This window comes from Diuraphis noxia, unplaced genomic scaffold (assembly GCF_037042655.1).
Source record: "Diuraphis noxia isolate RWA-SAM2 unplaced genomic scaffold, SU_Dnox_SAM2 contig0004, whole genome shotgun sequence".
Classification (NCBI taxonomy): domain Eukaryota; kingdom Metazoa; phylum Arthropoda; class Insecta; order Hemiptera; family Aphididae; genus Diuraphis; species Diuraphis noxia.
Window position 1 is genome coordinate 48,367,898 of NW_028301714.1, and position 144,179 is coordinate 48,512,076.

At 27.1% G+C, this 144,179-nt stretch overlaps 6 protein-coding genes and 1 non-coding gene across 11 annotated transcripts; 4 read left to right on the forward strand and 3 right to left on the reverse strand.

Moving 5' to 3' along the window:
* Positions 1-48,208: 48,208 nt before the first annotated feature.
* On the reverse strand, positions 48,209-58,032 carry LOC107167697 (27 kDa hemolymph protein-like). The gene is made up of 6 exons (XM_015516862.2): positions 57,309-58,032; positions 56,916-57,139; positions 50,982-51,103; positions 49,898-50,052; positions 49,631-49,781; positions 48,209-49,554 (listed from the first exon to the last, which is right to left on the reverse strand). The coding sequence occupies exons 1-6, from the start codon at positions 57,346-57,348 to the stop codon at positions 49,320-49,322; spliced, it is 927 nt and encodes a 308-aa protein (XP_015372348.2). The 5' UTR covers positions 57,349-58,032; the 3' UTR covers positions 48,209-49,319.
* Positions 58,033-64,336: 6,304 nt separating this feature from the next.
* Positions 64,337-84,337, reverse strand: LOC107167701 (solute carrier family 2, facilitated glucose transporter member 1-like). 4 transcript variants are annotated; one of them, XM_089225225.1, is made up of 12 exons: positions 84,198-84,337; positions 69,539-69,639; positions 69,363-69,467; positions 69,067-69,227; positions 66,257-66,381; positions 66,014-66,154; positions 65,747-65,884; positions 65,446-65,621; positions 65,156-65,251; positions 64,859-64,961; positions 64,624-64,792; positions 64,337-64,492 (listed from the first exon to the last, which is right to left on the reverse strand). In XM_089225225.1, the coding sequence occupies exons 1-12, from the start codon at positions 84,244-84,246 to the stop codon at positions 64,435-64,437; spliced, it is 1,422 nt and encodes a 473-aa protein (XP_089081351.1). In that variant the 5' UTR covers positions 84,247-84,337; the 3' UTR covers positions 64,337-64,434. The 4 variants fall into 4 exon arrangements, with proteins under 4 accessions (XP_089081351.1, XP_015372353.2, XP_089081350.1 ...); XM_015516867.2 differs by having other exon boundaries at positions 65,033-65,251; XM_089225224.1 differs by lacking the exon at positions 84,198-84,337 and adding an exon at positions 83,964-84,031 and having other exon boundaries at positions 65,033-65,251.
* On the forward strand, positions 66,774-69,066 carry LOC107167702 (yellow-related salivary protein M35-like). The gene is made up of 4 exons (XM_015516872.2): positions 66,774-67,018; positions 67,123-67,378; positions 68,201-68,692; positions 68,815-69,066. The coding sequence occupies exons 1-4, from the start codon at positions 66,774-66,776 to the stop codon at positions 68,995-68,997; spliced, it is 1,176 nt and encodes a 391-aa protein (XP_015372358.1). The 3' UTR covers positions 68,998-69,066.
* On the reverse strand, positions 75,281-84,337 carry LOC149056144 (transmembrane protein 107-like). Its single transcript, XM_089225226.1, has 5 exons — positions 84,198-84,337; positions 78,729-78,884; positions 77,665-77,732; positions 75,633-75,733; positions 75,281-75,552 (listed from the first exon to the last, which is right to left on the reverse strand). The coding sequence occupies exons 2-5, from the start codon at positions 78,819-78,821 to the stop codon at positions 75,395-75,397; spliced, it is 420 nt and encodes a 139-aa protein (XP_089081352.1). The 5' UTR covers positions 78,822-78,884; positions 84,198-84,337; the 3' UTR covers positions 75,281-75,394.
* Positions 84,338-84,692: 355 nt separating this feature from the next.
* On the forward strand, positions 84,693-94,434 carry LOC107167700 (Mediator complex subunit 1). 2 transcript variants are annotated; one of them, XM_015516864.2, is made up of 10 exons: positions 84,693-85,038; positions 85,166-85,308; positions 87,117-87,250; positions 87,364-87,499; positions 88,560-88,806; positions 88,881-89,073; positions 89,151-89,352; positions 91,071-91,248; positions 91,316-91,538; positions 91,597-94,434. In XM_015516864.2, exons 1-10 carry the CDS (start codon positions 85,014-85,016, stop codon positions 94,127-94,129), a joined length of 4,014 nt encoding a protein of 1,337 aa, XP_015372350.1. In that variant the 5' UTR covers positions 84,693-85,013; the 3' UTR covers positions 94,130-94,434. The 2 variants fall into 2 exon arrangements, with proteins under 2 accessions (XP_015372350.1, XP_015372351.1); XM_015516865.2 differs by lacking the exons at positions 84,693-85,038; positions 85,166-85,308 and having other exon boundaries at positions 87,173-87,299.
* An 862-nt stretch (positions 94,435-95,296) lies between these two features.
* On the forward strand, positions 95,297-95,380 carry TRNAL-UAA (transfer RNA leucine (anticodon UAA)). The gene has a single exon. It is a non-coding gene; the product is annotated as a tRNA-Leu (tRNA).
* A 12,234-nt stretch (positions 95,381-107,614) lies between these two features.
* On the forward strand, positions 107,615-131,523 carry LOC107167699 (hemolectin). Its single transcript, XM_015516863.2, has 51 exons — positions 107,615-107,987; positions 110,212-110,259; positions 110,328-110,380; positions 112,125-112,197; positions 112,271-112,398; positions 112,472-112,637; positions 112,711-112,934; positions 113,346-113,543; positions 113,656-113,928; positions 113,981-114,129; positions 114,194-114,614; positions 114,753-114,993; positions 115,051-115,534; positions 115,774-116,176; positions 117,197-117,591; positions 117,883-118,061; positions 118,129-118,309; positions 118,622-118,743; positions 118,816-118,936; positions 119,015-119,158; positions 119,346-119,595; positions 119,675-119,794; positions 119,895-120,054; positions 120,120-120,405; positions 120,495-120,675; positions 120,743-120,808; positions 121,000-121,241; positions 121,326-121,765; positions 121,849-122,143; positions 122,714-122,909; positions 122,994-123,151; positions 123,216-123,371; positions 123,436-123,861; positions 123,927-124,803; positions 124,880-125,007; positions 125,081-125,206; positions 125,533-125,741; positions 127,316-127,521; positions 127,590-127,778; positions 127,855-127,985; positions 128,065-128,187; positions 128,250-128,553; positions 128,628-128,921; positions 128,980-129,348; positions 129,430-129,543; positions 129,612-129,824; positions 129,919-130,022; positions 130,092-130,406; positions 130,505-130,654; positions 130,715-130,991; positions 131,084-131,523. Exons 1-51 carry the CDS (start codon positions 107,821-107,823, stop codon positions 131,263-131,265), a joined length of 11,457 nt encoding a protein of 3,818 aa, XP_015372349.2. The 5' UTR covers positions 107,615-107,820; the 3' UTR covers positions 131,266-131,523.
* The last annotated feature ends 12,656 nt before the right edge of the window (positions 131,524-144,179 follow it).

Here is a 144,179-nt window from a genome sequence, read left to right on the forward strand (position 1 = left end):
TTCGCTTTTTTAAGAATATATATATTTATTAGTCATATACATATATAATCACCCAAGTGAATTTGAACGGTACTTTAACGTTTAATTATATATTTTAATCAAGACTAATCTTTTAACATTAAAATTAGCCTTCTATGAGAGTTTTTATGAATATTTAATAAGTTAAAATTAAAATTTTACCAAAAGTTATACAATTTTTCAAATATTTTTACAGAAACCAGAGCATAACAATGAGATATGAAACACCCTGAGATGTGGTATATGGTTCATAAAATGTTTGATTCAATTTTATTGATAATATTTTAAGTTAGGTAGATGAATTTTCGAAAAATTAAGTTCTCTTTAATAATGAACGAACTGTTTTAGATATGTATTTTTTTTTTGAAAGATAACTTAAGTTTTTTTTTAATTGAAAACAAAATATTATTATTTATTATTTTTTAAGGATATCGCTTATTACGAGATTACGACACACTGTTACCATTTACTATCATGCCTAATTCTATCTCGGTTTCTGTATAGATATTTTACGTATTAATAGAGCAAGAACTTTTTATGCATTTTTCATATATTTTTTTTTTTTTTTGTAATGATTTCTAGAACTCAGCACTATAATTTTTATATGCTATATGTTATTTTATTTTTTTACAACTAAAATTAAATTATTTAAATTTTGTATTAAATTCTTTTCTTATTATCCAAGATAGATATTTTATAAATAAATATTTAAAAACAGTTTTTGCGTTTAAAACTTTTAATTTGGTTACGTCCTTGATTTTTAAACAATTTTCAGATTCTTAAAATTAAAATTTATTTCTTGCTAATCAATATCATTGAAAATCAATAATCAATAATAGGTAAACACATATAATATATATTATATCATTATTTAACATGACCCACGTGATGCATATCACTACCATTAGTCAAATAGACCTGTTACACCCTGTATATATAAACATATGATAGATATATAAACAATTGAATTAAGTAATTTTTAGTGTAATAAAGGAATGTAATTTTTCTTTGGCATATTCAGCTGCGTATATTTAATGTATTTTTAATACAAAAAAGTAACTCAACAGTTATTAGGTACTTATTACTTTTACTTCCAATCATGCCTTCTTTCAAGTTAATTATTTTAATCACAGTTAATGTCCAATCTTGTAAAGTAGGTACTTAAATAAAAGTATTCAAATATTTTTTAAATTTGATGTTCTCAAATGATTCATTTTGAGAATGAGAATTTATAATAATATTTTTTTTTATTATGAATTATAATCAATCGAAAACTCAAATACTTTTTTTATTGAGTATTACAATACTTTTAATAATTAGTATAGTATTTATACTTCATAAACATATCTATAGGATTACATAGGTATAGCTAAAATATTTAGTTTATGTGAGTTTTGTGTATTTTATTTTAAAGAATTTAAAGTGCGTAGGTATTACATTTTTCAAAAAAATTGATAATAATGTTATGTTATTTATTTTAAAGTTTTCAATTTTTTTTAAAAAAAAATAGCTTAATAACATTTTAAATATAAATAAATTTTGTTAATTTAAAGATTTAAATAAAATATTTATTTGATTGATCTAATATTTTAATAAAATATGCAATGACCAAATTTATACTTATTACTTCTGCAAACAATCAACAATCAAGAACTTTTTCAACTCGATAACACTTGAGAGGATGTCAGTGCATATATTTTCTCTCTTTCTGACCCATACAAAACATAGCAAATTTTACGTTCACAACAATTTAATCGTAATATTTTCAAAAATTTGGGTGAAATTACCTCTTTTATAAGTTAATAGTAGATTATAATCTAGAGCAGCCCATTCGCTTTTTAATATATCAAATATGAAAAAGTTTATGAGTAATGAGTTACTCTATAGATCATCGTTTCTCAACCTTTTTAGTGTCGCGACCCCCAAAATAGGTATAAAATATGGTCAATCACTTCACGACCCCCTTCCATCTATATTAGGTAAACATTTGAACAGTGAAAATATCCTATCATTAACCAAACGAAATATAACATTTTAAATATCAATTTATAAATAGGTAGGTACCATATCTAATAACTTAAGCTTATCAAGTTTGAACGTTATGTATCGGGTCGTTAAGAATTTCCAAACCTAACTTCTCAAATAGATGGGTTCTTAATCCATTTGATGAAAATATTGTTGCAGTTGCCAAATTACCAGTTGAAACTCATAACCAACTAGTAGAATTATCAGCTGATAAAACATTACAGCTACCTAACTACAAATTAAGCAACATTTAAGTGTAAAACAAATTCAAAGATCACACTAATTATTTATTTTATTATGTTTATTAATTTTTTATGTATATCCTTATCGGGATAATTTTATTATTATTATTATTTTAATTTTTTTTACAATAAAAAGTCTTAAATATTTAGATAAAAAGGTATATTTTGTAAATCAGCTTTTTATTATTTTTGACCTACGCGACCCCAAGTCAAGGTGTTGTAACACACCATCATTGTAACACTCCATTCTAACTCGCGTCGGCTAGCGTTGAACTACAGATATACAGGTCGAATTCTAGCCAGCACACCATCTACAACGCGATATTCAGTTGATTTATATTATCAGTGTGATTTATGCAGTCTTTATTCTTAGTACGCCTTAAATTCGATAAGTGGGTCCCCGCCGGCGAGTCCACGCCTAGATAACTGTACCATTGGTACATCCCTCTCCTTATCCTAACTGTGGGAGTAGTGGTACGCCCTGGCAGCGTACTGATCAAGCTAATCACACTCAAAGTGTTAGAGAGGGTTTAAATAACACCCTCAGTAAGGAATCGGTAGTGGTACGTCCTAGCAACGTACCGATCAAGCTACATATTCCGAACAGCAGCGGCTTGTTACTTCGTAACCGCTAACCGCCGTCGCCGTAACGCAGTTGTTGAATGTAAACAACACACCCTATAGTATGAAGATTATAAGTAAAATTATTCACACTGTAGTACAGCAAACGCTGAATAGGCATTTTGTATTACTAGCATATTCGTTCTATGTAGTAGCCTGTAGAACGATTAGTCGTTGTTTTATATTACGCCTCGGAGCACTATAGTTATTCGTATCAATAATCAATTATACATATTATTATATTATGTTATATTATATTCTATATACATATATAATATTATTACATATTATATCCGATCGTATTATTATTTACCTTTAGCTTCTGTGTATCTGGTGTACTTCAACAGCAGTGCTACCAGCAAAATCGTTGTTCGACAGCACCACCGTAACCGCTGCTCGGCATCATTGTTTTGCTCACCGCCGTAGGACACGCTGCCATAGTAGCCACCACGCAAAGTCACAACCCGTCTTTACCGCTGCTGTCACTATCACGGGGCTGCTGTCAGAATTATTAAAGAAAGAATATTCACGCAGGCAGTATCGAGGACGAGTATTCACCACCCGATAGCTATGCTCTTAATATCATAGACGTCCACCGAGAACTGACACACAGTCCGGTTAGTGATTGTCACGATTTATAAACTACGTGAGTATTTTACTTGAAATTATTACTAAATGTCAATATATCTACGACTCAAAGAGTAAATGTTTTAATAAAAAGAAAATCTTGTATTCAACATTTTATTTATAATCCTTTAATTGTAGCTCAACGAGCAAATGTATTTAATAAAAAAATAATAATATTGTAACACGAAATAAATAATTTTGTATAAATTTGATGATAATAAACACACCTTGAGTTATAAACAAAAACCTTTGTGTTTTGAATTATTACAACACTCCCTATACTCTACACACTCACACTCCCAGTCTCTAAAGTGCCTACAGATCATCGTACCTAAAAATTGGTGAAAATATTTAAATATCATTGAGGAAATTATTAAAAAAAAAATTTTAATTATTATACCTGACCAATTAACTAATTCACGTCATCATTTTATTGATAATCGGAATAGTTTTATACCAGTGGTTACGAAGCAATCAATTTAAAGATAACAAGTAATGTATCCCCTAAACAATTAACAATATAATTTTTTTATTTTAATAATTATTAATTAAGTATTTATTTTATTTCAATAATTTATAAATTATAGGAATTAGAACTCTTGTGTGTATGTACTACACTATTTATATTATAGTTACCTATAAGAGTATCTAGATAAACTTTTATTGTATAATCAGTACGGACGTTGTAGTCAGTCGCTAATCTATTATTTTTCTGTGTGATTTAATTTAAATTATTGGCGTATATTCTAATTTTAGTGATGTCTAGACATATTTTATTTTAAATTAATTAAATGAAAATGCTGAATAACGTATGTAAAAACGATATATATGAAGCTGATGATACAATATTTTCTAAGTGTAATGGATGTATGCATTTTGCATTTGCTACGTTAAGAGAGGCCTGTTTTCATAAAATGTCAAAAGCTACAAAACAAAATTTTATTGTTGTTGTAATAAATACAAATTTAATGAATCCAGTGTTAATATACCTAATCTTAAGATTGTTACAGCTTTAAAAAGTAATGAATCATTTACAATAGAATCGATTAACTACTTTATGTAAACGATAAATTTGATGGTTTTCTAAAGAATTTACAAAAAAATTGTAGGTATATAAAGGAAGAAAATGTAATTTTAAAAGAACAAAATTAAAAAATGAAGTTTCTCTTTTGGATACAACATATAAACGTTTTATAAAACAGAAGGCATTATAAGTCAATAGAAAACTTTGTTGAACCTAATCTTATGGGTGTGCCGGAGATGGCTGCATACTAGTTACGTCCCGAAAATATCTACGAAAAAAGGTCTAATCCGAATTGCAGTCTAAGTTTATTTTGGGTAAAAGACGAGTTGCGGCCCGGGTTTTTTAATTCTAGATAATTTAATCTTGACTGATAAGATATAATTACAGTATCCATAATGTAGATACTAGGTAGACTTTTATTGCATTTGCTACTTATTACCTATAGGATAGAGATAAAAATAGCAGAGTGGGCTGTAAATTTGTTTAATGCACCACGGACTCTAAATATGAAATTTTATTTTGCTATTTTTTGCACATTTGAAGAATTTTAAAATTTTAGTGCTACTTTTAAAGTTTTGGTGCCATGATTTGCTAATATTCTTAATTCAACGCTTTATTTTATATTTTTCATAAATCTCGTGACAAATGGTAATCAATAAGAATTGAAATTTTATTCTTATTTACTCAGATAATTTTGAATAGTCGCGTACAAACGATGTCATAATTCAAGGTATCAATAGTTAATCAGTACATACAAATTTTTTTAAACTGCATACGGAGATTTTAGTTTTTTTTTTATAAATATATGATTTAATAAAGATATATGATAAATAGAATACAATTTTTATTTGTTGCTATTTTTTATTTTTTTTAGGGAATATTTATAGAGCATATTTTACGGTTCTTTTTTGGTCATATTATAGCGCATATTTTAGGATTTTTGATGCTATAAAATCCGAACCCTGATAATAAACATAACATACAAATTCGACATCTAAAATAACTGAAAGAAACAATAAAAAAAGCTAAAATAAATTGGTTTATTTGGAATAAGAATAGCGTGAGTCTAATTTATATACATAAAAATTAAATTTCTATCTCCTACCTACGTATATGAAAAAAAAAGTATTTGCTTTAAAACCCTAGCCCTACTTATTATAATTGTCATGATTAACAATATTATTATGCTACGAAGATGTGTTTAGTGAGATTGTGGTGGCACATGATTGGCATATTGGTGGCTTTTGCCGTAGATAATTAATTAATTTTAATAAATGACAAATTTGTAATTAATTATTAGGTTCATATTAGGAGAAAACTTTTGACTTGGAATATTACAAACTAGCTGTCGCCCGACATGGTCGGTACGGAAAATTAATGTGTACACTGTATAACTTAATTTTAACTTTAAAAAGCAATAATCACATTTATTTAATAGTTCATATATTCAATATATTTTAGTAAAAATATGCATGTGCTTCTAACATTTAAAAACCATCTTAAATATTCTTAATCGATAATCAAATCAATAAATTTAAAAAAAATAATTAAAATAATACCAATAAGATACCTACTTTATTTTGTTATACATAATTTTAATTTAAAGTTATGCATTATTTCGGTATAGTTATCTCATTTCATTATTGCCCGATGCCCTGCAATGAACAGATTGTATACAAGGGCATCGTTGATACAAAAGTAGTATTATAATATATATCTAGGTATCTATAGATTTCTCTTATTGATTTAGTACAATATAATCCATGGCGATTGTCAAAGTCGTTGCGGAGGACGCAGTCTATTAAAGATTCTAACATTTCAATTAGATAGCAAACATGACAAAATAGACATGAACGAAAAACATCCTGATTTCCGTTGAATCTTTTTTTTCATAAATCACATTATTTATAGACTTCAATTCAGCAGCATCTGATGCGTTTCCATTTCAGCGTCGGAGTGCATACACGTCGCGGACTCTAACAAAGCCCAAAATAATTGATATTTAAGGTAAGTTTGTTTTAATACCAATTCTTTTGCGGCTTAATATTATAAAAGAATTGAGGTACACGTTCGTATACTTTTACAATGGTGATGTTTGCAAAGAGTTCTTCACCTGTGCATTTGAAACTAAAAACTACAATAGGCACTTTAAACATACTTTAAATATATATATAATATATATATAATATATATATTTAAATATAATTTAATAAAAATATATTGTGACTTTTTCAAATATAATAAAATATTCCCTTGAACCCAAAAAGTCAGACTTATTATGGCCTTTTACAATTTTTCAAGTAAATGCAAGACTGTCATATTTTGATATGTGGCTGTATTGCATACAGAAATTGATTTTCAGACATACCAAAATATGGCAGTATTGAATTTAAGCTATGTTTATTTTTGTGTCATATATCCAATTATATCAGTATTGAACTTTAAATTATTAATGAATAATAAAATATTATTAACCATTAGTTTTTTTGAAATTTGATTAAAATTATTGTTGTGTTATAATTTATAATTGTACATGTAATATATATAAGGATGAAAATTAATCATTTAATAGTTGTAGGTATGTAATCAATATCTTTAAAAATAATTTACTATAAAACACTAAATAAAAAATAAAATACTACTTGTCTTTAAGTCAATAAGCTTATTTTGAACTATTAAAGTAACAAATAATATGACAAATTAAAAAAATAAATATATTCTAAACTGATAATGACTATAAAATTATCAAATGCTTTTGAATAACAAGAGTACAAGACTATAACATTATGTACGAATTTGAATAATTTATTATTATTTTAATAATATAGGTAAAACTTGTTTGAAATACAATGTAAAAAAAAGTTACTCATTATAATAATTATCATGGCCTTATGTTTAATAATATTATGCTACCTATGGCTTTGAAAATAAATAAATAATAAGTCTAATTCTATTATATAAATTAATCACCATCTTCATTTTTTTATTATTATTATTATTATTATAATTTTATTAGTAGGTATTTGTTATATGTATAATCAATTTCAGATATTTTTAAGTTTTTATAAAAATGATAATAAGTATCTGGAATAAGTTTTGCTTTGCGCGATAAAATTAAATATTTTTCATTTGTAAGATTCCAGGCTTTTCAATAAATGCAAATTTCATATGTAATGTATGTTTGATAATTTTATTTTTATTTAAAACTATAATTTCTTGATAATTTGCTTGCCCATAAGTTGTTTAAATTGTTGTAAAAACAATTTATCAGGGAATTCTTTTTTAACTTTAATTAATTTGATATCTCTCTATAAAACCATTTGATCGATAGTATTTTTATTAAAGTTGTTACAAAAATCTTTACTATGACACCTTTTTCTAGTTAAAATGTCATCAAATTCTGATTTTAGACCTTTCTTATGATGTTCCTGAGCTTTTATTTTCCTTCCAGTCCTTGTCTTTAATACTATCATCAAAATCTTCATTATCTAAATCTGTAAACAGAATAAAAACTGTGTTGTAACATAAAGTTCATATAAACACAAGATCATTGAGATCAACATAAAATTATTATTTATTATTAGAGTCAGTTATTTAATCACACCAAGTTTCCATACTTTATTTGTAATATTAAATTCTGCATTTTTAATAGCTGTTAATATTTTCATAGAACAATAACACAATTAAATTAAAATTTATGGTTGATAAGGTTTTGTACATTATAAATTATCAGAAAATGATTAATATAATGAATTGCATTCGGTATTTATTATGGTATATAATATTATACAAAATATATACAATAAGCCAACAACTGACATAGATTAATATATTATTACCTATTTATACATTATATTTTTAATTCATATTGCTTAAAAGTTAAACCATTTAAAATTAAATTAAATTTTTACAGATTTATAGGTAAACAATTTTATATATATATTTTTTTATTCACATCGACAACAAAGGCCATTAGTTACACTTATTTACAATAATGATATAATATAATATGTAGGTACTGATACAATGGTAAGTTATTTAATTAGGATAAAATATTTTTTTTTTATATAAGATTGAACAATTTTGTTTTTCTTAAAAAATTATAAATATTATATATCTTTGGATTTATCCTATTAGCGTAACATAATATAATCTGTGGCAATTGTCTTTTCAGAATTAGAATTTAGAAGTGGCAGTTGATTAAAGATTCTAAAATTATAATTTCAATGAGCACTAGATCAAACATGAACTAAATATATTCTGTATTCCGTATAATTTTAATTTCATAATTAATAATATTTTCAGACTTCAATTAAGTATCTGATGCGTTCTTACGTCGGTATCGGAGTGTACCCATACAAGTCTCGGATTTCACCAAAACCCCTAAAAAGAGTCGATGTTTGAGGTAAGTTTATTTTCATATTCTTTTGAGGCTATTAATTTGAGGCCTAATGTTTATATAAGTATATTCTATCCACCATGCAATTTTCAAAAAATTTCGACTTAAGTTGAACTATTCATAGGCATTTCAAATTTTCGATCATTATTAGTTTTTTTTTAATTAATATCGATAAAAATTTATTTGTTAGGCAGAAAAGCTTGAAAATTTAATACAAGGCTCTTAACATATTGTTACAATAGCAGTTGAGAAATAAAAGAAATTCATAGTCACAATTTTTTTTTATAAGCATTCAAAGTTTGAATTTTGACAAATTACGTAAAAATCACGAAAATTCGTAAATTATTTTATGCTAGAAATTCATAAAAAATTTTCCTTTTATATCTAAGATTTGAAAATTTAATACAAGGCTCATTATATATTTTTACAATAGCAATTGAAAAATAAAAGAAATATATAGTCAACATTTTTTTTTATAAGCATTTAAAGTTCAAATTTTGACTAAATACGTAAAAATTACGGCAATGTTCAAATTATCTTAGATAGAAATTCATAAAAGTTTTCCTTTTTAATTCTAAGATTTCAAAATTTAATACAAGGCTCCTAACATATTTTTACAATAGCAGTTGCAAAATAAAAGGAATACATAGTCACAATTTTTTTTTTAAGCATTCAAAGTTTGAGTTTTGACAACATATTATGTAAAAATCACGAAAATACAGAAATTATTTTAAGCTAGAAATTCATAAAAAATTTTAATTTTATATCTAAGATTTGAAAATTTAATACAAGGCTCATAATATATTTTTACAATAAAAATTGAAAAATAAAAGAAATGCGTAGTCACAATTTTTTTTTACAAGCATTCAAAGTTTGAATTTTGACAACATATGTAAAAATCACGAAAATTCGCAAATTATTTCAAACTAGAAATTCATAAAAAATTTTCTTTTTAAATCTAAGATTTGAAAATTTTTTATAATCTATAATATATCCTAGACAGATAAACCGTCTTCGCTCAGAATCGTTTTTTGTATACAATGATATAATATCATTGGATTCAAATTTAATTCCATCCATTACAGTAACCCACTTGTAACCTACTGTACAGCAGAGCGACATACACGACTTACCCGCCTTTTTTTTGTTTTGTTTTTCTCGATTTTTTTGAAAACTGTTGGAAAATGTTTACTTTTGAGCTCGATAATGCACCAATGATATTCACTTTTATATCGGAAACCACCCCCAACGTTTGAAGTTGAAGCACACATATCATTTTAAAATCAATACATTCATCACTTCGTTCAGAATCTAAAATGAATAGGTCAGAAAATATTGTTGAATATTTTATTGAAATTTCAGAGATGGTATTCGTCAGTGAAGATTTGCCAACTAAATATCATATTCGTTGTGAAGCCTTTTTTGAAATGTATTAGCAATGTTTCAAAGATGAAGTTTTATAGTAGATTCAGATATTAGGTAAGTGATTTTTTATTTTTCAGTAGGTTTATTTTTATTTTATTAATTTATTAATTGATCAGGGGATAGATTACTTTCAATTTTTAAATTATTCGTTTTGTAATCACCGGTATAACACTATTCAAGTTATCAATAAAATCATGATAAAAATTAGGAAATTGGTCAGGTATAATATTTAAATTTTTTTTTTTTTAATAATTTCCTCAATGATATTTAAATATTTTCACCAATTATCAGGTACGATGACCTGTAGGTACTATAGGGACTGGGAGTGTGAGAGTGGGGGCAGAGAAGGATAAAGAGATAGGGTGGAGAGATAGAGAGAAAGAGAGAGAGAGAGAGAGAGAGAGTGATAGTGAGAAGTAGTGTAGAGAGATAGTGAGAAGTAGTGTAGAGAGATAGTGAGAAGTAGTGTAGATAGATGGTAGAGAAGCAGAAGAAAAATCGAGAGAAAAAGGGTGAGAAAGAAAAGGAGGGATAGTAAGAGAGATAGATAGTGTGAGGTAAGGTTAGATTAGGTTAGGTAAGGTAGGTACTATAGTGACTTGTAAAGAGAGGGCGAGAGAAGGATAGTGTGAGATGGAGTGAGAGAGGCAGATAGGATGAAGGATAAGAAGATAAAGTGAATGAGAGGGTGCAAGTGTGAGAAAAACGGGTAGAGGGGGAATGTCAGACGAGTGAGTGTGAGGGAGATAGGTGAGGGAGATGGTGTGAAAGTGATAGGGTGAGAGAGAGGTAATGTCAAAGGGAGATGATAAGGTTAGGTGGGGGAAAAGAACAAAAAGCAAGAGAGAATTGTGAGAGGTTGTGAGAGACAGTGAGATAGGTGAAGGGGAGGGCGTGATAGGGATAGGAAGAAAGAGGGGTAGTGGATGAGAGAGAGGATTAGATCAGGGGGGGGAGGGAGATAGTTAGGTAGAATAGTTATGTTAACAATTCTGAATATGTAGGAAAGGATCTTAATTGTAAAGGTCACTCGACCCTTTGAGTGATACTACCAGGTTAGGTAAGGTTTACAACCTTCGACTTATGGGATAGAATAAAAAGAGAAGGTTGGTTAGGTCGATTAAGAGGATGTCACTGGAGTTTTTTTTCTCCGACTCTTGCGCAATATATCAAATTTTTTGTTCACAATAATCTTAATAATTTCTAAAATTAGAGAAAAATGAATGGTTAGATTTTTATCTAGGGCATATCATAGGCTTATTATACTTTAATTATTAAGTGAGTTATGAGTATTTTAAAGTATTCATAACTCGCTTCGAATATAGCCTATAAGATGATCTAGGTATTAATCATAAGTATCTTAAAATTTTAAAAGAGGCCATTTCACTCTAATTTTAGAAATTATTATGATTATAGTGTACGTAATATTTGCTATGTTGTGCGTGGGTCAGAGAGAAAAAAAATAAATGCACTGACATCCTTTTAAGTGTTATCAAGTCAAAAAAGCTCTTGATTGTTGATTGTTTACATTATTATAAGTCTTGTAAAAAGTATGACTTTGTCATTACATATTTTGTTAAAATATCACATCAATCAAATGAATATTATTTTTAAAATAACAAATTTTATTTTTATATACAAATTTACAATTTCATTAAACATATTATAGTTAATAGTCTTATTATGAAAAGTATTGTAATGCTCAATAAAAAAAAGGTACTAGAGTTGTGGCTTGATAAGTAAAAAAATTTAAATATTATAAATTCTCATTCTAAAAATATTCAATTTCAAAATAAAATATTTGAATACTTTTGTTTAATATTACTTTACAAGATTGTATTATGATTGTGATTAAAAAAATAAAATTGAAAGTAGGCATGATTGGAAGTAAAAGTTATAATTAATAACTGTAGAGCTATAGGATTTTTATGTACTTACTATGTACTTACTATTATTACTGAATAATTCATCAAATATATACAGTTAGATATGCCTTAAAAAAAATTACATTCTTTTATTACACTATAAAAATTACTTAATTAAATATTTTATGCATTTTATCATATGTTTATATATATAATTACCGTGTGTCCCACAAAACAGGGTAGGTACACTTTATCACTCATTACCCTTTAATTATACCCTGTAATCAATCATAAATTCCTATATGACTTAAAATTCTTTTAACTCATATATTTTAGTGGTATCCATACAACTTGGTTTTGTTGTTTTTGTGATTGGCGTAGACTTCTACTTTTTGTTTCCCATGAGTATTTATTTTTTATTTTTTTAATATATTGTTATGTTGTTTATTCACGAGACATTGTGTTAGATTAGTAAAATGTCATGCTAATATTTTGATACTCGAATCAAAAGTTTGGTATAGTAGGGATATTTAATGGATTATATTTTATTTATTATTAATCGTCGTTTGGACTATAACTTATAGATTATGTTTGATATTATATTATTATATTATTATATATTTGATATTATAATTTATATATAATTTTTTATATTATATTTGATTATATTTTATTTATTATTAATCGTCGTTTGGACTATAACTTTAATTTTATTTGATATTATATTAATATATTTATTTGATCTTTATTTATTATTAGTCATCATTTGGACTATAATATATTTTTATTTTATTTGAATCCAAACATCTCTGTGTTTAATTCATTTATAAAAAATGTTTTAATTTTCTTTGGATTATATTTTATTTATTATTAGTCATCATTTGGACTATATTATAGTTATAACATATTTTTATTTTATTTAAATCTAAACATCTCTGTGTGATTATTTATATTTTATTTATACTTCTTAGTTTTTTGATTTGGTTTCCGGTAAATTTGGTTTTTTTTATAGTGTACAATGGCATTATTTATTTTGTAAATTATTGAAAATTAAATATTTTTCTTTTGTAGTACGACATACTAGATTGGTATGATCAGATGAGCCCTTCCTTGTATGAGAATGTCATGATATTCAAAAATGATATTTAAAATAGGGATTTCCATTTAAAAATAATGAAGAAATACATAATGACTTTTAAGAATTTTAAGTCATATAGGATTTTATGATTGATTTGTCTAGTTTAATGCCCAACAAACAGAATTAAAGATATTTACAGGTTAATGAGCAATAAAGTGTACCCTGTTATTTGAAACACATGATATATTGTATATATTAAAAAAAAAAAATTAAAGTGCTAGTAAAAATTTCATTTTTCTTTCATATTTAATATAATTATATTTTGATTCATAAAAAATATTTACCTAAGTGCTTGATTTTCGATAAACTATCAAAAGATGCACTTAAAACATTTAGAATTACTACTACTAACCTAGAAATAAGCATACAATAAAGCTTACAAAAAAGAAAAAATATATAAAATGCATAAAAAGTCTTTGCTCTAGAAAACATAAAATGTTTTAAAATAAAAATTTGTGATAGTAATTTGTCCAGATAAAAGAAAAACAACTTTTGAAGGTGGTTAAGAGTTAAAAGAATTTCATTATGAAATTGAAAGCAACTTATATTACTAGTTTTTTTTTAAAATTAATCCAAATCTCTAATGATGGAAAGAAGAAATAAGATCTGGTGATAAGTAATTTTTCTGAGAAATACAATCATTTTTAAAGTATTATTTTAGTTGAGTGTTGGAATCTATACTAGTGTTAATCGTATACTTTTTCGACTAGTCTAATGAAATTTTAAAATTTAAGATTTTAGAAAAAAAAAAATTTTGTTGTTAACGTATGTATTTATTACCTAGGCATTCAATATTTTAAGTGAGATACGTGTTGTTGTTATTATTAGCTATAAAAATAAAAAAACATTCTTGAACTGAAAAATAGACGTACAAGTAATAATTATCTCATATAATAGATATGGTTTCTATATGTTAAAAAAGTAAATTTCGGACCTAAAGGTCAACACATCGACTGTCGTCGCTAGCTCCCGGATGGGCAACCACCTGGGTTCTTAGTGACGAATTCTCGTCTTGTTTACATGTGTTTAAAACCAAACAGTAAAATCAGGTTATGCAGTTGATATCTTGAAAACAAAAAAATTGCCTTTGGCCTGATATGTGCACTGCACACTAGTCGTATACTGTATTTTGGGGTATGGTGTAGCGCGGTGGTTTGCCGTGGTCAAACATCGTCTGGCGTCACTAGCTCCTGGATGGGTGACCACCTGGGCTCTTAGTGACGAATCCTTACCCCACATACTCACGTGTTTCTAAACAAACACACGCAATATGGATATATAATTACCGAAGGATTTGTTTAAAAAAAAAAAAAAAAACGTATATTATGTAATAATAAAAAATAATAAGAAACCAATTGTACATTGTTTAAGTCTATATGGGATATTATACTTCATACTATAACTTTTTAATAATAATAATTAACAATAAGTATGTAATTTGAGATATTTTAGATGATTAAATTTTCTTCTGGACACTTGATTTTTGTTACAAAAAATGTACAGACACTGTGATGTAAAGATTACCAATCACACAGCAAAATGTTATGTTGAAATAATAAATAATGATATTTTATTGTAGAAAAGATTGTGTAAACATTTTTTTTGATCGTTTCATTTAAAAAATATTCAAAATCGTAATAATTCAATTTTTGGTGTCTAGGGTCCTTTTAATTAGTTACCATATAAAAATAAAAATAAAATTACCATTATGGTACCACCCGACGTTTTTGGGCCCAAAAAAGCATGATAACTATAATTTTAGTGTGTTGGAAGGGAAAATAATTTAGATATACACCAATTATGTACCTAATAATATTACAAAAGTTGTTTTGCTTTAATGAGGATGTCGCACTCTCATTCTCTTCAACAGGACTTTTGTAAGTCGGAGACAATACAAACACATAAATCTTTAATAATTATAAGTTATTACTTGTACAATTTAAATCCAATCATACTTGCGAGTTAAGATGACAAGTTTTGATTAAGACTTGATAGAATGTACTATGGATGTGTTAACAACAGTTCCCCTCACGTATACTCATTTATGCACTCATCGTAGACAGACACTCGTCGTCATATAAATATGTGCTTAAAGTTATATACATAAAAAAATGGGCGTGGCTCTATCCATAGGTAATATATTATCTAAGAAGCAGTTGCACCGAAGTACTAAAAATCTAGTAGGGAGAAAAATATTTTAAGAGGCTCAACATCTTAATAATAAGAGCCATTTCTAAGAGGTTAACAATCAATAGAACAACTTGATAAGTAAACACTTATATCGGAAATCAACTAAGGATCTTTTTATTCAAAGTGTCCTAGTTAACCATCCGTTTGTCACGCGTTACCCAAGTACCCAAACAATTTCTACGATCATTTAGATTGATACTTATTAAACCCAGTGTCGTAGTCAGCCTTTCCGAGGGGTATTGGGTGTATAGTACTGTATACACTTATTCCCTCCTCAAATCCTAACCCTGGCTACGGCATTGCCTTCCCCGCGGACAAGTAGATGGTTACCTACATAAGTCATCAGAAGGTTAGTTTAGGTTAGGTACCTATCGACAATGGTAAGTTGAGCTCAAGTGATGATAGATGACTATCATCACTGGTCGTGACCTTTGCATAGATCTTTTCTTACTAACTAACAAGGTATTCGAAAATGTCAACATAACAATGAAAAATATTTAAAAATTAAGGAGGAAAATATTAATAATACATTTATACTAACATATAATATTATACTTATATATTAGTTAATTATACATACTTTTTTTTTAGCTTTTATAATGAATACTTAAAACTTAAAATATTATATATACCTGATTAATATTGACATAATTTGGATCACGGATACTAGTAGTAGTGTTATACCAGTATTTCATATGAACTAATGTCAATCACACTAATTAATGCGTCCTCTGATCATAATTAGTTCAACAAACTATATAAAAATCTAGTTTATTTTTGTGTTCACAATTTTCAAACTTTATAAACCACTTGCCACTAAAAAACATAATTTTATCATGATGTAATTATCCTTCTTTTGTATTTCTTGAGAATACATAGAGCAGTCTTTATTGTGTTTTCCAAGACCATAATTTTTTCAAAATTTCTTTTTTGATCCTTAAAAATAATTTGCTTGTTGGCACAAATACCCCCTTTCCATTTATATTTTCAAAATATAACTATAGTTTATTTTTGTGGACACAATTTTTAAACTTTATTAGACAATTGCTATTATAAAACATAATATTATAAAAATTTAATTATCCTTCATTTATTTTTCTTGAGAATACATAGTGCAGTCTTCATTGTGTATTCCAAGACTCTAATTAAATTTTTTTTTTTATCCTTAAAACTCATTTGCCAGTGGGCGCCAATACCCCCTTTCCATTTTTATTTTAAAAATATAGCTCTAATTTATTTTTGTGTACACAATTATTAAACTATATTAGCAACTTCCCATTATGAAATATAATTTTATCAGGATTTAATTATCCTTCTTTTGTTTTTCTTGAGATAACATAGTGCAGTCTTCATTGTGTATTCCAAAACTATAATTTTTGCCAACTTTCTTTTTTGATCCTTAAAAATCATTTGCCTGCGGGCGCCAATACCCCCTTTCCATTTTTATTTTCAAAATATACCACTAATTTATTTTTGTGTACACAATTATTAAACTTTATTAGCAACTTCCCATTATGAAATATAATTTTATCATGATTTATTTATCCTTCTTTTGTTTTTCTTGAGATAAAATAGTGCAGTCTTCATTGTGTATTATAAGACTCTAATTAAATTTTTTTTTGATCCTTAAAACTCATTTGCCTGCGGGCGCGAATACCCCCCTTCCATATTTGATTTTCAAAATGTAAATATAGATTATTTTTGTGAACACACTTTTTAAATTTTATATAGCCACTTCCCACGAAAAAATATAATTTTATCATGATTTAATTATCCTTCTTTTGTTTTTCTTGAGATAAAATATTGCAGTCTTCATTGTGTATTCCAAGACTCTAATTAAATTTTTTTTTGATCCTTAAAACTCATTTGCCAGTGGGCGCCAATACCCCCTTTCCATTTTTATTTTAAAAATATAGCTCTTATTTATTTTTGCGTACACAATTATTAAACTTTATTAGTAACTTCCCATCATAAAATATAAATTTATCATGATTTAATTATCCTTCTTTTGTTTTTCTTGAGATAACATAGTGCAGTCTTCATTGTGTATTCCAAAACTATAATTTTTGCCAAATTTCTTTTTTGATCCTTAAAAATCATTTGCCTGCGTGCGCCAATACCCCATTTCCATTTTTATTTTCAAAATATAGCAAATTTTATTTTTGTGGACAAAATTTTTAAACTTTATTAGTCACTTGCTATTATAAAACATAATATTATAAAAATTTTATTATCCTTCATTAATTTTTCTTGAGAATTCATAGTGCAGTCTTCATTGTGTATTCCAAGACTCTAATTAAATTTCTTTTTCGATCCTTAAAAATCATTTGCCTGCGGTCGCAAATATCCCCTTTCCATTTTTATTTTAAAAATATAGCTCTAATTTATTTTTGTGTACACAATTATTAAACTATATTAGCAACTTCCAATTATAAAATATAATTTTATCATGATTTAATTATCCTTCTTTTATTTTTCTTGAGAAATCATACTTCAGTCTTCATTGTGTATTCCAAAACTATAATTTTTGCCAAACTTCTTTTTTGATCCTTAAAAATCATTTTCCTGCGGGCGCCAATACCCCCTTTCCATTTTTATTTTCAAAATATACCACTAATTTATTTTTGTGTACGCAATTATTAAACTTTATTAGCAACTTCACATTATAAAATATAATTTTATCATGATTTATTTATCCTTCTTTTGTTTTTCTTGAGATAAAATAGTGCAGTCTTCATTGTGTATTATAAGACTCTAATTAAATTTTTTTGATCCTTAAAACTCACAATCAAGAGCAGATCATGATCAGATCACTATCAAGATCAGATTACATTAAAGATCAGATCACTATCAAGATCAGATTACTATAAAGATCAGATTACTATAAAGATCAGATCACTATCAAGATCTGATCACTATCAAGATCAGATCACTATCAAGATCAGATCACTATCAAGATCTGATCACTATCAAGATCAGATCACTATCAAGATCAGATCACTATCAAGATCAGATCACTATCAAGATCAGATCACTATCAAGATCAGATCACTATCAAGATGACTGATCTTGATAGTGATCTTGATAGTGATCTGCTCTTGATAGTGATCTGATCTTGATAGTGATCGTGATAGTGATCTTGATCTATATCTTCTTGATCGTGATCGTGATAGTGATCTTGATCTATATCTTCTTGACCTAACCTCTTGATAGTGATCAGATCTTGATAGTGATCTGATCTTGATAGTGATCTGATCTTGATAGTGATCTGATCTTGATAGTGATCTGATCTTGATCGTGATCTGATCTTGATCTGATCTTGATAGTGATCTGATCTTGATTGTGATCTGATCTTGATTGTGATCTGATCTTGATCGTGATCTGATATTGATCGTGATCTGATCTTGATCGTGATAGTGATCTTGATCGTTATTTTGATAGTGATCTTGATAGTGATCTGCTCTTGATAGTGATCTGATCTTGATAGTGATCGTGATAGTGATCTTGATCTATATCTTCTTGATCGTGATCGTGATAGTGATCTTGATCTATATCTTCTTAATCGTGATCGTGATAGTGATCTTGATCTTTATAGTAATCTGATCTTGATCTGGATCTTGATCGTGATCTGATCTTTATAGTAATCTGATCTTGATAGTGATCTGATCTTTAATGTAATCTGATCTTGATAGTGATCTGATCATGATCTGCTCTTGATTGTGATCTGATTTTGATCGTGAACTGATCTTGATCGTGATCTGATCTTGATCTGATCTTGATTGTGATCTGATTTTGATCGTGAACTGATCTTGATCGTGATCTGATCTTGATCTGATCTTGATAGTGATCTGATCTTGATTGTGATCTGATCTTGATTGTGATCTGATCTTGATCGTGATCTGATATTGATCGTGATCTGATCTTGATCGTGATAGTGATCTTGATCGTTATTTTGATAGTGATCTTGATAGTGATCTGCTCTTGATAGTGATCTGATCTTGATAGTGATCGTGATAGTGATCTTGATCTATATCTTCTTGATCGTGATCGTGATAGTGATCTTGATCTATATCTTCTTGATCGTGATCGTGATAGTGATCTTGATCTTTATAGTAATCTGATCTTGATCTGGATCTTGATCGTGATCTGATCTTTATAGTAATCTGATCTTTATAGTGATCTGATCTTTAATGTAATCTGATCTTGATAGTGATCTGATCATGATCTGCTCTTGATTGTGATCTGATTTTGATCGTGATCGTGATCTTGATCGTGATCGTGATCTTTATCGTGATCGTGATTGTGATGTGAATGATTTGTGAAAGACAATGACAATGACAATGACAATGACAATATTGATGTTATCTCACGAAAAATAAATGAAGAATAATTGAATCATGATCAAATTATGTTTTTAAGTGGCAAGTGGCTAATAAAGTTTAAAATCATGACCACAAAAATAAACAATAACTATATATTGAAAATAAAAATGGGAAGGGGTTATTGGCGCCCGCAGGCAAATTATTTTTAAGGATCAAAAAATAAATTTGAAAAAAATTATAGTCTTGGAATACATAATGAAGAATGCACAATGTTATCTCAAGAAAAACAAAAGAAGGATAATTAAATCATGATAAAATTATATTTTATAATGGGAAGTTGCTAATAAAGTTTAAAAATTTTGTCCACAAAAATAAACTATAGCTATATTTTGAAAATAAAAATGGAAAGGGGATATTTGCGACCGCAGGCAAATGATTTTTAAGGATCGAAAAAGAAATTTGACAAAAATTATAGTTTTGGAATACACAATGAAGACTGCACTATGTATACTCAATAAAAACAAAAGAAAGATCATTAAATTATGATAAAATTATGTTTTTTCGTGGGAAGTGGCTATATAAAATTTAAAAAGTGTGTTCACAAAAATAATCTATATTTACATTTTGAAAATCAAATATGGAAGGGAGGTATTGGCGCCCGCAGGCAAATGATTTTTAAGGATCAAAAAAGAAAGTTGGCAAAAATTATAGTTTTGGAATAAATAACGAAGACTGCACAATGTTATCTCAAGAAAAACAAAAGAAGGATAATTAAATCATGATAAAATTATATTTTATAATGGGAAGTTGCTAATAAAGTTTAAAAATTTTGTCCACAAAAATAAACTATAGCTATATTTTGAAAATAAAAATGGAAAGGGGATATTTGCGACCGCAGGCAAATGATTTTTAAGGATCGAAAAAGAAATTTGACAAAAATTATAGTTTTGGAATACACAATGAAGACTGCACTATGTATACTCAATAAAAACAAAAGAACGATCATTAAATTATGATAAAATTATGTTTTTTCGTGGGAAGTGGCTATATAAAATTTAAAAAGTGTGTTCACAAAAATAATCTATATTTACATTTTGAAAATCAAATATGGAAGGGGGGTATTGGCGCCCGCAGGCAAATGATTTTTAAGGATCAAAAAAGAAAGTTGGCAAAAATTATAGTTTTGGAATAAATAACGAAGACTGCACTATGTTATCTCAAGAGAAACAAAAGAAGGATAATTAAATCATGATAAAATTATATTTTATAATGGGAAGTTGCTAATATAGTTTAATAATTGTGTACACAAAAATAAATTAGAGCTATATTTTTAAAATAAAAATGGAAAGGGGGTATTGGCGCCCACTGGCAAATGAGTTTTAAGGATCAAAAAAATTTAATTAGAGTCTTATAATACACAATGAAGACTGCACTATTTTATCTCAAGAAAAACAAAAGAAGGATAAATAAATCATGATAAAATTATATTTTATAATGTGAAGTTGCTAATAAAGTTTAATAATTGCGTACACAAAAATAAATTAGTGGTATATTTTGAAAATAAAAATGGAAAGGGGGTATTGGCGCCCGCAGGAAAATGATTTTTAAGGATCAAAAAAGAAGTTTGGCAAAAATTATAGTTTTGGAATACACAATGAAGACTGAAGTATGATTTCTCAAGAAAAATAAAAGAAGGATAATTAAATCATGATAAAATTATATTTTATAATTGGAAGTTGCTAATATAGTTTAATAATTGTGTACACAAAAATAAATTAGAGCTATATTTTTAAAATAAAAATGGAAAGGGGATATTTGCGACCGCAGGCAAATGATTTTTAAGGATCGAAAAAGAAATTTAATTAGAGTCTTGGAATACACAATGAAGACTGCACTATGAATTCTCAAGAAAAATTAATGAAGGATAATAAAATTTTTATAATATTATGTTTTATAATAGCAAGTGACTAATAAAGTTTAAAAATTTTGTCCACAAAAATAAAATTTGCTATATTTTGAAAATAAAAATGGAAATGGGGTATTGGCGCACGCAGGCAAATGATTTTTAAGGATCAAAAAAGAAATTTGGCAAAAATTATAGTTTTGGAATACACAATGAAGACTGCACTATGTTATCTCAAGAAAAACAAAAGAAGGATAATTAAATCATGATAAATTTATATTTTATGATGGGAAGTTACTAATAAAGTTTAATAATTGTGTACGCAAAAATAAATAAGAGCTATATTTTTAAAATAAAAATGGAAAGGGGGTATTGGCGCCCACTGGCAAATGAGTTTTAAGGATCAAAAAAAAATTTAATTAGAGTCTTGGAATACACAATGAAGACTGCAATATTTTATCTCAAGAAAAACAAAAGAAGGATAATTAAATCATGATAAAATTATATTTTTTCGTGGGAAGTGGCTATATAAAATTTAAAAAGTGTGTTCACAAAAATAATCTATATTTACATTTTGAAAATCAAATATGGAAGGGGGGTATTCGCGCCCGCAGGCAAATGAGTTTTAAGGATCAAAAAAAAATTTAATTAGAGTCTTATAATACACAATGAAGACTGCACTATTTTATCTCAAGAAAAACAAAAGAAGGATAAATAAATCATGATAAAATTATATTTCATAATGGGAAGTTGCTAATAAAGTTTAATAATTGTGTACACAAAAATAAATTAGTGGTATATTTTGAAAATAAAAATGGAAAGGGGGTATTGGCGCCCGCAGGCAAATGATTTTTAAGGATCAAAAAAGAAAGTTGGCAAAAATTATAGTTTTGGAATACACAATGAAGACTGCACTATGTTATCTCAAGAAAAACAAAAGAAGGATAATTAAATCCTGATAAAATTATATTTCATAATGGGAAGTTGCTAATATAGTTTAATAATTGTGTACACAAAAATAAATTAGTGGTATATTTTGAAAATAAAAATGGAAAGGGGGTATTGGCGCCCGCAGGCAAATGATTTTTAAGGATCAAAAAAGAAAGTTGGCAAAAATTATAGTTTTGGAATACACAATGAAGACTGCACTATGTTATCTCAAGAAAAACAAAAGAAGGATAATTAAATCCTGATAAAATTATATTTCATAATGGGAAGTTGCTAATATAGTTTAATAATTGTGTACACAAAAATAAATTAGTGGTATATTTTGAAAATAAAAATGGATAGATGACTATCATCACTGGTCGTGACCTTTGCATAGATCTTTTCTTACTAACTAACAAGGTATTCGAAAATGTCAACATAACAATGAAAAATATTTAAAAATTAAGGAGGAAAATATTAATAATACATTTATACTAACATATAATATTATACTTATATATTAGTTAATTATACATACTTTTTTTTTAGCTTTTATAATGAATACTTAAAACTTAAAATATTATATATACCTGATTAATATTGACATAATTTGGATCACGGATACTAGTAGTAGTGTTATACCAGTATTTCATATGAACTAATGTCAATCACACTAATTAATGCGTCCTCTGATCATAATTAGTTCAACAAACTATATAAAAATCTAGTTTATTTTTGTGTTCACAATTTTCAAACTTTATAAACCACTTGCCACTAAAAAACATAATTTTATCATGATGTAATTATCCTTCTTTTGTATTTCTTGAGAATACATAGAGCAGTCTTTATTGTGTTTTCCAAGACCATAATTTTTTCAAAATTTCTTTTTTGATCCTTAAAAATAATTTGCTTGTTGGCACAAATACCCCCTTTCCATTTATATTTTCAAAATATAACTATAGTTTATTTTTGTGGACACAATTTTTAAACTTTATTAGACAATTGCTATTATAAAACATAATATTATAAAAATTTAATTATCCTTCATTTATTTTTCTTGAGAATACATAGTGCAGTCTTCATTGTGTATTCCAAGACTCTAATTAAATTTTTTTTTTTATCCTTAAAACTCATTTGCCAGTGGGCGCCAATACCCCCTTTCCATTTTTATTTTAAAAATATAGCTCTAATTTATTTTTGTGTACACAATTATTAAACTATATTAGCAACTTCCCATTATGAAATATAATTTTATCAGGATTTAATTATCCTTCTTTTGTTTTTCTTGAGATAACATAGTGCAGTCTTCATTGTGTATTCCAAAACTATAATTTTTGCCAACTTTCTTTTTTGATCCTTAAAAATCATTTGCCTGCGGGCGCCAATACCCCCTTTCCATTTTTATTTTCAAAATATACCACTAATTTATTTTTGTGTACACAATTATTAAACTTTATTAGCAACTTCCCATTATGAAATATAATTTTATCATGATTTATTTATCCTTCTTTTGTTTTTCTTGAGATAAAATAGTGCAGTCTTCATTGTGTATTATAAGACTCTAATTAAATTTTTTTTTGATCCTTAAAACTCATTTGCCTGCGGGCGCGAATACCCCCCTTCCATATTTGATTTTCAAAATGTAAATATAGATTATTTTTGTGAACACACTTTTTAAATTTTATATAGCCACTTCCCACGAAAAAATATAATTTTATCATGATTTAATTATCCTTCTTTTGTTTTTCTTGAGATAAAATATTGCAGTCTTCATTGTGTATTCCAAGACTCTAATTAAATTTTTTTTTGATCCTTAAAACTCATTTGCCAGTGGGCGCCAATACCCCCTTTCCATTTTTATTTTAAAAATATAGCTCTTATTTATTTTTGCGTACACAATTATTAAACTTTATTAGTAACTTCCCATCATAAAATATAAATTTATCATGATTTAATTATCCTTCTTTTGTTTTTCTTGAGATAACATAGTGCAGTCTTCATTGTGTATTCCAAAACTATAATTTTTGCCAAATTTCTTTTTTGATCCTTAAAAATCATTTGCCTGCGTGCGCCAATACCCCATTTCCATTTTTATTTTCAAAATATAGCAAATTTTATTTTTGTGGACAAAATTTTTAAACTTTATTAGTCACTTGCTATTATAAAACATAATATTATAAAAATTTTATTATCCTTCATTAATTTTTCTTGAGAATTCATAGTGCAGTCTTCATTGTGTATTCCAAGACTCTAATTAAATTTCTTTTTCGATCCTTAAAAATCATTTGCCTGCGGTCGCAAATATCCCCTTTCCATTTTTATTTTAAAAATATAGCTCTAATTTATTTTTGTGTACACAATTATTAAACTATATTAGCAACTTCCAATTATAAAATATAATTTTATCATGATTTAATTATCCTTCTTTTATTTTTCTTGAGAAATCATACTTCAGTCTTCATTGTGTATTCCAAAACTATAATTTTTGCCAAACTTCTTTTTTGATCCTTAAAAATCATTTTCCTGCGGGCGCCAATACCCCCTTTCCATTTTTATTTTCAAAATATACCACTAATTTATTTTTGTGTACGCAATTATTAAACTTTATTAGCAACTTCACATTATAAAATATAATTTTATCATGATTTATTTATCCTTCTTTTGTTTTTCTTGAGATAAAATAGTGCAGTCTTCATTGTGTATTATAAGACTCTAATTAAATTTTTTTGATCCTTAAAACTCATTTGCCAGTGGGCGCCAATACCCCCTTTCCATTTTTATTTTAAAAATATAGCTCTAATTTATTTTTGTGTACACAATTATTAAACTATATTAGCAACTTCCCATTATAAAATATAATTTTATCATGATTTAATTATCCTTCTTTTGTTTCTCTTGAGATAACATAGTGCAGTCTTCGTTATTTATTCCAAAACTATAATTTTTGCCAACTTTCTTTTTTGATCCTTAAAAATCATTTGCCTGCGGGCGCCAATACCCCCCTTCCATATTTGATTTTCAAAATGTAAATATAGATTATTTTTGTGAACACACTTTTTAAATTTTATATAGCCACTTCCCACGAAAAAACATAATTTTATCATAATTTAATGATCGTTCTTTTGTTTTTATTGAGTATACATAGTGCAGTCTTCATTGTGTATTCCAAAACTATAATTTTTGTCAAATTTCTTTTTCGATCCTTAAAAATCATTTGCCTGCGGTCGCAAATATCCCCTTTCCATTTTTATTTTCAAAATATAGCTATAGTTTATTTTTGTGGACAAAATTTTTAAACTTTATTAGCAACTTCCCATTATAAAATATAATTTTATCATGATTTAATTATCCTTCTTTTGTTTTTCTTGAGATAACATTGTGCAGTCTTCGTTATTTATTCCAAAACTATAATTTTTGCCAACTTTCTTTTTTGATCCTTAAAAATCATTTGCCTGCGGGCGCCAATACCTCCCTTCCATATTTGATTTTCAAAATGTAAATATAGATTATTTTTGTGAACACACTTTTTAAATTTTATATAGCCACTTCCCACGAAAAAACATAATTTTATCATAATTTAATGATCTTTCTTTTGTTTTTATTGAGTATACATAGTGCAGTCTTCATTGTGTATTCCAAAACTATAATTTTTGTCAAATTTCTTTTTCGATCCTTAAAAATCATTTGCCTGCGGTCGCAAATATCCCCTTTCCATTTTTATTTTCAAAATATAGCTATAGTTTATTTTTGTGGACAAAATTTTTAAACTTTATTAGCAACTTCCCATTATAAAATATAATTTTATCATGATTTAATTATCCTTCTTTTGTTTTTCTTGAGATAACATTGTGCATTCTTCATTATGTATTCCAAGACTATAATTTTTGCCAAATTTCTTTTTCGATCCTTAAAAATCATTTGCCTGCGGTCGCAAATACCCCCTTTCAATTTTTATGTTTAATATATAGCTCTAATTTAATATTGTGAACAAAATTTTAAACTTTATTAGCTTTTTTCAACTACGAAACATAATTTTATCATGATTTTATTTTCCTTCTTTTATTTTTCTTGAGAATACATATTGCATTCTTCATTGTGTATTCTAATACCATAATTTTTTTCAAATTTATTTTTTGATCCTTAAAAATAATTTGCCTGCGGGCGCCAATAACCCCTTCCCATTTTTATTTTCAATATATAGTTATTGTTTATTTTTGTGGTCATGATTTTAAACTTTATTAGCCACTTGCCACTTAAAAACATAATTTGATCATGATTCAATTATTCTTCATTTATTTTTCGTGAGATAACATCAATATTGTCATTGTCATTGTCATTGTCATTGTCTTTCACAAATCATTCACATCACAATCACGATCACGATAAAGATCACGATCACGATCAAGATCACGATCACGATCAAAATCAGATCACAATCAAGAGCAGATCATGATCAGATCACTATCAAGATCAGATTACATTAAAGATCAGATCACTATAAAGATCAGATTACTATAAAGATCAGATCACGATCAAGATCCAGATCAAGATCAGATTACTATAAAGATCAAGATCACTATCACGATCACGATCAAGAAGATATAGATCAAGATCACTATCACGATCACGATCAAGAAGATATAGATCAAGATCACTATCACGATCACTATCAAGATCAGATCACTATCAAGAGCAGATCACTATCAAGATCACTATCAAAATAACGATCAAGATCACTATCACGATCAAGATCAGATCACGATCAATATCAGATCACGATCAAGATCAGATCACAATCAAGATCAGATCACAATCAAGATCAGATCACTATCAAGATCAGATCAAGATCAGATCACGATCAAGATCAGTTCACGATCAAAATCAGATCACAATCAAGATCAGATCAAGATCAGATCACGATCAAGATCAGTTCACGATCAAAATCAGATCACAATCAAGAGCAGATCATGATCAGATCACTATCAAGATCAGATCACTATCAAGATCTGATCACTATCAAGAGGTTAGGTCAAGAAGATATAGATCAAGATCACTATCACGATCACGATCAAGAAGATATAGATCAAGATCACTATCACGATCACTATCAAGATCAGATCACTATCAAGAGCAGATCACTATCAAGATCACTATCAAGATCAGTCATCTTGATAGTGATCTGATCTTGATAGTGATCTGATCTTGATAGTGATCTGATCTTGATAGTGATCTGATCTTGATAGTGATCTGATCTTGATAGTGATCAGATCTTGATAGTGATCTGATCTTGATAGTGATCTGATCTTGATAGTGATCAGATCTTGATAGTGATCTGATCTTTATAGTAATCTGATCTTTATAGTAATCTGATCTTGATAGTGATCTGATCTTTAATGTAATCTGATCTTGATAGTGATCTGATCATGATCTGCTCTTGATTGTGAGTTTTAAGGATCAAAAAAATTTAATTAGAGTCTTATAATACACAATGAAGACTGCACTATTTTATCTCAAGAAAAACAAAAGAAGGATAAATAAATCATGATAAAATTATATTTTATAATGTGAAGTTGCTAATAAAGTTTAATAATTGCGTACACAAAAATAAATTAGTGGTATATTTTGAAAATAAAAATGGAAAGGGGGTATTGGCGCCCGCAGGAAAATGATTTTTAAGGATCAAAAAAGAAGTTTGGCAAAAATTATAGTTTTGGAATACACAATGAAGACTGAAGTATGATTTCTCAAGAAAAATAAAAGAAGGATAATTAAATCATGATAAAATTATATTTTATAATTGGAAGTTGCTAATATAGTTTAATAATTGTGTACACAAAAATAAATTAGAGCTATATTTTTAAAATAAAAATGGAAAGGGGATATTTGCGACCGCAGGCAAATGATTTTTAAGGATCGAAAAAGAAATTTAATTAGAGTCTTGGAATACACAATGAAGACTGCACTATGAATTCTCAAGAAAAATTAATGAAGGATAATAAAATTTTTATAATATTATGTTTTATAATAGCAAGTGACTAATAAAGTTTAAAAATTTTGTCCACAAAAATAAAATTTGCTATATTTTGAAAATAAAAATGGAAATGGGGTATTGGCGCACGCAGGCAAATGATTTTTAAGGATCAAAAAAGAAATTTGGCAAAAATTATAGTTTTGGAATACACAATGAAGACTGCACTATGTTATCTCAAGAAAAACAAAAGAAGGATAATTAAATCATGATAAATTTATATTTTATGATGGGAAGTTACTAATAAAGTTTAATAATTGTGTACGCAAAAATAAATAAGAGCTATATTTTTAAAATAAAAATGGAAAGGGGGTATTGGCGCCCACTGGCAAATGAGTTTTAAGGATCAAAAAAAAATTTAATTAGAGTCTTGGAATACACAATGAAGACTGCAATATTTTATCTCAAGAAAAACAAAAGAAGGATAATTAAATCATGATAAAATTATATTTTTTCGTGGGAAGTGGCTATATAAAATTTAAAAAGTGTGTTCACAAAAATAATCTATATTTACATTTTGAAAATCAAATATGGAAGGGGGGTATTCGCGCCCGCAGGCAAATGAGTTTTAAGGATCAAAAAAAAATTTAATTAGAGTCTTATAATACACAATGAAGACTGCACTATTTTATCTCAAGAAAAACAAAAGAAGGATAAATAAATCATGATAAAATTATATTTCATAATGGGAAGTTGCTAATAAAGTTTAATAATTGTGTACACAAAAATAAATTAGTGGTATATTTTGAAAATAAAAATGGAAAGGGGGTATTGGCGCCCGCAGGCAAATGATTTTTAAGGATCAAAAAAGAAAGTTGGCAAAAATTATAGTTTTGGAATACACAATGAAGACTGCACTATGTTATCTCAAGAAAAACAAAAGAAGGATAATTAAATCCTGATAAAATTATATTTCATAATGGGAAGTTGCTAATATAGTTTAATAATTGTGTACACAAAAATAAATTAGAGCTATATTTTTAAAATAAAAATGGAAAGGGGGTATTGGCGCCCACTGGCAAATGAGTTTTAAGGATAAAAAAAAAAATTTAATTAGAGTCTTGGAATACACAATGAAGACTGCACTATGTATTCTCAAGAAAAATAAATGAAGGATAATTAAATTTTTATAATATTATGTTTTATAATAGCAATTGTCTAATAAAGTTTAAAAATTGTGTCCACAAAAATAAACTATAGTTATATTTTGAAAATATAAATGGAAAGGGGGTATTTGTGCCAACAAGCAAATTATTTTTAAGGATCAAAAAAGAAATTTTGAAAAAATTATGGTCTTGGAAAACACAATAAAGACTGCTCTATGTATTCTCAAGAAATACAAAAGAAGGATAATTACATCATGATAAAATTATGTTTTTTAGTGGCAAGTGGTTTATAAAGTTTGAAAATTGTGAACACAAAAATAAACTAGATTTTTATATAGTTTGTTGAACTAATTATGATCAGAGGACGCATTAATTAGTGTGATTGACATTAGTTCATATGAAATACTGGTATAACACTACTACTAGTATCCGTGATCCAAATTATGTCAATATTAATCAGGTATATATAATATTTTAAGTTTTAAGTATTCATTATAAAAGCTAAAAAAAAAGTATGTATAATTAACTAATATATAAGTATAATATTATATGTTAGTATAAATGTATTATTAATATTTTCCTCCTTAATTTTTAAATATTTTTCATTGTTATGTTGACATTTTCGAATACCTTGTTAGTTAGTAAGAAAAGATCTATGCAAAGGTCACGACCAGTGATGATAGTCATCTATCATCACTTGAGCTCAACTTACCATTGTCGATAGGTACCTAACCTAAACTAACCTTCTGATGACTTATGTAGGTAACCATCTACTTGTCCGCGGGGAAGGCAATGCCGTAGCCAGGGTTAGGATTTGAGGAGGGAATAAGTGTATACAGTACTATACACCCAATACCCCTCGGAAAGGCTGACTACGACACTGGGTTTAATAAGTATCAATCTAAATGATCGTAGAAATTGTTTGGGTACTTGGGTAACGCGTGACAAACGGATGGTTAACTAGGACACTTTGAATAAAAAGATCCTTAGTTGATTTCCGATATAAGTGTTTACTTATCAAGTTGTTCTATTGATTGTTAACCTCTTAGAAATGGCTCTTATTATTAAGATGTTGAGCCTCTTAAAATATTTTTCTCCCTACTAGATTTTTAGTACTTCGGTGCAACTGCTTCTTAGATAATATATTACCTATGGATAGAGCCACGCCCATTTTTTTATGTATATAACTTTAAGCACATATTTATATGACGACGAGTGTCTGTCTACGATGAGTGCATAAATGAGTATACGTGAGGGGAACTGTTGTTAACACATCCATAGTACATTCTATCAAGTCTTAATCAAAACTTGTCATCTTAACTCGCAAGTATGATTGGATTTAAATTGTACAAGTAATAACTTATAATTATTAAAGATTTATGTGTTTGTATTGTCTCCGACTTACAAAAGTCCTGTTGAAGAGAATGAGAGTGCGACATCCTCATTAAAGCAAAACAACTTTTGTAATATTATTAGGTACATAATTGGTGTATATCTAAATTATTTTCCCTTCCAACACACTAAAATTATAGTTATCATGCTTTTTTGGGCCCAAAAACGTCGGGTGGTACCATAATGGTAATTTTATTTTTATTTTTATATGGTAACTAATTAAAAGGACCCTAGACACCAAAAATTGAATTATTACGATTTTGAATATTTTTTAAATGAAACGATCAAAAAAAATGTTTACACAATCTTTTCTACAATAAAATATCATTATTTATTATTTCAACATAACATTTTGCTGTGTGATTGGTAATCTTTACATCACAGTGTCTGTACATTTTTTGTAACAAAAATCAAGTGTCCAGAAGAAAATTTAATCATCTAAAATATCTCAAATTACATACTTATTGTTAATTATTATTATTAAAAAGTTATAGTATGAAGTATAATATCCCATATAGACTTAAACAATGTACAATTGGTTTCTTATTATTTTTTATTATTACATAATATACGTTTTTTTTTTTTTTTTTAAACAAATCCTTCGGTAATTATATATCCATATTGCGTGTGTTTGTTTAGAAACACGTGAGTATGTGGGGTAAGGATTCGTCACTAAGAGCCCAGGTGGTCACCCATCCAGGAGCTAGTGACGCCAGACGATGTTTGACCACGGCAAACCACCGCGCTACACCATACCCCAAAATACAGTATACGACTAGTGTGCAGTGCACATATCAGGCCAAAGGCAATTTTTTTGTTTTCAAGATATCAACTGCATAACCTGATTTTACTGTTTGGTTTTAAACACATGTAAACAAGACGAGAATTCGTCACTAAGAACCCAGGTGGTTGCCCATCCGGGAGCTAGCGACGACAGTCGATGTGTTGACCTTTAGGTCCGAAATTTACTTTTTTAACATATAGAAACCATATCTATTATATGAGATAATTATTACTTGTACGTCTATTTTTCAGTTCAAGAATGTTTTTTTATTTTTATAGCTAATAATAACAACAACACGTATCTCACTTAAAATATTGAATGCCTAGGTAATAAATACATACGTTAACAACAAAATTTTTTTTTTTCTAAAATCTTAAATTTTAAAATTTCATTAGACTAGTCGAAAAAGTATACGATTAACACTAGTATAGATTCCAACACTCAACTAAAATAATACTTTAAAAATGATTGTATTTCTCAGAAAAATTACTTATCACCAGATCTTATTTCTTCTTTCCATCATTAGAGATTTGGATTAATTTTAAAAAAAAACTAGTAATATAAGTTGCTTTCAATTTCATAATGAAATTCTTTTAACTCTTAACCACCTTCAAAAGTTGTTTTTCTTTTATCTGGACAAATTACTATCACAAATTTTTATTTTAAAACATTTTATGTTTTCTAGAGCAAAGACTTTTTATGCATTTTATATATTTTTTCTTTTTTGTAAGCTTTATTGTATGCTTATTTCTAGGTTAGTAGTAGTAATTCTAAATGTTTTAAGTGCATCTTTTGATAGTTTATCGAAAATCAAGCACTTAGGTAAATATTTTTTATGAATCAAAATATAATTATATTAAATATGAAAGAAAAATGAAATTTTTACTAGCACTTTAATTTTTTTTTTTTAATATATACAATATATCATGTGTTTCAAATAACAGGGTACACTTTATTGCTCATTAACCTGTAAATATCTTTAATTCTGTTTGTTGGGCATTAAACTAGACAAATCAATCATAAAATCCTATATGACTTAAAATTCTTAAAAGTCATTATGTATTTCTTCATTATTTTTAAATGGAAATCCCTATTTTAAATATCATTTTTGAATATCATGACATTCTCATACAAGGAAGGGCTCATCTGATCATACCAATCTAGTATGTCGTACTACAAAAGAAAAATATTTAATTTTCAATAATTTACAAAATAAATAATGCCATTGTACACTATAAAAAAAACCAAATTTACCGGAAACCAAATCAAAAAACTAAGAAGTATAAATAAAATATAAATAATCACACAGAGATGTTTAGATTTAAATAAAATAAAAATATGTTATAACTATAATATAGTCCAAATGATGACTAATAATAAATAAAATATAATCCAAAGAAAATTAAAACATTTTTTATAAATGAATTAAACACAGAGATGTTTGGATTCAAATAAAATAAAAATATATTATAGTCCAAATGATGACTAATAATAAATAAAGATCAAATAAATATATTAATATAATATCAAATAAAATTAAAGTTATAGTCCAAACGACGATTAATAATAAATAAAATATAATCAAATATAATATAAAAAATTATATATAAATTATAATATCAAATATATAATAATATAATAATATAATATCAAACATAATCTATAAGTTATAGTCCAAACGACGATTAATAATAAATAAAATATAATCCATTAAATATCCCTACTATACCAAACTTTTGATTCGAGTATCAAAATATTAGCATGACATTTTACTAATCTAACACAATGTCTCGTGAATAAACAACATAACAATATATTAAAAAAATAAAAAATAAATACTCATGGGAAACAAAAAGTAGAAGTCTACGCCAATCACAAAAACAACAAAACCAAGTTGTATGGATACCACTAAAATATATGAGTTAAAAGAATTTTAAGTCATATAGGAATTTATGATTGATTACAGGGTATAATTAAAGGGTAATGAGTGATAAAGTGTACCTACCCTGTTTTGTGGGACACACGGTAATTATATATATAAACATATGATAAAATGCATAAAATATTTAATTAAGTAATTTTTATAGTGTAATAAAAGAATGTAATTTTTTTTAAGGCATATCTAACTGTATATATTTGATGAATTATTCAGTAATAATAGTAAGTACATAGTAAGTACATAAAAATCCTATAGCTCTACAGTTATTAATTATAACTTTTACTTCCAATCATGCCTACTTTCAATTTTATTTTTTTAATCACAATCATAATACAATCTTGTAAAGTAATATTAAACAAAAGTATTCAAATATTTTATTTTGAAATTGAATATTTTTAGAATGAGAATTTATAATATTTAAATTTTTTTACTTATCAAGCCACAACTCTAGTACCTTTTTTTTATTGAGCATTACAATACTTTTCATAATAAGACTATTAACTATAATATGTTTAATGAAATTGTAAATTTGTATATAAAAATAAAATTTGTTATTTTAAAAATAATATTCATTTGATTGATGTGATATTTTAACAAAATATGTAATGACAAAGTCATACTTTTTACAAGACTTATAATAATGTAAACAATCAACAATCAAGAGCTTTTTTGACTTGATAACACTTAAAAGGATGTCAGTGCATTTATTTTTTTTCTCTCTGACCCACGCACAACATAGCAAATATTACGTACACTATAATCATAATAATTTCTAAAATTAGAGTGAAATGGCCTCTTTTAAAATTTTAAGATACTTATGATTAATACCTAGATCATCTTATAGGCTATATTCGAAGCGAGTTATGAATACTTTAAAATACTCATAACTCACTTAATAATTAAAGTATAATAAGCCTATGATATGCCCTAGATAAAAATCTAACCATTCATTTTTCTCTAATTTTAGAAATTATTAAGATTATTGTGAACAAAAAATTTGATATATTGCGCAAGAGTCGGAGAAAAAAAACTCCAGTGACATCCTCTTAATCGACCTAACCAACCTTCTCTTTTTATTCTATCCCATAAGTCGAAGGTTGTAAACCTTACCTAACCTGGTAGTATCACTCAAAGGGTCGAGTGACCTTTACAATTAAGATCCTTTCCTACATATTCAGAATTGTTAACATAACTATTCTACCTAACTATCTCCCTCCCCCCCCCTGATCTAATCCTCTCTCTCATCCACTACCCCTCTTTCTTCCTATCCCTATCACGCCCTCCCCTTCACCTATCTCACTGTCTCTCACAACCTCTCACAATTCTCTCTTGCTTTTTGTTCTTTTCCCCCACCTAACCTTATCATCTCCCTTTGACATTACCTCTCTCTCACCCTATCACTTTCACACCATCTCCCTCACCTATCTCCCTCACACTCACTCGTCTGACATTCCCCCTCTACCCGTTTTTCTCACACTTGCACCCTCTCATTCACTTTATCTTCTTATCCTTCATCCTATCTGCCTCTCTCACTCCATCTCACACTATCCTTCTCTCGCCCTCTCTTTACAAGTCACTATAGTACCTACCTTACCTAACCTAATCTAACCTTACCTCACACTATCTATCTCTCTTACTATCCCTCCTTTTCTTTCTCACCCTTTTTCTCTCGATTTTTCTTCTGCTTCTCTACCATCTATCTACACTACTTCTCACTATCTCTCTACACTACTTCTCACTATCTCTCTACACTACTTCTCACTATCACTCTCTCTCTCTCTCTCTCTCTCTTTCTCTCTATCTCTCCACCCTATCTCTTTATCCTTCTCTGCCCCCACTCTCACACTCCCAGTCCCTATAGTACCTACAGGTCATCGTACCTGATAATTGGTGAAAATATTTAAATATCATTGAGGAAATTATTAAAAAAAAAAAAATTTAAATATTATACCTGACCAATTTCCTAATTTTTATCATGATTTTATTGATAACTTGAATAGTGTTATACCGGTGATTACAAAACGAATAATTTAAAAATTGAAAGTAATCTATCCCCTGATCAATTAATAAATTAATAAAATAAAAATAAACCTACTGAAAAATAAAAAATCACTTACCTAATATCTGAATCTACTATAAAACTTCATCTTTGAAACATTGCTAATACATTTCAAAAAAGGCTTCACAACGAATATGATATTTAGTTGGCAAATCTTCACTGACGAATACCATCTCTGAAATTTCAATAAAATATTCAACAATATTTTCTGACCTATTCATTTTAGATTCTGAACGAAGTGATGAATGTATTGATTTTAAAATGATATGTGTGCTTCAACTTCAAACGTTGGGGGTGGTTTCCGATATAAAAGTGAATATCATTGGTGCATTATCGAGCTCAAAAGTAAACATTTTCCAACAGTTTTCAAAAAAATCGAGAAAAACAAAACAAAAAAAAGGCGGGTAAGTCGTGTATGTCGCTCTGCTGTACAGTAGGTTACAAGTGGGTTACTGTAATGGATGGAATTAAATTTGAATCCAATGATATTATATCATTGTATACAAAAAACGATTCTGAGCGAAGACGGTTTATCTGTCTAGGATATATTATAGATTATAAAAAATTTTCAAATCTTAGATTTAAAAAGAAAATTTTTTATGAATTTCTAGTTTGAAATAATTTGCGAATTTTCGTGATTTTTACATATGTTGTCAAAATTCAAACTTTGAATGCTTGTAAAAAAAAATTGTGACTACGCATTTCTTTTATTTTTCAATTTTTATTGTAAAAATATATTATGAGCCTTGTATTAAATTTTCAAATCTTAGATATAAAATTAAAATTTTTTATGAATTTCTAGCTTAAAATAATTTCTGTATTTTCGTGATTTTTACATAATATGTTGTCAAAACTCAAACTTTGAATGCTTAAAAAAAAAATTGTGACTATGTATTCCTTTTATTTTGCAACTGCTATTGTAAAAATATGTTAGGAGCCTTGTATTAAATTTTGAAATCTTAGAATTAAAAAGGAAAACTTTTATGAATTTCTATCTAAGATAATTTGAACATTGCCGTAATTTTTACGTATTTAGTCAAAATTTGAACTTTAAATGCTTATAAAAAAAAATGTTGACTATATATTTCTTTTATTTTTCAATTGCTATTGTAAAAATATATAATGAGCCTTGTATTAAATTTTCAAATCTTAGATATAAAAGGAAAATTTTTTATGAATTTCTAGCATAAAATAATTTACGAATTTTCGTGATTTTTACGTAATTTGTCAAAATTCAAACTTTGAATGCTTATAAAAAAAAATTGTGACTATGAATTTCTTTTATTTCTCAACTGCTATTGTAACAATATGTTAAGAGCCTTGTATTAAATTTTCAAGCTTTTCTGCCTAACAAATAAATTTTTATCGATATTAATTAAAAAAAAACTAATAATGATCGAAAATTTGAAATGCCTATGAATAGTTCAACTTAAGTCGAAATTTTTTGAAAATTGCATGGTGGATAGAATATACTTATATAAACATTAGGCCTCAAATTAATAGCCTCAAAAGAATATGAAAATAAACTTACCTCAAACATCGACTCTTTTTAGGGGTTTTGGTGAAATCCGAGACTTGTATGGGTACACTCCGATACCGACGTAAGAACGCATCAGATACTTAATTGAAGTCTGAAAATATTATTAATTATGAAATTAAAATTATACGGAATACAGAATATATTTAGTTCATGTTTGATCTAGTGCTCATTGAAATTATAATTTTAGAATCTTTAATCAACTGCCACTTCTAAATTCTAATTCTGAAAAGACAATTGCCACAGATTATATTATGTTACGCTAATAGGATAAATCCAAAGATATATAATATTTATAATTTTTTAAGAAAAACAAAATTGTTCAATCTTATATAAAAAAAAAATATTTTATCCTAATTAAATAACTTACCATTGTATCAGTACCTACATATTATATTATATCATTATTGTAAATAAGTGTAACTAATGGCCTTTGTTGTCGATGTGAATAAAAAAATATATATATAAAATTGTTTACCTATAAATCTGTAAAAATTTAATTTAATTTTAAATGGTTTAACTTTTAAGCAATATGAATTAAAAATATAATGTATAAATAGGTAATAATATATTAATCTATGTCAGTTGTTGGCTTATTGTATATATTTTGTATAATATTATATACCATAATAAATACCGAATGCAATTCATTATATTAATCATTTTCTGATAATTTATAATGTACAAAACCTTATCAACCATAAATTTTAATTTAATTGTGTTATTGTTCTATGAAAATATTAACAGCTATTAAAAATGCAGAATTTAATATTACAAATAAAGTATGGAAACTTGGTGTGATTAAATAACTGACTCTAATAATAAATAATAATTTTATGTTGATCTCAATGATCTTGTGTTTATATGAACTTTATGTTACAACACAGTTTTTATTCTGTTTACAGATTTAGATAATGAAGATTTTGATGATAGTATTAAAGACAAGGACTGGAAGGAAAATAAAAGCTCAGGAACATCATAAGAAAGGTCTAAAATCAGAATTTGATGACATTTTAACTAGAAAAAGGTGTCATAGTAAAGATTTTTGTAACAACTTTAATAAAAATACTATCGATCAAATGGTTTTATAGAGAGATATCAAATTAATTAAAGTTAAAAAAGAATTCCCTGATAAATTGTTTTTACAACAATTTAAACAACTTATGGGCAAGCAAATTATCAAGAAATTATAGTTTTAAATAAAAATAAAATTATCAAACATACATTACATATGAAATTTGCATTTATTGAAAAGCCTGGAATCTTACAAATGAAAAATATTTAATTTTATCGCGCAAAGCAAAACTTATTCCAGATACTTATTATCATTTTTATAAAAACTTAAAAATATCTGAAATTGATTATACATATAACAAATACCTACTAATAAAATTATAATAATAATAATAATAATAAAAAAATGAAGATGGTGATTAATTTATATAATAGAATTAGACTTATTATTTATTTATTTTCAAAGCCATAGGTAGCATAATATTATTAAACATAAGGCCATGATAATTATTATAATGAGTAACTTTTTTTTACATTGTATTTCAAACAAGTTTTACCTATATTATTAAAATAATAATAAATTATTCAAATTCGTACATAATGTTATAGTCTTGTACTCTTGTTATTCAAAAGCATTTGATAATTTTATAGTCATTATCAGTTTAGAATATATTTATTTTTTTAATTTGTCATATTATTTGTTACTTTAATAGTTCAAAATAAGCTTATTGACTTAAAGACAAGTAGTATTTTATTTTTTATTTAGTGTTTTATAGTAAATTATTTTTAAAGATATTGATTACATACCTACAACTATTAAATGATTAATTTTCATCCTTATATATATTACATGTACAATTATAAATTATAACACAACAATAATTTTAATCAAATTTCAAAAAAACTAATGGTTAATAATATTTTATTATTCATTAATAATTTAAAGTTCAATACTGATATAATTGGATATATGACACAAAAATAAACATAGCTTAAATTCAATACTGCCATATTTTGGTATGTCTGAAAATCAATTTCTGTATGCAATACAGCCACATATCAAAATATGACAGTCTTGCATTTACTTGAAAAATTGTAAAAGGCCATAATAAGTCTGACTTTTTGGGTTCAAGGGAATATTTTATTATATTTGAAAAAGTCACAATATAAAGTATGTTTAAAGTGCCTATTGTAGTTTTTAGTTTCAAATGCACAGGTGAAGAACTCTTTGCAAACATCACCATTGTAAAAGTATACGAACGTGTACCTCAATTCTTTTATAATATTAAGCCGCAAAAGAATTGGTATTAAAACAAACTTACCTTAAATATCAATTATTTTGGGCTTTGTTAGAGTCCGCGACGTGTATGCACTCCGACGCTGAAATGGAAACGCATCAGATGCTGCTGAATTGAAGTCTATAAATAATGTGATTTATGAAAAAAAAGATTCAACGGAAATCAGGATGTTTTTCGTTCATGTCTATTTTGTCATGTTTGCTATCTAATTGAAATGTTAGAATCTTTAATAGACTGCGTCCTCCGCAACGACTTTGACAATCGCCATGGATTATATTGTACTAAATCAATAAGAGAAATCCATAGATACCTAGATATATATTATAATACTACTTTTGTATCAACGATGCCCTTGTATACAATCTGTTCATTGCAGGGCATCGGGCAATAATGAAATGAGATAACTATACCGAAATAATGCATAACTTTAAATTAAAATTATGTATAACAAAATAAAGTAGGTATCTTATTGGTATTATTTTAATTATTTTTTTTAAATTTATTGATTTGATTATCGATTAAGAATATTTAAGATGGTTTTTAAATGTTAGAAGCACATGCATATTTTTACTAAAATATATTGAATATATGAACTATTAAATAAATGTGATTATTGCTTTTTAAAGTTAAAATTAAGTTATACAGTGTACACATTAATTTTCCGTACCGACCATGTCGGGCGACAGCTAGTTTGTAATATTCCAAGTCAAAAGTTTTCTCCTAATATGAACCTAATAATTAATTACAAATTTGTCATTTATTAAAATTAATTAATTATCTACGGCCACCACAATCTCACTAAACACATCTTCGTAGCATAATAATATTGTTAATCATGACAATTATAATAAGTAGGGCTAGGGTTTTAAAGCAAATACTTTTTTTTTCATATACGTAGGTAGGAGATAGAAATTTAATTTTTATGTATATAAATTAGACTCACGCTATTCTTATTCCAAATAAACCAATTTATTTTAGCTTTTTTTATTGTTTCTTTCAGTTATTTTAGATGTCGAATTTGTATGTTATGTTTATTATCAGGGTTCGGATTTTATAGCATCAAAAATCCTAAAATATGCGCTATAATATGACCAAAAAAGAACCGTAAAATATGCTCTATAAATATTCCCTAAAAAAATAAAAAATAGCAACAAATAAAAATTGTATTCTATTTATCATATATCTTTATTAAATCATATATTTATAAAAAAAAAACTAAAATCTCCGTATGCAGTTTAAAAAAATTTGTATGTACTGATTAACTATTGATACCTTGAATTATGACATCGTTTGTACGCGACTATTCAAAATTATCTGAGTAAATAAGAATAAAATTTCAATTCTTATTGATTACCATTTGTCACGAGATTTATGAAAAATATAAAATAAAGCGTTGAATTAAGAATATTAGCAAATCATGGCACCAAAACTTTAAAAGTAGCACTAAAATTTTAAAATTCTTCAAATGTGCAAAAAATAGCAAAATAAAATTTCATATTTAGAGTCCGTGGTGCATTAAACAAATTTACAGCCCACTCTGCTATTTTTATCTCTATCCTATAGGTAATAAGTAGCAAATGCAATAAAAGTCTACCTAGTATCTACATTATGGATACTGTAATTATATCTTATCAGTCAAGATTAAATTATCTAGAATTAAAAAACCCGGGCCGCAACTCGTCTTTTACCCAAAATAAACTTAGACTGCAATTCGGATTAGACCTTTTTTCGTAGATATTTTCGGGACGTAACTAGTATGCAGCCATCTCCGGCACACCCATAAGATTAGGTTCAACAAAGTTTTCTATTGACTTATAATGCCTTCTGTTTTATAAAACGTTTATATGTTGTATCCAAAAGAGAAACTTCATTTTTTAATTTTGTTCTTTTAAAATTACATTTTCTTCCTTTATATACCTACAATTTTTTTGTAAATTCTTTAGAAAACCATCAAATTTATCGTTTACATAAAGTAGTTAATCGATTCTATTGTAAATGATTCATTACTTTTTAAAGCTGTAACAATCTTAAGATTAGGTATATTAACACTGGATTCATTAAATTTGTATTTATTACAACAACAATAAAATTTTGTTTTGTAGCTTTTGACATTTTATGAAAACAGGCCTCTCTTAACGTAGCAAATGCAAAATGCATACATCCATTACACTTAGAAAATATTGTATCATCAGCTTCATATATATCGTTTTTACATACGTTATTCAGCATTTTCATTTAATTAATTTAAAATAAAATATGTCTAGACATCACTAAAATTAGAATATACGCCAATAATTTAAATTAAATCACACAGAAAAATAATAGATTAGCGACTGACTACAACGTCCGTACTGATTATACAATAAAAGTTTATCTAGATACTCTTATAGGTAACTATAATATAAATAGTGTAGTACATACACACAAGAGTTCTAATTCCTATAATTTATAAATTATTGAAATAAAATAAATACTTAATTAATAATTATTAAAATAAAAAAATTATATTGTTAATTGTTTAGGGGATACATTACTTGTTATCTTTAAATTGATTGCTTCGTAACCACTGGTATAAAACTATTCCGATTATCAATAAAATGATGACGTGAATTAGTTAATTGGTCAGGTATAATAATTAAAATTTTTTTTTTAATAATTTCCTCAATGATATTTAAATATTTTCACCAATTTTTAGGTACGATGATCTGTAGGCACTTTAGAGACTGGGAGTGTGAGTGTGTAGAGTATAGGGAGTGTTGTAATAATTCAAAACACAAAGGTTTTTGTTTATAACTCAAGGTGTGTTTATTATCATCAAATTTATACAAAATTATTTATTTCGTGTTACAATATTATTTTTTTTTTATTAAATACATTTGCTCGTTGAGCTACAATTAAAGGATTATAAATAAAATGTTGAATACAAGATTTTCTTTTTATTAAAACATTTACTCTTTGAGTCGTAGATATATTGACATTTAGTAATAATTTCAAGTAAAATACTCACGTAGTTTATAAATCGTGACAATCACTAACCGGACTGTGTGTCAGTTCTCGGTGGACGTCTATGATATTAAGAGCATAGCTATCGGGTGGTGAATACTCGTCCTCGAAAAATAAAATTTCATATTTAGAGTCCGTGGTGCATTAAACAAATTTACAGCCCACTCTGCTATTTTTATCTCTATCCTATAATAAGTAGTAAATGCTATAAAATCCGAACCCTGGTTATAACTTAAAAATTATAATATAGGTACCTACTATTGTTTTGAACATTTCCTATGTCGTACGTGTGTAAGACGAAGACAACACATGCGGGTTAGACGTCCTCTTAATAATAAAACTATAGTTAGCCTTATATAAGGTACCTATATAGCCATATATAAGTAGGTACTCACTATGACACTACTCAGTACTCAAATACTATAATTATATTTATATTGTATTTTTCTATAAACACTTAATTAGTTTATTATTGTAATAATATTGTCCTTCTAGCAATACCCACCTAGTACCCAGTATGTAAGTTTGTAGTGCCAAGTACACGACCAACACTATACAAAGTGATCAAAACTTTTCGAAAACATTCCAACAACTTCCACTAGGACTTGTTGGACGTTGTTGGACATTTGTTGGAATTTGTCGGACAATATTAAAAGCCCTACAATATAAACAAAATATAGTGTTGGAATTTGGCATCACATATAACACTTATAAATAAAAAAAATCATATCAAATTAATTTTGGTGCTCGCACTCCCAGTGACTTTTAGAAATCGAACAAACCTATTTTAGTCTATTGAAAAATAAAAAATTTCTCAAACTACCATATATACTAACCATATACCTACTATTGACCATTTAACTATATCTCTAATTAATTTTGAAGTACAAACTCCCAATGATTTATTATTTTTCCTGTGAACCATTGGTACGTAAAAACTGGAGCTAGCTCTGGCGTATGGTATAGGAGTCGAACGGACCTCGTCCATACAAAAAACGATTCTGATGGGAGACAGCCTAGGGTTTTATCATAATATTATACTTTTATACAAACAACTTATAGTTCTGATAATGGGTATGTATTTATTTAAAATATCTATAAAAAAATTTGCTCAGATGTACTTATTTCCGATATTTTTTATTGACAGTTGACTCTCTGCAGAGTGGGAATCCCTAGGTATCGAGTGAATAAAAAAATAATTTTTGATGTGTTTTTTTTTTTTGTGTGTGTCTGTGTACAGCATAACTACTCGAAATAATGCTTCAATTTCAAACTTTTGGGGGAGTTTTCTGATGTAAAAGTGAATATCCTTGGTGCATTAAAGACGTCAAAAGTAAACATTTTCCAACAGTTTTCAAAAAAATCGAGAAAAACAAAAAAAAAAAATGACAGAAAAACGGGAATTTTTAAGCAAAACCAGTTTTTGACCAAATAGGTTTTCTCATTTGGTTGTTATTCAAAAACGAATAATTGTAGATGCATGAAAATTGTACTGAATGTTTATATTTTCATTTTCCCATACACCATAAAATTTTGAAAACATTTTGATTTTTGTTTTGAGCTGTTTACAGACATTTTCAGTTTTCTATTTTTTTTTTTTATAATTGTCAATAAAATTTTATTTGGTCGGCCAAAAAGTCTGAAAATTTAATACAAGGTTCCAGATATATTGATAGCATAGCAGTTGAAAAATATTGAAAATACATAGGCTCAGTTTTTTTTTTATAAGCATTTAAATTTCAAATTTTGACAACATTTATCAAAATCTCGAAAATTATAAATCATTGTAATTAAAAAATTATAAAATGTTAGGTTTTTATAACTAAGGGTTGAAAATTTAAAACAAAGATCCTCATAAATAATTCATATTGTAACCGAAAAGTCTAAAAAATGTGTAATTCAATTTTTTTTTTAAATATTATTGTTCATATACCTAGACTGACATATCACCTCCATTCAGAATCGTTTTTCTTATACAATGATATTATATTTTATTATATTACAACTTATTTTATAATTTAAATTTGTTGTTTAGTATATAGTAATATTTATCTTAAAACATTCAATTAATAAAAATATTTTGAAAAAGCCAGGGGGGCAAATGCCCCAGCTTGCCCTTCCCTGCGGGCGCCTATGAATATACAGGTTGAATTTTTCTATCAAACAACACTCATTATTTAAAAATGTATTGACTTCTTTCAAATTTTATTTTTTCAAAATTGTAGATTTACACTCTTCTTGAATTGTTTATTTTTTTTATATTTTTCACCCTTATATTTATTAGATAAGCCACTATCAACTTTTGATTTTCAAATGGTAACCTATACTTAAAATTTTATAAATTAATAAAGCTATTTTTTTTATTAATTATTACGTTAAAATTTCGAATTTAGCGCTAGTATAGTTTATGAGTTATAGGTATTTAAAGTTTAGATTGGCAAAGTGGAGTGGTAACCACGCAAAATGTTTGTCCATTGCTCCGTTTGTCTAAAATTTAAATACTTATAACTCATAAATAACTCGTCCTAAATTCGATTTTTATGTATCAAAATTTTTAGAAAAATATTCTGCTTTGGAACGTGAAATTAAAAAACTATGTTGCCATTCAAAAAAGTAAAAAACTTAAAAAATTATAAGGATAAAAAATATTTAAAAATATAATTTTTTAATAAAATCGTTGGTTTTTAACAACTTGAAATTATGTAAAAAAATATTTTGAAAAAAGTCAATACTTTTTTAAATAATAAGTGTTGTTTGATAAAAGAATTACCCTGTATATATACTTGATTTAACAATAATAATACTTGAAGTAAGAATTTGATATGGATAGTTCTTTAATAAATGTATTTAAATTATTTATAGACATAATTTTAGGGAAGTAAAAACAATTCTACCTATTAGTTTAATGTAGCACTAATACATTTTATCAGTGATATCGATAAAATATGGTTATTTGGGAGTGCGAGCACCAAAATTAATTTGATATGATTTTTTTTATTTATAAGTGTTATATGTGATGCCAAATTCCAACACTATATTTTGTTTATATTGTAGGGCTTTTAATATTGTCCGACAAATTCCAACAAATGTCCAACAACGTCCAACAAGTCCTAGTGGAAGTTGTTGGAATGTTTTCGAAAAGTTTTGATCACTTTGTATAGTGTTGGTCGTGTACTTGGCACTACAAACTTCAAAGTCGCGTAACTTTTCTAAACTTTTCCAACAAATTCCAACAAATGTCCAACAACGTCCAACAAGTCCGAGTAGGAGTTGTTGGAATGTTTTCGAAAAGTTTTGAATACTTTGTAGTGTTGGTCATGTACTTGGCACTACAAACTTCAAAGTCTCGTAACTTTTCTAAACTTTTCCAACAAATTCCAACAAATGTCCAACAACGTCCAACAAGTCCGAGTAGGAGTTGTTGGAATGTTTTCGAAAAGTTTTGAGTACTTTGTAGTGTTGGACGTGTACTTGGCACTACAAACTTCAAAGACTCGTAACTTTTCTAAACTTTTCCAACAAATTCCAACAAATGTCCAACAACGTCCAACAAGTCCGAGTAGGAATTGTTGGAATGTTTTTGAAAAGTTTTGAGTACTTTGTAGTGCCAACTTCACGTACCTCGAATCACCTCATGATGAGATGAATGGTGGTGTTTTTATTTTGCATGTTTTTGCATATTTTGGATAAAATGCATATTAATGCATATATTGAATAAAATAAATATTATTGCACATTTCGATTATAAGAATGCGAAAAATGCATGTTTTATAGTATATTTCGTAATCGTAATTAATATTTATAATTCAATATTAATATTGTTTGTAATCGCTTTGCTATAATTATTTTTTAATAATTTAATAAAATGCAAATTAAAAAAAAAAAGATATTAATATTTCATATTTAATTCTAGCTCTACTGATTAAAGTATAAAACTTGGTTTTTTTGTCAAACACAAATTTTATTTTTATAAATACAATCCCATGGTACCTACAATAGGTACGCGATTAAAGATTGTATAGTTTGACGGAGAAAGATAAACACAATTAATAAAAGTATGTCGGTCAATATAAAATCTAAGATAGAAATTAAAATGCATATTTTTGCATATTTTGGTAAATGATATGCATATTTTACAATTTTTTATTGCATAAAAATCTTAGCCCTGATTATAACACTATTTAAAAAAATTATTATTATTCTATAAGCGGATAGATATACCTATTTAAATGTTAAAATTCGCAAAATAGGCAATAGCCCAAATAAAACCCCTAAAAAAGTGGGTGTGTGCGGTATCTATTTGTAGATGACATTTTGGACGATGCACGAGTACGCCTAACCAGTTTTATTTCTTCAACAATAATAATTAAATGTCTCTCTTACCGTCGTCATTTGGAAATAAAAGTCATGTGTCTCTGATCGAAAACCATATTTATTTGTTAAGATTGTCATAACGCAGACATTTTTTTCATAAACAATTGAATGCAGTGAATAACTTAAAAGATTACAATACTGTAGTTTTACCGTATGATTTATAATTTACGTATAGGTATTTTTTGCTTTGCATAAGTATGTGAGTATTGTGAGTTATCTCCACTAGAGCACGTAGTCTATAGGTACATGAGCACCCAAGTACAGAAAAATTAATTTTGAACATTTTTCAAATATTAAGCCGCTGCTCGCCATCTTAAGGAAAAAACTATACCAACTATACTGATACCAACGATGACAAACCTATTAAAATTTTTAATATTTCTATAAATCCACGATTATATATTATATATAGGTATAAAAATAAAATACCGCCCACTCACTATGTAGTATGTACCACATCTTTCAATATTTATAAATAATTTTCGTCTATATAGGTACTAATTGTACTATTATATAAAAAAAAAACTACGATGGGATTCTGTGAGTATTACATTTTTAAACTTTTTAACTGAGAAAAACAATTTTTACTAGCATAGTAACATATATGTACCTAAATATTACGGTTAGGGTATAGTCCTAATCCTAAATATACGGACGAATTTCATTTTGTAAAAAATTGATAATATTTAAGTAACAGTAGAATATTTAAGATTCTATTTTTTTTTTTTTTTTTTTTTGTACTAATTACTTGATAAAATAGAGATCAATCGAAGAAGAATTGTCATCTTTTTTTATGTTTATATATTGCTTCAAGTAAAACAAATACTTATAGATTTTAAAGAAGAATGGTCAATCAGGGCAAAAGATATTATTGATTAACATAGGTATTTGCTAACCTGTTACCCACTAGAAGTCAAAAGTTCAAAATATTCAACTACTCGCCTGGAATAAATGATTATATTTTTAATTCAAGAATATTATCAAGAGTACCAGATACAATTAAGGTTTTCCTGTTATTTCAATTTAGGAAAAAGTTATAAGCACTTAAAAACTAAAAAAAAAATGACAATAATTTTAATATGCTCAAAATAAAATTAATAGACTATTCTAAATATATAATTTCCCATGTTATGCATTCATATAATGGAGACACATACAGGTAAGATGTACTATTAAGACTTTGAGACGTATTGTTATAACAATATAATATATTTGAGTTATAATTGATCATTTTTAATATAACTCCTTAACAATAATATTGATTGTATCATTTGTATCACATATCTTAATTTAACTCATAATGTATTTAATAGGAATATTTTGTGTATGTTCTTAAATAGGTAATAAATTAGTAGGTATATTATATAATACTAAACATAAGGTTTTTTTTTATTTTGGGATTATATATATATATAATATAATAAATAGATAAACACAAAAAACATAAATTACAATTAAAAAAATTCTTATTACACACACTTGCATTAGTGTATACAAAATAATTTATTCAATCCTAAACACCAAAACTTAATAACCATAATTAATAACATAAAACTCTGAGATAAAAATAGTAGGTCATTGCAACCACCTAAATAATTAAAAATAACTAATTCATGATTTTAAAAGCTAAATATTGTCACTACAAAATAATTTTAACATTGTTTTCATTAAAAAATATATATTATTTTATGTTGGTATAATAAATTACATATATTTTCTGATATTATTTTAATATTTAGAAAATATTGCTTCGCAGTTAAAAATCATAAAATAGTATATAACTACAATTTGAATACTATAAAATTATGATTATAGTTTAAAAAAAACAAATTGGTTAAACAAAAATGTTATACTGTTCAAATTGTTTTGTTCAAGTTAATATTTGCAATACAAATAAAAAAAGGGGCAAGTATTCTTTAATAATAATATTACTGTCTAATATTTATATATAATATATAAATTTAGTTTAGTTCAACATAGATCTTAATATATATTAAGGATTTTGATTATAAGCCTTATTTAAAGTTGTATAAATTATTCTTTAAGTACTGCCAATATACTAGTAAAATCCAAATCGACCTAACGGAATTGTTAAACTACATAACGCTGTAATAGATATTGTAGCGTGTAATGAAACACCTGCAGATTTTTTACGTGTTTGAGCACTCTGAAATTTAGAGCATGGTGTTGATCGACGTACAAACTCGAACAATGACTCGATAATGTTAGCGGGTGTTGGTTCTCCACATTTTTCTAGCTCAGAAATTACACACACTTGTAGCTCAGACATACTCCTTTGAAAATAAAATTAAATGTTACAATTCATCATTAAGTACAATGTTTTCAAAATATATTAATTAAGATACATACTTGCATTGATCTTCTTCAAATTTGAATGCTGGCAAGCTAGACAAGCTTGGTTCACCATTAGGCATGTACTTACTGAATGATGTGTTTAGACAGTGTTGTATAGCTTCCTTTTTATCCATTAAACAATCTGGACCACCCTCTGAATAGAATACTAAATAAATAGAAGTACATAAAATATTATTGTTTAAATAAATATAATCATAATTCAATAACAAAATATTATATAAATTATGTAATTCATAAATAAAGTTTTCAAAAACATCTTACATGCAATACGATCACCCTCATCATGGCATACAAATGATAATAAAGCTTCTGTGACACTTTGAAGAATTTTCTTGCTATCTTTTTCACCTTCATCCAAGCACACATCTATGGTAGATGTGAAGTTTAAAACACAATCCTTAAAATCGGGTGACTTTCTAAAAAAAATTCAATTTATAAATTTGTATTCAATTTCAAATCTAAGAACCAGTCCAATGTGTGGTTTACTGGTAACTGATATTAAAAAAATATACAGTAATATTTTAATGATATTGAATATTGATGTGACAAGATTTTGCAGGAGTGTTTTGACTATTCTACTCTTAAAATATCATTCATATTATGATTTTTAGAAATTTTTAGTGTTTACTTGTGTCATACAAGATACTTCAAATTATGAAAATCCAGCCTGTTTTATTTATTTATTTTGTATGGATGGTATACAAACAAACACAATTAAAGCCACAATATAAATTGAATATAAAACATTGCCTAAGTAAAAAATAATTAATGTGGTTATGGAAATCAAGCGCAAGGCCTGTTAGTATTTGAATTATATTATAATCATAATAGCAAAACTATACGTCAGTTTTTAATTTTTATTGTAGATAAAAGAGATTGACAAACGTTTCTATCAATTACAAAAATATGGTAGTAATTGGTAAAATAAATCACAGTGATCAGTGGCGAATTATACAATTCTAAAAAATCATAAAAATATATTCACTAAACTGTAAATCATACTGAACATCCAAATAAGACTTAAAATTTTATGCCTCTCGGCTCTCTCCACTTTTAGAGCTCCATCTAAAAAAACATGGTGATGATCATATCACTCAATAAAACAATCAAATATTTGATGATTTTGTTCCATCAGATTTAAAATAAAAACACTTTTGTAGTATAAACCTAATAAGCAATATTTTAAGAAAAATATATGCTTTAAATAACACAATATATAAAAAGATATTTGGTATATATTATTTTCCAGCATACAAATTAGACTATGAGCTTATTGGTAGGGTAGACCACTCATTTGGACTAGTTCATCGTTCATCTATTATTATATATTATATATTTTACTCACTTGCAGTATTTTTTAAATACCATATCAAGATCTCCTTTAGGTTTAGCTTCATTAATTTCATTTTTTAATTCTGTAACGTCAACAAGGGATTTTACGCAAACTTCAAATTCTTTCTTCGCCTCCTAAAGAAAAAAAATATTTAAATGATGAATAATGAATAAATATTATTTATAATTATTTGAATAAGTGACTATTTATAGAATTATTTTTACTATAGTTATTAATTTATTTTATTAGGTATTCTACGAAAAGTATTTTAGAAAAACTAAATATTTTGTTAACCAAAAAAATAAATTAAATTTGTTGTTCATCATATTAGTGTAATTATATGCTAATATGAATTGCCTTGTATATTTTTTATATAATATAAATAACAAAGCCAATACAACAATAACAACCATGATACTAATAATAAGACTAGATAAATCATAAAATAATTTATTGCCTACATAAAAATTACAATTTAATGGTTTTGAGAATACATATTTAATCCTATTTATAAACAAATACAAAATTTTAAATAAATCGTCTTATTATCTTATGTCAATCTTATGTTATATTAATAGGTATACAATTCTTACTAGATTTATAATTTTAAAGTTCGAAGTTGGAATTTTAGTAAAACAAACAGGTTTTGTTATACCTACTATGATGCCTACCTATGTACTTAATGTGCTTATTGATAACCTTAATGAGAAATAGGTATTTAAATATTTTGAAATATTAAATATAATATATACCTAACTACCTACCTATTAAAAAAAAAGTTATTAATCAAGATTTACATACCTCATATGTATAATAAATTTGATTTTGATTCCGTAAAGTTTATTGTGATAGACGGTAAAATAAATCATTTAAAAAATTAACAGTCAATCAATAATTTTATTGTAGATAATATTTTTGGTTTCCACATGAAAACATTACAATTTTCTTTTTCTTTGTAAAAAAAAAAAATGGGCATTAATGATCAATTGAATGGGAAAACTGTGAGGTCTACAACAACATTTTTATGAAAAAAATTGAGTTTAAAACTCCAAATGTTCCATACTTTAATAAATTCATAACATCACATAGATAATTATATACAAAAATAGGTGTAATAAAATGAAATTAAAAATAATGAATAGCACTAGAATATTTTAAATGAAATCAGGATATTTGTTAAATTTATATTAACAGTCTAATAATTGAATTTATTAAATGTTATACTTTGTAATTTGTACTACAAATAAGTTAAATATAGTTCTAATTATAATATAATTTAATTTAAAATGATTTAGAGCTACTTTAACCATCTTGAAAAAAACTTGTCTAAGAGTGTGAACATAACAAAAATTAATAGAAAAATTCTAATTTATATTAGCTACTTAATTATTGTATAGTTATGTATTATGGTTCATTTATTGTTATAACAATGATAATGGTTTCCTGAATTTTATGAGTTAACCATAATTTTTATCATATAGGTTCTCGTGGGAATTTCAATAACATTTTTTGTTTTTAATATTTTGCAGAGAAAAATAATTTTTCAAGTTATACCTACATTAAACAACCTAACCTAACCAAATATTTAAAAATATTTATCAATGCTATATTTGTATTTTACTAACCATAATGTTGACACTTACATATTCAATGTAATTTTAGAGTTTGGAAAATTATCATGCAATACAATATATTACATATATTTATAAATTGAAAACAAATATATTATATAAATCATTAAATACTCGTCGAATATAATAATATAGCATTGATGATGGCATAAATGTGTTTAATTTACTAATCCAGTTTAACTGGAAAAATTGAAGGTCTATGATCAGACTTAACACAAAATACATTTTGCTAATTTAACTTTAAATTATATATTAACTTTCATGCGTTTATCATTTAATTATTTGTATTTACCAAATACAGATAATTTTAGTAGTACTAAGATAATAAATGCTAAATTTAAAAATAATATATTTTGTTTTTATTATTATAAATTGTACCTATATTCTATTATTTTATACAGATATGACACACATTTTATAAATTATATAAACATACTAACACATACTAACATAGAAATGTTAAGGATATATATAAATATAATTGATCAACCTCATTTAAATATGAGTACAATATTTGTGCAATCAGAAAAAATGTTATTAACAGGCCAATGAAGCGATGTACAAAGTACTTTGGAACTTAGTAACTAGATTAAATAAATAATAATATATTAAGTAGTATTAATACATATAAAATATATTTTATATGTCAATTAGAGTAGTAGAATATTATATTTACTAGTTATATAAATAATTAAAATGCATAGATAATGCATTTCGAAAAATGCTTATTTTTCTGTTGCAGCAATAAAATATTTTATTATCCGTTCTTATTAACTTACAGGTACTGTAACCCAAGTCAATTGGTAGCCAATTAGCAAAAAATAGTGCTTTAAAGTTAACAGATCCAAATATATTCACTTTACATTTTCATTAATAAATGGAAATTGCCCAAAAGCAACTTCAAATAATACACAAATATTTGTAAACCACTAACTATTGTGTCTTAAGATCTATTCAAATAGTAATGGTAATTTTATAAATAGCATGATCAGTTATCACTTATGCTAAGAGTTATCTATGAGTGTAGACATTATTTGTGTATTTACTTTTAATGTTATTAGAATGAAGGCCACAATAATTTGAGTAAAAATTATTGAAAATCATCAAGGTTATTAAAGAATGTACTGTACTCGTATTATTTATTTCTACATCCAGGTATAATATAATAATATTGTTATTATAGATTCTGAGCATTACAATGAATATATTGGTCTTAAAATAAAGTAAAAAATTGAATGATTTTAGTTACTTTATGGTAATTTAAAAATCATTGATCCAAAGTACTTTTTTTTCAAATTCTTATTTTCTATACACAGTAAATTTTTTTAGAATTTCAGACTATTTATTAATTTAAACAAATTACATCACAAACCTATTTACACTATTCTACTCTACTTATGTTGATATTAACATATAAGTTAGGTTAGTACAATAATATACAATATAGTTAATATTAGTATATTACAATAAATAATTTCAATCTATCTACCGTAAGAGTAGGTACCTGGATGTGGTTGAACTATTAAAGGAATATTAAATGTAAAATATTACTTAGATAGGATAGAATATTTAATAACACTTCACATAATATTACAAAAAATAAGATATCATACCTATACCTACCTGATATATATTTAGGAGGTTAAACTTTTAACTTTGGTTTCAGAAGCACTAGGCAAGTATATAAAATTCATAAGAGACAAAACTAAAACAGTTATATAAAATAGTTTTTTTTTAATATTTATAAAAATAACTTTTTCAGAAATCCAAATAATTTATATGGCAGAATATTTTATTTTTAGTTACTCTTTTAGAATAGCATGTACGTTACAATCTATGAAGTTCAGACCATACTATACTCTAAATGTGTCAGACAGAGATACATTTTGAATTGTAAATACTGACCATTACTTACATAGGTACAAATAACTTATTAGAATACACTCTTTTTTTGTTTGCATTAGCTTGACATAAGATTCATTGAGAATTTACTAACTTATTATAAATAATAGACAATGTAGATTCCATTAACCCACCATTTCATACTAGTAAATTATTATTACCATAAAAAACATTGTACCTACCTATATAAAAACAATTTACTAATGTTATTATGAAAAAATAATTTAACTGAATTGGATACATACAGAAACATTTTAATAGATGATCAATAATAAAAAGACAAATTTAAAATATTAGAAATTATTAGAAACAAAAATTCACAATACAAATTTGAAATTATATATACATATTATTTTATTATATCTAAATCTACATAGATATAAATATATAACGGTAATCAATATTATGGTATCACTTGTTAGGTACTGATATGCATTAAGCCTATTAGTGGATAAATAGTAAAAATTTCTCAGTAGGTACTTTGAAAAAAAGTAAAAAGAATTTAGGTAAACGTAGGAATTTATACCAAAAATTAATTTTTGGCAAAATCAATTTTGATGTTTTGGTTTGACTTTAAAATAAAATTATAATTGTAGATACTGAATTTTCTGCAAATTAATAATCAGAATTATATTAATTAATCCAACAAATTCAATGAATTAGTGAAAAAATTATTATTTTCTATATAAGGTAAAAATTCCAAAATATTCTGCATGAATTAACAGAATACAATTTTATATTAGGTATTTTGACATATACAATACACTTTATAGTCCAAGATTATACTATACTAGTATATTATATTATGTTTGTTGTTTATATTAATAGCTACATAATAATTATTAATAGACATATTTGATACAATTGCATGAAATTAGATATCATACAAAAACGTAAAACAGGTGATGACTTTTCTTCAGCCAATTCCAACTATTATTATCATGCAAAAAAAATTTGAAGGTTTTTTTTATAAATATAATAAATATAGGTACCTAAATAAAAATTGTTTTTCTCAACCAAGAAGTTTAACTTAATAAAAGGTTCCTCGCAAGTTGTTATTATAGATAGGTAGTTAAAAATATTAATGATCAGTAGGTTTATGGACACAATATTATTTGATGGGGTATGAAACTTATATGTATATCATTATATTTTATACACATAATGACATATTAAAATGCAATGTTTTTGCCAGAAACTAGTGGTGGCGTGACAAGAGGTTCTATGAAACCTGGGTATCATTGCTGTTTTTGGGTGGATTGGGTGGATGGGTGAACGATGCCGTTACACAATATTTAATACATAATATGTACATTTTTATTAGTAAATTTTTATAATATTAAGAATTTTATCTAACAAATTTGGAGGAGGGTGGTCCCTAAAATTATTTTTGGTCTCATAAATAAAAAATGATCACGCCGCCACTGCCAGAAACTAATTCAACCTGCTGTATCAGTAATATCAAAATTAATTACTTCATTATTTCATATGAAACTATATATCATTGAATTCAAATTTAAATAACACATTACAGTGACTTACTCAACAAAAATGAACTAAGTACACTCAGCACCTATTTTACAGAAGAGCAGTAACCTACTTTCCCTCTTATTAATTTTAAAAACATTAAATATTAACAATCAACTAAATAAAATATTAATAACTGATAAAAATAATAGATAGATAGGTTAAAAAATTAGTTGGGTACCTACCAACATTTAGTAATTTAATGAATCCAACTATTTTTTACATTTTAGTAAGTAGACACTTCAGATGTTAGTAATTTGTGCATATTCGTATCTGTTAAGTTAGTTTTTTTTTAAATTTACATAGGTACATATATTAAATGCAATAGGTTATAAGGTTATTGCATTATACAGAGTGGTCCTTAAACACATTAAACTTAAATATATTTTAAACAAAATAAGAATTAATTTAATTTAAACAATTTTTAAAAATTACTTATATTAGTTATATTACTAAGAAACAAAGAAAATATTATCAAGAACATATAATTAATACGAGTTTAGAGATTACAGGGGTTATCAAATTTTAAATTAAATTTTAGTTTAGGTGAGATAATCTAGTTTATAGTACATAATCTTCACAAAATGAATAAAATAACTATTTAGGTTAGTTATCTACCTACTTAGGAAACTATATTTTCAATAGTATTACAACAAATGATGTATATTTTCAGTAATAGTTAATACTCTAGTTATTTATATACCATATGACTTAAAAAATAGCAATGAGTCTAATTTTTTAACATATTACATTCAAGCGCGGATCTAAAACTAAATTTTTGTATGGGTAACAGTATATTTATAATTAGATCTTAACCTATTTATATTTCTAATTAAAGATAAATAAATTAAACTAAAAATAAAAATATCAAAATTAAATGACTTACCACAGTCAGTTCATAAGAGTTGTTGGATTGGCTGTTTTTTAAACATTTTTCTTTCAACACTTTTTCGCCTTCGTCTAAGGCTGGTATAGACTCATTGAGCTGATCGATATTAGGCAAACCCGGGGCAAGCGAATCGAACTTCTTTTTCACAGTGTCTTGTAAATCGTTCAAATCTGTGTCCCCTTCAATTCCATTTACACCCCAGTTAACGTTATTGCCAACAACTAAAACATACAAACACATAATATAGGCACTGAGTAAAAAAAATTATCAATGGAAACATTTGAAATAGACTAGGAAAACTACAATATATATTTATGTTATATATACATAATATACAGATAATTGTCCATTACAATAGGGCACAAAGAGAAGCGAATTCCGAGCACTCACCCAGACAGATAAAAATCAGCGGCAAAACGAATTTGTTCATGTTTGTGCAGTGGCGATCAACAACCAAAATAGTAAGATATTATGTTTATTCGAAAAACTGGTGACGGTGACTGTGATACACTTGCATAATACAATGAGAAGTCGGATTGAGAAAAAAAAGAAACGATGTGGCGATGACGAAATGCGAAAGCGGACGTGAACGAAACGAGCAACGGCAACTATGACGAGAAGTTTGTTTAAGTACAACTAACTGCCGAGTGACGAGCGTTCACTATTTCACTAATCAGTAATCACTGTTCAGCGTTGTCCGCGACTGCAACGACTAACGGTGGAGGGAGGAGTGAGGAGTAAAGGGCCAACACGGTCAATGGATATTCTACAATTTACGAGAATTGGTGTAGAACCACAGAGTGAATTGACACGACGGTAGTGGTTGCCGAATGGAAAGCTATGGCGAAAAAATATGTTTAATATAATAGCCATTAGCCAATAGGTAATATGTATTATGTATACGAAACCGCAATTTTATTATTCCAACAATAATCACAAGGTGAACCGGAAACTACCGTCTCTGTCGATAATAAACTGATTCATGTGCATAAAAAAAGGTTCCTCGGGGTGGGGAACACTGACGGTGTGTTATAACTTATAACAAAGATTGTAACAACGCTTTTAAAAAATAAGAAAAGGAAAAAAAACGTTATTGCAGATGTTTCGCGGACGTAATCTGGAAATCTGAATTATAATTTATCAATACTAAATACTCATTTTTCAATTATTATTAATACATTATTCCTTATTGAGTTCGGTGTTGAAAGAAAAATAAAACAAACATTCTACAATCATAATAAAGCTCGTAATAAACTATAAAGTTAAGATAACAATTTATAATTTCCTAATTCATAGTAGACCTTACACTTTAGTACTTAACCATAACAACAATATTGAACAATAGCAATATTAATAAATTATTAACATTGAATTTTGAATATAAAAATGACTGATAATTCCGATAAGTGATAAGAAACGTCTGGTTTTGATACTCTGAAGTCTGAATACTGAATACTCTGATGTTGCCATGTGCAGCGTGTGTGTAATGTACACATCAGTAGTTGTGACTTGTTGTGGTGATGAAATATAAATAAATTAAAATAATAGGTGCATTGTATCGTATATAAAATTGTTAATTTATAGTAATATTTAGTAAATTATTGAACAATGTAAAATGTTACATATTGTGTTGTCATTTATCAGCATAATTAAAAATAGTAACCGTGCTTGTCAATGTTGAATTAATAATTTATAAACCTAAATTCATGTTTCATCGTTCACTAATATTATTAATATTTCATATTGATTAGTTAATTAGTATTAAATCGGTGACTAATTTTGTTAAAAATTGTGAAAATAATGTACAAAATATGTAATGAGCTCATGAGTGAATCACTAAATATTTAATGCTCCAAACCTCCCAATGGGGCACTAAGCACTTTCCTTTATTAAAATATATATTTTTTAATTGTAGTCCATTAACTGTTTTTTAGATTATCCATAATATTTTGTACTATTAAAGTTAGTATTATTAGAATTAGCCTTTTTATTAAATTAATTAATGATTTTTGTGATCTAATCTACGATATATAAATTTAAGTTTTGTATAGTAACTTACATAAACTTCAAATACTTATAAATTATCTGAAGCTGATAGAGAATTGTTTGTATTTGCACAAATGGTAAAACTATCTAATTAGGGATGGATGTATTTCTAAATTATGTACCCCGTGGCAGTTATGAAAATTCACCACTTTTTGGTGGTAGGGAGGAAGGATGCTCACTGTTAAAAATAAAAATTATAAAAGAAATTGCAGGAATCATTATTTTGGAAGTTACCTATACATCCTTCCGATTTCCGAAGTTTGTGATTTTCTGTTTTTATTCATTCGTGTAACGTTGCAATTTACCAATTTAATAATATTATTAATGTTAATTTTTAATATCAATTACATATCATATTATTATGATGTTGTTGCGTCCCAACTGACGTTGATGCTGATTCATATATCAACGTCGGAATGAACACTTGTGTTTAAAAAATTTCTCGTCAGTGTATTATGAAATAATATATTAGGTGTATTTTAATGCTCTCCCACCGTATAGAATGACGCAATAGCGGAACATTAAAAAGTTAGGAAAAATCGTATAATATGTTATTAGTGTTATTACTTATTATTAATGTATATAATAAAATATAATGCTATACCTCATACCTGAATAGTGAATACCTGATGTGCATACCCACGTAATATTACGTTTATAATAAGTACCTACATACTATATTCCTATACAGAATAGGTATATAGTATATTAATATATATTATACAAAATGTAATGTGTCATCTATATATAATAAATATAACATACAATAACTAATGAGATTATACTCTTATAGTCTTATGAGTATATATTATATGTAATGAGATTACACTTATGCAAATAAAATATAAATATCAATATAAGGGTTATGGGTATACCTAATGGCTAATATTGAAATAATTTAAAGTTAATTTTTATCATCCTTAATAATTATTGAAAAGTAAAAATAATACATAGGTTACTACTTTGTAGTTATTACTATTATTACTCATTTGATTTCAGAAAGAATAAATCAACAATATACTGCAACCGTCGATCATTGAGCACTAAATTTCAAAAAATGTATGAATAATGAATATAGATAAACTATGATGAAATTTTTCATAGATTTAAAAAAGTAGATTAGGTTTCGAGAGTGCTGGATATAGCAAATTGGAATAATAACTAATATAATCGAATGCCATTATAGTGAATGATAGGTACCTATAAGTATTACTGCAGTACTGGTCATAAGTCATAGATTTAATATAGAATTTATGATTTATATATAATAAATAAATGTCATAAATAGAGCTGCATAAATAATTGCAATTTTATGTTTATATTTTATAAAAGTGATACTGAAAATGTACGTTTTTGAGACTCGAGAGAGATTTCAGATCATTCTGGAGAGCTTATAATAGCACTGCATAATCTCAATAGCATGTCAACAATATTGTTTTATTTATGGGATTTATGCGCTGTAAATACTGATTTTGTATTGAACTATCAAAAGCGTTGAGGAACTACACTACTATATATTTTTGTTGTCTATGCGTCTATGTTATAACAAGTGAATACATATTGTTTTTGTATTTACCTGTAGCATTAAATACCTAGCATATTTGCAGGTATAAATTAGATATTTAATTATAATAGCTGTACCAAGCTAACTAAGTTGTCTGGGATGTCACTACTGCAGCACAAAATAATATCTTAATAGGTTAGGTTATAGCAGGTCGGATACCTGATATATGACCTTGGTCTTTTATACTAACGCAAGGTCAGGATAGCCGTTAGATAGTGTGATTTCCACTATTTGTTTTTAAGGTTAACCACTTACATTATTTTAGTATTTTAGTAATTCAGTAAAGGAAACGAGCGACTATCCATGATTAGTGTCTAACGACCGTTTAGACATAATATTACTTAAATAATCATGGATGATATAGGTTATAATAACTATAAGTACATATAATATTCTGACATGGCACAATGTATTGGCGCAATATTACTATAGAGAGGCGCGTGAAGACGTGGCCGCTAAATGCTAACTGGTAACTGCTGGTAGTTACTATAGTATTCTCTACTCCCTATAGTTTAATTTTAGTAATCCAGTCCACTCGTGTAAAATATTAAAAATAATTTGATACTTTTCGGTTATTGCGATCTGCGATTACCTACCACCAAACAGACCTGGCGTGGTCAGCTGGTACTGCTGGTAGCTGGAGCTAAATTAAGGGGCTTAAGCTAAATTAACCTACCATATTATTTTATTACTTATAATATATACTATAACCATGAAAAAAACATCATAAATAAAAAAATTCCATGGGGGAAATTTTACCATTGCCCCTTACAGCTACTCCACTACCTAGACGTGGACACGTGGTATCGGTATGTAAAATCACCTTGAATAGTTATCGAAATAAGATAAGTTAGGTTTTCTGACCTATCCAAAAGGAATAACATCATAGTAATTCGAAAATAATATTTTCGATTTAAATTGCGACGTCGTCGGATCTATATATTATGATGTACCTACCTATAGTATATGGTAACTAGTAGTCGCGATAAGTTGAAAAGTAATAGGTAGGTACTAATTATTTTATTTTATCAATTATTATCATCACTATTATACTGTAAGTACTAATAATCAAATTCTTTTGACTAGAATTTTAAGAATTCACACCAGAAAAGTCCCAAAATAGTGAATACATAGTTATAGACTTATAGTCTTTTTAATACACTTAAAATAGTATTGATCTTAAACTAAAACTCAAAAAATTCAAATTACGTATTTTTAATTTAAATTACAAATTTATATCCTTAATAATATTTTCAAAATATGTTGACTATAATTTTAAGCTATTTAGGCCTTTAACTTTTCGAATTTTTTTAGTTTTTTTTTTGGTTAAAAAACAATTTTATGCCTGGTTGAAAATCTTGAAAAATACAACTGCAGATATACACGATTCCATATAAGTTATTCTTAATATAAAAATATTTAAAATAAAAATACTGATTTTATTAATAATTTTTTAAAATTTAAATGTTGACAAGTTTCGTCAATAATACAAAACTTTGTAAGTACCTATTTAATTAAAAATTTACAAAATGTTTAATTTAAATAACTATATGGTTTGGATACTCAATTTCAGGTTATTTACCTATATGTGATTCTTGCTGAAATCTAAAAATTATACTATTTTTTTTTTTATAGATATTTGATGTTCAAATTTTGATTAAATTTGATATTATAGAATAAGAATAACGGTTTTAGTTGTTTTGTTGGAATTCAAATATATTTGTGGAGACTTGAAATTTGTTTGGATAATATTATATTTAATTATGCGAAATAACATTTTTAAGATATTTAGATTAATATTAAATAATTTCTGGTTTAAGTCGTATTAATGTAGTATAAAAATAATTTATTGAATATTAAGTATAACAATGTATGTAATTTTAAAATACATTTAGTCGCATACAGGCTGACAACGTCTCTACTGTACGTCACGTATCTAATCACGATGTATTATGCTTACATTTCGTAAATGACATTTTTAAATTTTATTTTGATGGATCATAATATATGGGTACCTATGTCTTGTATTACATTGTGCCTACATTAAACAGGACGTTAAGGTTTTTTTTTTTAAATTATTAATTCCGTGTATAATATATTTTATATCCAAATTTTTTAATCTAAAATATATATTATCATGTATCATGTCTGCATATATATGTAGTAGGTTTAACAATATTTTCAAGGGTACATTTAGTTTTTATTACATGCAAGGGTACCGTCAAGTAAGTCGACCTATATGACTATAATTATAATTATGGTGGCCACTGCTGGGTGTCCGATCGATTATCTATAAACATGGGGCATACTAAAATATACAATGTATAATATGTGTATATTATGTATATACATGCTTGTAGGTACATGAATAATATAATTATTGTTCCTCTGACTCAACTTGACGGTGTTCCTAATCTGTTCATAACAATTATAGCCATGTTTCATACCCCATTTAATATTTGGCATTGTTTTTATCTAAGAATTTCAATATTCTAGAATAATAATAAAATAAGGATATTTTCATTGAAACAACTTAAATATATAAATAAAATATTTTAATATAATAATATAAGATAGTTACCCCAAAAAACAAAAAGGATAAAAACTTCGCTCATGATTATATCATGCCTATCCTAAATACGTATATAAAAATTATTCATGATGTGATACCTGATTTTTGTAATATTTATCGATTGATACTTATAATTATTTTAAATAATTAACGATAGTCGACCGTACTAAAATAATCGCTATTAAATAATATAAAAATAATTTAAAGTGTTAAAAGACTATTTTAAGTACTTATATTATTATTTATTATACCTACACTAAACTATTGATAAACAGTGTCTTATACAAAAAGTATTTATATTAAAATAGGTTATATATTACATATTTATATATTGTAATTAATATAATAAAATAATTAAAACTTTGGAGATTTAAATCATAAAATCAGAAATTTTTAATATTATTTAAAAAATACTCACAGCGATCTATTGGCCACCGGTAAATAAGTTTTATTTTTAAAATTAGACCAAATTTCAATGATTGAGAGATATGACTATTCGCTAGTTTATGATATTACAAATGATAGTATATGTTACGGAAATGTGTTCATTTTATATCCTGTTAGTGTATAGTACCTAAGGTGTAGCGAATGAATGTATTATTGATTTTATATATAGATGTTTTTTCTGTCTGTCGTCAAAGTTTGGGATAGTGAAAAAGTTCATTAACAAAATTCATCAAAATCTCGAACATTTAAACATTTTGTTTTGTTAAAAACTCGTAAAAATATTCTCTAAACTTTCCCTATATAAACCATTAATTAATAATTTCAATGTAAGATTCCCCACAAAAAGGTTTACATATTTGTAAAGTAGGTACTGGATATTATTTTGACCTCACAAAACCAGATAAATCCAATTTTCTAACATAAACCGTCTTAAAAATTAAAGATTAAAACATTTTTACAGTACCTACCACCAAAAGTTTATGATGATTACAAAAAAAAACATGTCTTACAATTTATTCAATTTATATTCTAACTTTTAAAAATAATAACGAATCAATTATACAATACGTTTTAAATATCGTGTATTGATCATATATTCAAAACAAAATACTAAAAGTGGATAAGGTAGACAAAGTAAACTGATTAAGTTATTACCTTTATATTATTAAAAAGAATTTGTTTTAAATTTTACCATGATGTGTGTGTTTTTTTTCTAGTTGGTACTTTAGGGGATCAAAAGTAAAAAATTCTCAATATTTTTATAAATAATCAGAATAAACAAACAAAAAATTACGTTTTTTGTATTTGCATATATAATATATAATAAAATCACAGGCAATAATAAATTTTCATCAAATATCAAAGTGAAACATATAAAATCTTGGGTCTTATTCAGTATCGGCACTCTGATGGTTGAAAGATTGTTTGGTTTCTGGAACCACTTTCCTATACAGATTATGCAAAATATAAACAATAATATTATTATTAAAAAATACACTATAATATTTATAAATGCATGTTTAATTTTTTTATTTATATTCAATATAATAGGTACCTACATTATTTTAGACACTTACCATGTAAATATGATTAAAAGTACGGTGAACACGATGAATGGAAGAAAAGAGTATTGTTTGAGAACAAGGGTGATAAAAGGAAATGTAAGTCCAACCAAAAAATTTCCAGACCAATTAGCAACACTCATTGCTGACATTATAATAGGTCTGGGTCCAACATCAGTTAATTCTAAAAAAAAAGTGATCGGGTTATAATTTGTAATATTGACAATAAAAAATAAACATTTGAATTCACCTGATCCAATAAAGAACGGGATTGGTCCTAATCCAAATCCATAAAATAACACGTAACCAATAACAAATACAATCAACAAATAAGAAATTCCTGGTATTGTACCCTGAAAAAATTTATTTTAAACGATTAGAATAAATTACGAGTATATTGAATAATCAGTAAGCCAACTCTTACAATGGATGATAAAATCATTGAAATCATTAAAGCCGTAAGCATGAATACACAAATAATGCTGCTAAATAATAGCAATGTTTTGCGTCCAAAATTGTCAATAAATATAGTTGATAAAATAGTTACAGTAAAGTTTATTACTCCTGCACCTAGATTTCCATATTGAGCACCAGCTGTGCTCATGCCTGCGTTTCTGAACATCGACGTAGAATAGTAAAACACCTAAAATTATTTAAATATAGTTATGAAATGTAGAAATATTAAAACGTTAAATAATAATTGGTACAACTTGACTTTTAAATAAGGAAAGCATAGGCATTAGCCAAGATAGGGTAAAAAAAATCGTAGGTCACTACCAATAACGTTCTTTCTCTCTTAGTCACAAAAATGTTTATGTATTATCATATTATTATTACTGCGTTAATTCCAGACAGTTGTTGACCCAACATTATTATGCAGGTGATTATGATAGCTTTGCGGCTAGATGGTTCATTGATAACCCTTTTCAGCGTCCACCTTTCAGGAGAAACAAGTAAATTTTCTAATTCCCAACTAATATCAGATATTGGCATTCCTCTTAAATTGCTTAGTTCTGAAAAATATGAATAAGTTATGAAATCACATTTCTTAATAACTATTTTGTATTTTAAAATTTAATAATTACATAGTCGTATAAGTTAAGTTATTTATTATTAACGTTCAAATAATAGGTAATACCTGATAATGCTTTGCTGTGTTCATTGCGAACAGTATACAAATATTTAGGACTCTCGGGAATACATTTTAAAGTAGGAAGGGCTAAAAATACCAAACCTCCAAACAGGCTAAATAAGTAATGCCACGATGAATCATTTCCTAAAAAATATTGAAAAGTATAGTAATTATTAAAATTGATTGATTATAGTCTATAAATACATTTTGAAAAATGTTAAATAATATTATATTGAATTCATTCTTATCAATAACTATATAGTATTGACCAACCTAAGATATTTCCAAGGCCTAAAAACTGAGACAACACCACACCAAAGTTCAAACCTACTGTAAACATCACACCAAATAAACCACTTTTATTGGCAGGTGATAACTCTAGTAAATACATCGGAACCATTGCCATTGTGAGGCCTAGAACAAATAGTTAACAATATGGATGTAGCTTAAATATTATAGGCATATATTGATATAATATGTTAAATATAATTCAAAATAACTAATGATAAGACTTACCAGCGGATAGACCAGACAAAAGTCTTGCAATAAAAAATAATTCTACAAGAGCTAATGATTTAGAACTAAAAAATAGAATACCAGATACTAAATTAATCAGGTATATAAATTGTAAAGTTCCTTTCCTAGAAAAAAAAAAAACAAATTATATTAAGTAAACTGGAATTTTTATTAAATATTAACTATTTTTATATCAGAAAGAATACCAATATTATGTGCACCATAATTTATTACCATATATTACCATTTGTATATGACATATGTTATTTTAGATTTTTTAGATTAAAATAAACTGTATTTTATATTGTAACATCACTGGCGAAAATAAAACACATTTATGCCTATTATAGCTATAGTACCCATAGTTAATTTTATTAGATTAAGATTATCTGTTTTGTAACCAAAGCAACATTATATGAAGTGGGTAAGTCTGATATTTTCAATCAATCATTCAAAGTACATAAAATATGATGTGTTCTATTAACACGTATTTTACATTGGAATTAATGATAATATTATGAGACTTTATTTTGGTTTATTCATTATGTGTTATGCCAATATCTACGTTATTTCTCAAAATATAGTACGTAATGTTTCAAATATTTTCAAGCCACACATGTTAAATGGACATTATATTGAATGGCCAAATAAAAAGACGGAAGCCGATTATTTACATGACAAACGCTGTATACCAAAAAATATCATTTTTACTAGGTTTCAAATTTGTGGAAACCAAGTGATTTTGGTTTCACCACGTTACAAGTAAAACTTATAGTTCATATGTCTTTTAAAATAAGCTAAAAAATTATGTATAAACACTATGTAAACGTTAATATTTAGATAAATTATAAAATCTAATGATTTAGGGAAGGTGTGCCATTCACATTGAGTCAATTAATGCTCTACGATAAAGACGAATGCTACAACTATGTGCGACCGTTCCCTAACTTAGAGAAAAATGTTGGTGACGACAATAAATCCATTATAAATGCCATAGACATATACATGGGTCAAAATGGTATAGTTTGGGTATTGGATATAGGAATTATAAATACCTTAGACGAAGTCACTAAGACAGAATCCGATGCAAAAATATTGGGGATTGACTATGGAGATGGACGTGTAGGTTATAAAATAGTAAAATATCACATAATAATATTTATAACCACCGAGTCATAGATATAAAAGTTAAGGTATACATCTGTTTTATGGTTATATTCTATACTCCAGTCAATTAGTATTTACATATCATAGAAATGCAGTGCGTATATATAAATTATAATTTATTAAAAACCTTACTCATAGAAAAATATTATTTTCAATTCTTACGTTCAGATTTATTTGTTTTGTTTATGTAAACATAATAATATGACATCAGCGTTAACATGATTAATACAATGCGATTTGATCTCGTTTTTACTATTGAAATATTTTTTGTCGAAAGCAAATATAGGTTTTGTAATGTTATGCCTATACCGTAATAGCAAGAAAATAAACGTAAGCCTATTTTTTTTTTTTTTTTTATTTAAAATTAAGCCGCAACAACAAAGATTATTGGCTGAAGTTAAATTTAACATATGGTGATAAAGGAGGGATATTTATACAATTCAAGCTTGGGGTGTGAAGGTGTGTTTAGATTAAGTTATATAATTTAGTTAATTTTAAAAAGGTAAATATCTTCTGAGTGTTGTCGGGGTCAGGACCAAGAGCTTCGTAGAGATTGTCAGCTAGTTTGAGGTTGACTCTAACATTGTTGTGTTCACGGTAAGCCTATTGTATCAACATGTATGCACTATACTCTTATTCGAATGATAAATATTTACTTATTAGAATGCCAAAAAACTGTATTATATGTAATATTACAAGCAAAGTTTTTAGTTTAATTGTTAATTCAGTAGGTACAAAATTTAAAAAATAATATATATATTCTTTCAAATATTTCAGATAGTACATAGCATACCACTTAGACCGTTAATTTGTCGCACACGCAGTCGACTACAATACTTAGTTGTTGAATATGATAATGTAAGCAGTAATAAACCAATAATTTATATCGGAGACGGAGGTACTCGTTCAATTATTGTGTGGAACGTTCAAGTTAACGAAGGCTACAGAGTAAAATTGCCATATTCTGCGACTTCAACTTGTATAGATTTTTCTACCGAAGATGTGTTTTACCTAGTCTTGATTGAAAATTTTAGTTCTAATTACCTATATTTCACATATTTGTCAAGCACGAATATGTTTAAGGTGCGCACCAAAGACTTACAAAAACGGATCAATCCGAAATGTATAATTGACGTAGGACGGAAACCTTGCAAAATGGTAGTTTTAGGAGCAGCATATGGATCAGTAATGTATTTTCGAATAAAAGGAATTAACCATTTATACAGCTGGGACACAAAAGAAAGTTTTTTAGAAGAAAACATGAAAGTGGTAAATTCATACCAGCTATATCACTTAACATAATAATAATATAATACCTGATAATTAATACATAGTCTAGTGCAATACCAATATCAACTTACTGTCAGTATCAAAGGTAATATTAATTTTAGGTAAAGAAAAGTGTAGATTGTCGTACAATAACACATATAGACGTTGACAATGACGGCGTTCTGTGGAAGTTAGAGAGTAATCATGAAGATTATATAGTTAACATGGTAGGGTGTTATGGTGCAAGCATAATGCTCTCACCTATAGTTGGAAAATCCGTACCTCCACAGTTGGATCAAAATTAAATGGCCGAGTAATATTGCACTACATAAAAGTACGGCATTTAAAATAACTACAGCTATAAAATAACTTACCTGCCCAATACATTTGCTAATTTACCACCAGCTACACCACCGATAATGCCACCAACCAAGAATATGGAAACTAGTATAGACCAAAGGACATCAAGTTGAGCAGGTGAAAGTTGTACTGCATAGCGATGAACGATCGTTTCATTACACCATTGTTTCAATATCTATAAGTTTCAATTTTTTTTTTGTCATAGTCTGTTAATTTTCGTCTTAACTCATCATTTATTTATATTAAATATAAGAAGTTAAATAAAAGCGTTACAATTTCAGCTTAAATTAAATTGAACTAGAACACTAACTTCTGCCGGGGCATTTACTACTCCAGTGTTGTACCCGGCAGGAATTGAACACCCTAAACTAATACTTATGGTTGTTATGACTAAAACCCATGAGACTTTAGTTGTCTAAAATCAAAAATCAAAAATATTAATACACAAATATATCTGTTAAAAGTAAATTAATACAAATGTATTACTTTGTTAATGTGTTCTTGATCATCTAGTAAGTAATTTGGACATAGTTCTTTTTTCTGATTATCCTCATTTATTACCATTTCATTTTCCATATTGGACGTGTCTGAAAAGTTATTAAATATGATTGTTTCTTAGTTCTTATACATTATCATAAGCAATGGATAATTTAATAGTAACAAAACATTTTAAAAATAGTGGTAAAATAAATAAATATAAATATATAAATATAATATAAATATAGAGTATCATAAACTGTATGTAATTATATCAAAAATATATTAATTAATTTTTAGTTAATGTTTCTATTCATATAGGATATAGGTATTTATATTTTACTTCGCAAAAATATTTTATTTTATTCTATAGTTATATTTTTACTAATATATGTTCAATGTTTCATAATATCTTGAACAATATTATATATTTTAATAGTTTTTGATTAAACCAAGATTCGATTATAATATAATTAATATCATTATTCGCATTACTTATTATGTTTATTGTATCACGTGTATCAAAAGTTGAATGCCAATGCATATTAGATTCTGAGTCGAGCGAGAAATATATTGATTTTACCATGATATGTGTGTGTTTTTTTGTGTCTATCATCACGTTTTGGGGCAGTAAAAGTGCTTCGATTTTCGACTTCAGTACCTCGTTCGATTAGAAAGTGAATCATTATAGTTGGTACTTTTTTTTTTTTTGGGGGGGGGGGGGTCAAAAGTAAATACTTCTTAATATTTTTCTAAATTATCGGGAAAAACAAACTAAAAATTAAGGGAAAAACGGGAAACAATCAGTTTCCGACAAATCGATTTTGGTTTTTCATGTAACTTTAAAACAAATGACCATAGATATATGAAATGTTCTCCGAATATTTATTTAAGTATATTCTATCCACCATGCAATTTCCAAAAAATTTCGACTTAAGTTGAACTATTTATAGGCTAGCTATGCTATTTTCGATCATTATTAGTTTTTTTTAAATTAATATCGATAAAAATTAATTTGTTGGGTAGAAAATCTTGAAAATTCAATACAAGGCTTCTAACATATTTTTACGATAACAGTTGAAAAATATAATAAATTCATAGACACAATTTTTTTTACAAGCATTCAAAGTTTGAATTTTGACAACATACATAAAAATCACGGAAATTCGCAAATTATTTTAAGCTAGAAATTCATAATAAATGATCTTTTTAAATCTAAGATTTGAAAATTTTTAATAATCTATAATATATCCTAGATAGATAAACTGTCTCCGCTGAGAATCGTTTTTCGTATTCAGTAAAACCTCGATAAGAAGAAACATAAGAGGGTTTTCATCAACTTTCATTACAAAAATGTGTCCGTTTCCGGCTTGGCGAAGTTTCCGTCTTAGCGGGATAAAATTATATGTAATTTGAAACGGGACCAAAAAAATTTTCAGTAATACCGGGGTTTCCGTCTTAGCGAGGTTTTGCTGTACTATGATATAATATCATTGGATTCAAATTTAATTCCATCCATTACAGTAAACCACTTGTAACCTACTGTATACAGCAGAGCGATATCCCCGACTTACCCGCTTATTTTTTTTCCTATATGTATCAACTATAGACATCAACGTTTACAGTTAATAACTGTTTGAACACCCAAACCCCCCCCCCCTAGGCACGCCCCTGTCAGTTATATCATATTAATATATGAGGGTCATGTATAAATTATAATATGTGAAATATACTATAATATAAAAAAAATATTTTTGTCAATAACTGTCAGATGGATAATTAATTTAGCGACCAACGAATAAAAAATCTATAGTAATAAAACAAAACAATAGATATTTACATTTAAGTTTAATGATTCAATGCGAGTATTATAAAATACCAAAGTGTGGTGTGTGACTAAATACTAAAATAATATTGGAATATTATGGTATTACTCAGTATGTGAAAACAGGTAAATACTACTCGAAGTAAAAAAAAAAAATTTAAAAAATATGTCCCAATAGTAAAGTTTTATTGCTTTTGATTTATTATAGCACACTCGAGATCCTTCGAGGATTTACAACTTACTGGCGGATGAGGCACACATATCGAGTATTCATTCATTTATTTATTTGCGAGAGTCCAATTTTTATCATCACCCTCGAACTATAGTCATACGTTATCTTCTCGATTTCACGACATTAAAATTATTAAACTATGACGAATAAGTCCTGCAATATTTAATAATATTTCCTTGGGCGCCACCATAACCATGCCGTGCATTTTTACTTAAGTCTGCACGCGCGAGTGTGTGTGGTCGAAAAATATAATAATATATACATATATATATATATGTGCAAATAATCTATTTGGTTTTATGCCGAAATATCTTACAATAATTTGTCCATACCAAAAAACATAATACTCCAATTTCTTCTGGCGTTCCTCAGAGTGACCGCATCTATCTACATTTCTGTTTAATATTTTTACTAATGACCTCCCTAATATCATAAAACTTCTAACATCTTTCTATTTTTTGATGATGCTAAGTTAATATAAAATAGTAATAATTACTTATTTCTGAATGTTAATAAATGTAAATTTATGCATTTTTATTTGGTAAAAAAACCCAATTAAGTATCAATATTTTAGTTCTAACTCTAATATCATATAAGATGTTACCACTGGGTTTCCTCCCTATTCTAATTATTCATGTTAATTGTAAATGTCAATTTATTATCAAACTACCTACTCAATATACAAACAATGTATGGATTGTAGATTACTTCAATAAATAAAAAAAATTAAAAAAAACTCTAATATCAAGCTTGTTTCTCAATTTAAGTATTTAGGAAGGTATTATTTTTGATTCTATATTAAATTTGTTCTCCTTGCAGAGACGACAAAGAATAAAGCTATGAGTAATTTGGGCTTTATTAAGCGCACTTTTGGCTCATAAATTGATCCTAAATTCCCTTGAAAATTCTATATTGCTCCCTTGTTTCTTCCCATTTAGAATACTGCTCTGTCATTTTGATAAATAATTTATTAAAACAAAACTCAATGACCCTAGAATTTGTTCAAAATATTTTTGTTCGTTTTATCTCCTTTAAATGTAATATTCACAAATCTCCCCAAAGTTATTAAAGTAAAATATTGTCATTATTTTTTGCCACTCAATGAACGTCAAATGCTTTTACTATCAAGATTTCTTCATAAATTATTATTAGACTTTATTCATCGTCCTGAAATACAAATACATCAGAAACTCTAAACCATTTAAAAAAATATACTTTAAATTCCTTAGCTAATCCCTCTTGATGATGGTTGCTGGTAACATGTACCCCTTGATTTTATGTAACTTTTCTATTATCTTTATAGTGTACCACTATAATATATTTTAAACCTTTTTTCATAACATTAGTTGAAATACTAAATAGTTTTATGTTTTTGGTATTGTAATCTTTTTCACTTTTTGTACACTAATTTGTATATGTTTTTCGTACCAAGGTTTTTAAAAACTATAATAGAATTTACGTCCGTATGTTTGAATAAACAAATAAATATATTATTTTATTATATTATAATATTATATTTACAGCTAGAGTATATCGCAGAGTAATTTTTAATGTTGTTTTAACCCCTATAGATAGGTAAAGCGTAGTTCACAAATTCAAGTTTGTAGACTGACTACATAAAACCAATATGTTTATTAATTGTTATAATTTGAACGGATTAAATTGGTTTATATTACATTAGGTATTTACAATTATAATTAGTAGGAATATGCAAATTATAATATTATGATATACATTTATTTGGCATAGACAACGTCGGACTAAACAGTGAGTTTTCGTAAATATAATTACGTTTATATAGTTATTAAAATATTTCATCGTGTTTTTTTTTTTTTTTTTTTTTAATTATTATACAATGAAGAATAATACATCTACTCATCTATATAATATAAGCATTTATTCTTTATAAATGTTAAGTTGTAACTTTGTAAGTACTAAACGTTTAAACTAATAAAGTTTACTGATAAAAAGTAAGGACAATTACATTACACAGGCATATAGCTAGCGGCTACAATATCTGAATTAAATATTATGTGGCCATCGATTAAAAAAACTATAATGGTTGTATTGATGTAGTAGTCGTGACACCACTGAGGAATTTTGAAAGCATACTATTTAGTTAGCCGAAATACATCCAACCGATTCTGACAAATTTCTAGCTGCGCTCAACCAACAAAATATACTCACATTTAAAACTAAATTTTATAAAATATTGAGAATTTCTAGAGCCTAAACAGATTACCGGATTATTATGTCTGGTTTGTTGATGAATGATGATGGAAAAAGACTATCAGTAATTAGATAGGTAAACATAATATACTTATCAAGTCATAAATGTTATAAAATTTATTTTAATCATACGAAGACAATATATTGTACTCTAATGTACAATCATGAAATAATATTTATACTTGAAACTGATTAAATATTGAGAAATAATTCTTTGATAAATAATAAAATAGGTTGTAACTTAAAGTTGTATACGATATTTATATTTTGGGGAAATCAGGTAAATTTTCCCTATTTCCAGATATTTTTTATAATCACTAATATTATTTATAACAATAGGTATAGGTGCTTACCAATTACATTATAGCCATAACATATTATAGCATATAATATGACTTACACAGTAAGTTATACTCGTACATTTCATTCTTTTGCTGTAACAAACTAAAAACTATAACAGTCCACAAAAATGAATTATTTTAATTTACTCAAACTTCTAGAAAATGATAAAAATATACCATAATTATAAAAATGTAGCCGCTCATAAATTAATAATTGTATTCATTGTAGTTGTTGAAGCTTTTGCGGATAAAAAAAAAAATAAACTAATTTATTTACAGTAAATATCATTTATTTTGCACTTACGTGTGATTTGAAGTTGATATTATATTAATAATGTGTCCAACTATCAGAGTAACTAGTAGGTAATTACTAATTTTATATTAGAGAATAATTTTGGTGAAAAAATAATGATTGTCAATAATAAATAAGATAATTATAATACATCCAATCATAAACTATATATATTATATAGTATAAGAGAACACATTTCGCATTACTGTACTCATGAAATCATGAATGCTTATTATTTAAGAACACCAGTTGAAGTGGGTTAAAGTTAAATCATGAGAGAAATAATTATTTGCTTAATAAATAATTTAATATCACATTTAATTTTTTGGTGATGGACTCGAAGTATTCATCTATAATTAAAATATTTCATTTTATAATTTTTCTTATTTTGTTACTTACTTGATTAATAATAACTGACATTAAACTAAAGTTTCAAAAGCATTTTTTTATGTTGAATTATTATAAAACAACATTGTTTATATCAAATTGTGTACGGATTCTTATATAAGATAAAAATCGTAATTTAAATCCGTGGGAATATGAAATATTTTTTGGGTTCTTTCGGTATTTTTCTTTATGATTATGTACAAATGATGTGTGCAGTTCAATAGTTATTTCAATATATAAATTTTTCTGAAAATACATTAACGAGTAAAAAATGACTATTATAACGATTTAAATTTTATCATTCTGATAAAAAATTAATAATAATAATTAATAATTTAATTTAACAATACATTTTTAAGGGTTTGAATCCTCGAAGTTGTATCTAATATAAATATTATATAATATTAATAATTAAAGAATTTTCACAGCATATAAAATTAACATATTATAATAATAGCATAATTTTTATTTCTATAGCAAAAACTGTTTAAAAAAAGTCATAATACAATCAAAATGTTCCATATAAAAGTATATACATTAAATTTTCAGAAGAATGTCATCATTTTTTCATTATAAAGGAATAGCTTATCATAATTAGTTCAATTGAACACGGTATTATGCTGCATAAAAAAAACACGGACCAAAACATTTCACAACTCCACAAATCTTGAAGAAAATAAAACATCATAATGGTAGCTACGCCATGGCAAATCATAGCTGAGATTAGAAAGTTCAGAAAAAAAAGATTTGTTATAAGTATTCAAAAATATACAAAAAATATAAAGAAAAAAGGATACATATAAACCCGTTTGTTGGAGAAAACATTGTTATACCACTCATAAATCCAAATATTTCGATACCAATGAAACCAATTGAAAGCGTGTAACCAATCATCAACCTATGGATGTAAAGAATAAATTACCCTGACATATAATATATATATTATATATCAATAAGAATCAAGTATTTCATTTTATCATTATTATCAATATATTAATTATTATGTATATTACTTGTTTCGAGTAAAATAAGTGAAATTCGATAAAAAAAAAATAACATGTGCAATGTGCATAATATTCTTAAGAAGACCGCATTTGTTGTCTCCATCTTACAAGTGCGTAACATGGCAAATTTTACGCTCAGCCGCAGATCACATTTAGCTTCGTTAGTTTAAATGTTAGAGTGAATTGACCCCTTATAAAATTTAAAGGTAAGAATTTTTGTACATCTTAAATAACTTATAACTCGCTTCAAAATTAAAATATAGTAAAAATCCCGCGAGATCAATAATATTCTTAACTTAAAATTTTATAAGAGATCAATTCACTCTAACTTTTAAACTACCGGAGCAAAGAGTGATCTGCTGAGTGTAAAATTTTCTATGATGTTACGCACTTGTAAGACGGAAGCAACACATGCGGATATCAGGTCCTCTCAATGAAATAAATAATAATCAAACAACGAAATGACAATTATTAGTCTATTATTTAAGGGGAAAAAATCAAAAAATGAAGTAACATACTAGCATGCTATTGCTAATTGTAACATGGTATTCATACTACATACTATTTCTAAATTCATCATATTAATATAATTACTTTTTAAAACTTAGAAAGGGTGAATTTTATTTTTTAATACTGAAAATAAAAAACTTAAAAATTGATAAAATTTTTTTTCGAAATATTCAATATAGCCAATTTGTAAATCTGATTTTTAGAAAAATTTATATGGTAAAACACTTATTTAAATCAAATGGCTGATTTTTTAAAAATTTTTTAAATATCAATATTTTCGTTAAGTAAATTACGATCTAGTTTATGTTAGAAACCTTGAATAATTTCAAATAATAATAAAGTTTTTTAAAAATATTTTATAAGAACATTTTTAAATAAGTGCATGTTAAAATCTAATTATTTTTTTTATTGTATTTATTTTAATAATATGTGATGTATAAACTATAAATTAGTATAATTTACCTAACGAAAATATTGATATTTAAAAAAATCAATCATTTGACTTAAATAAGTGTTTTTACCACATAAATTTTTCTAAAAATCAGATTTAAAATTGGCTCTATTGAATATTTCGAAAAAATTTTTTATCAATTTTTAAATTTTTTATTTTCAGTATTAAAAATAAAAAATAAAAAATGTATTCTAAAAATGTAGCGCAAGTGTCTATGGATTATATTTAAAAGACATTTTTAAAAAATATTGATTAGAACAAAAGTTATTTCATTTGTCAGAATGTCAGATCTCTGTGGGACACCCTGTATATTATAGTAGGTTATCAAAGATAAAAGAAAGATGAAATAAAGAGTAGAAGAAGGAAAGTTACGAAAGAGTATTTACAGTGACAGATAGGTACTGCCTTACAGTTTCGGCATTTTTTACAATTTAAAAATATAAATTTAATAACTTGAATGTAATATTTTGATATGTTTTCAAAGATATTGATAATAGAAACTTTAAAGTATTTTATGTGCAAAACATAACCGAAGAATGGCAGTGTCGTGCTAATGATTTTTTCGGCTGAATTATGTTATGTTGCGCCAATACAATAATGTATATTATATTTTCTTTATTTGATGTTTAATAAATTGTGTTTAATATTATACAAAGCTATTATACAGCTAGTAGTACAGCAAGGTATCGTCTAATATAGTGGCAATGAAGCATGAAATTAAATATTTTAATGTTTACAGTGGAAACATTATACGATACAGAAAAAGTGCATCAATTAACATAATAAATAAACTAACAAACAATATATCTTATAAATATTTCTTTTTGGCAGGTACCTATTAGCCGTTTTTTTTTTTAAATTTACCTTTTGTCTTGTTCGATGTAAAGGTCGTTGTCATAATCATATGGTAGACAGGCTTTTACGTTTTGCTCCTAAGTAATTGTGATTATTCGTAATTCCATCAAACTTAATTAAATAATTTTACACGTGATGCCAAATTTTAATCGAAGAATGTAGCGTTGACAAAATTATTAAAAATTTACGAGTAGTATAGACTATAGATATACCTAGAAAGAGACTGGGTTACAGATTATACAAGACATATCGATGTTATTAGATTAAAAATGCTGCAACCAAAAATATACATGCATATTGTATTATATATTATCTTATGTTGCATACATCATTTGACTATAGGTCTGGATGTAATAGCTCAGTATGCGTCGTTGCATAATATAATTTCGGTGTTTGAATACACAGCAACACTATTATTACATACATACTAAACTAATTATTAAACGTATTTTAAACTATTAATCAAAACAGCCAGATTAGAACGATATTTGAAAAACCAAATGATTATGATTTTTTTTTTAAAGTAATACTTTTATATGGTTTATGACGTCATATTAGTATTTTTCTTTTTCGCAGCCTTGAATAAAAACTTAAATTGATATATCTAAGTAGTGAGCTGTGATGTGCGTCAATAGATACACGATTGGAATTAAATTGATTATATATATCATATAACATTCATACAACACATTATTGTTTGGGAACAAGGCGGCAGGTTTCAATATTTGCACACATTTTAATTTATAATAATACATGTAATTGGCCGAGCGTTTACACTTTGGATTGATCATAATATTCATAATACATTGTAGGAATGAATAACTATTAAGCTAATGTTAAACTATTTAACACAAATGTGTGTGTAGTATGAACTTTAAGCTAGGTAAAATTATAATTGTATTGTAGAAGTATTAATTGTGTGTTTCTTCGTGGTTATACTGAAGGATTTTGGTATATCTAAACATAATAACAAACAAATAAGTCAACGCTACATACATACGTATTATACTCAATATAATATAGTATAATTTCATTTAGCATAACGTTTTTTATTTTATTTTTTTATGTCTTACCCTATGGTTTAAAGCCATGATGAGCATTACAAAATGAGCAACGAGACATAAAAATCTCGCTGGAATAAGACCATCAGCACAAAACGTCGACATTGTGGAACAATAATATATGATATTATATAATTATCTTCACCATGCCTTATCCAATATGCTTCCCTAAAGTCGAAAAATTGAATTATTCAACACACAAATTAACAATGTCTATTAAGCTTAAAACTACTTATTAAAACCATACACGTAGACATTTACCATACTAATGTATTTAATACATGAATAATATATATTTAACACGAAAATAAATACAATAGGGAATAGATAATATTATATTATGCAAATAGTAAATAATTAGGAATTCGTATTGTACATTTCCTAGGAATCTATAAGTATAAGTACCCATTACTTATTTGGATGTATGTTTATTTACACGATATTTGAAACTAAACATAATGACGTACCACCAGGTACACAGAAACGTTGTACATATAATATTTAGCTAAATATAAAAGAAAACAATAGAACTGCGAATGATGTAATGCTAATATAGCTGGTTATATGAAGCGATGCCTCCATAAGATGATTTTTTTTCTTGTTCCTTGAAATATTTTTAAATATTGTTTGATGTGTACAACTCGATAAAAACATAAATCGAATTTATTTTTATTGCCCTTGAATTACGAGTAATCGGACTTTACAGTATATATATTATATTGTTTAAACAATTCCTTGGTGGCTATTTTCAGATATTCAAAAATGATAAAATTCATCAGAATAATAGAGTAGTACTGTAGGAGTAAAAGTTCAACCTACCCCCCTCCCAACAAATACAATTTTATTTTGAAAATTAATGGCAAGAAACTACCATCAAGTTGAAAAATGAAACATTTTTACTGCTTTAAAAAATAATAATAGACAAAAACAAATAACGTGATGAATGTAAATTATTATTTAATAATATACTTTGCATTGAAAAAATAAGCAAGTATCTAGGTATCTTAAGCAATTTTAAACGCGCAACTACTTTTTTCATAAAATTGAGATATAGTTTCAAAGAAGTGAATAGCTAATAAGTTAGATCAGTTAGGCCGTTCATAATTTAATTTCATGTTATATTTTATTATTTTCTATTATATTATCAATAAGTTTCATGACCTTGTATGTCAGTAACACTTTATAATGAAAAAAAGAACTTAATTTCCATATAGTTCATAGTTATGACATATATACACGCATTTAAATTTTGTAAATGTACTTATGTACCTACCTATACATTTATTCAATATGTTTAGTGGGCATTTTTTTTTAACAAATTAAATATATTGTTTGGAAGGTTAAATAAAAATGTATGTACAAGGCCTATGTATTTTTTGTTATTATTGCAGAGTAAGTACGATATCATCTCCCAAACAAGCTTTTATGCTATAATAATATGGCGATTCTTAAAATTTTTTAATCGCATGTCGTAACCTTAACAACTGTTGACATTCATCTAAAATTTTTTATTTTTACGAAAATGTAGATGAACATATCAGTGAGAACACTCAATAATAGTATAGAATCTGTATGTAAGACAATAAAATTTGGTATGTTACAGAGTTGGCAATTGGGAACAGCTTATAATTTAAAAATACAACTGACATTAAATCAAAGAGAACATTATATTTTAAGTATAAGATACAAATAGAGAATAATTGCTAAATCTATTTAACTCATTTGAACTTTGAAGTAATGCTAATTAAAAATTTTAAAGTAACATATTTGGTAGGTACCTACGTATATAAAATAAATACAATGAATTTGGATGGTAGTCAAATATTTTTCATAATAATAATATTGTGATAATATTTTTAAATATAGTAATGGAATGGATTATAATAAAGACATACATATTTTTTGTAGGTACCTACTTGATTTTACGTATTTGCATGTTAAATTAGTTATTTTCTTAATAAACCTAATTATATTTAGCCACTAATCTTCAAGTAAAATGAGTATTACGTAATTAAATTTAGCACATATATCTTATAAAACTTCAATGTTAATATTTTAATTTTAGATCTCATAATAGTAGCTTATATTAATTGTAAAACCTTGTAGCCCAATGTCACTCATCAGTAATGTTTTAATAAAAAATAGTGGTTACAAAATTTAAATTTTATATCTTTATAATAAAATATTTATCACATATAATGTTCAGTTTTTATATTTAAAAACGGAAACGTTCGCATATTTTGGGATTAATAAGAATATTGGAATTGATATCGATAATTTCACAATTATTAATACTAAATGTTTTTTTTTAAATATTTATAATTTGAAATAATAAAAACTAGTTTAAACTAATCTTATAAAACTAGTACAGTTATTTAGCTGTCTTTTAAATAAAATATTAAGAAACAACATCTAAAACAATGTCATGTAATTTATTATAGTAATGACTATACGTATATACAGTATTATTACTTAATACGTGAGCAGGAATAGTATTAAGTGTAATAGTCCAAAGTTGGTTAGACTCAGAACTTTGAAACCGTGAAAATCGATTATACACGGAATCTACATACCTATGTGTAATAAATATATTTTTAGAAAAATTATAATAAATGTATTACATATACATTATACATATCATAATATTATTGTAAATGGCAGGAAAATTGAACACAAGGTTGTTCATATTATGTTATTATAACTAATCAACTATAACAAGAAAAATATCAAAAATCGATTATAAACATTTAATTTCATAAGAGTTCACATTTTTTATAACAATATGTTTATCACAGAATTGGTAACAATTTTCTTTTAATCATATGATTAAGTATATTGTAACTTGTAAGCATGGGCGGATAGGCCATTTTTGGCCTACCGGAAAATTTTAAAAAGGGGCCCCACGTGAAAAAGAATTTAATAATTTATGATATTAAAGGGCCCCATTATCGAAATACGAAGCGCCCCCCCCCCCGGGAAATGCCCGGTTGCCCGGTAGGCCTATCCGCCCATGCTTGTTAGTATAAACGTATACCTACACTAATTTAAAACAAATTTAACAAATTTACTTAATAACTTTAATTTATATTTCACAGTTAACACAATATTGGATTTGTTATTGCACTTATACATGAACATAATATAGGACGTTTATCACAGTTGTCGATTGATAATATACATATAGGCTCTAAACATATTTAAATAACATTACCTATTTTGACATAAAATGTATGTCTTAATATACAAAAATTGTTATCGGTTTTGCAATTCACACGTTTTTATTATTTACGAACAGACAGTAAATATTATGATTTATGACATAAACCATTTTTAACACTATGGCGACATGAATTGATTATTTTCAGACTGATAATGTAACATGACGTTTTATATGTTAGTATTACGGATTAAACAGACAAACTTGCTAAAGCATGAAATAATATGTGTTTACAGAAAATCGAGGTGTACCGACGTCCCTATAGAATATTAAAATGTTATAACTTATAATACTACACGTTATAGCATTGCATGATGTGAAAAATGTTAATAGCAGACAATATAATTTATATAAACATATTAAACATACTAAATTAATTTTGAAAACTTTGAGTTTAATAATACGTAATAACCATTTATTATTTTTAACTATTAATTTAACCAAAATTAAATATTTCTATATCTTTTTTTTTGCCAGAAAAAAACTAGGGCTGGCCGAGCTGGGTGGGAACAGTTTATCACGATACTGCCACCACGGGCACCCGGTCTATATCCTACCATGTACCAAATGCCAAAAAAGTAATATCAATTGATATTAACAAAATAAAAATAGCTAATAACATTTGATTACAAACAGTGTAAATTGTTGTTATTGCTAGCTATCTATTTATCTATAGCCTATACACTCAGTTTACTGAATACGTCTTAATGACAGTAGCGTATGCAGGAGTTTAGTTCGGCTAGGGTTTTACATGATGAGTAAATAGTTGAAATAATAATAAACAATTTAAATAATTTGAGTAACAGATTTTATATAATTATTTAAATTATAGTTAATAATAGGTAAATTAACAATTTAATTTATATCTATTAAAAATTACCAACCTCTATAATCATCGACTCTGGGTATTGAAACAGTAAATCAGATTTTTTTTGTAAAATGAAAAAATTTTAGGGGGAGGGGGGTCAGAACCCCAGAACTCTAACAATGCTTAAAAATACAATGGATATTGGATACCCAGTGGTGTAGACATGAATTCTGAAAGGAAGGCTGGAAACGACAAAGCTAAATGCGAGGGGAAATGTGGAAAATCCCCCAACCAGTATTGTATCTATGAATAATTAAGTATAATTATAGACATCATCAAACATTTCAAACAAATAAACATTACTTTGCTAATTGCTACAAATAAACGAAAATACAATTATAATGGTATTTAGTATTGAAAAAATTATCGAAATTCAATAGCTCGATAGATCATTATATAACAAAATATTATATTATAGTGCATCCTACATAATGTAAGCAAAAACCAAAAAAAGCAATGGGAGGGGACTGACTCTAATGGCCTTCCCTTGTGTACGCCACTGTGGTGGATACTGGATAGATTAGATTAGTAAGATTTTGTTCAAAGGGTAAACTATAAAGTAGTTTAGCAGGATAGGTGTATATGAGTAGTTTTAACTTTGATTTATGCGATATATAAGAAAAATTGAGTTCCTTAATAAGTGAAATAATTGCAAACCTAAACTTCGTATTTGTAGTATAGCTAACCAATAGGATATATAAGTAAATAATCTATTCAAATTGGTAGATTTTTCTTATGCGAATATATGAATAAATAAATAATATAATATGGGTCATTGTAGAGATGTGTAAGTATATGGCAAATAGCACTTAAAACATATTTAGATTGTAGTAATTGCAGTAGGTAGGTGTAACCTATACGGGTGTGTCGTGCTCGTGCACTTCATCGACGTCATAGACACTAGCTGGTATCATTGGGATAATTAAAGAACGTTGAAAAAATTCTAAAAATTGAGGGTTTTTTATGTGCTAATAATTTATAAGGTACTATAGTGCTAAACATTACTAAGCATAAGCGAGTATGCGACTATGATTTAATGCTTTAAAGTTTAAACTATGGTCTATGGTAATTGATTCACGAACACTACTGCAGCTACAAATATTTGAAAAAAAAAGAAATAATATTGTATTATACATTTATAATCATAAAACAAGTCACTTACTCGACAAATACATTATAGAATCGACCAAACAAAATTATTTTAATAAAATAATAAGTTTTAGTTTTAAATTTGATGATTAACAACAAATTTAAAAATTTTTTATGGTTTGAATATGTTACAGGTAGTGTAAAATAATTATATATGAACTATTCAATGAAAACTTTATTATATTATTTAACAGTTTTACAATAAGTACGCAGACTAACTCATTAGAAAAATGTTATATTACTTTACCTAATAGACTTCGTTGATCATCGTTGTTCATACTATTATGAGTCGCCATGGTAACTCGTCTAATATTAGTAAACAAAAAATGTTACAATAACACCAACGTCAATTCAAAGTAATCGTAATTTTTTTTCGATAAAAAAAATGTATATGCTGTATTATTGCTAAATAATGGCATCACTTGAAATTGTCATAGTAGGGTCTCGATACGGTTGTTTGATGATATTTAAAATGATGTAAACAACAAGAAGATAGACTTTAATTGCTGAGGTTTGTAACTTTGTAAGTACTCTAAGTAACTATTAACACTAGTAACACTCAGTCACTCACCAAATACTTCATACCGTTATTTTCTTTATTGATAACACAAAACTGATAAACATAGTATAATATGTGATAATAGTGTTTACGTACGAGGGCGCTCGGTTCGGTGTACCGAAGAATTACATCTTTAAGAAACAATCAAAGTTTTTTGAGGTTATGAAAATGATCATAACTATAACTTATTATCGAAAAAAACAACAATAAAAAAAACTATAGTACTTAATACTTATATAGTTAATAGTTATATACATATTTATTATATTAAGTCTGTAGACACTAGTGGACAGGAGGTGTACAAGACTAATATACAAGTGTTGAAGTATATACAACTACAACTACATTCATTACTCATTTACGATTTTATTACTTTCTACGAATACGTTATTATTATTATTGTACAACTATCAGCTGCTGAAAAGCGTGTCCCAGTTTCGTTCTGTCTAATATTTTGCCGATTATTCCCTTTCTCTTCGAAATTATTTACTAGTCTCGACGATCATGAACGCCGCCACACAGTCAGCAGGTAAGATCGTATTCTAGATTTTTAGCTAGTATTTTTTCGGCCACCCAGACGTCAGTTAATGTTAACAAACGTATGGAAATTTTGAGATATTAAATAATTTTTTATTTGGTGTTCATGTCGGCCACAGTCCTGTTGCACAATGGAATATCGGAGGATAAATCGAGAAAACTACAAATGCAGTTGATGATGGAAAAGTTGCGTAGCAAAGCGCTCCAATCTCAGTACAAACCGTTGACAGACTCTATTAAAAATATCAAACTGGCTTTACTGGTGAGTTGTCAAATAGTTATTAAGTATTTATGTTTGATTGCATTTTACATCAGTATGAGTTACTTAACTGTATTTTTTATACCTACGAACAAACTTTAGTGACTTTTGTGTTGAAATGAGGGACTATTTTACAGAAATGGTGTCTGTAGAAAATTTTATTTGGTGTCCTTTGTGTAGGTATATTTTTTTTCAAGCTCTATTTAAACTAGTCCCAAAACCATTTAATATTGGGCATGTTTAGGTATAAATGTATAATGCCAATGTCTAATATAGTAATATTTTGATGGCAGCAGGGGAGTAGTAATGTTCACACAGATCCTCCCCTGCTGTCGGTTCAAACGGAAAAAAAAAAAAATATAGTAATATTATAATTTTATTTGGAAAAAGTGTAAGGTAATGTGTTAATGTTGTAAACATTAAAATATTTTACACATTTATAGTAGATACGTTTTATTAATGTATTTATTATTTAAGAGTGATTACAACTACACAACCATTATTAAAGTCATTGTAAATAATTACTAAACCATCAGTTTAATTTGATATTATTATAGTTACAAAGGTATTTAGGTATATATTTTTTATAATATAGATAATTGTCATTTAAGGAATCTGATACGTACATACTTAAAACAAAAATCATTGGTAACAAATTTATAATATAATTAAACTTCACAGTTGAAAGAATTTTTCATGAGATATCTAGTATTTTCTATACTCTGTATAATTTTTTACACATTATAATATTTTATTCTTAACCTTATTAAATATGCTAATAGCTGTTTTAATAATAAATAAATAATTGTTCTGATCTTCAATGTGTATTAAATTTTTAATGGTTCATCAACAAACAAGTTTAATCTAAATATTGAGTACACAAATTATTTAACTAATATTAATATCTAATGACCTTGTTGAAAGTTACTTATGGTGATTGAAGTTTAAGTAATTAACCATGTTTAAGTTTATGATATTTAAATTTAATTTTTAAATAATACATTTACAATCCATATAAACATGGCATAATGCATGACTTAAAATTTAAATGCTCGATTGGTTATTGCACCTAGACCTTTATTGTTATCAAGCAAAGTACAATAGTAGTTTAAGGGTGCATGGCTTAAGTATAGCTTAACTTATGTACCCTTATGTTACTATTTGTATTCCTTAATATAAGAAGATAATACAGTAGGAGTACGTTTGCAATAACCAAGTATAATTTAGCTGTGTTTGGAAAGAACATCGTTCATGAGCACTTGTACACACGTTCATAGTTAATGAACTCAACGGGAACGTCGGGAACATCACTCATTTTTTTCAAATAGAATGTGAACAAGGTTTATATTTTTAATGAATTTGAACCATTTTTAAGACACTCAAGTTATTTACTATTTATTATGTATATATATATATATATAATTTAGATACTTTAGAATATGTATATGCTCTAATGTCTAAATTGTGTTTTTATTTTTGGATTGAATCCTATATGTTTATGGTTTTTATATTAACTGCTGATAAAAAAAAAAAATTAACAACCTAATGAATATATTCATTTTTTCAAAGAACATAAACAAGTTCCTTTTTTAAGTACTGAACATGAATGTACATACATTTTTTTTTTTAGTGAATGTTCAGAACACTGTATTTAAGCCATGGTTTAATAATGAAAAATTATAGTAAATCTGATAACAAATTTGATAGATAAAGACATATTTTATATTAAGAATAAGAAGGCACTATTGGTGCACTAAACAAATTTAGAAATATTAACAAATTCGTGTTTTGTTTTTTTTTTTTGTACTTAGGAAAAACGTATTAATGTAGACCCAAATGAAAAATGTCTCGTTCAAAAATCTCTGGATCTATTACAACAAAATATCAAGGTGACTACTTTGCAGACAATGATTGAACGTTTAGACAGTGTCAGCAGGCATTTAGGGTAACTTTAACTGTTTATTATTGACACGTTTATGCTATAATATTACATTGTTAGTATTCTATTAGTCAGATTATATTTATGAATTTAATAATATGTATGTATTTTTATTTTAGTTTAAAGTTTACTGTTGGACCTTCTGGTAAAGACATATTTGTTTCTTCAGATATGTTTTATTTAGAAATTATATTGGAAGACAATGGAGGAGTAAAAGATGTAAAGATTCATCATGATGGAAAATCGGAACCACAAGTACAATTTATTATACTATTCCTACAAAATCTTCATTTCAAATATTAATTAATTATTAAAAGATGTTTTGTTTCTCGTTGCACGAGATACTAAGTTAGCTGAACAAACTAATAAGTAAAATGTAGTAATGCAAACAATAAAAACACTGATTACTTAACATTTTGATGTAACAAAAAACAAACAATTTGATTTAAAAAAAAAATATATATATATATTAGAATATTAACCTTTTCACTGCTTTACTATTTAATATTTATTCTCTACAAACTCAATCTGTGTATGCCTATTGATTTTCAATCAACTTTTAATGTTAAATCTTATGTAAAAATCCTATGCTGTAGGTTCAATATACTTAAATAATACATTCATAGCTTACTATCTTTATTCAAGTACCAATTAAGGAAAGTCTGCGCATGCATCAATATTTAATTTACCTTATAAATAACCTAACCTGTTATAGAATTAGAGCACACTACATAAAACATAACTCTTTTTAGCTTGTATGTACTTAATTTCTGAGAATAATTGTGCCTATTGGAAGTAGGTTTTTAGTTTTTATTCACATTATTCATTGATATATGGAGAATAAAAAAAATTTCATGATGTTGTTGAGCTGGACACTGCACAATTGTCTATCTTGTAAATTTTAAGGATTCCACCTTAAACAATGATATTTTACTGATTTTAAAATTATGTTATTTATTTTATAATTATTTAATTTTAAGCATTTTTTTTTTTGTGCTGAAGACAATTTATTGTGAAACAAGAATTTTAATCCTTTCTTCATCATTTCTAAAATGACTAAAAGTTATATAACACATAAGTCTTATCTATTTTAAAAACAAACTTTGATTTCATTATCATTATCAGCAGAAAAATAGGCATCAAATTAATTAGTAAAAAATCACTTACATAAATTTCAAATTGGTAAATTGTTGCGTAAATTAGGCAACTTTTAAATATAAGATAGACAATTGTGTGGTATCTAGTTTAATAATATCTCATACTTGTTTTATATTTTTTCAATATCTATCTCTGAATAAGTGTTTTTGTGTTTTAGAGTTGTGCTGATCTGATAAAAAGTCTTGCCAACTGTGACTTTGCTGATTTTACATCTCAACTTGAAGGATTAGCATCTATTTATCAATTGAATGCAGATAAAATGGTTAAGTGTCGTGCTTTTAATGCTCTTCAAACTCTAGAAGCTGATTTGGAAACTTTTGCTCAAGTTCATTACACTTACCATAAAGATTTAATATCAATGGTACATAAGACTCCATTAGGAGTAGTTAAACCTAGAAGAGGAGGTACTTAAATAAAATAATATATGCAAAATTATAGGAAGATTACTAAATTATTTAAAATTTATCTTTATTTATAGGGCATCCAATGAAAATAATCTTCTTTGTTTCTCCTTATGATTTATTGGATGTAGAAAATAATACTATGATGAATTTAGACAAGGAAACTCTTGATGTTGGTTGTTATGTCACGGTATGTATTGAAGCAGCTACCACAACTAATGTTCAGTCTACTTCATTATTAAGTGCTACTAGAAGTTCCACTGGAATAAAGTATTTTTATTTTTTTATAAATAAAATATGGCTCATAAATCCAATAATAATATTAAAATATATATATATATTTTTAGTACACCCTTATTTGTACCATTTACTGTTCAAAACAGTATTACTCTTCCTGCCGTATTTGTATTGAGATTAAATGAACCAATGCCAATTTGTCTTCAATTGGCTGAGAATATAAAATCTGTTATTGAAATGGATTTAGAAATGTCTACTCCCAGATCATTACTTGGAATGATCATTGAACCAAGTTCACAACCTCTCAGTGTTGTAAGTTAATAAAAATAGTTTTTAATAAAATATGAATTGTAATTAAATTGTTGTCAATGATATACCTACCTAAAGAACTTTATATTTTTTTAATATCAAAAATATTGTTCCATCTTTTCTTTAGTTTAGACTGCTTACAGTGCCGTAGCTAGATACTTGTGTGCCCCAGTGCAAAGTGGTGTACTAGGTGCTCCATAAATGGTGTACACCATTTATAGTGTACCATGTATTAGAATAAATATATGGAAACAAACAAATTTACACAAGTTTTATATAATTTAATGTAATATCAAAGAATTTTAATAAGTTATAACATCTAAAACGTTGTGAGGTATATTATAACAATAACTAGATTTTATTAGGTATTGACTATTTAAAATTATTAGATCACTTATGATAATGATATTATATTCGTAAGTCAGAAATTAGTATCATTAATACTAATTTTATTACCTACGTAATTTGAATATTAGTGTTAGATTTTAAAATTTTTTTCCTTGCTTTTTGATTTGCAAAATCGTTATTACTTGGTCAATATTAAGTTCTTCAGTGTGCTATCTTTCTATATTTAAAATTGAAATATTATTGAATCTTTCTTGAGAAATCGTATTTCTTAAATAATTCTTCACAAGTTTCAATTTAGAAAATCATCGTTTGGCTGATGTGACAGTTACAGATATAGTTAAAAATATTGAGCATGCAGAGCGTAGGGCTCTTTCAAGATTAAGTGCCCCGGGGCATTCCACCGCCTGCACTGGCGGTTTCTACGGCACTGAATACTTTGATGATTTTTTAATTTAAGTTTGCTTAGGTATATTATATGCTTATTCTTTGTCTAGTTTAGTAGTGCACATATATTTACAGTTAACTATTGTACAGTAGTCACTGCTTATTGGACTCACTTTGGGACCCGAAAATTTGAGTCAATTAACCGAATGAGTCAATAAGGAGAATGACTCAAAACAAATTTTAAAAATGCTTAGATTAAACAAATTAAAAATTAAAAATATGTATTGAAATTCAATGTATAAAAAATGTAAAAATCTAGCTATAAGTAATTAAAAATAAAATAAAATAAATAAAATACATACATAATTAATAAAATAAATTAATTTTTTGATAAAAATACGTCTAAAGTTGATTGGATTTTCGCTTCTTTGGCCAACTTCATAATCATATCTTCATAAGATTTATGTTTCTCGAATACGTCAAAATCGCCTCTTTGCTGAATCCCTCTATGTAAAATTTGAAGCGCTTCTAGCATTGTATTACTAAATATCTGTGGAATAGTGTTGACAATTGATATTAATTTAACTTTAATTTAAGATATTATTACTGATAATTTAATTTTTTTTCCTACTGAAACGTGGTGTTTGTCTTATTGCTATCAAAATGGGAATAATAATAATATTATAAAATTACTTTTTTAATTAACTAAATTAACTTAGAAAATTAATAATGAAATTTCTCAATTTCTTCATTAAATATTTCTTTTCAAAATTGTTTCTATATTTAAATATAATATTATGTTGAAATAAGTATATAAAAAATCAATTCACAAATGTGCATCAAAAAGTTAAATAATTATAATATAGTTACCTAACATATTTAAATTTTAAACATTTTATATTTTTATATATTTTTTCAATTTAAAATAGTAAAATATTATCTTTATTATTAGTATTTATTATAACTTATTATTGTTGTATTTCTGTTAGACATTACCAGATCAGCAGCATTGTTATTTTTTGACCGATTCCAATTTAAAAGGCGTATTTATACAAAACATAAAATTTACTCATCCATCTCAAGTAACTAGAATTATAGCTTATCTCCGACAACAAGCATTATTCAATTGTTTGATTCGTTCATGTGTGCGTCCTGAATGTCAGCAAGGTAAGTTTTATTAACATTTAACTTTATTTATATAGCTTATTTTAATATAAAGTAAATTGATTTACAGAAATTTTCAATACAACAGTATTTGAAATTGCTGCATATGAAGAAATGTCTTGGCAACACTTAGTTGTTTCATTTGAACATCCTATTGAAGAAAGCTTAGCAACTGCTGAATTCGATTTATCTGATATATCTAGACTACAGTGCCAGGTTTACACATCTTCATCAGAAACAAATGGTGAATCAGTTTTGACTTCACCTGAATTTGCGAGTAGAGTACTGCAAAGGTTTGTGGCTGAAGACTGTATCAATTTAAAAACAATTTACTAATTATAATTATTTTAGGTGTTTTTCAATTCCAATAACAATGCGAAGTCTTATCCAAACTTGGGAACGAGAAAACCAACAAAGCCTAGAAACTAATATTAAAAATAATTTATCTGGAACTGGAGGTTCAACCAATTTAGGGGATAGTTCTGACTTAAATCAACATTTTGCTGATCCTTCAGCTGGTCCTGATTTTTCATCTGATCTAGATGTTAAACTTGAACCTTTGGACGGAGCTAGTTCTCTTGATTGTTTTCCAGCATCCATGATTCAAAGAGATTTAGATCAATATATTTCAGATCCTTCATTTTTACCTGATATAGATTTTAATCAGTTTCCGATGGATGTTGATCAAGAAGAACAAAAAGAGCAGTCGTCTTTTAGGGATGCCAGCCTTCAAGAAGATCCACCTGATCTAAAAAATTCACCAACTAAAACTGAAGAACTGATAAGCATATTAGCAGATGATAATGGAAAATGTGAAGACGAAAAACCTCCTCCAGACACAGGTCAAGTCATAATAGAAACTTCAAGTGACGACTCAGTTGAAAAAAGTAGTTCCACGGTTTCTGGAGAATTTGACGCTATTAATGAAGATGTTGAACAATCCAGTCAATCATTATTTGAAATTGATGATGATGGTCCAGATCTTCATGATCTCAATGATGTTAAAGAGTTTATTAAAATGACAGCTAAAGATGTGGCATTAGTTTCTATGAAAGACGATGACAAAAAAGATATTACTTCAGATAAAATACACCAATCGCCTTCGGTTAGTATAACTGCTGTAGATTTAAGTTCTATTCCTTCTCCACAATTATTACCACAAGTTACTGTTGACAGAAGGCCAAATATCGAAGTTATACCAATACCAAATGTACCTAGCTCTATAACCATAACTCCGATATCTGCTAAGACTATAGCTGAAGAGAAGTCTAAGAAAAGTAAAAAAGATATTGAAGGTAAAATAGAAAAGAAAAGGAAGAGAAAATTAGAGACTGAAACCAGTGTACCTGAAAAATTAAAAAAACATTCTGGGTCTCTTAAAATGTCGGACTCCAGTCGGTCATCATCACCAAGTGATTATGCTTCTAATCAGTTACCTTCAAGTACTATGATGATGAAGTTGGGAACAGCTCAAAAATTAAAACAAAGTACATCTCCTACTTTATCTATTAGTAGTGTATCATTACCTAATTCAAATAAGTATACAGTAACTTCACCAAAATCAAATTCTGGCAAGCCTAGTTTGTCTGCATTAAAAATGTCTGTTCATAGTCCTAAAAGTGAATCAAAGCAAAAAAGTAAAGAATTTACAAAGGAGAAGGAAAAACGAAGTTATGCTTCTAGTAATTCTTCGTTGAGCCAAAGTCCTAAAAGTTCAAAATTAAGCTCTAAAAAAAGTGATATTGAAGATCTTGGAACTCCTGTTCCTCCGGATTCAAATAAGGCTCAAATGAAATGCCGCAAGCTAAGCGCTGTGATAGATCGTTTGTCAAAAGACAAAACTGCTCAACATTACTCAGTTGATTCTGAAGTACTTAAAAATAAAGAATCCACTCCAAAAGCTTTTGATAAAGGAATAGCAGTGAATACAAATTTAAATATGAAAAATCCTGAATCTTATCAGGTAAAACATAGTTCTGATGGAATGAAAATAACAATAAATAAAACTAGAACAAAGGAATCAAAACAAAAAAGTTCGGTTGCTGGTTCTCCAAAACCTGGACCAAAATCTGGAAATTTAAGTGGATTAAACAGTAAAAAGACTACCTATTCAATACCAAAACCGGGTCCAAGTTCTTCTCAATCTAAACAATCATTTAGTGCACCAAAAAATAAGTCAAATTTGACTGTTACCAAAGTAAAATCTGGATCAGGTAAAATAAGAAGTGAAAAGTCTATTTTTGCCAGAGCTGAGATGAGAAAATCTAGTCCAACGTCTAAAGACGAAGAATCTCTAAAAGCAGTTAATCCTGTTGAGAGCATTATTAAACATAAATTAGATACGAGTAAGTTTCAAATTCCAAAACTTTCTGCTCGAGCTAACGCTGATGAAAAAAGATGTTCTGATACAAAAGCTGATACTTCTAAACCCATGGATTTGGCTAAAAAGAGTGATGTGGATAAAAAATACAATCAGGGTGATTATATTTGTCAGAAAAAAAGTACAACAGAGCGATTAAATTCGTTACCTGGTATAACGGTTACAACAGTTGAAGAAAGACTTAAACCCAAAGAATCTGCTTTGAGTAGCCTAAAAATTGACTTACCTTTAATTTCTTTCCATACCCCAAAAGCTGATACAACCGTTGAAATGTCAGAATGTAAAGACTACTCACAAAAAAAAGAGGAAATACAGAATAACTCTATATATCAACAAAAGCCTGTTACTCCTGTTACAACATATGCAACTACACCCTCTGTATCTGTACACATTCTCAAATCACCTGTACCATCACCATTATTAGTTCCTTCACCACATTCAGCATCGCCTTCAATTACTGATGAAGAACTCATTGATGATGCATTTGTGCGTGTTGGTAAATGATTGTCAATAATACAAAAGCCAATTGAGCCGATTGGCTTTTGTATTCAAAAACAAAATCAATTTCCAATTTATTAATATTTTAATATGTAAATAATGTACAATATTTTTTTTTTTATAATTTCTTGTTGAATAAAATTTTATGTCTTAATATGTTATTGTCAATATTAATTTTGTATTATATTTTTTTTTAGTTTCTCCTTTTGCAGAACTACCTTTTTACATAGATATAATATTTAAATATTTTTGTTTGAAGTAAATTATTTACATTGTATGAAAAAAAAATAAAATCCAGTTTTATTTTTTTATTTCAAAAGTGTTTTCAACTTTAATTATGTTTTATCGACTATTTTGATGACTACGTATTTTATTTCAAATTAAAAAAGTAAGTGATTCAATGTGTTGTATTCTGATCTTGAATACTTGGGAAGACAAACATATTTTAAATGAAGTTAACTGTTGTTTGTTCAATTGATTTGCTAAGTTGACTAACCAACAGGTATACCTTATGTTGCATTATTTATATTATCTATTTTTATGAATAGCTTATTAGAATACTTATTTCATACAGTTTGCTGTTTATATTTTATTAATTTAAATGCGCTTAGTACCAGAGACGCAAATCTAGGGGTGCATGGGGGGCAACTGTCCCCTTCATTTGGTAGGTAGGTGGTCAATTGATTGATACTCGATGGTCAATTTTCAGACATTACAATAAGCATACATCAAAACACTTATATTATATTATATTTTTATTTGATATATTTTAATATTATTATTTATATGCAAGTGAGCACAGTGAATTTTTTTTTTTAATAGGTGGGTATTGAATACTTTTGTTTTGCCCCCCCATAATTTGAATTAGTTTGCGCCTCTGCTTAGTACAATAATGCATTTAAAAATACTTAATGCATAGTAAATACACGATACATTTGCTACAATAATATAGTTAAGAGCACATTTCTGTTCAAATTTTATCTTACATGCTATTGGTATCAAGTTTAAGGCACAGTGCTTCTCGACTTCTTTTAAGATTTCTGGAACAATATTTATTAATTATTTCATAGACTAAGCTCCTTTTCACTTTATAACAAGTTTGTAAATTTTAAATTTTTTATGAATTATACATAAAGTTTTAAGATGGTGTAAAAATCGCATGTTTTCGTAACCGTCAGGTTGGCCGAGCGGTCTAAGGCGCCAGATTTAAGCTCTGGTTCCCAAACGGGAGCGTGGGTTCGAACCCCACACCTGACAAACTTTTTGCTTCATTTTTAAAATAGATTTGGTTAATTTTTAAAGATATTCATTTTTGTTTGTATAATCGGAATTGATGACTGTTGATATTTTTATTATTTGAAAACAAAATATTTAAATTTAAAGCGTTAGTCATTAAAATATTAATTAACTAAATATTATTCAACTATAGTTGTTTTAAACATATTTAAATACTTAAAATCGGTAGTGTCACACTGGACTAGTGACTAATAGGTACTAAATTGCTCAAAGATTTTTTTAAAACATTTTTTGATCAAACTTTGACAAAATTCGTTAAAATCATAAAAATGTGTAAGTTAGCTATTTGTATTTAAAACTGTTTTAAGGCTTGTCTTTGTTCGCCTTTTTTATACTTATTTATAACAGGAAAATTTAATTTAAAAATTAGTTCTTTGAAATCAATTGTGCAAACAACGTATAATGTGATAATTACTTGATAATCCATTTGGAATCAGCTGATTATAATTTATAAGTTAACCTATCTTGTAAATATCATGTTTAAACAAAATTGTTCACTCTTTTGAATTTTAAAGTCATAATAAAATATAAATAGAACTATTTTAAACTATTGTTTACACGTTTTAGAAATGTTTTCTTATCGACGAAAGCATGGTCGTAGCTGGAACAAATTTTCTGGGGAGGGGGGGGGTGGTTTAAATCAAATAATATTTTCATTTTAAGTAATTAAAAAAACACTTTTTTTAAAAAAATCGCATTTTACTATGTTAATGCATTATAATTATTTTAAAGTAAATTTATATTATATGCAATATGAAATATTATGAATTTAATTTATTAGCTGTAAAATGTTTCGGGGGGGGGGGGGGGACCACTACCCAATGATTGATATAGCTTTGTCATAAATTCATACCTGATTAAAATACACCTTATAAGTGGTAATTTTCTAGTAATAAAAACCTTAGAACTGCTATCTTAATATTTGATTAAAATAAAATGATGATAGGAATAAATGTATAAACAATTTAAACGAATAAATTAAAATAAATTAATCATTTTTTAGCACTGATTTACAATAATAATTTTGTATTCGAAGAAAAATAATAAAGCGATATCTAATAATATTAGCTGGCTCGACTACACCACAAAAGTCAAAACCATTATATAATTCTAAGAATTGCGTAGTAGATCACCTTTTAATGGAAGTTAAAATAACATTTTGTTAACTATAAAAAATTTAATATACCTATTATCTGGTATAAGATGAAAAATACATTATTCAGTTTTCAAATCAATTTTGAGACATTTCGCCATTCGTCAACAATAATATTTTGCGATACTTCAGTAATGTATAAAACTAAAAAAAGATTGGGAGGAGTTATAACCCTCAATGAAACAGTTACCTAAATACGTCTTTGAATGCTTAAATATTTTGTATTCATAAAATTTGAAGTCATTGATGGGAAAATTAATTTATTACGATAAAACGAAGAAATGTCATGCAAATCTATAATCTTTATGTGTAGATTATAGATTATATGAATGTCACCTAAGAAATGTTTTAAAATTTTGCCACCGAGCGCAAGTACCCCCTATTCTCCTCGTTAAACACGCCTCTGTGTACGGCGTTGAAGGGTTAAAAAGTTTAAAATAGCTCTTGTTATACACATCTACCAATAACATAAATCTTTGTAATGATAAATATACTTTACGTCTTTACCTCCAAGGCTCCAAACATATAAATATTGAAAATTGAAATATATAATATTATACGTGGATATTATGACTTTCATGATAGATATAAATTTTTATGCATTGGCTGTCGGAGTGTTAATACATTTTATAGCATGGCAATAATAAGACACAAAACAAGAAAAGGGGTTCTCAAAGTACTCCCGGTCAACCCCCCCCCCCCCCAAATGTTACCCTTGCAGCTCATAATAATATGATATTTTAGTGGCGCTAAACTTATCTGAAATGATCATGTATGACATCTGCCATCTTTTTCACATTACCACAACATTGTAGTAAGTGATAAAGGTATTTTATAATTAGAAATATTGTATAAAAAATTTGTAATACTTGACGTACAAAAATGTGGTGTTTAATAATTTTACCCACTGAATCATCTATTCAATTTGTCGTAAAAGTACCTACCTAATCTATACATTTAATGGCAGTACCAACTGCTTTCTTTAATTTGAAAATGTTTTTTATAATTATCCAAGATATCGGCTAAATTAAAACTTTAAAATATAATTTTAAACAAAATAAAAATAAAATAAATATCCGTAACTCGTGTATATTATGCTTGTCCTTTATCGTGGACGGACACAATAATATACGATACATTATAATTTTTACACTTGGTAAAAAGTAAAAAAAAAATTATAAAAATTGTTATTTGTCTGAAATGTATTTTGTACGGGGTTTTTTTTTGTTATTGCAAGTATTGATAACGACATTATAGTAACGTACATTACTATATGACTGTCGAAAGATTTGAACATGTGGGTCGATCACAATTATATTATATAATACATAGGTACTATATATGTGCAGTTAATTATCATTTATTTATTATTTACTGAAAACTGATATGGATTTCCTATTGCATAAAAACTATATAATATAATAAATAATTATTAATTACTAAATTTTATAACGCTGGTTTGGCAATACATACAATTGTCGATTACAAATGTTATTAAAATAACATTATCTTCTTTTATTTTCTGTGTGATTCGATAAATAAAAAAAGAATTCAGCGGCTGTATAAAAATAGTACGTAGCATACCTAATAATTATGTATATTTAAAACTAAATCTATTTTAAATTTATCAATAAAAAAGACAAAACGAATGTAAAAACTTGAAAATCATGATATAATTTCTTAATTTTTTTTTGTGTTCAACCTAATATTTAAATATAAAAATGGATTATGACGTTGTCCCATAAAATTTTGTTTAAAAATAATATTTAGGCATATTATATTTTTTTACTGATAAAAACAAAATTTCACTTTGCTTAATAAAGTTCTCCAGTTTAATTAATTAGTACCTCTTTTCATAATAGCATATAAAATATAGTTATATATTTTAAGATTAGTACAGGTGGCCAATTAATAGGGTGACCAGATGTCTCTTATAAAAAAAGAGGACATTTTTATTTTTTACTAATATTATGGATAGGTACTTTAAAATTATTCATAATATACAAAACATACTTGTGATATTTATTTAACACAATTTTATCATACTCAGTTGGCTGATTGAAGCACAATATAAACAGCATAATAAAAATCTAACATATCTATTAGAAACAATAAAATAAAAATAATCGACCAAAACTAAATGCAAATTCAAAACATTTATTTTTAACCTTTTCAAACAACCTTAGAGATTGCAGGCGTACAATCCATTGATCGGAAACTATGGTGATGTACAACTGTATGAAATGCGAGTGTACCCTCCACTGCACTAACTTTCAAAATTTCAGGTGTATTTTTGGTAATAACAAAATTACTTAAATTGTTAGATGATGAAACCGCAGAACTAGCTACCTATTCTTGACTTATGTTTAGTTGTGTCTAAATGAGCTTTTAAATCATAAGACCCTGACAAAAATGTAAAAATACTAAGCATATTAATGAATTTAAAATATATAAATCTGTTGAAGGAAAACATACCTTTATTGGCAACTGAAACATAGCAATCACAGACGATACATTTGGCTTCACTAACGTCACGGCCATCAACAAAACTTTTAAATGATTCCTTCAGTCGATCATTGAAGATACATTTTCTCTTAGGCATTTTTAAAAACACTAATGAAATGACTATATAGGTATTAATGTATTATTGTATTAACTATTACTGTCTATTAGATATTTTTTTTTTTTAAAGTCTTGATTAATAAATATTTATTAATTATCTTTTGGTCTTATCATTGTCTAGGAAAGTCAATTGGTTTAAATGTTTTTATATTTTATGGCATAATATTATATTCTTATTCCATTGTTAGTTCTAAAAATAACTATACTGTGATAGTAATAATAATAGAAAAGTTCTTGTAAATCTTATCACAATATCTTATCACATCAACACAATATATAACCACAGATTACATGTAATCTGTGATATAACTATCTACAGGACAACTTACAACTGTCTACAGCCATAACAAGCCATAATCAGAATTTTGTCTATAATCGTGTGCAATACTCATGTTATCACCAATTCTATAAATTATTTTTTGGAAATATAATATCGTTTAAAATACATTTTACCACTGAATAGAGACTACGTATAAAAAAGAGGACATTTTGACTTTTTATTTAAAAGAGCCCGGACAACAGAGGACACTCATAAAAAGAGGACAAATCCTCGTAAAAGAGGACGTCTGGTCACCCTACCAATTAAGGCCAATTAAGGTAGATCATAAGTCGGATCGATACATAAAAATAATAAACTACCAGCTATAACATATTAACAGAAACAAATAAATATATTATGCAAAATACTATTCTATAAACGATTGTATATTATAAGATGTGAAGTGTTTCGCTGTGTTTGTCTTCGTAATCGATCTATACATTGCAGGTAACCGTAACTCATTGAAATGACTGAGGAAATATTAAAAAAAAATCATTGAAATCTTTTTTATTTTTTTGATCCTTTTACCTTATTTTAAAACCAACAATACATTCTTCACTTTTAGTAGAATTTAAAAAACGTACATCAATTATAAATTTCAATATCGTCAATAGTGCTTACGTATACAATACGTACAAATACGTCCTATTTCAAAGCATCATTAACTCTGTTATAACTTATATTATATCGTATTATATTACATAACACAGTATTTGATTGAATATCGGATTACTAAACTCTCATTAAATTATTAATTTCTATATGTTTTGAGAATTATACTTATGCAAGGTCGATGTTTGCGAATATAACTAAATATTCAGAAATCTATATACTCAGGAACACTTAAACCTACCTAATGGCTAATACCACTTATCTACTGCTTTCATCTGTCTGTAGTTTGTTATTAATTATTATGATCCTAAAACAATTTCACTCATAAAACAGAAACACGCTGTTATTCGAGAAATAGGCAAACCGATAGTACCTAATAATCAATTAAAAATTAAAATATAATTTATAATATTATTATAACATTATATTATATTATCACTTATCAGGTCGGTTAAAAAGATGGGCGATTCTTTGCTTTGAATTTATAATTGTTTAAACGTCAAACAATTCACAAACAATTTGCGAATATTTTAATATTATTGTTTTGAACTTATAAATAACAACAACGAAATTATACTTTAGGACACATAAGAATGGATGTATTTTTAAACCAATATAATAAGTACAATTGGTATATAGTATATTGTTTATAAAAACTGGGAAAGTTGCTCTGCTATACTCTAGAGGAGTCATTGTAATGCATGTGTTAAATTTGAATTCAATGATATAAAATCATTGTACACCTATACGAATATCGATTCTGAGTGAAGACTATTTGTCAGCCTATAATATTACTATAAGTATATTTTATAGTATTATTGTAATTATTGTAATTTATTTTACTATTTTACCTACAGGTGCGTACAAAAATTTTTTTTTTCTTTGGAGGTAGGGGGGGGGTAGGTTATCTTTCAGATTTTATATGTAATCTGACCTAAAAATAAGATAACACTATTTCCACTATAATAAGATTATTTATATCTCGTTCAAAATTTGAATATTTTAAAACGATAATTTTTAGATAATAAAAAAAAATATACCTACTTTTATGTTTTATAGTATAGAATCCAATTTTTAAAACTAACATGTAATTTATACGAAGGCAATGCTGATTATATAGTATTTCTATATTATAACTTTTAATATCATCAATAAAACTACAGTTATCTATCTTCCTTAATATTGACGGAATCCATTTTCACTCTATAAAAACATATTATGTAATAATTTTCTTAAAATTCGAGGGGGGCCCTATAACTATCCTTGTGTACGAATCTGATTAGCTATTAATATTGCAGTAGATTATATTAATTTTTTCTAAAAAAATTTCAGGTACTTGAAAATGTAGGTAATTGTGTGTATAAGATACAATAATACCTATACTTAAAAGTTTCATGTACTAATGAAAAAAGTACCATGAAAACGATTTTGAGTGGAGACGATTCGCCGGCTTAGAATATTTGATGTTATATTTATATTGATATTACAAAAATACAGCAGCTGGTAGGTTGAATTAACATTATTTGCATTTTATCATTTTAACCACGAGATTACTCTCTTTTTTAACTCTTTGTAACTTCTCATTGATCACATAATAGTCCTCATTAATAATAAACGTAACTATAGAAATAAACATTGCGCAGATTGTCAAAACATTTAACTTATTGGTTAACCTCGTTCATCGTCTTAATAAATTTTTTTTTTTTAAACATTGAATTTGAAAGGTATATTATACCTATGATATATATAATATATTGTATCTGCTATAGGGTACATACATTTTAATACATCATTTATATTACTGAATAATTTGACGTTTAGGTTCTCAATTTTGAGAACGTAATCGTGGATACATCTTAATATCTTATTATAATAATATGTAGTTATATCATATTTAATAAAACTAGTTAGTAGTGTGGATATGTATTATTACTACAACAACTGTACATTATAATAAATTATAGGATTATATTATTCTCTAATAAAAACCATAAATATTTAATTTGGTAATTTTGGCATATTTACTGCAGACTGCAGTAATGCATTGCAAGTTTCCACACCACCTTAGTTGATTAAACAATGACAATTTATGTTGTGTTTAATGTCACATGAGGTATTGCAAGAGGCGCGTTTTTTTTATTGTGGTGTCCCCAGTAGGCCTATTCCACAAAGAGGAGAATGGGAGTGAACTGCCAGCTAACGACAACGAGGAAACTGAGAAACCGTTTAAGATTTATTATGTTATACATTATTTTAGCCAATTTAATAATGTAGGTTGATATAAATATAAAGATTTGTAGATTTAATAATGTATCTTTTCGCTAACCGCAATTTTCCCAATTCCCTCTGTACCGTATTAAATTCAAGACGTGAATAGGATCGTGGATATCGTCATCGGTATTATACCTTAAACGAGACTAATGTCAGACCAGTAAAAATAATTACAAAATAAATGTATTCTATACATAAAATAAATATGATATTTATAGGTATACCTACATATTAGTTGTCTACTGAATTTAACACGGCAGTATTATATTTCTACCTATACATAACTTAGATTATATATTAAACAAGAAATGTAATATTAGTATATAGCTACTATTATATATTATATCTATGATCTATGATAATACTATATACTAATTCTACTTAATTGTTGTAAATTACAGATAATAATATAATTTCTTGGAAAAACAAACCAACAATTATTACAATAAACACAAACAAATAAAACCATCTACCAAAAAATGGCCAAATCCAGAAATCACACATTTTCACATAATGTATAAAGAGACCGAACGCTCGAACACAGTCAAATATAAACACCACCTCAACCAAAGAAGCAATCGGCTCCGGACAAGAAAAAAGAATAATCGACTTCATCAAGATTGCTGAGCTCAATCGAATAAATCGAACCATGGATGAACCATAACTCCCCGCGGCTAGTTAAAATTTAAAAAATAAATAAATGTTCAAAAGTTAAATTATTTAAATTTAACAACATGTATGTAACAATTGTAGTAATAAACTAGGTATGTATTTGAAGCCTTAATAATAAAAATAAATAAAAATATTAATTCTAAAAATAAATAAAAATATTAATTCTAAAAATAAATAAATTAAACTAAACCTATAATAGCTTACCTACTACCACTATATTTGTGTCAATTACTTTTCTTTTATCCTGCAAAGCTTTACAACGTTAGCTATATAATTTTAATTTTATTCACATACCATTTTTAATCCAGTGTACAGTTTTTTTATATAACTATTTTAGCTTGTTTGTATATTTAGAAAAAGCAAAACATTTGAATTATAATCGTGTCTTATTATGATATATTCTTGTATCTGAAAAATAATTCCCTACCTACGATAACTGAATAAGAAAACATTAAAATAAATTTTCGTAAAACAACTATTTAAACAAAATATTGATTCTGAATTAAACAAAAATATTAGATTCGTGTATGAAAGTTTGAATATAAAATAAATAGAATTAACAACTTTATACAAAATCTCAATAACTGAGAGTCACAAAACACTTAACGAAATAAACATTCTAATTTACTTTAATAGGTAATGAAAATTGTGTAATAGCCAGCACAGTTTTTAATCTGTTTACTTAATTCCAGCCAGCCAATATAATAGTAAAATAAGTTGGTTATTAAGATGCTAAATCAAAACTATTGCACTATTATCTCTATCGAATTTTATTATTATATACAGTTGCTTTATTAAGTTGTTGTCTCTCCGTGGAAATTGTCATCGTTATTATATTAGATTTGTGTCTGTTGCATCATCGCTTCTAATATAACCCTTGTCAGTCATCAACGGTGTAACTCGATACCCGACCAGCTTATAGAGGATTGAGTGCTTTAGGCCGTTATGACTTTTAGTACGTAAGACATTTTAAGTCGTAGGCCGTGTTTGAGTGTCTAGCAAGTCAGCCATCATCGGCGATAGTCTATAACTGACTATTAATTTTAGACACAAAACGTTGAGCAACAATAAGTGACATTTCAGTGTTTCACAGAAACTCTAGTTTAAATTTTATATATAGTCATGAAAGCACATAATAATAATATATGGAGACCGTGCATGGTCACTCGCTTGAACAATTAAATCAAAAATATCTCTCGATAGTCGATTTGATATGTGAAACCACTTTGGGTAGGCCTTGGAGTGAAAACTAAATGTTTAAAAGCACATATATCATAGACCCGGTGGCATGGTCACTTGATCCCGTCATTTGTTAAATTATATAATATATTATAATGAATTAATTATACATATAAAATGTATAAGGTACCTAAAATTATTTAATTATTTAATCATTCAATGGCATATTTAATTCAAAGATAATTATATTTACATATAAATATATTAATAAGTAATACATTTCAATCATTTACGAAAAATAATATAAACTACCTATACATATATTTTCTACACGAATTCGTTTTATAAATAAAAATACGAATCATAGAAAACGGAGCGATGTTGAAAAGATCGTCAGTCGTATTTATGGCTCTTTGCACAATTTAAACGTAATATCTATACATTAAATACTAGTTTTAAACGATACGAAATGTGTCATAATATGCAAACAAAAATTTCGATCATACATAATATTAATAATAGGTACAATCGTTAAAATGACAAAACTGAAAACAATGAGTTTTTCTATGGTTTATAATTAATTTAAAATTTTAAACATTAGTCGGGGCCTGCAGGCAGGATGAAATTCCTGTCTATTTTAAATTTATGCTCTTGCGTTTGCCTACTAAGATTTTCAATATCAGCAGAGGTAATAATACAGCCAATATAGGACGGCGATGGACAAAATGTATATATTATAGGAAAGAATAAAATATAATAGCTTGTGTGTAATCAAAAAAAAAAAAATTTTTACAAAATGTTCAAAATGTTTATAGTTTAAGGCGTTTAAGCACGTATTGTAGAAACAATACATAATTTTCGATCATATTTTAAAATCATAAACTTTTGTTAATGAAACAAATAACAATAATGCGCCCAAAAATATACATTATATTCAATTTTTACGTTATACGTCATCGAGAAATCTAGCGAGACTAGCGGGCACTCTAGCCATATCAATAAATATTGCGACTATATTATAGTCATAGATAATATATAATGGATAGGACATCAGCTCTATACTAAATACCCATGGGGCAGCGTTCCCGAAGTTTCGGTATGTGCCCCATCTCTACCATTGTTACCAGTAGTAACCAACAGGTAACCATTTTGACTTATCACTATCTACTAATAATTGTTATCAAACAAATAATAATGTTGAACATTAAATTTGTCGTTTACTGTTTGACTTTAAAACACAATTTTGAATAATCTAAACTTCAACAGAAATACAGTTTAAATTTTAAAGTAATCTTCATTAGCGGGTGTTAATTTATTTTATATATTTTATTGACTGTTGTTACCACGGTAGATTACAACCAAATCACTTATTACCTAAATACAAATATAATTAATTATTATAAGTAATTTTGTATATATTTATATTTTCTTATATTTCATATTTATCATATTATACTGTGTTATGGAGTATGGACTTATCGTTATTAATTTCCATTTACCAATTATAAAAGCAACTAGTGGCTAAAATAAACTAAAATAATTATTTTGTTTTAAATTTAAATAAAAAAGACTTGTTCATAGGATAAAAAATGTATTACCCCGTAATCTTATCATTCGGGAACGCACGGAGAAGGCTGATGGCCTATCCATTATATATTATCTATGATTATAGTGTATAATATTATATATTTAGAAAGTTTTGGCGGCTCTTGCGTCTTGAATTCAAAAAGCACACAACAATACAATATTGAACATACATATTATAAATTTTAACAGTTTATCAATTTACGGGCATTATACGGGTGTACAATATGAATTAATATATTAAAATTGTTATTAGTTATATTCATGTGGGTGCTATTTTAAAACTAAGGGTGCTTAAGCTATGCATTTTCTCATTTTAGTTTTTTTTGTACGAAGTTTTTGATATCATAAACACGAACATTATTAATTGAGGGTGCTAATACCACCTAAGCCCCCCGCATTTGCGCCTATGGTAATCTTATGAATTTTTCTCAATTTCAAGAGAAGAACTTTACCTCAGTAGTATCATTTTTTGGATAATTCAAAGACAATCAAAATCATTTATTCGTTAAGATAAATCTATTTTTTGTTGTAATAAACTAGTAAGTTTTAATTGACATAAAAAATAAAATAATAAAGAACGCTACGACACAGACAAGGTTATATCTTCTATGTGTTGTGGAAATTTGGTAAATCATCTATGTAACTACTTGTGAAATTGTTCACGCTAAACCATTTTTCTAATCATCATAACCTCTTAATTACGTGATCGTCATCATTGTACGAAGAAGACACTTTTAAATACTTATATTTAAGGTTTAAAAAGTTAATTCTTCTCAAAATGTCGATGAAATTAATTATATCAAACTCTCTAAAATCTATATCATGATTTCGGGAACTCGTAAGCCATACTTCACAATAATTCAGTGGTTTGAAATATAATTTTAAAGACCAAAAACGTATATGATAAAAACCCAACAACCAATACAAATACGATGTGACTGCATAATATATCTATGAATATTATAACATCACATTTTTAACAAAACAGCTGTCAACTCTCAACTATAAATTATAATATTTGGGAGTTTTATTTCCAATAAAGTGGCTAATATCGCCACGCACCTCATAACCGTATGTATAATATATACCTACTAATAATATTACGTGTGTACGTGCTTACGAGTCGAGGGCCTTTGCACCAAGTCATATAAATATCGTGATTGCGGTACTACGTGTGACTTTTATTCAACTAAAAGTGATCTCGTACCAAAACAATATGATATAGGTACGCACCTATAGGTGTGCATTTCATATAGGTATTATTCGTTGACTCGGTTATCACGTGGCTGTACTTCGTACCACGTAAATTATGGACCACAATTATTATCGTTTTTGCGTGTTAATCGGGGCCGTCATGTCCCCGGATATCCGTTGAGATGCACGTAAAAACAGCTCAATAATATTTAATATGCGATATATATTATACATAATATGTATAGTGTATCATATTATATTTTAGTTAACTAGTTCATGGACGTCGCACTGGCAATAGTCTTATCGTGTTCGGTTTGCGAAAAACCCACGCAGACGGATTTTCCTACGTATGGCGTATCGGATAAAAATGAAAAAAAATAATCAAAAAATAAGAACTCTTAGAAAAAATAAATAGATGTATAGCAATTCATCGAATGGGACATTATGTATGAAATATCGCAACGTGTACGGTCACCACTCCCGTATGTTATTGGGTTTTTTCCCTCCACAGACGCGTCCGTCGATATGGACCAATATAAACGATAATATTACTTATAATTATGGCATTATTATAATATTTTACAATTGATAGTTTTGTGACGTATATATTACACCCCGTCAACGCGGTCACGGATCATTTTCGTTTCGATCTTTTATCCACGCAGACGTATCGTTGAATTCCAACAACAGAGATATCGACATTTAGTATAATTATTATTGTGCTCATCACTGTCAAATAAAATTCACATCGAGACGATTGCCACACCAAGTACCTACAGTTGACATCACGATATGACTGTCAACTCCAGACCGCTTCTGCAGCGGCTGGCTTTCACCTACCTGTTGTTGACCACGGTTACAAATACGGTTGTCCAAGCGTCACCGTCCGAGAATGCCGACGACAGAAGTCACATCAAGTACACTAACGATTTGTTAGACGACTCATCCGACGACTCGATGTGAGTATATCTTAAGTGTGTCATATTTTTTGGTTTACAAAAAAAAAAAAAAATTTCACTACTCAAAACGGTTTTATTCTCGTTTGAACGTATGTGAAAAATCTTCCTTTATGCAGTGAATTGAATAATATTAGTTACTAGTGCCAAATAAGGAATCTAATAATAACTAAATAATAAAAATAATTGAGCCCAACTGTAGTCAGCTAGAATACGTCGTGCCATTGCTCAGGAGCATGGAAATGGAGAAATACATTTAAGAGAAACACAAAAAAATAGTTATAAATCCTAAAGTTCCCTCTGTAATATTGTAATGGAATTGTAAGCATAAATAGGAAAAATATAACGTATAAAACTAATTGCCCCTGAACTAAAAATCAATTTAAAAATAAATCTTATTGAAATTAAATGGTTTCAAAATATGTTTTGTAGAAAAAAAATGTAAATCAAATATACTACCTACCTAAAATTTTTATTCACAGACTTATTTAATACTCGGAACTTTTAATACCATTTAGAATAGTAAGAAAATATAACAAATAAAAAATACAAATTATAATGATGATAAAATCTGCCACATCAATAATTTAAAATATTTCTGGGATATGCAGCAAAAGGTTAACTAAGTAGTCAATCTATAGCTTAGTGATTCTTATGTCATAGATCATGGCGGTTACTTAGAACACATAATAGAAATCATTGATCATAAGCCTTCGACACTTGTCATAGGTATACGTGTTATCTTAATCATAGAGTTGTGTTTAAACGTTTTTATTTTAATTTTAAAATATTTGAAATTTATGATTATAAATATTGGGGTAATCAATGATTTAAAATAATATACCCACGGTATTCATTTTTAGTCGACGAACAAGTATTACTTTATTTTAAAACATTTTTTGATAATTTCAGAAATTAGACATAAATTAAATTACGTGCCCGTGTTAAACACGATTAAAACATAAACATTCTGGGTTGTGATAAATCATAATCAAATTCATATGGATTACTAAGGGGTATTATATTTATATTTACCTACACATTTATAATACCTGAATGACAGGGCGTTAAGTCTGTAGACTATTACTGATAGTTATAGATTCATTGTTGGCGTATTATATTGTTTACTAAACACAACTCAACAATATTATATTTTGGACAGTTCTTGTACCTATAATATGTTTATGTTATTATAGTTATTATAATTATAGAAATGGAGGGTTGTGGGGAAATCTCTTGTATTAAATTATTAATTAATAACTTGTCAAAATATCGATAGAACGTACTTAACAATATATAATATTATAGAATATTAATAGAATATTCTATACCATTATACACAATCCATCGATGTTCATATCATATGCTTAAATATAAATACGCGTATACACGGTTAAAACAATACTATAATGACAGTGAATTTTCACTAAAACTATCGTTTATAATTTTTGGTAATCAAGATTCATTGTTGTTTAAATTCATTCACTTTTAGACGAAGAGTGATATTTGAACGTATTACTTATATAAGACTTTGATTGACTTTAGAAATCTCAACATATAAAATATTTAGTTTTACTTTTCTCTAATAATACCTATATTAATATTATCATTACGCGTTGGTTTTATGTGGCTAGTGGCTATTTTGTTAAAAGTTTTAGAAATTATGTAAATATGTTATTTCAAGATATAAATATCTTTTATTTGTAGGATATCGTAGGTTAGGTTAGATGGTTTAATAAAGTGATTTCAAATAAATTTAGTTATTAAAAATATTTATTCATGTTAAAAGTTTAACTATTTTTAAAATAATTCGTGTTAAGCACACATTGAACTAAAAATAAAAATATATATTTAAAATTTCTTTTTGCAAGTTATGTTAAAACTAACATCGAATAAGAGTTAAATTTATCGAGAGTTAAATTTAAATTTAATAGTTTATGAACATTTTGAAATAATTTATTTAATCACAATGAGTAAATTGCAGCAATCATCAAAATGTATCAAAACTAAACGTAATTTTTGAGCAACTAAACTTAAGTCAATTTATTACTGCAGATATGACAATATTTTTCATAGAAAATGGTTTTAACGTACATTTATAAATCTAGAAAAATCATGTTTTATCATATTATATTTTTGAATGGCGTGTTAATTAATTACGTATGTTAATGTATATTAATTAAATCACATGTTCTTTCATTGGTTTATTTATTTTTATGTTAACTAGTTTATTTGTCAATGATGAACCTAATGATCCTTCTGAGTCTCAGCTTAGGTAAGTCTTGGCCTATTTTGTTTAGTAAATATTTTTAGAAAACATAATACTCGTCTTTTGTATTTCAGATACTCGAGTTACGGAACTAAATCAACAAAGACGACGAATCTCAAATCACAGGGTCAGTATATATAATTTATAACTTTGAAATGAATATCTATTATATGGTTGTATAAATAAAATTATCTACAGTGGATGACTTCGATAGATAGAAGATTCTGTAGAAGTGTATGTGAAATAAAACGAATAGGAAATATGTTATTTTTATTATGTAGGTACTTGACCAATTTTACTATTATATAGTAAATATTATTTCAAAAGAGTTGCAATAGTAATTTTTATATAGATATTGTCATTTAAAATTTTTTGTTAAGATGATACTTAAAATAAGTTATTTATTGATTTGCATACAATATTTTAAAAAACGTTCTTAAAACTCTAGAGAGCTTAGCTTAATACACCAAAAATGTTCATAGTTTTTTTTTTAAATTTAATAATATTACGCATTACCATTCAACTTTGTACTGACGTACTGTTGTTAATGCTTTCCATTGTTTAGTTATTAATTTATTATTTTAAATAAAGTTAGTTGCACGGCGTAATATATAGACAATATAAGTGCATCATCAATTAAGTTGAGGAGATATGTTTTAGCAAATTAAAAACTGAAACACGTATAACTTTACTATTCTACCTATACTGATCTTTACTTTTTGTATGTATTATATTTTGTTACAAAAAGGGAAAATATAATAGATAATATTATATGACTAGATTTAATTACAAAATTTTAATATCATCTAAGTATAACAATTATAGTATATCATTAAGTATAATGTAATATTGTATTAGGGTCATACTGTAATAAGATGAGTCGCGAGGACGAGTATACTAGTATAAATAGTGGAAATTAGTTCCCAAATGAAAAACAAGGTTTAAGATGGTTTAATAAAATGTGAATGTGTAGTTATACACATTTTCAATTTCATAAATAAGTAGCAACCTATTTGTAACTCGAATCTTAACAGTGTGTTTATTTTATTTTTCCCATTTCGGAACGAGAGAGATAACACGTTATATAAATATTTAAACAATACCTATTATAATTGTGTATACGTTTTTGCTTCGTATGATTATGTATAGGTACCCATTAATCATGCCGTTAAAAAAAAATTAAATACAATGTGTGATTCAGTTAAGATCTTTTAAATTTAATAGAACCCAGCCCAATATAGAATTCAGCATTAAATTCTTAATATTTATTTTAAAAACCTTTAAAATTTGATATGAAAAAATATATAAATAGTGAGTTAAACGAGAATAGGAAAAACGTCCTTTTGCAAGACAGAACCTACGTATTTTATTTTATTCGTATTTATCTTTTGTCATGTTATTATGATTTTGGATATTGTACTAAAACAATAATTAAATGTAGTATAGTATAATTATTATTAATAAAATATTGTGAAATAAACTTAATAAACTTAATTTTTAATTTCGAAAAAAAAAATAATATCACTATACATTATAATTATAATATATATACAATGTTACTTGAGCAATAGCATTACTTACTTTTGTTTCATTTTAAACCGAATCAAATATTTATATTTTAGGGTAATTTTATAAATAAATGTTGATTTTTTTCAAACGGTTTAAGGTATAGAATAGATATTGTACATTTGTTTTTTATTTGACAGTCATAGACAATTTTTTATTATTTATATTACATATTTTTATCACGGGTTTACGGGCGATTTTGTAATACCATCAGGTATTTTGATCTTACTAAGTAGTAGTTTTGATTTAAGTCACGAAACATAATTTTAGAATAACTGATTATTATTTTTCTATTTGAATTGTAGAGAATCTAGAAGCATGTATTGCCACCTTTAAATCACCTGAAAACTCTATTTCTGTATGCTCTACAATCACTAAGTAAGGCGTATAATATAGTATATACTACTATAAAAGCATAGCCATACCAACTAATTATAATATATTTAATTAGAAATTGTCAAGCTACTTGTATAGAAGGTTACAAATTTCCCAAAGGCGTTCCAAAAATTACGTTTGTATGCGATGGTCACAGATACAAAGTCAAAGGATCACTTTCTTATGCCATACCAATATGTCTTCGTAAGTAAATTATTTTTAATTTACTATTATCGTTTGTAAGGCAAAAATAATAAATTAATTGTATACTGTTTAGCTGTTTGTAATCCATATTGCGAAAATGGTGGAACATGTGAAAAACCCAACAAGTGCAGTTGTCCAAAAAATTATGATGGGCCGACGTGTCAAAATTTGATTGTTCCTAAGTTTTGTCATGGTTTTCCTAATACACCGATGAATTCAAAAAAGAAATGCAATTCAGAGTAATGAAAACGGTCATGATATTTTAGTCGCCGATGGAAAAAAATTAATTTTAAAAATTATATGTCAATACAGCGCGTGTACAATCAGCTGTGTTGATGGATACCAGTTCCCGGACTCATCTAGTGTGACAAACGTATTTTGTAAAAATGGATCTTGGACACCCGGTAAAGTTGAATGGTCGACAGTTCCAGACTGTAGGCCAGTATGTGATCCACCTTGTCTAAACGGTGGTAATTGTATTGGATATCAGAAGTGTCAATGTCCGACTGATTATAGAGGCCCTACATGTCAATATGGTAAGTTTTTCTTGTATTGCTCGATAATGATCGTAATAAAACAAAATAAATCAATAGATGCTGTTATTGTTACACAATATAATTTATAAAATATTTATTCGTACTTACCAGTACCTATCTGTATAATAAAAATAATAAATATTTTATGCGAGTAAGATAGTTTAATTATTATTGTATTCATATCTATATGTAATTCATTTAATAATTCAATTTCAAATGATTCTTTAATACTCTTCGACAATGGAAATAACTGCACTAGTACTCACAGAAGGTATTTTACAAATAATATGTTACCTATAAATAAGAAGATGTATCGTTATTATTTTGCGTCTAATATTATATTGAATTTATTTAAAAATTAGCAGAATAAACATTTACTGTTAATAAATTTGTAAACGTATTTATTTATAGCGGAAAGTTCATGTGACGTAGCGAAATTAAATTTTAATGGAAATTATAAATGCTCCGATGATTTGGAGAAAAACGTATGTACACTCTCGTGCCCTCAAGGGTCTGTTCTAGAACCATTTAAAACAACCGACGTCGAATATACTTGTTTGTATAAAACTGGGGAGTATGAACCAAAACATATACCTCAGTGCGTGTTTGGTAAGTACGTCCTACACGATAAAAACTACAAGAGTGTTATCGTTATTTTATTCAAATAATATTTAATTTTAATTTATGTTGTGTATACGTGTGTGTGTTTTTTAAAACGTAGATGAGCAACCGTCTCAGTTAATTAATGTTATTACATCAGTAGTTGAAGTATTTAATACGTATAAAAGTCGACCAGCGAGTTGCAGCCGTTGGGGTTTTGGAAACTATAAGACGTTTGATGGCAAGATATATAGTTTTCAAAGTGATTGCACCTATACACTAATTAGTGATATTAAAACCAATTCATTTCATGTTCAGGCACGTTTTGATCGCGGATTGATTAGTTATATCAATGTTTATGTTGTTGATAACCTGTACCAAATAAAAAGAAATGGTAAGTTAATAAGTTTAATATTAGTATCGATATAAATTCATTTTTATTTTAGCTGATGATAATGTCGTGTCGTTGATTAATAACGGAAAATTACTCTCCGTACCCAACGAGCTTCCTGATATGAGTATTGAGATTATAAGTGGTCAAACAGTATTTATTAATTTACGTGCTGCTAATTTAAAAATAATCTGGAAATCTAATGTAAGATTAATAAATACAATTGTTTAAAAAAATAATTTACAAATATCACTTTAATTTATTTTAGGGTGCTTTAGCAATAGACGCTGGTGTTGAATTATGGAACTCAACTGATGGTCTCTGCGGAAAAATGGATGGTATATCGGCAAACGACTTGTCGTATAATAGTGTCACGAGTTTTGTGAACAAGTGGCTTGTGAATGGTCTGAACGAAATATGTGAATCGCCTATAACAGAAACCATAAAAGTTTCCAATGAAATTATGCAAAAAGCTACGCAGTTTTGTTCCACTGTTAAAAGTGATCGGTATAACGTTTGTGGTAGTAAAAATCTTAATATTGAAGCATACATCGAAGCGTGTATAATGGATTACACTCAATGCCATTTGGTTAATGGATCCGATTGTGGGTGTAGCAGTATTGCCGCATTTGCGGAAGAATGTTTCGGAAAAGATTCATCGATTTCGTGGAGAGATCATAGCATATGCCGTTAGTCATTACTGTTTGTTGAAATACTAATACGTTTTAGCTATTATGTATTTTTTTTTTAGCTTTTTATTTTAAATCTTGTTCTACAATTACAATTATTATGTATTTATATTACGATATTGTCAATAATGTTTCTAGCTTACCGATGTTATAGTGGAAAAGTATATTCACAGTGTATGCCAGTCGTGCAAGAAACATGCACTATCGCAGCCGAAGTAAATTCCAAAAATGTTAAGTCATACTGTGAAGAAGGATGCGTTTGTCCATTTGGGACTGTTTTAAATGATGGCGTATGCGTTGTCAAAGAAAAATGTCCATGTAAGTTAAGAAATAAATCATACCTACCTGGGGAAGAAATCACTAAAGATTGTAATAAATGGTGAGTCGATACATTTTGTTTCCACTGTCGTATTATTTAACTAAATGCATTTTTAAGTACCTGCATCGGTGGAGAGTGGAGTTGTACCAGTGCCAAATGCAGGGCAGAATGTTATGCAATCGGAGATCCACATTATAAAACATTTGATGGCCTAAAATTCAATTTTATGGGATCCTGTTCGTATTATCTCGTTGTTTTACCTGAATTTTCAATCGAAGCTGAAAATATCCCATGCGACGGTACAATGTCACTGGAACATGGCTTTGAAGTACCAAATTTATCAACGAAAGCCACGTGCACTAAAACACTTACAATACGAATTGGAAATAGCACAACTATTAAATTAGGTCAGGGAAAAATAGTATTCGTTAATGGAGATGTTGTAGAAAAATTACCAATAACTGTACAAGGTAAAGCTTACATTAGAGAACAGTCAACATTTTTCCTTCAAATAGTAGTTACAAATGGTGTTGAAGTATGGTGGGATGGAGAAACTCGTGCATATATTTATGCTACTCCAGAACTCGAAGGAAAAACTCAGGTAGGTTGATTATATTGTACTGATTGTACTGTATAAAAAAAATCAAATCTATTAAGTATCGACATTAAGTAATTACTTATTTTTATTTCATGCTTCATATTAAATTATAACTACATTAATGATTAATATTTGTGTAAAATAAAGTCTTAAACCAATTATTCTATTATATAGCTGTGTATAGACTAATGTACGTAATTAAACATATAATAACTAATTAAAGATTTTTTTTTTAATCTCAGGGCTTATGCGGCACATATAATGGTAACCAGAAAGATGATATGCTAACTCCCGAAGGGGACGTTGAGACAAACGTCGTTTCTTTTGCAAATAAGTGGAAGACGAAAGAGAGTTGTGCAAATAACAAATTAGAAACTGTAATAAAAACTGCTCATCCTTGCGATGAAAATATACAATATAAACATTTGGCTGAAAGTTATTGTAGAAATATTACGGGAAAGTTATTCTCAGATTGCCACACTCAGGTAGATCCAATTCCTTATTATGATGATTGTCTTTACGATGTTTGTTCTTGTCATCCTGGTCAATTTTCACGATGCTATTGTCAAATATTAGCTTCTTATGCTCTCGAATGTTCGCATCAAAATACGATCATAGATTGGAGAAGAGACGTTAGAGAATGTGGTATGTATAGTATAATATACTAATCTATATTTTATGTCCCTCACAAGTTATACAAGGTACCAACTTGCGGTAAATTAATCGTGAGGAAAATTATGTGCGGAACCAATACTATCAATATTACCAACATACTATTATTCAAAATGCTTCACCTCTCCCCCCCCCCCATTAAAAAAACAAACTTTAAGTAATACAAATTGATCATTAATAGATATGACATCGACTAGCTAAGTAATAATATATTGTCCAAAGCAAATTATACAATGCAATAAATAGCTAGAGCTCGAACTGTATTAGATTTAGGTACGACTATTTTAAACTGTGTTTTAAAATTGCTAGGTATATATTCTATAAATGTGTTTCGTGAAAAGTAAAGCATAAATAAAAATGTTAGTTCAATTTTTTTGGTATTTTTGATATTTGTATCAAAATTTTTAAATTCGTTTCATAATATATTCATAGGCATGTGTAGGCCTCTTTTTCAGGGTATGCAAAAGGCTGCCACTGGCGTGCCTTGAAAAATATTTTAAGCATGTAAAAAGACTAAAATGCTGATAATTTATACACCCTACACAATACACAGATATTGAAACGTTTTACTTTTTAGTTAAAAAAATATTGAAATAAAATACAATGATAAAATACAAAAAGTATGTATTTCGTAAATACTTGGTAGTTACTATTTTACTAATTAATAACTGGATGTTTCAATTTCGGTGGCCCCCGGCCGCGTATTCCCGAACCCTAACTGAGCTTTATTAATATATTATATTATATTATTAAATTACGAATAAATTGCATTTTTTACACCAAACAATAAAGCTTCTAACGCTGTAACAAGGAAGAGCAATTAAAAAACGATAAAGTTTGCATAATTGTATTAATGAGTGGTAATTGATAAATTTAACAAACTTAATTGCATATTATGATTTTTGGAGGTAAATTGTTCTCGATCACTTCACACCTCGATTACTTCGAAATACGCAGTTTTTATCATAATAATCATTTATTTTAAATTTCCAGGCATTCAATGTCCAGCAGGTCAAATTTATGACATCTGTGGAAATTCTTGTCAGCGGACATGTCAAGATATTTCTACCATTAATAATTGCAAATCCAACTGCGTTGAAGGTTGCTATTGCCCTAAGGGATTAACATTATCAGAATTCGGTGAATGTATACCCGTCGCAGAATGCCCGTGTTATTACAATGGTCAAAAATTTAAATCTGGCCAAAAAAGAATCGAAACTTCTGGCAAGGGTCCGCAGTTTTGTACCTGTATGAGTGCAGCATGGGAATGTCGTTCTGCTGAAAAAAACGAATTAGAACAATGGAAAGATACATCGGAAAGTTCGTGTAGTCGACGAAAACATTTAACATTTACTGAATGCGAACCTTCAGAACCAATTACGTGTCGTGTAAGATTGTACATTTTAACATTAAATTCATTATAAGCCACTTCCCGAGGTTATTTTTTACGATTCGTTGTATTAAATGAATTTTCAAAGTAAATTTATTTAGCTAAACGGTATAGACTTTTTTTTAAATGAAACTTTTCAATTATGCAAACTTGTTAATTTAACTTATACGAGTACCTATACTATACCTAATTTATTATTAAACAAGTTGTAAAAAGTTGTTTGACAAATCAATTGAAACAAAAAAACAACTTAACTACTTAAATAACTAATTTATATTTGGTGTAACAGAATATGCACGACCCTCCACAATCAACACCAGCCATATGTTATCCAGGATGCGTTTGTAAGAAACCGTATGTTCTTGATTCTTTAACAAAAGAGTGTGTATTACCAAATGAGTGCCCATGTCATCACGGTGGTAAAAGTTATAATAACAATGAGACATTTTACCAAGGCTGCAATACATGGTATGTTCATTACCTAATTAAAAGATAAATTTAAAGAAGCATTTTTTAATGTTATATTATTTGATAGCGAATGCAATTTTGGAAAATGGGAGTGTACAAACAATGAATGTCCTGGAATTTGTTCGGTCTGGGGAGATTCACACTTTCAGACATTTGATTCTCGGTTTTTTGACTTTCAAGGTGCATGTGAATATATTTTATCCAAAGGATCATTAACTAGCTATGAATCTTTTGTGACTTCCATAGAGGTGAGTTGTATATTTTTGTTTATTAGAAATTATTATATTATATTCGTATTTACTCAATAAGATAAATTATTTTTATTAAAATATATAAATATTATTATTATTATGCTTGTATTATTTTCTGAAGTGTTTTAAATACTGTCCATGAATAAGGCATCTCATTATAAAAAGTAACAATGGGATAAAAGAAAATAAGAAAAATACAAATAATATGAACAACACAACAATAACTAATATTATGTATTTCTTGCTGCATTACTCAATTTGGGTCCAGTATTTATTTTTTTAGTTGTTTGTGATATAATATACTTTTAGGTTGTACCTTGTGGTTCAACAGGAGCAACATGTATAAAATCCATAACGTTGTCGATTGGAAGTAGTGATGAGGTGGAATTTATACAGTTAAAAAATCAACATATTCCTTCTAGTACAAAAAGGTTACTTATAAAAAGCAATAATAACAAATAAAAATATTGTATCTGATCTTTAAAATATATTTTTTACTTTAGAATATTCATCAAAGAAGTTGGTCATTTTGTGGTTGTTGAAGTGCCTGATTTAGGAATACAAATATATTGGGATAAAGGTACCAAAGTTAATTTACAAGTTGACCAAAAATGGAAAACTCACGTAAGATAAACACAATAAAAATATTAAAGCATTTTATTAAAAATTACATCGATCATTAAAATAAATATAATTTTGTAGGTTAAAGGGTTATGTGGAAACTATAATGACAACCAAATGGATGATTTTCAAACACCTTATGGGGGTATACCTGAAGTATCAACATTATTGTTTGGGGATTCTTGGAAGCTACAGCCTCACTGTACTCAACCATCTGAAATACAAGTAAGTGTTATACCTTAAAATATTTAGATTGCAATGTTACGCGGTTTTACATAATGTAACCAATACGTATAATTCTCAAATCATAACATCGATTTTATAGACTATATTAGTATTATTATTTAGTTGTACTTTTCATAAATAATAAAAAAATAAACAATAATATGATAATACTTATTGAACTCTTTAGGATGCATGTGTATTACATCCACATCGTAGGCAATGGGCAATTCGTCAATGTAGTGTTCTTAAATCATCTGTATTCAAGCCTTGTCACTCACAAGTTTCTATTGACAACTACATTGAAAGATGTATTTTTGACACTTGCGCTTGTGATCAGGGAGGTGATTGTGAATGTTTGTGTACAGCAATTGCAGCATACGCTCAAGAATGTAGCATTCGTGGCGTTTACATAAAATGGAGGTCTCAAGACCTTTGCCGTAAATATATTAATATGATTGATAATAACGTTTTATTGTTTTGATAGATGTAGGTACTAATTAACAATATTTTATATAGCTATTCAATGTGAAAACGGTACATATTATGATTCTTGCATACCACGTTGTTCTTGGAAATCGTGTGACGACTACATTTCTCAAACATCAGAATTATGTGATGACAAATTTTGCATTGAAGGTAAATATTTTGATTAGTGTATTAATAACTTAATAAGTAACTATCAATTTTCTTATATATATAGTTTGTATATTTTATTCTTTTCAATCTCAATGTTTAGGTTGTGATAAAGCACATTGTCCTTTTGGTCAAGTTTATCTTAATTCTACATCTGATATTTGTGTTCCTAAAAGCAAATGTAAAATGCCTTGTAAAATTGAAGGCTCAGACCGATTATTTAACGATGGTGACGTTGTTTTTGAAGATAAATGCCATACGTGGTATGTTTAAAATCATATATTTTTGTTAGTGCTGATTAAATGATTATTTTATTTTTTTATTTTAGCTTTTGTTCGAGAAATAAGAAAATATGCAAAGGCCAACCCTGTTCTACTCCAATCATAACCACAACAACTACCATAATTCCAGATATAACTACCACTACAACCAGTAAACCAATATCAGACCAAAACATTAATAAAACTATAGAAAAAATATGTACTGATGGTTGGAGCGCTTGGATAAACGTGAATCAATTGAAAAGCAAAAGTCTAACTAAATTTGAATATATGCCAATGTTTGAAGATCTAAAATCTATAGAACATAATGGAGAGGAGAGCTTGAAAAATAATGTAAGAATTTAATAATAATTAATAACCATACGAGTATATTGAATAAACTAGTTTTATTAAAATTAATGAATTAAAATTTTTTGTAATAGTCAATGGGGATATGTGTACATGATAAAATGGATGATATCCAATGTAAACAAACGAAGGCAATAAAAGGCCTTAAAAATGTCAAAGAAAAAGTGGATTGTAGTTTAAAGAAAGGACTTGTGTGTGATGGTAAATGTAGTGACTATAAGATTCGTATACATTGTAAATGTCATAAAGAATCAAGTAAATATAAACGTTCTTACTTAAGTGAAAAATAAATTATGATAATTTAATAATTTAATGTCTATAGACACCGAAGAAGAAAATCTTGGTAATATTATTGATGAGGATCGAATAATTAATAAAACACGAATAGGTAAGAGAGTTAAAAGTTTATTTAAAATTGCACAACTTTTAAAATATATATATATATATATTTTTATTAGTTTTTAATAAAATATATCAACAATATTTAAAATATATTATGATATGATTTTGTTTTAAAATGTTCAGAAATGTTGATGGTTGTTAATTTTAATAATTTAATCGGTTTTTTTTGCTTTTTAGTTTGTTTGGATGGATTTAGATGGCAAGATTGTAAGGTAATGTGTAACCAAGTATGCCATTCATTTGAAAATCAACTCAAACATACAAATGTGTGCGTGTATCCACAAACATGTATTGGAGGTTGCGTCAAAGAAAATCAACAGTTCACAGCATGTCCCACTGGGTCAATGTGGAGGGACAACAACACGTGTGTGTCTAAGGATGACTGCACTTGTTTTTCTAGAAATGGTACTCTAGTGAAGGTTAGATAATACATTACTTAGAAATAAAACAAAATTTAAAACGTTTATAATTAAATTATTATATATGGTAATTTTCATTTTAAGCCTGGTGGCGTTTTTAAAGAAGATTGGTGCACTGTATGTCAATGTATAAACAACGCGTACATCTGTGATGAATCTTCTTGTCAATATAAATCAACTACAGAAACTATTGAACTCACAACTCACAAACCTCATCAAACTACTTTACTTGAAGAATTTACTACATCGTATAGAGAAATAATTAATAATATTTCTACTTCGGTTTCACAAAAGTATACTTCCGAAAAGCCAATACTTACAACTGAAACAAATATATTGACTACAGATATTATAAGCACAACCAAATGGCCTGAGACTAGTACTTCTAGTCCTTATTTGATTGTATCCACTATATTACCAACAGAAGAATTATCTACCGTGAAAAATATCAAATCAACAATTGGAGACATTGTTTTTATACCATCTACAGTGACTCCGCCAATAATTATCTGTGATGCACACAGGTAAATATGTATTCAATTATTGTTTTTATTTCACTGTTTACCATACCAAAATATTTAAAATATATCACTATATGATTTTATAGAATTAAACCAATAACTGCTACCTTAGAACCATTGTTCTTTGATGCAAGTTCATGGTTTGACGAAACTACTGCACCTCAATACGCCCAGTTATATTCAAAGGACAATGGTTACTGGAAACCATCTAAGACAAGCGAAAACGAATATTTACAAATTTATTTAGGAAACCCAGAAACGATTTATGGAGTGGAGGTATCCGGTAATCCTTTAACCGATGAATACGTAACAAGTTACAAAGTAGCATTCAGCTTGGATGGTATAAGTTTTAGTCACGTTTCATATCATGGACAACCTGAAGTAATTTTTAAATTTTATCTATATCATTATTTAACTGTACCTTCATATATACACACACACACATATATATATATATATATATATATATACAGGATGTAACAGAATGACCTGACAAAAAAATATGCTAATTAAACGTATGACAAAAATTGTTAATATTATATGATAAGTAAATAATTTCAGAAACATACTTATGTCAGCAAATTCTAAAAAATCATATTTTTAAAATTTATTACGTTCCACATTAATTTAACCAAAAAAATATTGAATTAAAAAAAAAAAAACTAATTGACTTAGATAAATTTTTTTACCATCAAAATTGTTCTTATAACCAGATTCACAAATAGGCTATTTTAAATTTATTCAGAAATTTTTTTATTAAATTAAATTAAATTTTTTTTCAGTACTAAAAAACAAAGATAAAAAAATAATTATACACGTAGCGCTAGGGACTCTTAATGAAAAAAAAAAATTAATTTGATCAAAAGTTATTCCAAAAGTAAGTTCTATCTGTTACACCTTATACATAATATACTTAATACTTAATATAAATTGTGAAAATGCTTAATTTAGGTATTCCGAGGTCCTTATTCGCATAATATAATAGAAAAACAAACATTTTTTACTCCCGTTGAAGCTAAATACGTACGACTTATACCTATGACCTGGCGCAATAATATTGCAATGCGAGTTGCTTTATTAGGATGTCCAGTTACATCTACTACTCTTAGTTATGAAACTCAATCAACTATGAAGCCATCGAATAAATGTAAGTACATTTAACATTTATTTGAACTATTAGTTGTCACTGACCAATACGTTAAATCAATTTATTTGCTGTTTATTTTTAAAGCAATGTGTTCTGATCCAATGGGGATCGAATCCGGCTTATTAAACAACATGGTAACGGTGTCATCGTCTACATTTGAAAATTTCAGTGCCATCAATGTATCACTTAATAGTGAATCAGCATGGGTACCATTTACAGCTTCAACCAATCAGTGGATTCAAGTAAATTAAATTTAAATTTAGCACATTTAATTAAAAAGGAATACATAATTTTAACTATATACAGGTAGATTTTACGGAGCCTAGAATTATAACTGGTATTGTAACCAAAGGTATTTCTTCAAGCAAAGTAGGTGAAGCGTGGATTGAAGCTTATAAAATCGTGTATAGTAATGATTTAATTAACTGGAATAAAATATTGGATTCAAACGCAGATGAACAGGTTTTAATTCAAATAAGTGCTAATTTTATTTAACACTATGTTGAACTTCTTATTTAATTTTCAGATTTATTCAGCTAATTTTGATGGGAAAAATCCAAATATAGTATTTTTCAAAACTCCAATTAGAACGCGTTATATTAGGCTTCATCCAGAAAAATGGTACAATATGCCGGCATTGAGATTGGAAATTCTTGGATGCTTTGAAGCATACGCCACTGTAGAAACAATTATTCAGACAACAATAAAACCTACTATTCATCTAACAAACTGCAATGTTTGTCCTGGTATAATGAATAATGACTGTAACTGCTCATCGGACACGTGGTGGAATGGTGAGAATTGTGGTCTACGTTCCGAATGTCCATGTGTTTTAGGAATTATGACATACCAAGTTGGTACAGTTTACGACTTAGAAAACTGTCAACAGTGTACATGTACTCTTGGTGGATTACCAGACTGTGTGCCAAAAGTGTGCGGTCCTTGCCCTCCTGTAAGTCATATTAAGTCTATGAATAAAGAACTAGTAACACGTATCTTAATATAATGTTTGTTTAGGGAGAGGTTTCCAACACTGCAGTATCAAGTTGCAAATGTGAATGTACACCATGTAAAAATGGCACAAAGTTATGTCCGACGTCTAATGTATGTCTTGAGGAATCTCTTTGGTGCAACGGGATTCAAGATTGCCCGGATGATGAAATTAATTGTTTAACAACAACTACGACAACAACAACTACCGCTCCTACTATAACAACAAAGACAAAAACAATAATCAAAACAACAACAACAACAACAACAACTATGGCTCCAACAGTTACAGAAGAAATAAAAACAACTATTCCAATAATTTTACCACCAAAAAAAAGAGGGCCAGGTCCATGTCCCGAAATTAAATGTCCTGAAGGACAAATAGCAAAAATTTTAAATTCATTACCAGTAAAAACTAATTCAATTAAATATTCTCGAAAAACAAGAAGTCCAGAAATTATTGAAGACGATCCGTGGCCATCGCCTTTTAATCCTATGACTAATTTAGCAGCATCAGTGAAAAGGAATCATCAAGACCCACTTTTTAGTACTAAAGGAACAACGATTCGGCGTAAAGGAGGTATTAATTTTGGTGTTAAAAGTGGAGGTGTGAAAAACGATAACCAACAGCCAATATGTAAACAATGGATTTGTGAAGCACAAGTAGAACAATTTAAGTGTAATACGCCATCGATTACATGCCAAGAAGGATATTTCTTACAAATCACTCCAAATGAAAATGACATTTGTCCAGTTTATACATGTGTATCGAATACATTGGATGAAAGTGAATGTGAAATCGACGGCAGAGTATTTAAAACTTTCGATGGAGTTACGTACAAATATGAAGTTTGTGATCATATTGTTGTTAGAGATCGAGTACATAAAAAATTTATGATAAAACGTAAATATAAATATCATAAAAACATATTCATTATTCATTCTTTATTTATATTTTACTAATTTGAATGATATTTTAGAAATCCGCCGTTGTCCATATGTTGGGGCTTGCCAAGTATCTTTATGGATAGATCATTTGAATCACATTATTGAATTTTTCCCAAATATGACAACTACATATGATGGATATTCTTATACTGTTAATCAGGTAAACTCCAATAAAAATGTAATTATAAGAGTATATAATACAATAAGGCTAAAATATTATTCATATATTTCAGCTTCAAATTATAGGAAGTCAAGCTACGCAATTTGCCGTAAAACAAGTTCAAACTGATTATATTATATTTGCCAGTACCTTGGGTTTTAATATTATTTGGCAAGTTAATGGTCAAGTTAAAATAAAGGTATTCAAAAATTACGCATTATATTATTAATGACTCAATATCAAAATGGACCAGATGTTTTTTTCTGAAATTTTTCACAAAGAGAGTTATAAAAAAATAAAATAAATTTGAATACATACAGATATACTTATCTTTAATGAATTAAAAATTCCTAATCATTATTTCGGTACATTAGGTTTAGGCTTTAACGTTATTAAGATTCAAATATACTCCATATATTGTACCTGTTTTGTATTTATATTTATTATTAATTTCATATTTTTCAACATTAAAATATTATTAATTATATTAATATTAAAACTGATGTTAATAAATATTTTCTGTAGGTGAATGCGTATTATACTGGAAGAGTTGATGGTCTTTGTGGATTCTTCGATAACAACCCTACAAACGATAAGCTTAAGCATGATGGACTTATTGCTACTACTACTTCAGAATTCGGAAACTCTTGGGCTGATTCAAATGTACAATGTGAAGCCAAAATATGTCCAATACATATACAAAAAGCAGCTCTCGAAGCTTGTAATGTTTTTAGGTAAATAATAATCTTCAACAATTGTATTGTATTTTATATATTTAAATAAGTATATATTATATACCATTCTATAAAAGCCGTTTGGCATTAATCTTATAATAAAAAAACCGGGTAAGTGGATGACGCTCTGCTGTACATTAGGAGGTGGGGTGGACCTCTGACTAGAGTAGGTTAGATTTGAATGCAATGATTGGTATCATTGTATACGAAAAACGATTCTGAACGGAGATGATTTGTCAGTCTAGGATATATTATATTTAAATATTGTCATATATTCTATTTTGAAACAAATATTTTATTTTTCAATTAGGACGCATTTTGCATATGGCATGGTTAATCAATTAGTGTAGTTATCATGTAGTTATCATAATTCATAATACCTTATATTATCATAGATATACATATATCTGGTTTGAGGATAAATCGTTATCATTACGCGATTTCATAAAAATTTAAAACTCAAACGCTCAAAACATTTTTCCTATAATAACGCTTCAAATTTTCTCTATAGCTATTTGAAGCAAAACTTATGGAAAACTTATTGTTGAATTTTATAACCTTAGATACAAATGCAAACAATTTTATGAATTTTGAACTACAAAATAATTTGCAAATATTCATGGTTTTGATGAATTTTTGTCAATATTTGAACTTCAAATGCTAATAAAAAAAAATTGTGCCTATGTATTCTTATAATTTTTTAATCACTATAAGAATAACTTATGGAAAACCTAGTGTTCTATTTTTAATCCTTAGTTATAAACATAAAAAAATTTTATGATTTTTCAATTTCAAAATTACTTGCAAATTTTCGCGTTTTCGACAGATTTCGTAAAAATTTGAACTATAAACGCTTATTAAAAAAAATTGTGACCGACGATTTTTAATTTTTTTTAGTTACAATAAGAAAAATTTATAAGGAACCTTTTATTAAATTTTCAAGTTTTTTTGGTCATCTAAATTTTTTTACCGATACTTCAAAAATAAAATTCTCATAAAAATCGAAAATTTCAGTGGTCTATAAATAACTCAAAAAAGTCAAACATTTTTGAAAATTAAACTGTATATAGATAACACTTACATAAACATTTGGTGAAAATTTTAAGTGTTTATAGTGATTAGTTTTTAAATTACAACCATATAAAAAAATCGATTTGGGCGAAAACTGGTTTTGCGTAAAAATTCCCGTTTTTCTGTCATTTTTTTTTTTGTTTTTCTCAATTTTTTTGAAAACTATTGGAAAACGTTTACTTTTAACCTGTATAATGCACCAAGGATATTCACTTTTACATCAGAAACCACCCCCAAAGTTTGAAATTAAAGCATTATTTCGACTAGTTATGCTGTACACAGACAAAAAAAAAAAAAAAACACCCACACATCATTGTAAAATCAATACATTCATCACTTAGTGCAGAATCTAATATAAGTAGGTAAAATACATCAATTTACCAAACCATTTTTTTTTTTTTTTTTTGTGGTAAGTCTTTAGCTTATTTATATTATAGAAATCTATTAAATATATAATCAAATAATACAGAGAAAAATATAAATAATTTGTGTATTTGTTTTAGATCGGAACCATTGAATCAGTGCGGCCAACATGAGAAAATCGAAGAGTTTGTAATGAAATGTGTAGAAAGCATTTGTTCATGTTCCGAAAACTCAGTAAATGACTTTTCTGAATGTAGATGCAAAGCTATTTCAGGATTAGTTACTCAATGTTATATATCAAATTCATCAGTTGAACTTTCTGATTGGCGTATACTACATGACTGCCGTAATTATAAATATATAATTAAAAAAAAAATTTAACTCAGTTTAATATAATCGTAATTTGATTTCTAGCTGTAAATTGTCCTGCACCTTTGGTGTACAAAGAATGTTTTAACAAAGTATGTGAGCCTACTTGTGATTCATTACTTCAAAGTGATCCATGTCCAAAATTACCTGGCTTCTGTTTCCCGGGATGTTATTGTCCAGAAGGGTTTATTAAAGAATTAGGGTCTTGTATAAAACCATCAAAATGTAGAAACTGTAAGTATAAAAATATTGAAATTTAGTACAGTTTAATAAATTTAATATTATTTTCTATTTTAAACATATTTTTAAGGTGTATGTGAAGGATCGGGTACTAATCACTATACAACATTTGACAAAGTTGACTTTAACCACAAGCAAAATTGTTCTCATGTTTTAGTAAAAACTACAAAAGAAAATGATTCATTAAAACCAGGTTTCAGTGTATGTTTATTAAAAAAAAAATATTTAGATATTTTATTCATAAAAATTTTAAACCTTAAAGTCATATTTTACATTATAGATTGTAGAAACAACTGGAAAATGCTCTAATCCATTGTTTTCAAATGGAGTCTGTGTTCAGAATCTAACTATCATCCATGCAGCTCATGAATTGCACTTATATTATAATGCAGATGCTTCTAAAGTATTTTTAAAATTTAAAATATAATTGTCTATAATTTTATAAAATTTTCTTGACGTATATAGATATTAGCAATTGTTGATGGAAATGAAGCCAGTAAAATACCATTTACAAATAAATGGTTGTCGATAACAGAATCTCCTGGAAAATCAGTAACCGCTAGTATTCCGATTCTTGAAATAGAAGTTATATTTATGACTATGAATCAAGGGTTTTCTATAAAAATGCCATCACATTTATATTACAATAAAACTGAAGGGCTGTGTGGTAGTTGTAATGCAGATTCTACAGATGATATGGCAGCTCCAGATGGAACTATTCCAATAAATGCTGATGAGTTTGTAATAAGCTGGAAAGAAAATGGAACTAGTAATTAAATTAAATTTATCAATAAATTATAAATATTTGAATTCAAATATTACGGTTTTTTATTTTTCATATAGAATTTGAACAATGTGAAGCCTTTATAGCTGAAGTTAAAGAAAAAGAAGAAACGTGCTCTATTCCTAATCCAGATGTCGATCCATGTCTCAAGTTAATGGATCCTAAATTATTTGGCCAATGCCACGCTATTGTTGATGTAAATTTGTATTTAAAAAAATGTCATTCCATATTATGCCAAGGTCATGAAGGATCATTTTGTCATTCATTAGAAGCATACGTTCGTGAATGCCAATCTTTTGGCGTGTGCTTAGATTGGAGATCTCCAAACCTATGTCCTTATTCTTGTCCAAAAGGTAATTAAATTATTTAAAAATAAATATGGTTATGATTTCTAAATGAGAATGTTATTAGGATTATTCTATAAGCCTTGTTCATCTGGGTGTGAAGAGACCTGCGATAACTATAAATCATTAAGATCTGGAGAAACGTTGTGTAAAAATCTGCCTACAGAAATGTGCACATGTCCAACTGGACAAGTGTTTAACAATAGCGTATGTGTAAATGAAAACCGTTGTGAACCTTGTGATAATGAAAATCATTTTGTCGGAGACACATGGTTTGCTGACAAATGTACTACGTGCACGTGTTCAAAAGGTTCAAAAACAATACACTGTGAAAAGAAACGATGCAACCAATCATTGTTTGCAATTTGCCAAACTGGATTCAAATCGGTAAAGGATGAAGATAACTCAGACGAGTGTTGTGTACAGTATAAATGTGGTAAGTTAAATCTATAACTGGATACATTTTTACATGTTTATTATACATATATAGTTTTTAACGAAACGAGTTAATGTTTAGTTCAAGAGGAGAATATCGTTCAGAACTGTACGGATATTGCAATGCCCGTATGCGCAATAGATCAAGTAGTCAAAATGGAGTTGACTCCAAATGGTTGTAAGAGATTTATTTGTGGTATGTATAGCCTTTAATAATTTTAATAATTTTATTGCCGTTATTGTACACTATGTAAATATTATTAGAATGCAAACCTAAAGATGAATGTTATTCGAGTTTACCAGACAAGGATGTGGAACTTCTGCCCGGTATGATTAACGTTATGAATAACCAAGGGTGTTGTCCTTCATTCCAAGCTATTTGTGCGCCAGAAACTTGTCCTACACCAAAGCCATGTCCTATGTATTACGAACAATCTATTATTGATAATCACAGTTGTTGTGCACAATATAAGTGCGGTAGGTTAATTTATTATTTTTTAGATTTATTATATTATATTATTATTATAAGACAAAAAAAATCACTTAACTATAAATGATTTAATTTTATTAGAATTGCCAAGTAATACATGTGTGTATGAATATGAATGGATCGCCTCAATGGAAGGCGGAGAACGCAAACGCTCTGAAAATGAGAGAACTGCAGCCTTAAAACAAGTACATTTTGCATATAATATAAAATATGTTAAACATAGTACTTAAATATATAATAACTTTTTTTTTAAGGTGAACGATAGTTGGGAAGACGGTCCTTGCCGATCTTGTTACTGTGATATGACCTCTACACGAGGAATTTGTAACAAAATTGAATGTTCTGCTCCATTAATAAGTTCCGACTACGTAATAGTGCCACACACAAAATATGGACAGTGTTGTCCAAGTTATAAAAAAGAGTCATGCATTTTTAATGGGACGGTTTATAATGTTGGAAGCGAATGGTCTTCATTCGATCCTTGCGTATCTATGAGCTGTAAACTCGATAATAATGGCGAAGCGTTTATTACTGAATCTATAAAAAGTTGCAACACCGAATGCCCGCTGGTAAATAAAATTTTACGTCTATAAGTAAAATAAATTTTAAAAATATATAATTTAGTCATATACGATTTAATATAACAGATTATCTTCAAATTGTTTAGGGGTGGACTTATACACCTTCGACAAACAGTTGTTGCGGAACGTGCATACAAAAATATTGTGTGATGCAAAATAAGACCTATGCTGATACTGATACGTGGACGTACGACAATTGTACGTCGTTTATTTGTTCAAAATCTGAGTTCAATGAAGTAAGCGTTTGGTTCATTGTAAGACTCATTATAGTTTTGTAAATTCAACACCATTTTTAGTTTAATATCTTACCGGCATACCACACGTGTCCGAATATTGGGGACTGTCCGGAAAACAGAATCTATTACGACGGATGTTGTGAACAGTGCAATTCTACAGGCGTCATTGAAACAGAGAGCCATAGTCTTTGTGCTCCAGAGAGCTTACCCATCAATCAAACAGTCGGTCTGGTAACAGAAGACAATCCTTTCCACGATACGTGCACAAATACAGAAGCCATAGTTGGGTTCACGGAGTGTAGAGGCCTTTGCGATTCATACACGTACTTCAATAAAAGTGAGCGTCGATGGTTTTCTACTTTGATTCCGTGACTGTTTAGTATCATAAACATGGTGAAACATTTATTTACAATGTATTTTTGTTTTTAGAAACGATTAAACATGATTCAAAATGTCAATGTTGTCAGCCAATCCGTTTCGATAAATTGTCGGTGGTGTTGCAGTGCAAGGATGGTTATCAGTATAACAAACCTGTTTCAGTACCGTCGGCTTGCTCTTGTACAGCGTGCGGTGGAGAGAGCTTTTCAATAAAAAGATCCAGAAAACTTTAAACCTAGTCTTGAATTGTTATAAGAAAATGACAACAATATTATATCATACCTAACCGAGAACTAAAACTGTTTATTTATAATAATGTCTAAATAATTAGAAGAGACTTTTTTTTACATTTTTAATGGTGTTGTATTTATAATAGTTTCATAATTATAATATTACAATGTATTAATTAACTAAGCGATTTATTTCTGTCGTATTGCTTTGATTATAATATACTGTATGTTCATTGTACATACCATTACACATCGTATAAATTTGCTTTCATTAGACTTTATACAAAGAAATTGTTGACTTTTCCTTATCTAACACATTAAGGACACTAAGAATGTTTTAATTAAGAGTAAAATTTTGATGGTGTATCATTTTGTCAGCCATATTTATTACTATTTTTTTCTGAGTCATAAATTGCCTTCTCCTTAATCGTATCATTTATATCTTAAAATAATATTTATTTTAGCTTTTTTTTTTATTGATCATAAATACAACCCGACATCTTTGGCCATTAGTTACAGCTATGGAGGCACAAAAGTTAGTTACAACAGTTGTACATTATGTTATCATATTCTAATAACTAATAACTAAAAAAAGATAATCATAATTTTATTTTAAGAAGCTTAACATCTTGATATTGTCCTCGGTTTCTCAGTTTCTGGTCTTAGAGCGGTGCCAAGTGTTGCGTCGATTCCGATTCGTTGTCTGTCTTGTTCATACTTGAAACATTCAGTTAATATGTGTTTCACGGTCAGTCTTACACCGCAAACTTCATATTTAAGAGCTTTTTCCTTAGCCATTAGTTATCAGTGGGTTAGTCTCGTATGTCCTATACGCATGTGGTTTAATGTTGTATCTTTACTTTAGCTTTGTTTCAATGTTAAATGCGATTAAATAGAGTAAGTATTTAAAAAAAAATAATCTAGATTGATATATTTTAAAACACGAATTACGAACAAATATATATATATATTTATCTTAAATTATATTATTTTAGAATAATTTCATAGGTGCTTAGATTTTATTTCGTTTTTAATTTTGGCTTATAAATATGCATTAATAGAGCCAGTTATTTAGAAAAATATTTTTAATTTTAAATAATATATACCTACTGTGATTAAAATGTAGGTGAGATATTCAAAAACATATCTAAGTTCATAATGCTCATAATAAATAATAATTATGATAGGTATATTTAAACACGGTATAAAACTGTAGGTAATGTATAACTTCCATAAACTTTGAAACGATTGACAAAGAATTATAATATTGTTAGAATAGTTGATCACACTGAAATTTAGATTACAGTTAAAACAATCTATAGGTATTATTGATTACAAAAAAATACTTTGAAATGAATTCTTAGTATTTTCACAAGTTACAATATAGTTTTTAACTTTTAACTTTAAAATTAAAAGTCAAAAATTAATTGCATAAAATAAGTCGTAAAGAATAGTTATATAAAAATATTAAAAATTCAGTTTTCCAGTAAAAAAAAACATAAAAAATCAAACATTTATTTTGCACCTATCAAAAAAACTAATTTTATGTAAAAAGTGTTGTTTTAAAATATTTCTGTGTACAGTCGAGTCACGATAACTCGAAGTTGAAAGGGAATAAAAATTCGCTTTGAGATACGTATTATATCACACCTAACTCAAATTTATCCAAATTAAGTTTTGGATAAATTAAAAAAAAATCAAGTTGTCAAGTTGTCTTAGTTATCAGGGTTCGAGTTATCGCGACTCGATGTTAATTCACTAACTAAGTATTATTCTCAATATTCAAGTAGAATAATTTGTAATTGTTCTATATTTTATACAATTGAAAACGCATTAGTAAAATATAAAATAATCTACAGTTTGTGTATTATACTCTGTAATAATTCAATATTTATTGCGTTTTCAAACTGTAGATCTAATAATTTGTACACATACATTATTATGCATGACTGCCGGCTGGTGCATGTTATGTAGTATTATACCACTGAGGCACTGAATCAATATTATCGTAATGTTACATGCTTCCATTTATATTATGAAGATTAAAATTAATTTCAAGATTTTGATTTATAATATACATTCAGAGAAAAAAAACTCCATGTGTTTTCAATGTTCTCATACAATATTCACTCATCTATTTAATAAGTATAGTGGCTTATGGATAATGTCAATAGCTGGAATTGATTAGAATTTAAAACGTAAGTACATTTATAAAATTATAAATTAAAATGCCTTGCATTATACTATTATTACTACATTTTTGGTGTGTATTTCATTTTATAAATTTTTACTGTGGTTTGAACTTTGAAAATTTAAAAACTTCCGTTACTAACACTACATGCCTCTAAAGTCTATACCTACATACAAGATATGTATCAACTTGTTTGGAACAGAAAGGCATCTGAAATTTTGAATTTTAGATTTAGGGGGATTTTGTTTAAATTATATTGTATGTGCAGTATTTTATACTGAATCATTTTTAAGGTTTCTTTAGTTCTTCGATTATTTCAGATTTATGTACTTTCGAAATAATTTTTCACATTTAATATAATCAAATGAATCCATAAATTACTAATTTATTCAAGTGCAAATTTAATAGTTTATTTATTTTAATATAGTTTTAATACATGATAAATCGATTAACATTTTCACAGGTATATTGGATTTTCATAAAAGATTATTATAAATGTGGTGAAATTTACTTGCACATTATTAATTATTGTGCTCCAAACTAATGTTATTTTAATGTTTAAAAGCTCTTAAAAAAACTATTCAACATTTTACTAAACACTTATTTAGTGTACTTTTACTTGAAAATCATGGTGTATATTTAAACTTATCGTATTTAAGCTTAATAACAATAATAACTTATTTAATTGATCAGCTTATAGAATAAAGTGAGTATATTCAACAATATTGTCAAGTATAATAAAGGAGAAATTAATAGTTATTGATGTCTTAAATATATGTAAGTATAAGCAGTATTTGTCGTATACGTATTAAAAGGTTTAATACCTAATCAAAATTGTTAAATGCTTAGACGATGTATGGCATATGGAAACATGCAGCCAGTTACAAAAATCAAATACATTTGCGTTTATAACACGCCCCCCACATATCACTTTTACCAAATTTTCTTTTGCAAACATTTAGTACTTCATTTGTTTGTATATGTATCTATCAAAGGTTATTTTCTAACTCTTTTTATATTATAATTTAATAAAACAATTTGACATAAGTCATATTATAATAATGATTGGGCGAAAACCAGCAATACCTCCATTGACGATAATTGAAGCTATTTTGGAATTTAAAGACAGGATCATTTTTAAAAATGACGATGACGATCAAAGTAAGTATATTTTCTATTTTTTTTAAAATCTTTATGAGTTACTAGTTAGGTTAGTGATAATACTAGTTATTGGTTATATATTGAGATTATAATGATTGTTTTTGGTTGAGTACCAACGCGTTTAATAATTATCGAAATACTTTAATTAATTTAATTCTTAACTTTGTGAAAAACAAAAATATTCCATGTTTCCATATAAAATATTGTATTCAATATTACAATCTAATACTTAGTATTATTATTATTAAATTTATTATTTGAACTATAAACGCTTAAAAAAAGAATTGTGACTTACGATTTTTGATTTTTTTTTTAACTACCATAAGAACAACTCATAAGGAACCTTGTATTAAATTATCAATTTTTTGGTAATCCAACATATTTTTTATCGATATTTCCAAAAAAAAAAAAAAAAATACTTAGAAAAATCGAACATTTTAGTGATTTATACATTTTGTTACAATAGCAATTGAAAAATAAAAGAAATTCAGTCACAATTTTTTTTTTATAAGCATTCAAAGTTTAGATTAGATTAAGTTTATATGTGTATGATTCGTTCAATTCTGATTATATATAAAAGGGGATGATTATCCTGAAAATTTAGGGGATGATAATACAAAAATATAGGGGATGATAATCTGAAAAAATAGGGGATGATTATCTGGAAAAATTAGGGGATGATTATCTGGAAAATTTAGGGGATGATTATCCAGATAATAGTCAATAATTAACGGGGTGGGGGGCTATCGAAACATTTCCGAAGCCCCCCGCACGGAAAACCGATTTTCCGAGGTGAACCGACATCAAACAAATTCTGAGTTTGGTCAAACAAATACAAACAAATGACGTACTAAATGTTGGCAAAAGAAAATTTGGTAAAAGTGATATGTGGGGGGGGGGGCTGGGGATACGTATGTGTTTATAACTATGTATCAATGAAATAATCATAATATATATGTTACGTCAATGACGTAAATTATGATAATTAACTACGTCAAAGTCCGGCCAATGTCGAAAGAGACCTTGTAAAATACAAATTTACGGAAATGGCCGGTAATTTACGTAAGTGACGACACATAATGTTAATGTTAATGTTGTAAACACGAGTATTATTTTACTATTAATGTCAATTCCCAACTTCGTTGGACTTCGTTCTAAATATTATACATTTATACTTTTATAACATACAGGCCACTGTCAGTTATTTACCCATAGCTGATGGAGTGATGGATCAAAACGAAATTTGAAACCACCAACTATTTTCAACGTTTTATTTTTTTCACTTTTCATAATTTCCATTGTTATTAAATTTAAAAAAATACAAATACTAATTAAACAAATACTGTAAATACTGTAGACCAATGTAAAAACTCGTGCAAAATATTTCGATCAAATGCACACGGCACACTGGCGGCTAGTAATATTATATAAGTGAGCATCAAGTGATATCCTTATCAATCAATATTAAAGATAATATAACCTGCCGACCGGAAATCGGAATATCCCGGGCGGCAATTTACGTACATTTCAAATATACCCGGGCCGCAATTTACGTATGTATAAAATATACTCGGGCCGCAATTTACACAGTATATAACTATGACCTTTTTTGCGGGATGCAATTTACCAACTCCGAATTTCTCGGCCGGATTATTTTTAAATAAATCAATTATTTTACAAGCAAGTGATATATAAATACATATTTTCAGATAAATTTCAAATTTCGGTATGCGCATGCGCAACACAACTTGTTTTTTTTTAATAGCAACCGGTATTTTTGATACCAAATTCGGATAGACTCAATTTTTGAATATTTTTACGTATACAATTGTAATCAATTTTAATTAAATAATTTTTTATCCATATTATATTTATCTTACTTGTAACACGTATATATATAAAAAAAAAATATTCAAAAAGTAATCAATAATTAATAGTTATAAACAGTTTTATGCATTTTATAATGAATTGTTAAAATGTATTATTTAATAAAATTTGAATAGCTCTCATTCAGATAATGTTGGTTTTAGAGCCACGGTTAATTATCAACATGACTTAAAAAAATTCAGTCTATCCGAATTTGATATCAAAAATACTAGTTGCTATCAAAAAAAAATAAGTTGTGTTGCGCATGTTCGTACCGAGAGGGTTAAAAATTTGAAATTTATATGAAAATGTGTATTTACATATATACCATTAGCTTGTAAAAAAAATTGATTTATTTAAAAATAATCCGGCCGAGAAATTCAGTTTTCCCTAAATTGGTGAACACAAGCTATATTTTTTATGCATTGAATTTACCAGAAGTTATTGGGTCAAGGAAGCCTTAAGAAAGTCTTATATATTAGATTCATAAAACATTTAAGCTATGTGTCTATTTTCATTTTTAGTACGTATATTGTAGGTATATATTTTAGTAAGCTCAGTCCAATACATTGCAATATATCACAAGCTGATAATTATGAACTTATTGTCTAGCAAAATATTATTAGGATTTCGTGGTAACTGAATTACTATTTACCTATTTACCAATTTTAATAGTTGGTACCCAATATATATGTTTTAATATTCTTCAATTAAGATTAAGGTCTATCAACCGTAATTTATCCAAAACAATGTTTTTTAAAATTTATGGAAATTTTATCTGTGGCAGTTTTACCAAATGTCCACAATGCATAATAGAGAAGAACTGTATGTAGGTATCTAGAATTGAGTCTTTCTTTCTTTCTTTCTTACTTTTTTTTTTCTGTTAACTCAGATCATTTATTTCCAGATTTGCGAGTTTTAGTATTTAAGTATAGGTAAAAATAATAAAAATGCTAGATACAGTTAAACAACAGATAGTATGAAGTGTGAACATTTGATAAATCTTCTTTAAATATTGCTTACGTGAGTTTGTCTCAATAGCGCTAATATGTTTTCCTATATATCTAATAATCTTGTTACTATACAGTAGACATTGTTGGTACTGGCACAGGAAAAATACCTTGAATTAGTATTGAAATTTGAAATATATTTAAGATTAAAATTCTTCTTCTCAAAATGTCATTATAAGATTACCTATATTAAACCATCCCTTAACAATCCCTTGTGTAAGAGTCTTCTTAATTACATTACATTACCTAGGCACTTATAATATTGCGTAACATTTTAAGTTTCTATATTATTAACAGTTAAAATCTATAGGTAATACTCCATAATCTATACTATAATAAATTGTATATATGTTATTGAAATGATTTTTAGTGACTTGACTTAACCGAAAATTGTTTTGCACAATTTGATCTAGCAGGCTCCATTTTCGGCTATGGTATCGCATTTTATATATAATGTTCTATCTCCAGTTAAAAATGTATTAGCTACTACAAAAGTTAATTTAAATGGCTTTGCTTATATAGGCAAATTATTATGATTGACTCAAAAGTGCGGATAACGAAGAGCTGTCAACATTCAATGCACATATTACTTTGAGCATGACAGAAAGCATATTATGATAGGAAAGGAAAATCGTTTTCAAGTTATTCTCCAACTTTAGACGAGGATTAACGCTAATGGGCACATTATTGTAATAATATTTTTATTCGTTCGTCCGTGTTCTAAAATACGACATTAAGCTAATAATTGAGAGATATAAGCAGATTTTATTTATTTTATTACAAACGATTCAGTTTTCAAAACTATTCCAATTTAGTATTTATTAAAAAATTAGTAACACTGAAAGATAATAATCATTCTAAAATCATATTTATAAATTGTTATATTTTTCTTAAAATTCCTAAATATGATTGTTTACGGAACATTTTTTTTTTACATTTTCCTTATTATCATACAATAAAATAAGTGTTTTATTTAGTTACGAATGAATTCATGCAAAAGTTTTTTTCTTAAAAATACACATCTTGTTTCCCTTAATTTGGATGCTTTTTATGACACAAAACCGTATGGCAACATTTGTTGAGATACTAAAATTTTAGAGAGGAATTACAATTAATCCGTTATAACCAATATTGGTAATAATAGCTAAACTCGTATTATTATTTACGGTCATATGAACACGACAAACTATTCTAATAATTGAAATTGAACCCTTAGTTGAAACGCCTGTTCGCAGAATTAATTTCATGTTTCAATGCGCTTTTGTCATTATATAATTTATTTATAAATAACTTAGAAATCATGTTTAGTAGCACCAAACTGGGATTGAAGTTATATTTTGTTATTTGTTGTACTATATTTTTGGTGATATATCGTATAGATAGTAATAAATAATAATTATATATATATATACCTATATATATATATTGCATTTATTGTATAAAATTTAAATCGCAACTACGTTAACACTGTTAACTGCAGTTTCTCATTAGCGAGTGGTATTAGACAAATTCGTACGGGCGTTGCTTGTTTGAGAGTGAGTATTTTTATTTATACTAAAATTGACATAAGTTTTTTAAGCTACTTTCTTATCCCATTTGAGCATAACTGCCATTTTTAACCAGAAGTTATTTGAACTCTGTTTGAGCGTGGAATTTTACTGATATATAATATAAGAAGAAGTTCTTTTCTAGAGAAGAATTCATTCATTTTTTTTCTTTAACTTCTAGCTGTATGTAAATTATAAAGAAACATTTAGTTTTTTAATTTTTAAATGAAACTATAGATAATAAGAAATATTATTTATTTTTTTTTATCTAAGAGTTCTATTTAATCAAAACTTGTATCGGTTATAAATGAAACGGATTTTTCCTTTGTTATAAGTTATTACTTTTTTTCACTTTCATTACTTCATAAGTACTTTTGAACAAAAGAAGTTGTAATAATAACTGACATTTATTTTTTAAATAAAACAAATAAAATACTTAATGCAAGTAGGATGTACATGTATCTACAAATAGTACAGTATAAACTCTAAATAGATATAATAAATTAATAAATGATAAATGTATTGAAAATAAAAAGCTATTTGAATATAAAATAAATAATTCAAATATTTTATAATTATATTCTCTAGGAGTGTGAAACTTATACTCGTATACCTGAATATGGTAACTAGATAACCTCACATAATGCGTTCAAATTGGTCATTGAAATTACATTCAAGCTACATTTTCATCTAAACACTCTCAAACGTCCGACGCCTAATCGTACAATTAGTTAAAAGTATTGTCATGATATTAAAAGAAGTGGCGGTTCGCGCCTTACACAATAACAAAAAAGTGGCGATTAGAGCTCACATAATTCACACAATTTGAAATAATAATAATATAATATTTTTGTGCACACCGGTGCTGACGCGACAACGTGTGGTACAATACAAGTGTCACGGCGGCCGTGTTAAAAACGATATTCGCGGAGCCGATCCAGCGGCGTGCGATAACCAGCTTTATAATCAAACAATATAAAATATAATTATATGATGGGTTATGTGTGTGAGCGTGATAGCCACTCGTTGGAGCTTATTAATTTGTCTCGGCGGCACAGAAACAATTTAACTCTATTTTATTTATAGGTGGTGTCGAGTGTCGACAGTAGCAATGTTAATATTTTTCGAAATGGTAAATAAAAAAATTAATCATTAATTACACACTTGATTGATATAGAATGACATGATTTTAGTTTTACAGCAAAGATCATTTTGTTAAATAATTTTACAGAAGGGAAAAGATCCTTTAATACTACCGAGGTTTTACTTGTACCACTCAAGTCCTTCACTTTAAGATTTCGATCAATTTTTATTCAAAACTTTAACCGCTTATCTCTTATTATAGCGTAAATAACAGTGCAACACACATAAATAACAATGAATTTTAAACTTGGCTGGTGGACGTACAATCGCATTGTACTTAAAAAATTAACGCTATTATCATGTAAACATTTCAATATTTATATTAAATACAATAAAAGAAGATCGGCATGACACTGTGAATGGAAATAATTTGTTAGAGATCAAAGATTCAGATAACGTCACCAACTGTGAAATAGTGAATTGCACGTATTACATTATTTAATTTAGAAGTAAACTAAAATTATTCTTAATGCAGTAAAAAGATATTTAACGTGTTCAGAAATTACAATATAATTTAATATTATAGAATATTATATAGTTCGTAGAGTTGTTAAATATCAATACTTTTATCGATATACAGACTTAAGTTTAAAGATTATAATTTCCATTATGTCATTTTACGTACAGTTTATAGGTATAGTGCTAGAAAAAAAGTTTCATATCTTGATAGTTGTATTTTATTAATTTTGTATAAATGATATATTTTTTACAAAAATTAATGTTTTATTTTTTTACTTCTGGAAATAGCAAAATACTTAATCATCATAACCTTTTTTTTTAATGGAAAGTGAATCGAGCAGCAGGATAAAATTATAACTTTAAAAAACAACACTTTTTACTTAGAACGGTGGGCGTACATTTTTCATACAAATAATATAATTATTATAAATATTTAAATTTGAATGATATAATTATTTATTGGCTTCCTTCCGAATTTTATGTCAATACACTTATTGCGTAATTTGGTGAATGTCATGTTGGGCATTGTTTTATTGAGAAAATGTCATTAAATAATAACAATCATAATAATAATAGTTTTCTATGATTCCAAGAGAATTTTTAAATTTCCATTTTTTCTTCCTGCATGGAAGCGTTAATCATTGTTGTAGCTCATCAGTGATCATAAATAATGCTGGCTATACATTTTCATAGAGCTCGCTCTAATTTCCCAGATGGTTACTGTCTTTAGGATGCTCCGACTTTATTGAAGATGGAATAGAACAAAAAACTAAAAATAAACCATAATCTTTCTTATTTCTTGGCGATTTCTAATTCCAAAAAGGTAAAGGATAATTTTTTATTGTAGATGCTTGGTAATACTAGGAATAATTTTGACTATCTGGAACGTAATGTAATAATAAACCACAAACATGTTGACATAATATAGATAAGAAACTTGAAATTTTATTATTTTAAAGAACAAACAGATGAACGAATTTCTTCGAGAGCTTACTTTTTGAAATATAGTAGTATTTTCATAACTTATTATACTAAATATATAACGAACTCAACTTTGTACCTAGGTACTAACTCAAATTGTTTTGTTATTTATTTTTCAAGTATTATTATATTAACCATTTTATACAATGTAAATACCTACATAGAATTTAATAGGTAGTATATATTTTTTGAGATTTATAATTCTAATAAAGTTATATTCATTTTCAATATTGTATTCGTATTATAAATTTTGTAGAATCATGATTTTTTTTTTTAATTGGTACCCAATTTTATTAATTACAACATTTATAACCAACAAAATATAAAATGTTTTTCAGAGTAATTATCCAATTATCAGATCTAAATTTATGTAATAAATCATAGTACTATAGGTATGTACTATTTTGACATGAAATCAAACTCAACAAAATATTATGAGAGTGAGAAGGTACGGTTGTTTTAAACACTTGCATATATGGTGAGGAATTTTTACTAAAACCCTGGGTGATTACCTCTCCGGAAGCTAGTGAAATCGGCCGGAACTTGCACTCATAACACGTTTTGTGATTGAGAATAACAACAAAAATACACCAGGCCACAAATTAAATTATTAATTCGTATACGGCCCTTGACAAAATAATTGCGATAATTCATTACATTTTGGCGCAGGACTTGAACTCCTAGTTATTAATTTATCTTAGTGAATAATTAAACTTGCAATGAATCGCATGTAAATATCTTAAAAGTAGAATTGTGTAATGTATTGTTGAATAACTGTACGTTTGCATTGATGATTTAATTAAAATTTAAAAATAATATTAAGTCTCCGTGATAAATCATATTGACAATAATAGTATCTGATCCAAATAGTATTGAAATTGGCATTTTATATATTATAGTATTTAAGTACTGAAGCGATGGAAATATATAAATAACATATGAACATGGCCATCGTTATGAGTCATAAAACAAAGACTATTCGTTTGAAATAAAAATCGAGGTTTAGTCAGGTAATGAAATAAAATTGAATATAAAAAAAAACAAACAAAAGATAATGAATGCCATCTCTGAAGGTCTAAGAGTTAGAGAGTCTATTAGTCTAACTGTATAGTCAAAAATTGTAATAAATAAAACATTAAAAAGTTACAAGTTAATTATTATTATATAATAATATCACATTTAATCTATTCTGTGGTAATACGATTTGATAGAACAGTAAATATATCAGACTATACACTTAAATAAAAACGGCTTGGTGTGTTTATATTATTGTCATAGCACTAAAATGACAGTCATATGAATAATATTATACTTTATGGTATATTATTGAGTTATGTTGATGGACGGATTAAGAATGAAAAATGAATTGGATATTGATATTAAAGTAAACATGAATACATTAATGGCGTATTCAAATTCAAACATCAAATAAACTGAAATATTCTAAATTTTTACATGGTTTTGATAAATCTGAAATGGCGTTTAGTAATAACTTTTAAGATAAAAAAATCGGTATTAATAAATGTGTCCATTGAAAACTTATTTCCAATAAATATATATTTACATAAAGCATAATAGAGGAATAATTAAAAACAAGGAAAATAATAATTTAAACATTTTTAAAATACTGCTGTGGAAAATGAAACGTAATATATTATATTATATACCTATCTTATAATATATTCATTACTTTTTTTAAAGGTTGAATGTGTAGTGGCTTTGATATTTTTGCATGAGAATTTTTCTTGTGTATGCACCAAACGATTTTAGATGATTCAAGATGGCGTTTCATTCAAATAATTTAATATAATTTTCGTTATCTACCTCATATTTGTACAACATAATATTTTACTTTGAATAACTCAGTTGTCTTGATAAATTTTAATTTGCATAAATTCAATCTGCAATAATGTAATCTGTAAACATTTTATTTTATAATCATTTATTTGGATTATGCCATATTTATTACTACAATCAAAAAGAAAATATTTATATAACTCGGTACAAAATGCTTGTGGGAAATGCGTGTTTGATGTATAACACTTCAAAAAGAATAAAAATAAATAACAAACTTCAAAAATAGTGATGCCATGTGTTTTCAATGGGTTACAGATTAATTTTAAAGTCGTAAATAACGTTTGTCCGAAAAGTTTTGGGTATTTAAAAGTTATAACTTGTGTTTTATAATAATAATAATAACCAAAATAATAGTAATAATAACAATAATATATAAACATACGTATTGTATTGTCGTGTTTATACAACTTTTATAATGCGCCACTAATGCGAGAATTCCATTAAACATATAAGTTAATTTACATGGTGTTGGCATCAAGTGACAGTGATTATGGAATATTATGTCTGGACTGGTTAATTTGTTTATACTGGCAATGGTGTACAATTTGCATACAATTTTCATTAGCACCGTTATTGACCGATTTAAATTTGCAGCACTCCGACGTGATAAAATATTCATGAGATATAATCCTAATATTATATAATTTGTCTCTAGAAATATGCGTTCATCCGAGGCGAATTGGTAAATTTAATTCAAACAAA

Coding starts and splice junctions, on each gene's coding strand:
- LOC107167700 (XM_015516864.2), top strand. CDS start 85,014: ATGAACGCCGCCACACAGTCAGCAG. Junction 87,500..88,559: donor ATGGAAAATCGGAACCACAA/GTACAATTTATT, acceptor TTTGTGTTTTAG/AGTTGTGCTGATCTGATAAA. Junction 89,353..91,070: donor GTTCACAACCTCTCAGTGTT/GTAAGTTAATAA, acceptor TATTTCTGTTAG/ACATTACCAGATCAGCAGCA.
- LOC107167702 (XM_015516872.2), top strand. CDS start 66,774: ATGAGACTTTATTTTGGTTTATTCATTATGTGTTATGCCAATATCTAC. Junction 67,019..67,122: donor TTGGTTTCACCACGTTACAA/GTAAAACTTATA, acceptor CTAATGATTTAG/GGAAGGTGTGCCATTCACAT. Junction 68,693..68,814: donor TAGAAGAAAACATGAAAGTG/GTAAATTCATAC, acceptor TATTAATTTTAG/GTAAAGAAAAGTGTAGATTG.
- LOC107167701 (XM_015516867.2), bottom strand. CDS start 84,246: ATGGCGACTCATAATAGTATGAACAACGATGATCAACGAAGTCTATTA. Junction 66,382..69,066: donor TTAGCAAATGTATTGGGCAG/GTAAGTTATTTT, acceptor TTTTTTTTCTAG/GAAAGGAACTTTACAATTTA. Junction 64,793..64,858: donor CCCGTTCTTTATTGGATCAG/GTGAATTCAAAT, acceptor CTTTTTTTTTAG/AATTAACTGATGTTGGACCC.
- LOC149056144 (XM_089225226.1), bottom strand. CDS start 78,821: ATGTCGACGTTTTGTGCTGATGGTCTTATTCCAGCGAGATTTTTATGT. Junction 77,733..78,728: donor TCATGGCTTTAAACCATAGG/GTAAGACATAAA, acceptor ACAATTACTTAG/GAGCAAAACGTAAAAGCCTG. Junction 75,734..77,664: donor TACATCGAACAAGACAAAAG/GTAAATTTAAAA, acceptor TTACATCCATAG/GTTGATGATTGGTTACACGC.
- LOC107167697 (XM_015516862.2), bottom strand. CDS start 57,348: ATGAACAAATTCGTTTTGCCGCTGATTTTTATCTGTCTGG. Junction 50,053..50,981: donor GTATTTAAAAAATACTGCAA/GTGAGTAAAATA, acceptor AATTTTTTTTAG/AAAGTCACCCGATTTTAAGG. Junction 49,555..49,630: donor TTTGAAGAAGATCAATGCAA/GTATGTATCTTA, acceptor TTATTTTCAAAG/GAGTATGTCTGAGCTACAAG.
- LOC107167699 (XM_015516863.2), top strand. CDS start 107,821: ATGACTGTCAACTCCAGACCGCTTCTGCAGCGGCTGGCTTTCACCTAC. Junction 118,062..118,128: donor TACCAAGGCTGCAATACATG/GTATGTTCATTA, acceptor ATTATTTGATAG/CGAATGCAATTTTGGAAAAT. Junction 122,144..122,713: donor CATATCATGGACAACCTGAA/GTAATTTTTAAA, acceptor TGCTTAATTTAG/GTATTCCGAGGTCCTTATTC.